Source organism: Ammospiza caudacuta, chromosome 15, assembly GCF_027887145.1.
Source record: "Ammospiza caudacuta isolate bAmmCau1 chromosome 15, bAmmCau1.pri, whole genome shotgun sequence".
NCBI classification, from domain to species: domain Eukaryota; kingdom Metazoa; phylum Chordata; class Aves; order Passeriformes; family Passerellidae; genus Ammospiza; species Ammospiza caudacuta.
In genome coordinates, this window is record NC_080607.1 from 13076967 (window position 1) to 13215499 (window position 138533).

The 138533-nt window shown below is 51.7% G+C and overlaps 5 protein-coding genes and 1 non-coding gene across 19 annotated transcripts; 3 read left to right on the forward strand and 3 right to left on the reverse strand.

The window, feature by feature from the left end:
* Positions 1 to 1704: 1704 nt before the first annotated feature.
* Positions 1705 to 17610, forward strand: TPD52L2 (TPD52 like 2). Of its 9 annotated transcripts, XM_058814477.1 has the most exons (11): positions 1752 to 1843; positions 2269 to 2408; positions 3504 to 3652; positions 4493 to 4552; positions 6001 to 6060; positions 10018 to 10119; positions 13970 to 13996; positions 14362 to 14403; positions 15626 to 15674; positions 15756 to 15804; positions 15888 to 17610. In XM_058814477.1, the coding sequence occupies exons 1-10, from the start codon at positions 1825 to 1827 to the stop codon at positions 15789 to 15791; spliced, it is 684 nt and encodes a 227-aa protein (XP_058670460.1). In that variant the 5' UTR covers positions 1752 to 1824; the 3' UTR covers positions 15792 to 15804; positions 15888 to 17610. The 9 variants fall into 9 exon arrangements, with proteins under 9 accessions (XP_058670458.1, XP_058670460.1, XP_058670457.1 ...); XM_058814475.1 differs by lacking the exon at positions 15756 to 15804 and having other exon boundaries at positions 1705 to 1843; positions 2296 to 2408; XM_058814474.1 differs by lacking the exon at positions 15756 to 15804.
* Positions 17611 to 19733: 2123 nt separating this feature from the next.
* On the forward strand, positions 19734 to 19805 carry TRNAE-CUC (transfer RNA glutamic acid (anticodon CUC)). The gene has a single exon. It is a non-coding gene; the product is annotated as a tRNA-Glu (tRNA).
* Positions 19806 to 20134: 329 nt separating this feature from the next.
* DNAJC5 (DnaJ heat shock protein family (Hsp40) member C5) lies at positions 20135 to 50729 on the forward strand. 2 transcript variants are annotated; one of them, XM_058814572.1, is made up of 6 exons: positions 20135 to 20164; positions 34605 to 34668; positions 39442 to 39578; positions 41797 to 42010; positions 43042 to 43213; positions 43903 to 50729. In XM_058814572.1, exons 3-6 carry the CDS (start codon positions 39472 to 39474, stop codon positions 44004 to 44006), a joined length of 597 nt encoding a protein of 198 aa, XP_058670555.1. In that variant the 5' UTR covers positions 20135 to 20164; positions 34605 to 34668; positions 39442 to 39471; the 3' UTR covers positions 44007 to 50729. The 2 variants fall into 2 exon arrangements, with proteins under 2 accessions (XP_058670555.1, XP_058670554.1); XM_058814571.1 differs by lacking the exon at positions 20135 to 20164 and adding an exon at positions 28891 to 29050.
* An 11732-nt stretch (positions 50730 to 62461) lies between these two features.
* UCKL1 (uridine-cytidine kinase 1 like 1) lies at positions 62462 to 80549 on the reverse strand. 4 transcript variants are annotated; one of them, XM_058814617.1, is made up of 15 exons: positions 80299 to 80549; positions 76315 to 76505; positions 75639 to 75745; positions 75106 to 75276; positions 74794 to 74865; positions 73198 to 73387; positions 72742 to 72803; positions 71461 to 71477; positions 65294 to 65392; positions 64862 to 64955; positions 64502 to 64564; positions 64065 to 64187; positions 63655 to 63762; positions 63327 to 63483; positions 62462 to 62796 (listed from the first exon to the last, which is right to left on the reverse strand). In XM_058814617.1, the coding sequence occupies exons 1-15, from the start codon at positions 80364 to 80366 to the stop codon at positions 62720 to 62722; spliced, it is 1599 nt and encodes a 532-aa protein (XP_058670600.1). In that variant the 5' UTR covers positions 80367 to 80549; the 3' UTR covers positions 62462 to 62719. The 4 variants fall into 4 exon arrangements, with proteins under 4 accessions (XP_058670600.1, XP_058670597.1, XP_058670598.1 ...); XM_058814614.1 differs by lacking the exon at positions 71461 to 71477 and adding an exon at positions 67673 to 67692 and having other exon boundaries at positions 76315 to 76508; XM_058814615.1 differs by having other exon boundaries at positions 76315 to 76508.
* Positions 80550 to 85151: 4602 nt separating this feature from the next.
* ZNF512B (zinc finger protein 512B) lies at positions 85152 to 115118 on the reverse strand. Of its 2 annotated transcripts, XM_058814508.1 has the most exons (17): positions 115053 to 115118; positions 111079 to 111201; positions 110028 to 110107; positions 109138 to 109266; positions 108616 to 108788; positions 108198 to 108451; positions 107338 to 107409; positions 105228 to 105362; positions 103791 to 103915; positions 101305 to 101397; positions 100425 to 100523; positions 99554 to 99724; positions 98675 to 98866; positions 92399 to 92500; positions 91341 to 91403; positions 89274 to 89372; positions 85152 to 88917 (listed from the first exon to the last, which is right to left on the reverse strand). In XM_058814508.1, the coding sequence occupies exons 2-17, from the start codon at positions 111197 to 111199 to the stop codon at positions 88624 to 88626; spliced, it is 2202 nt and encodes a 733-aa protein (XP_058670491.1). In that variant the 5' UTR covers positions 111200 to 111201; positions 115053 to 115118; the 3' UTR covers positions 85152 to 88623. The 2 variants fall into 2 exon arrangements, with proteins under 2 accessions (XP_058670491.1, XP_058670492.1); XM_058814509.1 differs by lacking the exons at positions 100425 to 100523; positions 115053 to 115118 and having other exon boundaries at positions 111079 to 111257.
* Positions 115119 to 124190: 9072 nt separating this feature from the next.
* SAMD10 (sterile alpha motif domain containing 10) lies at positions 124191 to 132048 on the reverse strand. Its single transcript, XM_058814933.1, has 5 exons — positions 131979 to 132048; positions 129576 to 129772; positions 125979 to 126147; positions 124531 to 124671; positions 124191 to 124255 (listed from the first exon to the last, which is right to left on the reverse strand). Exons 1-5 carry the CDS (start codon positions 132046 to 132048, stop codon positions 124191 to 124193), a joined length of 642 nt encoding a protein of 213 aa, XP_058670916.1.
* Between the last annotated feature and the right edge of the window lie 6485 nt (positions 132049 to 138533).

Below are 138533 nucleotides of genomic sequence, written 5' to 3' on the forward strand. Positions count from 1 at the left end.
CAAAAGAGATTTTATTTTTCTCCTCTCCCCAAATTTAGGATTGCTCTGCACTTCCCAACACCTTTCAAGGTCTTGGGATTGGAGGATGATTAAGTTGGCACCACGATGCATTTAATTAAAAGCCAGCGCCTGAAGGTGGAGGGAAATCAGCTGCTAGAGCAGGGGATTTTTGGAGGGCAATCCCGTGAGGCACAGCCCGATCCCTGGCTGCTCAGGGAGGCTGGACTTGGCAGGGCTTTGTGCCTGGCAGAGCTGGCAGAGGCCACAGCAGTCCCTGGAGCCGCAGCCCCCCCGGCCCCTCCTGCTGCTGCCACCTCAGGGCCAGATTTTCAGGAACTCAGGCTCCGGTGAGCTTGGAAAAATCCAGATTTTTTCTCATGGGCTCAGCATTCGGCCACTCCCTGGGTTTCCACGGAGCTCAGCTTTGAAATGAGGTGTGCACCAAGGCTCCAAAATTCACAATAACCCCTCAAAAAATCCCCCAATAAAAAGTTGAGCTGTTCAAGTGCTCCCTGTCCTTGCAAGGCCGAGCAGGCGGATGGGTGTCATGTGCTGTGCTCCAGGAAGGGCATTTCCAGGAGCTCTTGTGGGTGCTAACCCTCTGCTCGGGCGGCCAAGGTGCTGATGGAAAGGGCTCTGACAAATTCCATTTCCCCATCTATATTCACCTCCCTTTTCACGCCTCATCCTGGGGAACCCGAAGAGACAGGGAAAAAGGGCTCTGAAAACGAAACGAGGACCCAACCCAGCGGGATTTTCAAGGAAGGGATTGCAGAATAGTTGGGAGCGGAGCAGCCCAGGGCTTCCCTGTGCCCTGCCGCAGGTCTCAGACCCAGGTGGGAGGGCAGGCTGTGCTGCCATCCACGCCCAGCCCCTGCAAAGGGAACAACAGATTGTCACCAGAGCCGGGCTCTGCCCGCAGCAGGCACGGGCCCGACCTCCCCGTCCTGCCGCTGCTTCCCCTCCGATGTCACTGCAGGTGGCACCGCGGCGATCCGGTTTTGGAGGCACATTTGGAGCCTGATCCCCGCAGCTGCACACCGGGCGGGGGGTCTCTGTGACCGGGCACCCGGGGCGGGCCGGGGGTGCCGGGAAGGCTCCGGGCACCGCAGCCACGGCCGGACCCAACGGGAGCCCCGAACCCCGAAGGTGCGGGGACAGCTCGTCACCGTGCTGAGCGATCAGCGCTAATTAACGAGCCCGGTGCGAGGCTGGGGCGGGGAACGGAGCTCGGGGATCGTACAGGACAGGGCAGGGAATTCCCTGGAGTCCCGTGCCGGTGCCGCCCGGTGTGTCGGGCTGTCCCGGTGCCCCGTGCCGGTATGTCAGGCCGTGCCCGGTGTCCCGGTGCTGCCCGGTGTGTCAGGCCATGCCCGCTGTCCCGGTGTCCCGGTGCCCCGTGCCGGTGCCGCCCGGTGTGCCTGGCCGTGCCCGCTGTCCCGGTGCCCCGTGCCGGTGCCGCCCGGTGTGCTGGGCCGTGCCCGCTGTCCCAGTGCTGCCCGGTGTGCCGGGCCATGCCCGCCGTCCCCGTGCTGCCCGGTGTGCCGCCGGGCCGTGCCCGCTGTCCCGGTGCCCCGTGCCGGTGCTGCCCCCTGCCCTCCGGCCGCGCTCACGGCACCGCCCGGCCCCGCCCGGCCGCGCTGCCCCCTGCATGACGTCACGCCGGTGTCCGGTGCGGGGGGCAGTGACACGCGTGTCACCGTCACCGTGGCGACGCGGCGCTGACGCGCTGTGCCCGCGACCCTCCCCGGAACGGGCGGGCGGCGCGCGCTGAGCGCGTCACCGGGGGCGGCGGCGGCGGCTGGACGGGCCCGGGGCGCCGCCATGGAGAGCGCGAACCAGGGTACGGCCCGGGGGCTGCTCCGGCAATGGGGCGGGGAGTGCCGGGCACGGGGGGAGCCCGGGGATGGCGGGGCGGGAGCTGCCGCTGCCGTGATGGGGGAGAGGCCCCGGGGACGGGGAGCGGCTCCGGGGGTGAGGAGCGGCCCTGGGCATGGGGAGCGGCCCCGGGGGTCTCTCCTTGGCTCCGCTTCCCTCGCCGCGCCCCGTCGCCACGCACGGAGCCGGGCCCAGGGGCTGTGAGGCCGCGGAATGCCCGGCGCTGCTGCCCCCGGTTCCGATGGATGCTCGCGGAGGAAACTCCGGCCGAGGTTTCTGTTCCCGTTCCCGTCCCCTTGCCGCAGCTCCGCCGCCCCCAGCCCTGCTTTGCATAACGCGCCTCGCCCGCCGCTTGCTTATTCCGTGCCCTCTGCTCCTTGTCTGCGACAGATATCAACCTTAACTCTCCCAACAAAGGTCTGCTGGCCGATGCCATGACAGATGTTCCCGTGGATAACGCGGCCCGGGGCGCTGCGCCCGAGGGATTGACTCTGGCCGAGGAGGAGGAGCTGAGAGCCGAGCTCGCCAAGGTACGGGGGGCTCTCCTGGGCAGCCTGTGCCTCGCTTCTGTTCTGCTGGGAAGGAACAAACAGGAGCCACAGGGGCAGGACCGGGTGTTTTGTTGTTGGGGTTTGTTTTTTATATTTTTTGGTTTTTAATTTTGCAGTGTTACCTTTGGGTCTCGGAGGTAATTGTTGAAATGCACAAAGCTGGCTGATACTTCAAACGCTGCGGTGTGTTGTTTGCTCTTTCCCAGAACAGCCTAATTTAGAGCTCTAAGGAAACAAGTAGCTTTTGATGCCAGGAGCTCAGTGTAGGATTTTAGTTCTATGTGAAGCCAGAAAACACTACAGAACAAATGCTAAGTGAAATAACACCATTTTTCCTTAGGAAACTGAAACATTGGAGCACTTAATGGGCTTTTCTTCCTACCTTTTGCTCTTAAATGTTTATTACCCTTTACAGGCAATTGTTTTTGGTGCCTGTATGCTTTCAAAGAGCTGACGGTTTACAATGTAGCATCCTAAAGTTTGAGCACCTTTGGTTATCATTTCTGTCTGAAAGGTGGCTGAAGATCATTGCAGCTGTTTCTCCGTGGTCCTTTCCTTCATGTGAGAACACTGTGGTGATTCTTTGACCTGCAGGTTGTGGCATGGGAGGACTTTGCTGCTCTGGGTGCTCATGCAGGGCTTGCTGAGCTGCAGCTAACGTAGAAATGAACCCACTCTGCATGGAAACAGCTCCAGAGTGCTTTGAAATTGTTGTAAAAAAGATCTCTGAGAAAAAACTCTCTGCTTTAAAGACATTAGAGGAAAAGAAACATAAGATAAAATCTTAGTTAATAAGGTTTGGCGGCTGAATGGTGTTTACAGTTGAAATTACAATACAAGGAGTGAGTTCTCTTTATCTCAGTGTGACTAAGTCACAGTGACTTGTATGGAGGTGAAGTCTGAGTGGCCTCCCATCCAGTTCATGTTGAGTTGAATAATTCATCTGATGTTCTTCCCAATTTGTAAAATTAATGTTAATGAAATGTTGCTAGTTTTGAGGGAGGTAAAAATCTGTTTTAATTTACAGTTTTTAACTAAACTGTGATTTGAGACAAACCTCTGCCTTTCTTTAAGGTTGAAGAAGAAATTGGTACTCTCAGACAAGTTCTGGCTGCCAAAGAGAGGCACTGTGGGGAGCTGAAGAGGAAGCTGGGTCTGACTCCCTTGGATGGGCTGAAGCAGAACCTGTCCAAAAGCTGGCACGATGTGCAAGTCTCCAACGCGTGAGTGTTGCTTGTGACACACCTGGGTTTAACCAGGGCTCTGTGGGACACTTCCCAGCTGGGTATTCCAGAGCTCTGCTCAGTGCCTGGAGGTTTCTCTTCTGGTGGGTTTATGGAGTAAAAGACATCTTAAAAAATCCTTTTGGTGCCTGCATAAGCTGGATTTCCATATCCGTGATCGGGATAAATTGTTGCTGGCTGCTCTTTGCCATGGTGTTAAAAACCTGGATCACACTTGGTGTTAAAAATCTGGATCACATTTACTGGTTCAGTTTGCCCATTTCTGCCCATTCTTTGAGGCACAGGCAGCTGCTGCCTTGTTCTGAACTCAGGCTCAAAGAGAAGTGCAAGCAATTTCACAGCTTGTGCCAGTTCAGAAGCTTTCCCTGGGTTGTATAGCCTGAATTAAAAGCCTGCACTTCCTAGGAAAAAAATCTGTGATAATGGTGTGCTTCACCAGAGTCATCTTGTCCTAAATATGTGAAGTGAGACTGTTCCTGAGCAGGCATTAAGGGTATGGTCCCTGCTGTGCCTGACAGTGCCAAAAGGAGGGTCCCTGAGGTGAGTTTGTCCCTGCACTGGCTGTCAGGGACTCTGGGTGCCCATGGACATCATTCAGGCTAAAAAATCTCTTGTAACTCAACTGGGCTTTGGAGTTAATGAGACTGCAGAGCAGATTGTTGAGCTGTTCATCTTGCTGTTTATTCTTCTCCCTTTTTCCTCATCTTCCCTCCTCTGTCCCTGCCCTATTTCTGTTTTTCCTTTGTCACTGGAATCTGTGTCATTGTCTTGTAAAAAATGAATATTGAAGTTATATTCATTAACACTTTCTGTTTCTAGTTATGTGAAAACATCTGAGAAACTTGGAGAGTGGAATGACAAAGTGACACAGTCTGACTTGTGAGTGCCTCGGGCTCCTCAGCATCACCTCCTTGTTCCTTGCTGCCTTATCTCATTTGTGCTGCTCCTTGTTCTCCCAGGCATCAGGGCTTGCTTGGGAGCTGGAGGCAGGGTGAAGCAGGATTGTTACGTCCAGCATGCCTGGCTTCCAGCTAGAAACATCCCTCAGTTGCAGAGGAGATGAGTAAATGTTACTGCCATCATCTCTGTCATGGTCTTGCAATTGCAAGAGAAAAATTCCAATCAGTTACCAGACCACATTTTGAATTAAAAAAAAAAAAATAGGAGGGGACAGAAGGGGACAAAAATGTAACCACAATTTCCCTTCTGCTGGTAATTAATAGGTTAGTCTGTTGTTTCCAGTGTCTTATTAGTGAACCTCTACCTTTACTGTGAAACTGTTTTTCTGCCTTTCTGTATGGCCACCTGGGAGAGAAGAGGCTGGAGGGGCTTCTCCATAGCTGGAATTTGGGGCTGTGCAACTGCCAATGTGTTCATGAGCTTCTGAATCTGCTGCATTGGTGTGTGACCCTTTGCCAGTGTCAGCACTAGAAATCCATGAATTTTAATCTTGGCTGTGTATCCAAGCAGGTGACAAATGCAGACAAAGAGCATCTGGCTACTTTGGCTTCTGGAATAAATTCTTTAATTATATTAGAGCTCCACTGATATTAGACATGAATCATTGATTCCTGCTGCATAGCTGAACTTAAGGAGCCCTTGAGTGCTTTCTGTGCTGAAGTTTCTCTCTGCTTGTCTTGTGTTGAAGGAGATGATTTAGCTAAGAGGAAAACATGAATTGGGAGCATCACATCAATAGGCAAGGTGGTGCTGATCTAATTGGGGCAAGTGAATTCTGGGTGATAAGTCCCCTCCTTTGAGCACTCTGTGTTCTGTCTGAGGTGGGAGCAGCCACCTCCTGTAGTGTGTGTGTTCTGTACCTCCAGAGTTAGTTGTCACAGCCCTTAAGGTACTGTTTTTGTATAGAGAAACATGGTTTTTAAAGATTGGAAAAACAAAAGTTTAATTGTTTGTCTGGTTCCTGCTGTATTGGTAAAATACAACTTTGGGTGTGGCAATTTGATTTTTTTTGGCTTTAAGATCAGTTCACTGCTCTGTGCTTTTAATACAGACCAGCAAGAGAACATGTAGGAAGGGAGAAGAAGATGCAAAGCTTTTCATTTCCTGACACCTTTTAAACTGCAGGCTTTGTTTCTTTGTGCTCAGTGTTTGAACATGCTTAAACAAAAGAAACTGGGGCTTAGGTGTCTCCCTGCCTCTCAAACAGTTCATTTCCCTTTGGCTGTACCAGAGAGGCTGAAGCTGTTGTCAGAGCAATAAAGCCTCTTATACTGTAAGTGAAAAGAGTCACTAATAATGTGGAAAGTATCAGAAGAAGCATCTGTAGTGAATCTTGGAGCTGTCTCTAACCTCAGTTGTGTTTGTAGATATCTTTCAGCCAGCAGCACACTGGAGGACTGGAATGAAAAATTAACTCAATCAGAAGCGTGAGTGTCTTAACCTTCAGCCTTAACAAATGCTTTCCTCTGCCAGTCTGCTGCCACTAACTGTGCTGTGCCTCTGCTCCCAGTCCTCTGCTTTCCCCAGATCTACCTGGACATTTATCTTTCCTAGCTTTTAACTTTTTTAACCCAATAAATGCCTCTGCTGGGAGAGGGAGCTTTTCCTCAGGTCAGTATCCAAGGGATACTCTATAAATGCCTGCCTGGTCTCAGGAACTGGCCGGACCCCCTGGCTAGCTGAAACCTGTGTGCCACATGTTACACCTTCAGCTGAGAAGCTGTGGAATAGCCAGACTGCCTTTCCTGTTACCCCAACATGCTCTGCAGGGAGCAGGAGCTTTGCTTTCTGCTGTGGTACCTGATGAGAATAGAGCTGTAGTGTCCAGGGCAGCTTCCTGTCATGTTGGGGCCACAAATAGACTCAACCAGCTTAAACCTCACAGCTGTTCTACTCCAGTAGAGTATGCAAATCTCTCTTAGATGTGCTCTTACTAAATGCCTGAAATTAAATTCTTATCTGGACTAAATTATGGAGAGATATTATGGAAGTTGGCCTTTGTCCTTCTCACTGTGCATTTCCCACAGCATGTAGGGCGATGCCTTGCAGTGCTGGAGTAGGTGCAGGTAGGTTTTGTCATTATTTTCTGAGCTGATTTAACTGGGGAGGTAGGTCTTAGATGTGAGCCAGCTTTTCCTGTTCCCTGGAGTGGGTATAAAGTGCAGTCCTTGGAGCTGGCTGGTTATCAGCAGCATGTGTGAATGCACTGTTTTCTTCCTAACACGGGTGAAAGAGGAGCAGAGATAAAGTGTAGGAGTAGCAGAAAGAACTTTGAAGTATACAGGTCTACTTTCAACTGTGTTTTCTAGATTAAGAAGCTGTAAACTGTCAACATTTCACTTGCCAAGCAGAGTGACCTTGGTTTTTGTGCTCGCTGTCAGTGGCTGACTCCAGCAGAGTTCAGAGTCCCTCCCTGGGTGTGCCTGCAAGAGCAGAAAGCTTCTGGTTAGATCTGTTTCCTTGTACTTCATAAGCACAGAAATGTGGAGGAAATGTGCTTTTGTGGAGCACTTGGGGCCTGAAGAGCTGTGGCACCTTTGCTTTCCTGCTTGCTTTGGCACTGGACACAGTGACAGTGGGTGCTGGCAAGGCAGAGACTGAAACAGGGACGTGAGGGGGATTGAAACAGCAACATTTCAGAAATCAATCAGAGTTTCTACTTCTTCAGAGTTTAGTGAGTGCAAAAAGTCAAGTTCAAGAAGTCCAAGGGTGAGGTTTCTTTCATGTTTTGCAATAATTTGTCTTTCCTGTTTCAATGTTGCTCTGCTCTGTAACTAACAAGGCTCTTGAGTGAGCTGGGAATGGACCTGACTCCTGACCTTATGGTGCTTTTGCATGCTGTGGAATTTCCTGGTGTTTGCCATTCCTGGCCACAGACTTTCCCTATGCAAGCAATACATAAACAGGGAAAAACCCACCCCAGTCTGTTCCTAGAGCCAGTTTCACTGTAAGCAGAATGAGAGGTGACTTACACAGTTTGTGTCTTTAGCCAGACAGCTCAGATGGTGATTGCTGGATGAAAGCAAGTGAGAGGAAGCTGGTGTTAATGGATAAAGGAGGATTTGAGGGTGCAGATTTCACTCCTTCCTGTCAGGGTTTATAGGGGAGGGGTGCAGTGAAATGTTTGAATACCACAGGATGAACAGCACAGGGCAGAGATCATCTCTGCAGCTTCTGCTGCAGCAAGTTGTCTGTGAGTAAAGTGGGGTATTAGCCAGAGCTTATATTTATTACTCCCAGATTTGGATTATTCCTTTGTGCTTTGTGCTGGGGCTAAGAGAAGAGAGTGCTTATGAATTTACACCCATGGAAAACCAGGCTGTGGCACTTGCAGGAGAAGAGTTGCAACTTCTAGGTCAGGGCTGGGTGTAGTTAAGTTGCATTAAAGCCTTGTATAAGCTGATCCCTTGCTGTCACAGCTGCAGCTGTGCATGTGTGTGGTGGCAGTTCTGGGTTACAGAGCTGCTCATCTCCCTGTGCTTCCCTGGCTCTGCCTGGCAGCACTGAGGTGTGTACGTGTGTGTGGGAGCTGTGGGTGCAGGACTAGGCTGGCCACCTGATCCAGCTGCTGCTTTTTGTGCTTCCAAGTTTATATTTCATCCAGATTGTTGCCTTGATCTAGATTGCTGTACCAGCACAAGCACTTGTGCTGGAGGAAGGAGCACACTCAGGCAGAAGCAGCAGCACCCAGGCGCTTTTTCTTTGGTTGTATTAAAAATTCTGCTGTCAGGTGTGGAAAACATGATTAGAAAACTGTCTGGCCTGCTGAAGCTGGAATGGTACCTGGAATTTTGCAGTGTGAATGCCATGATGGTGTCTTTTGAGGCTGTAAACCATTCCTCAGTGCTGAGCTCTGGGTGCCAAGCAGAACTAGAGTCAGCACTGCATACTTTGGTGAGCACGAGGTCTTCAATACTTGTTAGGCAGCTGTAAATCAAACCCCATGACAGGGCTCAGCCAGGGAGGAGCCTGGCTGCTGTAGGCAGGGCTTGAGATCCTCCTTAAACACACTGGTTGCCATAGGAAGACAATCCTTGTATGAGATCAAGCAGCCTTGGTGCTGATCAATTCAATCCTGAATTGTGCTGAGGTACAGAAAATTGTGCTGTGCAGAGGCAGTGTTGAGGTCTTGCTGTTGGGGCATGCTCAGGTTCTTCTGGAGCTCTTGACTTCCAGAAGAACTGGTCTGAAAAGGGGAATTACAGGAATTAGAGGAGTTAAAGGAATTTTCTCTGAGAAGCAGGAAGAAGGAAAAGCTGATGCAGTTTTGCCCTGTTCTGCCTAATTCTCGTGTGTATTCGTGATTCAGAAATACTTGGCTGTGGTATTTAAAAAAAAACAAAACCCAACATGTTGTAATTGGAATTGCTCAAATCCAGTTCTGGTGCTGTGGTGCTGTCCATGCATTTCTGCTGGAGAGAAGGAGATGTGAGTAAGTCATCTGTCACCATGGTGTTTGTAGCCAGGGCAGCTCAGGCATGAGAGAACATTAGGCTGTTTGTAAAGCTGTTCTCCTAAATGTCCTCACCAGGCAAAAAAATAATCTCAAGCTGAAATATTTGGAATAAGAAAAGTTTAAAATGTTGTTTTCCAGCCTGAGTCTTTTCTTTGTAGTCTGAAGAATGACATAAATCTAGATGTTAATCATCAACTGTAGAATAGTTTAGGGAGAATGAATTAATGAAAGTGACACAAAGAATCTTTGTTCCTGAGATTAGTCTCATCTGGAGAAAACAAAGGTTCTCAAGTGTCTCCAGCTCAGGTATAAACTCAAATAATCAGCTGAAAAATAAAAGCTGTCAAACTTTTTACCTATTGTGGTTAATGGTAACTGATAGGAAACTTCTCTACTAATTTATTTCTAAACTGCTGCTGTAGAGCTAATGCTGATTCCTGCATTTCTTTTCTATATGATGATAATGGTCTTGCTTCTTGCCTCTTTCCTCCAAAACATAACTCCACATCAAGTGCTATGGCTTCCTCAAGGCTGAAAGGATAGTTTGGAATAGGTTCCTAGATTTATTTTATCCAGAACATGAAAAGATGGTTGCAGAGCAATTAGGCTGCAGTGCTGAGGTGTTAGAGCTTCCATGTGGAAATTGGATTTGCTTTGGTTTTTAGCAAATATTTGTTAAGATTTAAGAATTTATGGTCAAAATTATAAGGTAAGGAAAGGTTAATGGAAAGGTTAATACTACACTTGCTGCTTTTGTAAAGCTTCAAGTATTTGAATGTATGCAAATCTGGAAGTGGCTCTTTCAATGAAGTCAGTGCAGCTCACTAACCCAGCTTCTTTCCTTTAATATGGGGTCCTTTCACAAAATAGGGGGGACACTTTTGGATCCAACTTGTTAGTTCAATTTATGATTCTTTTTTCCATGTAGTTATAAGAAGACCCAGGAAACCCTTTCCCAGGCAGGACAGAAGACTTCAGCAGCCCTTTCCAATGTAGGTTCTGTTATCAGCAGGAAGCTTGGTGACATGAGGTAAGATTTCTGCTTTGCACTCCAGGGCTTTGATCTTGGTTTCAAACAGGAATGGGAATTCAGACAATAACTAGGCTTTCTTCCATTTTGCTGCTTAGTTGGCAGCAGGTTGCTGTTGATGGACTGCCACCTTCTGTGTGGCCCTGTGCATTGTAGCTTAGGACAGATTGAACTCTTATTGAAGACTTACTGAGGGGATAAGCCTGTTCTAAGGCATTTAAGTTTGGTTTGGTTTAGGAGATCTGACCAAACATTTTCAGCAGCTTTTCCTCTTTTACCATCATGTGGATTCACTGCAGCTTTTATATCATATGTAAGAAATTAGAATTAAAATTTCCCTTTTAGATTATGGAGATGTGTTTTCTCAGTGTAACTGCTTTGGATTAGAGAGGGGTCATCCCTCCTGTGCTCTGTTATGATTAAAAACAAAAAGGGAAAAGTCTGTTTGCTGCATTCCATGTGGTTTCAAGCCCTGGGTGTTGACATTCCATGGAGAAAGGCAGCATGTCTTCCAGGCACAGTTATTTAATGTTGGTTGGAAAATTTCAATTGATTCAGAAGATTATGACAACATTATTTTTTTTTTTCTGTGGTTGGGATTATCTCCATTCCTTAAGTAGATGACCACTGAAATAATTGCAAATTTCAATATCTCCAAACTGCCAAGAGAGACAAGTTCTCCTGGCTGAGGTTCTTGCTGTGTGAGATTCTGAGCTGTACAAAGCCCAAGGTTAGAATTGGTGATTTACCTGCTCCTCAGGTAAACTTAAAGCTAAAGATAAAGATTTAAACTAAAGATTTCTACAGAACTTTAAGCCAAAGATTTCTTCCCCACTGATGGTATCATCCGCATTTTTCATGCAGAATCCCTTGACCATGTTTTTCTTGGATTTGAGAGCTAATTCTAGGTTACTGAGAGCCTGTCTAGGTTACTAAGGAAGGATTTTTAGAGTTTGTATTTAACCTGCTGTCTCAGACCTTGGATTGAATGGGTAGCTGTCATTCTTTGTAGGGAATTTCCTATTCCACTGTGGCCGGGAGTATCTGAGTGGTAAGAACTTGTTGGCCTCTGATCACATAGTCCTGATTTATTCTGGTTCTGTCCTCAGTGAGTTAGTTACTGTGTTCCTGGAGGGTGTTTTTTGGTGTTTTCAGAAGCTCACATCTCTGAATTTGGCAGAGGACAAGCTGGCTTCCTACCCTTTCCAGCATTCAAGTTGTAACTTTTCTTTCCTGGAAACTCCCTAGTCTGATGGAAAAAGAGACTTTCATGTAATGACAGCAGATTACAGATACTGGCACAAGATGTGGTGGGAACACATTATGCCAAACTGATAAATGAACTTGGGGCCTGGTTTCTGCAGTCTGACTGGGCTATTGCAGCAAATGAATGGGAACTGTGCTTTTTTTGGGACCACAGGGGGAACTCCTGAACTGGGGTTGCCTCAGGCAGAAGCTGTTAGGACAGACTTGGTCCTGCCTGTTGTTTTTGAGCTGGGAGAATGCAGGTCATGCAGCTGCTGAAGTGATTGTGCCATCCCAGGAGCAGGTGATGGAGGGAGGGGATGCTGGGGTGCTTTCCTGAAGGCAGAGCTGGCCTGGCACAGTCACTGTCACAGCTGGCTCAGGGACATGCCAGGCCTTGGCAGCAATGATTTTTCTAATCTTCAACATCTGCATTCCTTTTTATAGCTAATACCTTGGGTGAGGTGTTATGTAATACAGGCAGCTTCTGTTTTTATCATTTGGGAATCCCTGCCAAAGTTATTTCAGCAGGATTTGTATATGTGGCCCTGAGGGGAACACAGTAATGATTTTTTTCTTTAAGACTTTTAGTTTTTCTCTGCATATATAAACAGACTTCTATCTCCTGTGCTGCATCCAAGTGTTCCTTTTTCTGATACTGAAGAAGGTTTAACTCTGAGCATAAGGTTTTGCAGGAGCTGTCCCACTTTTCACCCTTGCCAGGTGAACTCTGGTGTTCTGGGATGTGATCAGAGCTGACAAGGAGTGAAGTCTGTTGTATTGCTGTGATCACTGCTCTGAACCAGTGGGATGATCTCTGTTCTCAGAGAATCTCTCTTACAGGCCTCGTAGCCCACACTGACCTCCATTACTGTACTCTGGTTTTTTCCTTCTTACACTACAAATTCACTTGCAAAGCGAGTTTATTTTCCAGCACTGGAAGTGTTGAGATAACAGAGGGGATTTCCTTGTTTAGTCAGCCTTCACTGGCTGATAAATGCAAGGAAGGCCTGATGGATGGGACAGAGCCTCCAATACACCCAGGGTGTGGGCCTAATTCCATTAAAAATGCTTGGGCCAAATTGTTTTTAAATACAAGTAATATGTTAAATCTTTAGACATGCTGTATTCTGGTCAAAATAATTTTGGTGTGTGGATTGTAACCTTGGGAAGTTAATGTTGTAACTGTGCTTGCTGCATTAATGCTTGACTGGATTGCTCTGAGGGGAGGAAATGTATTTAGTGGGTGGGATTTTTTCAAATCTTGGCCTGTTCAGATGTCTCTGTTATCTCCACCTACAGTTAAAGAGTAAATTGGCTTTTAGATATTCTGTTCCTGCATTTTACTGATGCCAGTAAACTGCAAAATTGGAAGTGTTTCCTTTTTGTTGCTTTGTGGGTTTGTGTCCACCTGTGCACTTCGTGGTGTCTGGTGAAGTTTACTGCTGTACATAATGCTACGAGCAAATTCATTGTGAAATGTTAGCCTGAACCCAAAGGGCCTGCAGATTCTGGAATTTATGTAAACTTTGAATCCTTATGGAAGGAGAAGGGTTTCTGCTAGGTCCAGGCCAAGATCCTGAACAAGGAACCAGTGCTTGTGGTATTCTGTATGGAGCAGCATGGTGCATGGATGTGTTGTCTGTGTTGTTCTCCTTTAAGCAAGAGTAAGTAGAAAGTTAATATATTTCACATGCAAAGGCAGCATTTCAAGGCATCTGCCCTGCCAAAAACAGCTGACTTGGATATATGAGGAAATGGAACCACAGAGCCCAACATCTTCACTCTGGCTGTCAGGAAAAGCCCTTGTACTCATTGCCAAGTACTTCACATCCAGCTTGCCATGACTGCTTCCTACTGCAGAAGAATTATATTTAAGTGGAATAAAACACTGCTCTGGCAGGAGAAGCTCCTTTAGAGCATCCTGGTAATCTTCCTAATAGAAGTAGGAAACCTCAGTCTGTTGTTTCAGACTGCTGAGATGCTGCTGCACTGCAAAGTCCCATCCTGAAAATGGGCAAGCAAGTTACAGGGTAAACATGATACCTTTAATCTTCTCTTTAATAACCTGCAGTGCATTTGTTCTCTGAACTGTAACTTTGAGATTTGCAGGCTTGGCAAGATGAAGTGCAGGTATCCATTGCAGGTTGCCCTTACTCAAGTCCTCACCAGAAGTCTGAGCAATGCTGTCTTTGTATGAGGGATCACAGGGGGAAATGGGGAAGGAGGTATCTCTACCAATATAGCTGGGGCTTGGTAAAACCTTCAGTTTAGGAAAAAATGCTTAAAAGAACATGTGAAAGCAATAGATGTTGCAAAAATGTTTTGGTTTTCTGTTGCACATCTACTCCTTCCCCTCCCCAGCTGGGTTCTAAGTTGATGTAGGTGCTGTTATTGCTCTTTGAGAAACACTTTAGCTTTTCTGGAGTTAATGAAAAGCTTTTTTTTTGTTTACTCTTGTGATTTATTTTGAGAGGCTTCCTCCTGGGTAGTTGACTTTGCTGTCCCATGATTCTGTGACCGTGTCCCTCATTTGGTGTTTATCTCTGTGAAAGTTTCTGACCATTCCTTCCTTTTTCTCTCTGCTGCCCGTGGCCTCTCCCAGGGCTCACTCCATCTCACATTCCCTTAGGTAAGATACTCTTCAAGGCTCTAAAAGAGCATTTGTTTCTGTGCCAGGCCCTTGCAGACCTTAAAGGGGAAGCTGGTTATTTAAGCCTTGCCTAAACTTTTGACACAGATTGAGAAATCTACCACAAACCAATGCCCTGGCATTGACTTTTGTATCACAGTTGCAGTTAAATACTGGCTATCCTGTGTCTGGGGAACTGAACTCAGGGCTGCAGCTGTTAAATAAGGGGAGACAGGGCTGGCTCCTACCACTTGGGCTGCCCACAGCAACCTGTGTGTGGACAGTGAGTGTGGGGTTAGGCTGCTTTTGCACAGTGTCACATTGTTGTTAACTTTTTCCTCCTTGTCCCAAACGCTTCCGAGCAGCGGCTACTCCATCCGCCACTCGATAAGTATGCCAGCCATGAGGTAATGTAGCACCTGCCTGTGTCTCCTGAGTGGGGCTGGGGGGAACAGCTGCCTCCATCACTGCTGGGGGGTTTGTTCTGACTGGGACAACCAGCTCCTTCCTCGAGCCGGCCCCTCTCTGAGCATGGATTAAGCACGGCCTGCAGTTTGATTATTTAAAGGGTTTTTTAATATCTCTTAAGGTCATTAGCACCTGTCTTTTCTTGGACTAAGTGAAGTGTTGCACCTGTAGCAAAGTGTGGTTGAAGCTTGCAGCTTTCAGAGGTCCCTGAAGGGCAGGATTACAGTTCTGCCACAATGTATGGCACAGCCATTGCTGACACTGAGGTGAATCCTAACAGGAACCCTCTCCTTAGCCTTCCCTTAGCTGGTGATCTCCTTGCCAGAGAAATAATTGCCAGGGCTGGACAAGCCCACAGAACTCTCTCTGTTCATCCTCTTTCCAGATCAGTAGAAGTTGTTCTATGGCTGCAAATCTAAAGCAATGCCTTGGAACAAAAATAACCAAGATGAGGCGAGTCATCTCCCAGCGCTCCCGCAGCCTGGCCCGGGGGAGCAGCTCGATGAGTAATTGCCTGGTCTGGATGCTCAGCACAGAGCATTCCCTGGAATCCTTCGCCAGCCAAGCAGCTTGTTGGGCTGTCAAACAGCTGACCTGGTTTTCTTTGCTAGAAATATGAAATGCTCTGATTAATTTATTAAGCTGTGATTTTTGTGAGCATTTCCTAATGCAAATGATCACCCCTGTAGAAATAAAACTGCTGATAGGTGCAGGTGCATGGCCCTTCCCCTTCCTCTCCATGGGATGTGATACAGGAAAATGAAGCCTTTGTTTTAAGCTTCCTCAGCTTTCCCTTTCCATTATTTAAATCAAAATGTTTTAGTTGGAAATTTTTTAAAGCTAAGAACTGTTTTCTTCTCTACTTAAATGGGCCTTGATTCACCAGTAAACTAGGACTTGTTTCCCTCAACATTTTAGCTTGAGCAATTGAGTGGACTGCATGTGGTATAAATGTTTTCCTTCAGAGTTTGGATGTGGTGTTCATGCTTAATGTGCCTGAGAGATTTGTGCCAAGGGCTGTGAGGAGCTGGAAGTGCTCTGGGTGATGGTGTCACTGCAGGGGAATGGCCACAGAGCCCAGTCACACCAAGCCATTTGATATGGTTAAGAGCTAACTTGTCTTGATTTGTTGTTTGTTTTCTCCCCTCTTCTTTCTTCAAGGAATTCTGCAACCTTCAAGTCCTTTGAAGATAGAGTTGGGACCATAAAGGTAACAGTCTGCTTTGTCTTGTAAACACAGAGAGTGAAGCCTTGTGCAGAAACTTTAATTTCTGCAATGTTTTTCTTGTAGACTAGTATTCGGGCAAATGGCCTCTCAGATATGTGAAGTCTTGGCTACAGTAGGTGACCTCGACAAGGGGGAATTGACTTGGTATTCCCAGTGCTGCTTTCTTGGTGTCCTCACTCTCTTCTCTCCTTCCAGTCCCGCGTGGTGGGCAGCAGGGAAAACAGCACTGACGGCCTGCACTCCCCCTCTGGAGCTGGGGACAAGCCTCCACAAGACAACGCTCCCTTCTAGGCCTGGATGTGGCTTTGCACAGCTGTGCACAACTGGAAGAGCCCCCTCCCTCCCAAACCTTCACCACAGCAACAACATGGCAATCCAAGAAGGGGCTGAGAGCCAGTCTGGAGAGATCCATCCTTCATTCATAGACACTGCTGCTGGATCCAAGTCAAATAAAGAGAATGCAAAGTTTTGTACACAAATAATATTTTACACTAAAGTTTGTAGATTAAATGTATCACTGCTGTCCTTTTGGGAGAGCGTGTAAGCTGGAGTTTCCTTAAAGAGCTCAGAAATGCCACTGCTGTGGATGAAAACAGTTTTCCTTTGTCTGACATGGCTTGGAGCAGATACACGGCCCTGAGCAGCATGAGGAGGGCAGTAACTGGAGAAGCCAAGTGCTTGGGCACCTTAGCTTCAGCTTCTGGCTCTGTTCTCTGTGTGGGCTACTCTGGGAGCTCCCAGGCTTCTCCTCTTACTGTTTTCTCTGGCTCTCATTGGAGCTGTCAGGTAGATGGGGTAAACAGTTGGGGTTTTTTCTGGGCTCTTAAAAGGTAAACTTCACTTAGCAGCTGCCTCGTTGTTACACTAATGCTCTAGCTTTAACAAAACTAAGAATCTTTATTTTTAAATGCAATGAACTTTAAAGAAATAAAGCGTAAAAACAAACAAACAAAAAAAAGCTTTCGCATATTAGGGCAAAGCTCCCTTGGACTCTGAAGCTGAACTGCAAGCCTTACATCACTTATGCTTTACTTGTTTATGATTTGTTTTCTGTAGAGGAGACTGCAAGGGTTCTAAAGCTGGTTGTTGAGCACTGGAGTTTTGCATCATGCAGTCATAGCAGCATGTTTATAAAGCAAGTTCTTGTGTTAAATTCAGTGGTGCACTCTGTTTCCCGAGTGTATGAAACTTGCTTCTCCCTTCTCAGCTTATCCCTTCATTCTTGGAGGAGGAATTTCTGAAGGCTGGAATATGGATACCATTGGAGGGACTCTGCTCTGCTCTCTGAGGGCTCCTCCAGCTGGTACATCTGGCTGTGACTGGATGGGTTTCTCAGTTGAAAGCCCCAGCTCTAATTTTAGTTTACAAAACTGGTAGAGAGTCATGGAGCTCACACAGTCCCTCCAGGGGCTGGATGTTTTGCTCTTTTGATGTCCAACTTCATTGCTCAGGAGCTGACAAATTCCAAGTTTTCTCCTAGAGGCCTGATCTTATTCTAGGCAAGGTGCCTCCACATAGAAATACCTAGAGTGAGCAATTCTGTGCCTTAGAGGCGAAGTGGGACTTACTCAGGTCTTTAAACTTATGTACATATCTGGGTAGTTTTAGTGGTTAATCACCCTGGAGGGACTGAACTGCCTCTGACCCTTTAAGAAGCAAGTTTTGACACTGATTTGATAAATCTCCGTTTCCCCCACCCCTGCTCCCCTCCCTCTGCAGACCTGGGGATGTGGGATGAGATGTTAGTGGGCAGATGTACTAGGCCATAGGTGGAGTGTAGAGTGTCGTTCACGGGCACTCCTCACTTGACTGGAACTGTGAGGAACAGAGCCAGTGAAATGGGGACTGCAGGAGTTTGGGTATGGAACTGTTTCTCTTTAAGATAAAGACTGAGGAAATGTGTCAATAAAGAATTCCTTTGGGAGAAAATGGGGTGAATGTCTTTGTCTTGTTCTAACAGCACTGAAATCCTCTCTTGAGTGGTTGTTGTGAACTCATGAGGTAAATACCAACTGCTGCAGCAGCCTGAGACAAGAAGCAAGTGAAATATTCCATCATATCCCTCTGGCTTATCTGCTGGCTCTTTGGGTGCTCTCTCATGAAGGAATGTGCTAAATAATATTTACAATCTGATGTTTCCTTTCCAAGATACTGGACACTGTTCCCAAGCTGTTTCCTCTGGGCTGGGGTGCTGCAAACTCCATGGCCAGTGCTGGAGGTGAATTCCAAACTTCCTCATGCCCTTTTCCTGAGCTGGGAGCATGGAGCTGCAATCCCAGCAGTAACCTTGGCAGGGGGAGTTGAGGCTAGAGAAATTTCTAATATGGAAAAGCTGCAGCTGGGGTGCTGACATGGCCTGACACTGTGGTACCTGAGGGAATCAGTCACCTCCATGGAAGCTCTGGCACTCAAACAGCAGAGCATGGGGGACTTGTGGATGGGTGGCTGGAGCTGCTGTTTCCAAGTTTAAAAGGGAAGTTCAGAGCAGGCAAATAGGTTGTGGAGAGGCCAGCAGAGCTCCTCAGTGTGCTGTTTGCACAGGAAGGATGCCCAGCTAGGCTTGGGACATCTCCTTGGTGATGAGGGTTTGGTTTTGGATTTGTGGGGTTTGGGTGTTTGTTTTGAAGGCTGGGGATGTTATTCCTATATGACTTCATTAGATAAAACTATATCTCTCCAAGTGAGGCTAAGGACTGACAGGTTGGTGTGAGACCTGATCCTGGAGGAGAGATACTGCTGGGAGCACCCAGGCTGAGGTGAGGGCAGATGGCTCCATCCCACAAACCAGATAAACAGCAGAATCAAAAAGTAAGTAACTGCAAAAAGCAGGAAGGAGCCACTTTTCCCTGCTGGCACCATGTCTGAACCCTCAGCCAAAACCACTGCAAGTGTTTCTTAAGGAATTTGAGATTTATGGTCTGAGAGGGGTTGCACAACCACTCCAGCAGCCTGTGCTCATCCTGGCTGAGCGGGCAGTGTCCAGAGCCAAGCTGCCAGCCTGGGCCCACTTGCTGCACCCCCGTGGGTGCTGGGTGGGCTCAGCATCTCCTCTTGGGTGCAGACTCTGTGCAAGGTCAGTGCTGGGGAGCCCCACAAGTGGTTGGTGTTTTGGACAGGGAAAGCTGCAGGAGCTGGGCTGGGCATGGAGCTGAAGCAAGGAGATGGTGTGGGTGTGTGATTCATGGTGATGACTCTGTTGGCAAATAGGGTCCATCATCATTCATTTCTTTAAAACGTGAGTCAGAGGCAGCAGACGGGAAAGGCCATTAGAGCCTCACGGAGAAGCCACACAGCAGCAGGAGTGATGGGAGGGATAATGATGACGGAACCAGTGTTCCTGAGGCCACCACCCCTGCCACACCTGCTCCAGGACGCACTGGATGGGTGGAAATTGTGTTTTTACCTAACACCGGGAAACAGCCGTGTTTCCCAGGAAACAGCCAGGAAACTTGACCGACTGGGAAAAACAGGCTCATGAGCTTAAATACTTCATTTGTCCTGATTGTAAGGACTCGTTTTCGTTAAAGGGAACAGGCTCTCCAGTGAGCTCCTGAGGAGCCCAAGGGCGCTGTGGGGCTGGGTGGGTGGCAGGATGGGATGGGATGCTCGGAAGGTGCTGCCCAGGCACGCTGCGGGTCGCTGTGCGAGCACGGGCTGAGTGACAGCGCCCTGAACCCTCAGCCTGCAGACCACGAGTGATGGCCTGGCCGTGTTCTGTGCGCTGCTGCATTCCGTACCTCCGGCTCCTTCACTGTCCTGCAGCCCCGTGCCTCTGTCCCCAGCCCCGCAGATCCCCGTGTCACAGCCCCCGACCCAGCGCTCCCTGTGCCACGATCACCAGCTCCTGTGGGGAGCTGCAGCCCCGGCCTCGCTGATCCCTGTGCCGCAGGCCCCGGTCTCGCTGATCCCTGTGCCGCAGCCGCCAGCCCCACTGCAGATCCCGATCCCTGTGCCACAGTCACCGGTCCCATAGTGTCACCGTCCCTGCCTGGCCAAGGAGGCAGTGCATGAAAGACCATGAGAACCTTGCACTGTCATCGCTCCCTGGTGGTCTAGTGGTTAGGATTCGGCGCTCTCACCGCCGCGGCCCGGGTTCGATTCCCGGTCAGGGAAGTTTCGTTTTTGCCGCGCTCTCCTCCCGCTTTTCCCCCTCCCGTCCCCGCCCCCTCCGTTCCCATCGGGATCCCCGCGCGCGCTCCCGGCGCTGCGGCCGCGTGTCGCGCGCGCGCGCGCACGGCGGGGGCGCTGCGTGTCCGGGACGCGCATGCGCAGTGCGCCGGCGCCGCCCCCTCCCGTGGCCGGGTCCCGGTCGGTGTCTGGCGGCGGCGGCGGCACCGGCGCTGAGGACGGAGCGCGCGCGCCGCCGCGACCGGGCCCCGCGCGAGGCCCCCGAGGAGCCGCCCTCGCCCCGCGGGGCCGCCCCCGCCCGCCCGGGGCTGTGCGGCCCCCGCCCGCCCGCCCGCGGGCCGCAGGTGAGCGCGGCGGGGCCGGGCCGCGGGCGGAGGCCAAGATGGAGCTGGTGGCGGTGGCGGTGGCGGGGGGGGGTGCGGCGCGGCGAGGCGAGGCGGGAGGACCGGGGCAAGGTGGGGATGTGCCCGCCGGGATCTCCCTGCCCGCCGGCATCTCCCTGCCCGGGGGCATCGCCCGCCGAGCATCCCCGCCCCGGGAGCCCCCGCCCCGGTTCCGGTGCGGGGCCCGCGCCCCCCCGCTCCTCGGAGCAGGGGAAAAGAGCCCCGAACAAAAGGCCTGGGAAGGTGAATTCCAAATGAAAGTCATCTCTGTGTGTGGGAGCCGTGAATCACTCCGGCTCGCTCCAGAAGCCGGGGTGATTTTCCTTTCCCTTTCCCTTTCCCTTTCCTTACATTATCCTGCTTAATTTTTATCGAAATAATTAGCAGCCGCTCGGCTGATGAGGTGCTTAATGAATGACGTACCGGCGGCGGGAAGCAAATCCAGCCTTTATAACGTGCAACTTGCATAGGCAGCATATTTCTGTTTATTCGTGCAGTGTCTTCTGGCTCTCAAATTAAGAATTCCGGTCAGGTAATTCTGGAGATACGGAATGGACCGAACGAGACAGCGGATTCCCTGATAGTGCCTCGCTGCTGCTTTTGTGCTGTATCAATACCTGCCTGCTCCACACCGGTGACACAAAGCCTTGAGGTTATTAGTGGAGTGTGGGCACTGATGGAGCCCGTGCTCCCTGGGGAGCAAGGTGAAGGCCATTCTGTCTGACATAAGAGGGAAATCCAAAAGGTTTTATCTTTTCTAGGTTTGTTTTCATTGGGGTGTTAATTTTTGTGCGCTGTGAGACATTGCTGTTGAGCTGTCTGTGCTGCTGTAAGGCTTAAAAAAAAAAGGCCATAAATCTTCTGCATCATCTCAGACCGGTGTGAAATAATCCAATTCTCCTTGCTGATGTTTGCCTCGTGCCAGCTTATCACCAGGAAAGGGAAACGCTGTGTGTGTGCTTAAATACTGTGTTTGTCTGCTGCTTTTGAAGCAAAAACTTGCAGGCCGCAGTCACCCAGTGGCTGAACAGTGGTGGTTCACCCATTTCTCTGGGTAAATTAAGCTCTCCAAAGTATGCAGAGCTGCAAGGATTTCCTTTGGAAATGCGTCAGAATTGGACCTATTTAAATTCTTGAATTGTAGCAGCCTCCTTGAAGTGGAATTTATTCTTTTGACTGCAATTTCATTAGAGGCGTTTTCAGCTTCTCAGGCATCTGTTGGTTTCAGGTTGCTTAGGATCAGTGTTTGCATTTTTGTTTGCTTTTGGTAGAATATGATAGAATCCTAATCTGACTAAGGGATCCTGAGAAATAGATGCCAAATTAATTTGCTTTAATGAATTAGTTCTAATAAATCAAGTATGCTGTGTGCTGGGAGGGAGACAAGAAGGGAAACAGAAGCTGGAGTGGAAGAGAAATTGACATTAATATATAGAGTGTGAGATGAAAAGAAGTTTATTTTTATTGAGCAGCTTCCTGTGGTTTTCTCGCCATGCTCTAAGGGCTTTGGAGAAATTCGTCATGTTGCTGGCAGTGCAGAATCTGCTTTGTGGAGAACTCAGGCTTTGGAGATGGGATTTTCAGCCAAACAGCTTTTTGTGAGCATAAATAAGTACTTCTCTCCCTCCCTCATTTATTTTGTCTTAGGGATTGTCCACAGTGTTTAAATGAAAGGAGAGATGCTGCAACATGGTCATGTTCCTCCTAATTTTTGGATGTGTTGCATTGATAAATTGCAGGCTGGAGGCTCAAGTGGAAGATTCCCCTCCTTCCCAGAGTGGCTTTGTGCTATATTTAACCATCTTTTATTAGTGAGTGCCTCAAAAAAGTAATGTTTTGTAGCGTGTTTTGGCTCCTGGTGTAGACCATAGTTGGTGTTGATTATTAAACACTGTTTCAGTGTTTTCCAGTGCCCAGGGACCCTGTCCCAGTTTGCAGTGGGTTGTGGGCAGCTGCTTTGGTTTGTGGCTGAGGTGGCACCATCACTGCCCTGGCTGCAGCAGGGGAGTTGCCCAGGATGGTTGGAGCCTGCCAGAGGCTTGTTGAGCTGCAGGTGATGGGAGCAGGGCTTGGAATGCAGCTGGGGTGTGGACAAGCTTCTCACAGCATGTGGAGGCAGCAAGGGAGGTTGGATCCTCATACTTTGGAAACATGGAGCAGTACCAGAGTGTGGCTTAAGAACTTTCATGCTGGATGAGTCCAGAGGAGGGCATGAAGATGCTCCCAGGGCTGGAGCAGCTCTGCTGTGGAGAGAGTTGGGGTTGTACAGCCTGGGGAAGAGAAGGCTCCAGTACTGAAGTGACTCCTGCCCCTGGAGTGACAGGACAAGGGGGAATGGCTTCACTGACAGGGGACAGGGTTGGATTGGATATTGGGAGGAATTCTTCCCTGTGAGGATGGTGAGGCCCTGGCACAGGTTGCCCAGAGAAGCTGTGGCTGCTCCATCCCTGGAGTGTTCAAAGCCAGACTGGATTGGAGCAGCCTGGCCTTGTGGAAGGTGTCCTGACCCATGGCAGGGGAGTGGAGCTAAATCATCTGCAAGGTCCCTTCCAAACCAAAGCAGTCTGGGATTCTGGGATTCCAACAGCACAAGAGTTGATGTTGAGATCCCTTGGCCTCCCAGGTTCTGTGTTTGGCAGGTGGTGGTTGTCAGCACTGATGCTGTTATTCAGTGTAGTTCCTCTCATGGTGAGCTTCAAGAAGGATTTTTGTCTGTTGAACAGTGTGATGGGGAGTATGAAATGGGAACCTAAGTGGATTACCTAAGAAATCATGGTTTAGGTTAAATATAAAAGCTGCTGTTCTGACTATTTTTTGAATTTATGAACTCAATTGTCAGAATATCCTCCCTGGGAAAGCAGGTACAACTGAAGGCTGGAAGGGCCTTCAGCAAATCCTGTCTATCCACTGAACAACTTGACTTAGAACAACAGTGCTGTAACTGCCTCTGGTATTTGCCATATTTCTCTCTTTTATCAGTTTGCCAGTTTGCAATATTTTTATAAGTATTGTTAATGTTAATAACCAGATCAAAATATTTTTCAGTATGTCTGGAAATGGGTTGCCAGAACTTTTCTGCAGAGCTTATGCCCAGACTGAGCACTCCAGTACCTCCCCAGAGCATGCAAACTGGCATCTGCTGGCACCTTCACTGCTCTCCTGTCAAACCACAAACAGGGATTCATTTAAGGTAGTTTTACTACATTAAATGATTTCCCTCACAGTTTGCTTTCAAGCTGTGCAAGTCCTCTTTGTTTGGCTTTGCCTCTGCCTGGGAAGATGAGGATCCTCTGTTGCTCTCCACTGGCCTGAGGAGAAGGATGTTTTCCAGGAGCAGGAGTGTGTGGCTTGGGGTTCTGTGAGGTGCCCCTACCTTCTCAGCAGATGGCACAGAATCCTGCAGTGAGCCTGTCCCCTGTCTCAGGTGTGCCCACCTGGGCCTTGGGACAGCTGGGTCGTGGCAGAATCCAGAGGGAGGGATGAGGAACATCACAACATCACCAGTGCCCAGGACCGGTGTGAAGGATTGCACTGTTCCTTTTCACCTGAAGAAGTTGTTTTCCAGGTGCTCTGATAATTGAAGTAGTTTGAATTAAACAGTACTGGAGCTCTGTGGTGATGATGGTTGGTTAACCAGTGGCTGCTTTCAGTCTTGAAAGAAAGGAGTTTGAATGTTGTGATATCTTAGGATTTCCTTAGAGGCTCAGTTGAAATATTGTCTTAATCAATAAAAACATACAAAGCACAGTGGTTGGAAAGTGCATGTTTTACCTTCAGAGGCACTTTACTTCCTACTTCAGGCCATGCAAACTGATAGAAAGACCTGTGTTCCAGTAGGTGCATCAAGATTGCTTAAATAATAAGATTGTTTTAACATATGTTCAAATTTCTTATTTCCTGGCAACTGCTTCAAATTCCTCTTACTTTGTATCTGCATTGCACTGAAATGTGCCTTTTTAAAGCCTTTTTCTGCCTCTTTCATTAATGGTGAAATGTTTTCAGAGCCACTGTGTTGTAGGGCCAAATTCAGTAAAATCCAAGTGCATTTTTCCTCTGGGTGCAAGTTTCTCATCTTCTTGTGCAAGTATTGAAAGGAGAAAATGGAAGGTTTGTGGTGCACAGGGGTGCAAACAGAACGAGTCCTCTAGGCCTGAGTTAAATTAGCAGCTGCCAGCTCCTCTTTCATAATCTGCTCAAGGGTTTTGTAAATGAGAATAGAGTTTCTCAATGAAAGATTGGGGCTCTTTATTTGTTTTTTTCTTTTTTTTTAATATACTTCAATGCCATAATCTAAAATTTGTTGGGCAAATGGTTGAAGAAACAAAAAACCTGGTGGTATTTGCTTACCTGTTACCCAAGCATCACTAAGGAACCTTTTTTTCTGTTTTGTGACATAAGTCTGCATTCATTAACTGGTATTTCTGTGTTGGTGGCTTCTGACCAGTGGATGATGCAAGTAAACAGTTCAGTGGATCTGGTTGCAATGACAGGCAGTATCTAATACCAGTGAGAGAAAAGCATAAACCAGGGATCCACCAGCACCCCACATTTTCCCCTCCTGCTTTTGGGGCTTCCTCTTCCCTCTGAGAATATTTATTTATTTATATATCTGAGCACTTACACCATCCTGCTTCTGCTTTGGTCACAGGGAACTTCAATTCCTTGGTTTTATCTGGGTCTTACTAAAGTTGTGTTCAGTGTCAGGAGTTCTGAACCTTTGTGACTTTTAAGGAACAATCTGTAGAAAAAGTGAATGTACAGATTGCTCACATTTTGCAGGGGCACAGGAGAAGCCCAGAGTTCTCTGATGTCATTACAGTGACCTATGATGCAGTGCCAAAAAGCAGAAACTCACAGAGGTCTTCTCTTTGCATTTCCCCTTTTATGTCTTTAATTTTTTGGCTGTACTTCAAATGAAAATATTCTTTTCCATTCCATCTGCCATTACTTATTTTATATCTTAGCAGGTTTTTCTGTTGCTGTGCAGTTTTATTTATGTAGGCCTTTGCCTGGGTCAGTTGTCAAGAGAATTTTCTTTATGTATCTGCTTCTCATGTCTTGAGGATTTAGGGACATTTACTGGAATGTCCCTGAATGGACATTTACATGATTATGTTTAAAGCTGCTTGTGGATTGGAGGGGAATTTGGGATCCAAACTCCAGATGTTGTGGGCAGTTTTCATAGTAATATCTGTCATAATCTTGAATGTGCCAGGTGCAGGAAATTCCTTCCACCAAGGCTAGGCCCCACCAAATGAGATATTTGTAATTTCATTTGCTTCCAGAGTTTCCTGAGGGTAAGCAATTAATCTATTGTTAAAAATATTTTAAGTAATGTCTGAATTTTTCTTCTCTGTAGTTCAAAGGTCATTATGAAAGCTGGTGCTCTTGCTTCTGATAGTTAGAAGTACAGGAAGGGAATGAGATGACAAAATGGGATTTGTAAGATCCTGTTCAGAGCCTGGGCTGCAGTCTGCCTTTGGGAGACATGTGACATTGTGATAAAAGCAGGTGGAAGGGGAATAAAATTAATAAGTGTTCATGTGCTTTCACAAAGGCCATGTGGGATCCCTGTGAAATCATCTGGACAGGGAATTGAAGCAGTGCTTGGTTTGGTTTTTTAAAGGTCTGCTCTAGTCCACATCCGCAGGGACTGGAGTTATCCCTTTGCAGTCCCAGGTCAGACTGGTGACAGCTTTGAGGTGACACACTGGACCCATCTGACACACCTCACCTGACCTGATCTGTGTGGCATTTTGGGCAGGGGCCCTTGGTGGGTGTGGTGAGCTGGGGAAGAGGTTTGGAGTGGTTGGTGGGGCCTTGGTTGGAGGTCCTGCATCCTACACTGCCCCCAGCACTCCCTGGCATCTCCTCACCTGCTGTTGTTGAGGAGGAGGGGAGGGATCATGAAATCCACTGAAATCTGAGGTGACCTGTTTCTGGGAGGCTATAACCAGAAATGTTCCTGTTTTAAATTGAATTTAAAAGCCAGATTCAGTTACTGTTCAGAGCAGTGAATAGATTTAAGTTCCTGGTCCATTCTGAGCTGTTGTTTGAGAACTTGAGGAATATTTTCCATGTGTTTCCTAACAAGTTCTGTTGCACAGGGACCCTGCTGTCTCCATTTGTACAGTTCTGAGGTGTGTCTTGGAGTTTTTCTGGTCTGAGTAGTGAAGGAGAAATAGGGTCTGAAGCATGTCTTTTCTTTAGAAAACTTATCATTTTGTTGTTTGGTTTGACACATCACTGGTCAGTCAGTCCTTCTGAAGGCACTCATTTTAATGCTGGGAAATAACATTCTTGCTTGGAGTACACCATTTTTATCACATAGCAAAATAAATGCATGCTCCATAGAAGTATTTTTGTCTGGACAGTAACTAGTGAAAATATTTATTTTCCTCAATGAAGTCTCACTTCTTCTTTTCCTACAAAGTTCCTGATTTCCATACTAGCTCACTTCATTCTTGTTGCACTTTTAAATTGGCATTGGAAGAGCATTGGCTCTTCACAATTGATTTGGGAAAACCAGGCAGTCAGAATTAATCAGGAGGTGTTTGGAAGGTGCACAGGGTAATTTCCCAAGCCTACCTTGCTGTTTCCCTGAGTGCTTTGGGTGACAGGGCCAGCAGCCAACATGACTTTGTTCTGGGGCCTGGCATGGAATATATGTTGTGTGCAACATCCTGGATGATGAAAACCCTGCAGCTCCTGTGCTTCTCCTGTAATGCACAGCTCTTTGCCCTGGTTTCCTGCAGCATATCTAAAAACCACATTTCTTCCTGTGACTTGGTTTTTTGATGTTTTCCATATAAAGGCCAGGGAGTCCTTCTTGCTGTTAAAAAGGATCTGTGATGACTTTCACTCTTCTTGCTGTTTTGAGGCTGTTTAAATGTGCAGATGTATGAAATATTATTTTTAAATGACCCTCAGTGAGGAAAGGTGCTATTTTACAACTAATTTTGTTCCTGTTAAGGATCTCCAGGAGGACATACCCTTGGTTTAGGGAATACATGTAGGAATGACCCTGGTTTAACATTGTACTGATGGCATCACATCAGGGGTACAGGCAGAGTGAAGAGACATCTGTCACGCTCCAGTGTTCGTGAAAATCAGAGGCTGGAATAAAAACATCAGTCAAAAACTATGCATAGGGGTTTCTGAATTGATTACCAGTTATTTACATGGAAAAAAGACTAAATGTGGTCATTCCATACTTTGTGCTGAAACTGAAAGGCCTTGGGAATGGCCTTTGATAATGGGGTTAAATTAAGCCCCAGTATAACCAAAAGTGGCCTTTTGGTTCTAAGCCCTCTGAAATATGACTCCTGTCTGAAAACCTAGTGTATACAATCTACATGTATTTTAATTCTTGCCCAATTACAGTGTTAGAAAACTCAATTGCAAATGAAGTCTGAACATGGTTTTTCCTGATGTGTCAGGATTTCAACCTAAGTCTGTGGTCTGCAATTCAAGCTGTGTCTTTGCTTATTAAATCACCAGTGAGTTAGTGGGAAAATCAGTAGGACAGATACATTCTTTGCTACCCTATTATTTCTAAATTATGGACTGGCTTTTCTTTTTTTTTTTTCTTTTTAAGCCATGAAATACTGTTGCTAGACTGAGTGGTGGAACTGAGGACATCCTTCATCAGGCAGTTTGCAGATTAAGTGTATGCAGAGTGAGAGAACAGGGAAATAAATATCATTATGGTTTGTGGGGGAGTAGTATAAAATAAATCTTTTTGTTGGTGAAACCACACTGTATGGTTAGAAAATACCAAAGAGTTTGTCTTCTGTGAGAGAATGCCAGTTTAAATTAAAGCTGGTTTTAGTCCAGCCCTGTGATTTGTTTGGGTATTTGTAGCTGAAAGAGCTGACTCCCACATGCAGGGGGTGTACTGGGCATCATTCTGGGGTTATTATAAGAATATTGTGACATTAGCATTGTATTCATAAGGATGAATTTGGGATCAGTAGGGAATAAATGTGTTCTGTATCCCAAGGTGCTTCTCTGATTTACTGTGTGTTTGCCCCTTGACATATGCTCTGGTTTAATTCACCTGAGAAGAAACTGAAATATTTGCAGTGAAGGCATCACCTCTGGCATCACCCAGCCTTCAAAAGGAACTTGGTTGAATTTTCCTGCCAAAACAACAAGTAGAAGTTTTGGGAAATACAAGTTGTGCTGGTCAGTTCAGATTTTATTGTGGAATTCTGTGGTTTTAAGCCCCTTCATGCTTCTGAATATCCATGTGCTGGGGGTTTGAATGGGGCAGATATTAAACTCATTGTGGCTTTTAGACCATTTTCTGTAACACCTGACACAACCCAGAGGGGAGAAATCTGTGGCATGAAGTGAAGAACGTCTTCCATGACATTTATCTATATATATCTATATATATCTATTTCCTGGAGATGGTCTCTGGGGCTATTGGTTTGTTTGGGTTTTGCTCACCCCTCCCAGTGGTCAGAGGGGTTTTACCTACAGCCTGTGCCCCATTTCTAATCAGAGCACCCCTTGCTCCTGCTGATGCTTTATTGGTTTTGTTTTTATTTGGGTTTTTTGGTTGTTTTTTCAAGCCTAAAATATCTTTTACGACACCAATTGCTCAGTTTCTGTGAGGAAGTGAAATAATCAAATAGTCTCTTCCCCACCCTCCACAAAAACTGGGGAAATCCAGTTGAGCAATTAGGAGAAGTGAGGATCTTTAGATATGCTTAATTTTTTAACTTTGCAGAGGAAATAATCTCTGGAACTAAAGCCTTTGGACCTTAACTGAATGGATACATGTGCTGCTTGAATAATTATGCTTCACCTTAGGCTGGAGGACCTGATTGGATACAAGAGGTAAAAATAAATGGGGGAGAGGGAAAGTTTATTTTCTGCCTGTATTATTAAATAAATAAGCATAATTTTTAGAATAAAACCTAATATCCTGTGAAATAGAAAGGCTCTGACAGAGGCAGTGTCATTGGGTTCCTGGTAATCACATAAAGACATTTTGGCTTTTCTGCTTCTGAGCTTTCTGTGTGATTGTTTCTGGAAAATATAAAATCTTTATAAGTTCTGTTCGATTCTGCTTATTTTGCCTTTTTATTCATAACTTTTTAAGTGGAAGATTTGTGTGCTTGGTGGGAGAGAGCCATTAAAGAGCAGAGATTAATAATCTGAAAATAGGTGAAGTTTCTCAAAAGGGAAGCACCAGAGTGGATCATTTTAGATCAGGATGAGGATATGAGTATTGCCTTCAGATGTTGCCATAAACTGGTCTTCTGGTTTGCTTTTTTTACTTAGTAAAATAAAGTCTTCATTTCAAAGTCTTTAACAAAAACTGCTCATGATTGAAACTGCCAAGAGTGTTTATCTGATGACAAAGCAATTCTAACACCAAATTAGGTGTAAAATAATTTTGGTACATGTTTTGCAGTTGGTAAGGCCATACTTTCACATTATTTAAATTGTGTGTATGGGGAAACCCTCATTCACCTTTTCATCTGCCTCACAGTTGATAGGAAAAGAAGATAGGAATGAACTTTTTTCCCCTCCATCTCTTACTGCTGTCCATGAGCACAGAGAGGAACCACCTTCCCCTGCCCTTCCAAGTTAATTTTGGATAGATCTTTTTCTTGCCCTTCGCCAACCAAGTTGCAGTTTGAAAGATGTGTTCCTTTCTGTTCCTTTTGTGTCTCAAACTGCTTATTTGGCTTTTTTGCTGTTCTTTGTAACCTCACTTTGTTCCTTCTTTTTGACCAGGCAAAAGCCTCCTGTGCTGTAAAAAGGAGCTGCTTGGATCAACGTTATCTCCTTAAATTCTCTTTTTGTAACAGTCTGCCAAGGGACTCATGTTTTGACAACTGATGTGATTTTCTCAACCTTTTCTTACACAAGACAATAGACTTCTTTTTTTCTTTCTATTTAAAAACCTTTCGTTGTCTTACCTACAGGTGTGACATAATAATGTAAATCTCATTTTTATGTGAGTAGACCCATCTGTTCCAAGAGTTCTTTTATATTTTAAAGGTTAGGCTATATCGATATAGTCATTAACAATATGAGGGGTTTTTATTGATGTAGTTTATACAACCCACTTAGCAGAAGTGGGGCTTTATGTCTATGCAGAAGTTGAAGATATTTCTTCAGAAAAGTGGCATCAGCATCACTCATCCCAGCAGGGAATGTTGTGGGTTGGCTGATTGGTTCTGGTGAACTTGCAGTGAGTAGTCACAGTGATTCAAAAACTACTTATAGGGAGGAAAAATTAAAAGTAATAATGAACAAAGCAAACACAGCTGCTGATTTTTCAGAGATTTTTAACTAACTGAGTAAGCAGATGTGGAGATTTTATTGCCATGTGCAGTTTGTGATGTTGCACTCTGCACATAAACTGCTGTGATGTCATAAACAATAATTCATTATTACTGAAAGATTAAATAGGAGCAATGAAATCCTAAGTAGGGAATCCACTGACCCCATCCCCCCCAGGTTTTTAGAGTAATTATTTTAATTGAGGAGAGAGGACAGAAAATGCAAATCCATTACTTCATATTTTCTCCCCTAATATGGAAAGCTTTCTTTGGTAGGTTTGAATCTTACTCTTGTGTAGGGTAAAAGGTCACAAGTCTTTATAACAGGTTGGTCAATCAGACTTAAATGGTTACATTTTAATCTGCTAAGCTCATTAGAGAAACAACTCTGTGTCGCTGTAGTTAAGTTTGTCACAAGTTTCAATGGAACCTCTCCTGCAGTCAGCAGTGGTGGATGTTAGTAATTTCAAACTTGAATTTAGCAGAAAAATGGTATTGCTCCAGATTTCAATTATTTAAAAGCTGTGTTTTTCTGTTTTTTAAAAGAACTCAAGAGAATTTAATGAAGTTTTTAGTGTCACAGTCTTTCAGTATAGAAGACCTGTCCTCTGTTCCCAAGGCAGATGGATTTGGACACAGTAAAGTTCTTTTTTTCCAGGAGATATATGCATTTACATCAATTCCTTGGATACTCAGCTTTCCATCAGGGCTTATATGTTAAAACAGAATGTTTTTATGGATATGAGATCTCTCACATGATCTTTATCAAAAGGTCACAAACTGAATAGCAAAATTCAGCTGAAAGGCTTTTGTGCTGTGATATATAAAATATAAGCAATGCCAGAACACACTCTTGGATGCTTTAATGGAATATAAAATGTTAGTGCTCTGATTAATAGGTTAAAAATCTTTATTTGAAGACAGCTAAGGGCAAAGAAAAGTGCTTTAAAATAATAGTGGTCTTCTGCTTGCACTTGTTAGCCAGAGTGCTTTCCCTTCAGCTGTTTGACATTGTTTTTCCCGTAATGATTCATTTTGCAAGTCATGTAAGCAAGAAGGGATGTGAAAATAAAGCCTTTGGAGTTTCTGTTTTGTATATTGGTTATTTAATTTACCTTAATTGCAGCCTTATTTCTTATAATACTTGCTAACCATGATACAGCTCCTGTACATGGTGGAGATGGATTATGAAGCCATGTATGCTGAAGATAATTTCCCCTTTCTGGTAACAATGTATGGAGCAGGATGGGGACAATTCTGTCAGTAGAATTATTCAGTAAAAAGAGTTATCCTGCATCACTCAGAGGAGATTTGGCTTCTCAAGAAACACACATGCTTCTTGTCCAGTAGAGCTGAGAACATGTCTGATTTCTGCAAGGAGAAGGCAGTATCTGTCTCTTGGGCAGAGGAGAAAAGGGTGCTGAGCAGATTTATGGTTCCAGTGTATGGGGAAGATACAACAGTACATAAATTGAGTTCTAATCTGCAGGAGAAATAAGGCTGGAAGAGCTGGTTTGCTATGAGCAAAATGGTTGCAAGAGCATGCAACCTCCCCAAGCAAATTTCTTCCACTGTGTTACAAAATTTACCACAGTTTTGATGTGTTGCTGAATTCAGTTTGCATTTTTGAGGCTTTGCTTGTTTTTATCTTCATCATTCTTTAATCTTTTTTCTTCTAATTTTCATACTCATTTCTGTATTTTCTGATTCTTAGACAGTTATATATTCCTGTTCCCAGACTTCCTCCTTTCTCATGTGTGTTGTTGAGCTGGGTGTCATGCACTGATGTAGATTTGAATGCTTCCATTCCTTTTCCAGCATCTGTCCTTTCATCTTCTCTGCTTTTGTTTGGATTGTGAATATCATGTAATAAGGAGGGGAGATATTTACAAGTAATTACAAGCAGGGTATTATGTAGAGCTCTGGGTCAGTGGATCTGGCCTGCTGAATAATGAGATTGGATGGGGAGATCAAAACATTCCTGAGTCACTAAATTGGAATTGCCAGTTGCAACAGAAACTGAGGGAGTGAACCCCTGGGAGGTGCTGGCCTAGCTCAGTGCTGGCAGGGAGGATGAGAAGTACCTGGCATGGGTTTCTCATGTACTTTGATTTTTACAAGAAGCAGTTTCCTTGGGAATTTATTTTTGTCTTGTTTGGTTATTTTCAGCTGTAAATCAGGCTGCCTGCTCTTAATGAAACTTGGTATTGGCATAGCTGTGAGACTGAAGAAAATACTGCTGCTTGCATCCAGATTAAGACAACACTTGACTGTGTATTTTGAGTCTCTGCATGGCTGGTTATTATATATAAGTGCTGTAAAAAATACTAACTTTTCTGCTGATGGAGTTTTGATGAGGCCTAGGCCAGGATCTTATATTTGAACCTTCTATCCACACATCATGGTCTGATATTTACATCATTATGTGCCCAGTTCTGACCTTAGCAGGATAGCTCATTTTTTCAAACTACATTTGCTTCCAAATTACATTTGGACTTTGGTTTTTTCGCCTTTCCTTTTATGTTCTATTCATATTATTTCCATAAATTGAACATAGTTTGACTGTCAACATACTTGGATCTGGGCTTGCTGTCTGAAACAGAATGAGTGGCCCAATTAGAGGTGGTCTTCATCTGGGTAGGGAGCCATAATTCTGGTTGCCAACAGCATTAACAATCTGCAGCTTTCTATAAATGCATAAATAATGTTCTTGTGGATTATTTTTAATAAAGAAAGCTGGGGGCAGAGAACCTGGAAGCTTCTATAGCTTCACAAAATAGCACATTTTTCCTTGGGGAGTTACCCCCTCCCTAGTATTGCACAGGCTCTGAGTGGGAAAGTTTAACTCCCTGCCTTTCGTTATTCAGGAAAAGTCCTTTGCTGCTTCCTATCAAAGGAACTAAACAGATCCATTAACAATAAGCTGATTATTGAGTTGTTGCTTGGTTCATTCATACCCACTTAGGGATGTGTTGCTGGATCAAGCAGCTTCTTACAGATGGCACCAAGCAACTGCTGTGGGCAGCAATGCCAGCAGCTCCCTGGGTTTATTCCCAACATCTCTGTTTGCCATGCTGGAACCTTCCAGCCCATGAAAGGCATAATTATTAATTCAATGAGGAGTTTATTTCTCAAGTGCATTCAGAGCTGGTTCTCTGAAAGCTGTTGAAAGGGTTTGTATGGCAATTAAGTGATGACTTGCCAGGTAAAAGCTGCTCTGAAGTTCGCTCACGAGGTTTAAATTGTTCAGTCATCTCATGCATAAGTGACTTTGTGATTGGTGATGTGGGTTAGATGTGTCCTGCACCTGCTTAATCAGAAAGGTATTTTAATCTATTGCAGTGAGTTTCCCAGATTTTTTCTATAGCACCATGCAGCATTTCCTAGGCTGTTCTTGCCCCTTTGCTCTGTTATTTCCATGCTGGAGCTTGACTGCTGAAAGATCGAGTGTGCTGCTGGGTCACCTCAGGTTCTCTCCCTCCTTGTACACCAAAATGAGACTGGTTTTCATCTGCATCAGGGTGAGGGAATCCAAATTGGTTGACAGCATGGTTTTCTTGATGGAAATGTGTCCTGGCAGGAGGAGCTGGTGCTGCTCCCCAGAGCAGGCTGTGCCTGCTGCTCCAGTGCTGGAGCTTGGGGTCTGCTCTGTTGGCTAAGCTGCTTTACAGTCTCTCTCTAACAGCACAACAGATTAGCAAGACTTGAAAAACATGCTTCTCATGCTCTCAGTATATATATTCACAAAGGCCTACATTGAAAAAGTCCAAAGTCTTTCACAGATAATGGTTATTAGAGTTTCCATGCAACTGGGTAGGTGTGTGTCTTTCCCATGATAAGTTAGGGAGAAGAGACTGAAGCTCTGGTTCAAACCATAGAGGCCTTGACTCTGTATTTTTAAATATTTGTCATTTATTTCGACAGTTTATCATTCTAAAGACAAATATTTACATTGTGAGGACTTATTTGGTACTTGTGATACAGATATTTATAAAACACTTGTGTGTTTTTACTGCCAGTAATGTAATGATAATTTATCAGTGAATCCTCAACTTCAGAATTGGTGAACAACTAATTTGCTTTTGTTTTGTCTTTAGGAGAATCAGTTTTAGAAGTGTGTGAAGATTGCTATCACCCTAGAATATTCAAAATAGACACCAGGTGAGTTCTGGAAATTTTTTATTTCTTGTATCTCATTTAAAGGCAAAATATTGCTGAGGAAACAAAGTTTCCTACAAAAATCTCTTACTACCTCAGGAAGCCAAGGCTAAAACACCTCATATTTTTGTGGTAACACAGTCTTGTGTATGCTTCTCTCATCACCCTTTTAATTTTTTTTCCTCCCTTGAAAAATACCAGATTGTGAGGACAACTCTAAGTGACTCTGAGACAGATGGACAGGATGTGGAGGCCAGTGGTGCTTTTTCCTTTCTGTGACAAATCAATATTTACTGAAGTGCTTTCAGGCTCGGTGTTTTTATTTAGGCTTTTACTGATAAATGCTGGTTGGTATAGAATAATTCAGTTTTAAATTAACACCTAAAGTTAGGTGCTATTGTAAGTTAATTTTCTGCACAGGAAATCTTTGCAAAGCCGGAATTTTAGCTTTAACCAACATTATATTTTACTACTTAGCAGCAATGCTTTGTGGAATCCAAATCTTTCCTAAAATACTCAAGTGCTTCCTAAAGTCGTATAATAAAATATCAACTAGACATTATTTTTATAAGAGCTGGCAAAACATAATTTCCAAGCTGGACTCTTTAATCATCTTTTAATGTGCTCTTAAAACTTCATTGTAGAGGGCTTGACAGCATTCCTGATAGTTTGTGTTACTGACATGTGCAGGGTTGAGCTGACCTGGGACAGCAGCAACTCCTCCTGTCCAGCACTTCCCTGAGTCTGTCTGTCATTCCTTCTGGTGCCTGTCTTCCCTTTTGGGGATTCCTCTGTTCTCTGTGTTACTGGGGATTTTTTGGAAGACTGAGAGGATGTTATGTGCTGGTTTTAACCAAACTCTTTTGCAAACAATACCCATTAAGGTTAATAACCTCCCATTGTCCTGTGTCCAGTGGGTATCATTCACTGTGTCAGCAGGAGGTGGATTTTCTCCTTCACAGAGGGATTTCACTTTCTGGAGCAGCTGTTTCCAACCAGGCTCCCCACACTGTGTGCAGACAGTTCACTGTAATGCAGTTTTTACCTGTGTACAGGTCTGGGTGTTGGCACATCCATTCAAGGAGTGATTTCATTATTTTATTTAATTTTTAGGAACTTAAACTGAGAAGTATACAGGCATGGAGAAAATTAGAATTCTGGAGATTGTGCTCCAGCTGGAGATCTTTAAAGCTAACCTTGTTTGGTGTCCTGTGCCCCTTTTGATTTTGATCAGTGCAGCTGAACAGCCACAAGTCCTTCCTGCAGCAGCCTTTCCTCCAGCAAGGAAATTCAAGGGACAGCAGTGCCTGTATCACTTACATAGGGGGAGATGGGAAAAGGGAGAGTTGAGGTTACAGTTTCCAGAGGTTTGTTCTGGGATAAATACTCAGTGCTTCAGCCCTGGAGGGAAATGAGAAGAGCTCAGAGGCTGATGACACCCACATACTGTGGCTGTTGTCCATGGAATGAGCCTTCCATCCCTTTATCTCAGGGTAGCCCTCCCTAAATCCAGCAGAGGTGGTTCAGTGTTGTCCCAAGCACTGCTGTCTGTGTGAGCAGGGTCCGTACAGCCCAGCATGTTTTCCTGCAAAAATGTGTCCTCCTCACTGCCAGCTTCCACTGACATTCTTTGCAGCATCCTGCAGTGCATCAGATGGAGTTTAATTCCTCCTTCCCTGCTTCTGGCCACCAGATCTGCTGTCACCCTGTTCAGTGCAGACATTATTTGGGATGTTCTCTGAGTATTTAATTCCCTAAACTGGCAGAGAACTATGGATTTTTTTCCCTTGGCTGTAATAACTCTTTGCCATTTTAATGAGTTAAATACAACTTCCAAAAGGGTCAGCAGACCTTGCAGAAACTAAGGTATCACCAGTTTCATGAAACTTGATGGGTTTCTTTTGGGAAGCTGAAAAGCAAATTAGTGTTTCTAAGGTTAAATTTTCCATGGAGGTATTTAGAACATTAAGGCTGACTTCCATAAATAACCTGCCAGGTTTAATCTGAGTATTTTCAGTGAGGTGGTGCTGAATGCAGCTGCCTGTTGTGGTAGAGCTGACTGGGGCAGGATATCGTGGTGCTCAGATGGTTAAACACTCTGCTGGTTAATCCAGGAGATTACCTTTCTCCAGAGCCTTCCCAGAGAAACCTCTTCAGGGCATCCTGCTTGGATAGAAAAGGGAGCAGATGGTTTGTTGCTGCTGAACACAACAGTTTTTAAAAATACAGGGCAGCTTTCAGGATTGTGAATTAGAGCCACGTGTGAAAACAGCAGAAATGATACCTGAGTTTAGGAAAATTGGAACTTAAACAACTTGCACCTTTACTGTCTGTTTTATATTAAAAAAGCCAAAGGTTGAATTCCTAGTGATAATACTCCCCTGTTCCCTTAAGTAAAAAGCTTCCCAGATGAATTCCCATCCCTGCCTTGTCCTCCACTCTCCTGCCAAGGCCAATGTGTCCATTTCATCCCAGCTTGGAGAAATAAATGTTAACATCCCATTAGACCAAGCTGTGAATCCCCAACACTGTTCAGATGGAAGCAATTAAGGATGCAGCAGTGTGGAATTGTATCCCTGTGCCTGCAGACTGACTGCCTGGGTCAAACTGAATTCATTTTTATTAAACAAATTGGCCCTAATTGAGCAGTGCAGATTTTGTTAAGCAGAACATGGTGTATGGCTGTGATCTGCAGCATCTGTCACCAAGGCCACGCTGGATTGATGTTACAGGAAGCTTGTTATGCTTAAATAGAGCTGCAGCTTGTAGCAAAAATGTCCATAATGCCCTGGAAGCTCCTGTTTGAAGCAGTGCCTTCTTCACGAGGGCTAAATCAACATGTGGAATTCCAGTCAAGGTGCTTTTTTTTCCTCCTCTTGACTTCTCAGGTCCCTGTCCAAGAGCAGTGGTGACAGACACTCCTTGGCAGGAGCTGCTGGCAGGGACTGTGTGCTGGAGCTGCAGGGAGGTTCTGGGAGGGTGGGAGGAGGTGCTGATGGGCACAGAGCAGGAGGAGCTGAGCAGGGAGCCTGGGAAGCAGCAGGGGCAGGCTGCTGTGATTAGGTAGATTAGCAGAGACACGCCAGGATCATCAGTGTTTGACCTCAGCTCCGGGGCAGAGGGGGCTGGGAGCTGCCTGTGGGAAAGGCTGGCCCAGAGGGTTTCTTTCCTGAAATATGGTTTTCCTTTCCCTGAATCAGATTATGCCCCAATAAGTGAGTTGTTTGTGTTGTGTCTTGCAGCACTCAGTACTTTTCTTCCCATACAGAAAGCTTTTGGTACTGAACAGTGTCCTTGAAAAGAAAATACTTCCTCTCCCTACCCACACATTCACCTTCCAGATTTGGGGTGTAGTTTGAATTTTTAGCCAGAGAATTAAAGTTAAGACAAATAATTATTAATAGTAATAATTTGTAGCATTCTATAGGAAGCTTTAAATTAAACTAGGTAGAATTGCCAAAGGCTTCTTGAAGGTGATTAGATGAGAGTTTGGTTGAGCCAGTGTATTCCAGTTAAAACAACTGGGCCTGGTGAGCAGTGTTAAATGGATGTAAAGGCAGAGAATCAACAGCAGGCTCTGAGCTGAACAAGACAGTGGTGATGTGTCTGTCCACATCCTTGTCACTTGGTCCCCCTTGTGTGGGTGTGATGATTCCCATGAGTTGGGAGGAGCAGAGGTGTGGTCACAGCTCCTCCCAGGCAGTGCAGGGGGGTGAGGGCTGAGGGTGTTGCTTTCAGCCAGCCTTGTGAAAGCTGAGGTTATTAATTTGTTATATAAGACATAGGGTTAAATTAGAAAAGTCTGCTGCTTTAAATATCTTTTTCAAAGGCTGCATAATCTGGTGTGGGCTAATTGTAATGACATAATCCAAAAATAGCCAATAGTCTTTTCTTGGATGCTCATCCTGGCTGCAGTTCTGCAGCTAAAGAACAGCAAAGCTGATCTCCTCAGGGTGGGAGAGGGCAGAACCAGATCTGCTCCTGGCATGGCACAGGGGACACCTCTGGGGTCTGTCACATTTGGATCTGGAGCAGGAGGTTAATCCATGTTCAAGTAACGTGATTTTAACTAGAATGCATGTTAAATGTTGGAGCCACAACTTTAAATAGTGAGAGAGGGGATCTCCTCTCTGGGCAGACATTCCCTCTCTCCTTGTGGAATGCACAGCTTTGGTCACACTGGATTTATCTAAGGATTCTGTTTGGCCTGGTGCTGGTGATAAGATGGGAGACTGGGATTTGGGAGGTGTGGGAAAGGTTGGTTTTTGTTTTTGTTTTTTAAATGTAATTTCTGAAATAGAAAATACAAATAAAGTCAGTTACTCCTATGCTAGTGTGGTTCAAAAAGGCAACCTCAACAGCAACTTCTCTGTTGTCATGTGGTTTTTATAGGTATTATCACAAATAAATTATCTTAATATTAAGACTAAGAAAGGAGATGAAGTGATTTGAGAGATGTGTTATGCAGTACATGGCTATAGCTGCACATCAGCTCTTAATTTGGGGTTTTGGAAATTTGGGTTAATTTGGAAAGAAGAGTTGAGTCTATACAGCAGGGATTCAGGGTGGCTGCTGTTGTGCCAACGTCACAGTTGTTTTCACTGATAATTCACTGAATTTTAAAACTTTTTACCTTCCACGCGTATAAAGAACCTTTTCAAAGCACATTTTATAAAAGCTGAATCTTGATGTGTAGACTCTGTTTTTGAGAGTTTGCTTAAAGAGGCCTGGTTTTTCCTTGGCTTAAGCATTTCTTGATCTTTATTTTTTTTGCAGGGGCCAGTTCTCTCCTCAGGTTAGCTCAAGATGGCAGACCAGAGGCAACGCTCACTCTCTACCTCTGGGGAGTCCTTGTACCACGTGCTGGGGCTGGACAAAAATGCCACTTCAGATGATATCAAAAAGTCTTACAGGTAAAGCTTTGAGTGTTACACCTGTCCCAGTAGCACTTTAATTCAGTGTTCAGCAAATGGTCTATTTATGTAGGAGCCTCAGTTGGTTTATTTAGACCTTTTGCAGGAAAGATATGTGGGAAAAATAGGTGAAAACGTGGTTGCTTCTTGCAAAACAGGGTGTGAAAACATGCCTAGGCTTTAAATTTTTCCATCTTATATCTAGTAAGTTAAATTCTAAAATGCACAATGTCATTCTGAAAGGTCCTTGCCTAAGTTTGAGCAGAATTTTAGGACTGTGATCAGAATTAAACTCTTCCTACTATGTAGCCTTATATCTGTCTTAGGGGTACCACAGATGTGCAGAACTGCCCTGCTGTCCATCATTTCCACTTCTGGCACAGGGAGATGGAGATTAAATATACAAATAAGGATGAAAACAGAGCATGAATGATTACTTTTTCCTGGAATTCTGTTCAAAAGTTCTTATTTTTTGTGGAGATATTAGTTTTAAAATATTTTTTTCTGTATCCCTTTCCTTAAGAGTTGGACACATGAAATGGCTTCATACTTACCAAATAACAACTACCAAAAAAGAATCTTGTAGCATCTTCCTTTCCCATAAATCTGCTTAAAGGCAATTGCTGCTGTGCCCAGTGGCAATGCGTTTGGATTACACTAGGGGTCAGCATCATCTTTCCATGAGGATACTCATTGTCAAAATGGTTTTCCTTTAGTCTCTAACTTTTACCAAGGGTTTTTCCCTTCCAAAGTTACATGATGGCAACTACATGGTGAAGTCTAGGAATAAGCCAGTTCCACAATTCTCAAAAATTAGCTTTATCTTCCTAAAAGCTTTAAGTGGGGATTTGAATGGGTTATCTTTGAGCAACTGGAAAATAATTTTACTTTCCTGGGGAAAATACTGTGAGTTTTTCATTTGGAGGAACAACCCCACAAGATCCTGGGTTGAAATGTAGCTGCTTCACACTTCCCTGAACCTTCAGCTGATCTTATTTTCTCTGCTGCTCCTTTATCATGGTCAGTCTGAACAACCTTTGCTGGCCTGGAGCTGTGGGGTTTGTGTATGTGTAGGAAATGGGAAATAAAAATATTTAATTATTGCAGCCTGACTAAGCCCTTTCCAGGTTTATAAAACTTGCTGTGATTATTTCAGCCCTCACTGAGGCTGGGGCACAAGTGGCAGCTGTGGACATGATTTACTGGAGCAGCATCAGGCACTGTGAAGTGTCCCAAGGGCACACTCAGGCTGGTTTCTAAATGCTGTGAGATACTTGCAGACACATCCAAGTGCTTGCATACATCTTTGTTTTATGTTTGTCTGAACATTTCCCCACTGCAAAGCTGACATGTAATTGTCTGCAGACTCCTCCTGTCTTTCTCAGATACGTGACTTTGTGGTCATTTTCTGTAGGAGGACAAGTACCTTTTGTGGTGCAGGAGAGCTGCCAGCATGTGGCTCCGTGTCATTTTTCTACTTGGGAGCACGTATTTTCCCTTCATAAGGAGGTGTTTAGCCAGTTATTTCTACTGGTGTCTGTAAATAGCCTGGGCCATGTGAGAACTAGCACATTTATCAATGCTTTATCTGATTTTTTTGTTATTTGTAAGAGATCTGGCCTGATTAGGGGAGCTACATTGTGATTTCCTGATGTCTCGAAACTCAGAAGTGTTTTCTATTCTAGCAAAGCTTGAACTGAAAAGTACTTTGTTCCTGCACAGGAATTGGTGAATTAACCACAAGTGATCGTGTGTTCTATTTTTGTGTTCAGACACTGCAGAAGCAGCAGTTCAGACACTTTTCAAGCAGCTGTAGCAACTTGCTTTTATTTACTCTTTGGTGCTATACCTTAGACTTGTGGTGTGTCTTTCCTGTGGCAGGAGCAAAACTTAGTGATGGAAATTGCTGGAGCTGAGGATAAAAAAACCCCAAACCTATTTTTATTCAATGTCTCTTATTTTTTTCCATTGAATTTTGAGGGTCAAATCCAACAGTCTGAAGTCAGTCCTGTGAACTAAGCTAGACACTGCTGTAGCCTTTTATTATCATCTGAGGAAGAATCAACAGGGAAGTTGAATCACAGATGAAGGAAAACAGTTGCAGCTTAAAAGTCTCCCTTGAGTGGCAGGCTGCAGAATTAGAAAAAAAAAAAAAAAAAACAAATCAAAAAAACAGGAACCCAAACCCCAGGTTTTATTCTCTTTTTTCTTTCTGCAGGAAACTGGCATTGAAATATCATCCTGATAAAAACCCTGATAATCCAGAGGCAGCAGAAAAATTTAAAGAGATCAATAATGCCCACGCAATATTGACGGATGCCACAAAGCGGAACATTTACGATAAGTATGGGTCTCTGGGGCTCTATGTAGCAGAGCAGTTTGGTGAAGAAAATGTGAACACATACTTCGTGCTGTCCAGCTGGTGGGCAAAGGTAAATAAAAGGGCACAGGAGTTATTGGAATTGGAAACTCTTAGAGAGCTCCAGTTGATAACTGTTCTTGGTTTTACCTTTGAAATTTGCTGAATTTCTGACACTGGGTTAATTAACCTTCTCTTACTGTGTTGTGATCTTGAGTTCAGGAGTATTTTTCTAGGAGCTTCTGGTGAGACAGGTCTAATAAGCAAGACCTGGGTTACTAATTGAAGCTTGGACTCTTCTAGTGGATTTAGAAGAGAAAAGAATTTGGGGTGTATTCTCTGATAAAATCTGGTCAATATTTTTGCAGAATGAGTCTTGACTGTGAACTCTGGCTTACAGAAAATCTCTTTGCATTTCATTGCATGGGTCCATTTTTTTATCCTTTGCCAGCATTGCCTCCATCTCTTGATCCCCTAAGGAAGACAGTAATTATATCATCATGCTGGTTTGCTATCTGTAAAATTATTTTTTCAAACAGTTGCACAGTGACCTATAGAAAGACTTTAATTTAGCCCATTGTAACTGTGATAAGCACCTGGCAGGCCTGGCTTGTATGGAGCTGCCTTGCTGACATGCTGGGAGCATCAATCCTCAGCCATGCCCACAGCCTTGGGCTGCTCCAAGTCCTTGCTGTAGGTACATCATGGCCTGTGCATCAGCTGGTACAGCTCAGTCATTTCCAGGGTTATTTATGTGAATTACAGCCTGTCCTAAACCCCTGAATTTTAGTACAGATGTGCTTATTAGACCTGTACCTTCTTCCAGATGCAGCAAATAGTCCATTTAACTTAAATGGTAGAAATTACTGAAGCAAACCAGGCTGGCAGTATTCACCTCAGTGCAAGATGTGGACAACCATAGCCACTTTTGCAGATAATTTGAAGTATTTCTCAGTGATAAAGTACAAAGCTGTAGCTGCTAAGTTCTGTCTCTGGACTGCTGTGGTTTTGCTCTCCAATTCTGTATCCAAGTCTCACAAACTCTGTGGTCATGGCACAGTGGACACAGGTCATGACTATTTCTGTGTTTTCTGTCCTCTGCAGGCCTTGTTTGTGTTCTGTGGGCTCATCACAGGCTGCTACTGCTGCTGCTGTCTGTGCTGCTGCTGTAATTGTTGCTGTGGGAAGTGTAAACCGAAACCTCCCGAAGGCGAAGAGCAGGAATTCTACGTCTCTCCAGAGGACTTGGAGGCACAGTTGCAGTCAGATGAAAGGGGTAGGTGAAAATGCTGTGAGCTCTCTAGGATGAACATCAGTCCCTGCTGGAGTGCTCAGTGAGCTGGTTGAGGAAAAATCAGGTCCTGGGGTATGGATGATGAGCAGGGAATGTTTGTGCCACGAGTTACATGGGTGGTGCTGATACCAGAGATAAAGTTGCTACAAACACCTGGAGGGTCTTCACTGAAACTAGCTGGGATCAGCTTCAGAGCAGTCAGTGACCATCATTGTGTTCCTTCCACATCCACATAACATTTGGACCAGCCATGTGGGATTGCAGCAAGGGGCTCTTGTACCCAAAGGTTGGGGGTGTCAAGGCAGCTTTCATTGTATCAGGTGTAGAGGAAGTGGCACTGCTACCCTTGTAGCTCTAATACTGTTTGTGAAGCTATTTCTGCAGGATTGAACCAATAATTTAAAATACTGTAGAGCCTTGTGTATGCTCTGATGACATTTTTAATGGGCACTGCTGAATGGTGGGTGAGGATCAGCAGGAAAAAGGAAATGGTAATAAACATCCCACATGTAGAGTTGAGGTGAACGCTGTTGTGTGCACACTGAAAATCAGGGAATTAATAAAGGAGTGTAAATGGTGTTATCAAAGGGTTGTAGGGAGATGTGCTTACCAAAACATGCAGTGCTGTGTTTCTTCCTTGGTGTGCTAAGCCTTTTGTCTTCACTTTTCAGAGGCCTCAGATGCACCTATTGTGATACAGCCAGCATCAGCCACAGAGACAACCCAGCTCACAGCTGACTCTCACCCCAGCTACCACACTGATGGATTTAATTAAGTTAAGGAAACACTGTCATTAGAATGGATAAAAAACAAAATACATGGCCAACTCAACACTAGAATCATGAACATTAGAAGTAGAGAATGGGGAGGGGGAATAATTCTGCCACAGTAAGAGGGCAGCTTTCCAACCTGCCGAAAATATTTTGTAATCCCTTCAGCCTTTTGTCACCTTTCAGTGTCGTATCTCGACGATACGTGAAGTGCTGTAGCATGCAGTATTTAAAGCAGTTTAGCTACGGTCTTATTTGTTTTCTTTCTTTTGTTTTTTTTTCTCCTGTTTTGTTTTGGTTTTTGTTTTTTTTATAGCATGTATGGAGTTATGTTAAATGTCTGTGGTGTAATGTATTGAGTTGTCACAATATCAGTGCGGTGGAGACATTCTGCATTTTAAGCAGCAGTACTGGCCTAAAAATGAGATTTAAAAAGTGTCACAGAAGCCACTGTTCTTCTGTACAGCTGAGCTGTCGAAGACCTTTAGAAGTTGAGGATTTTCATTTGAGTGCAACAAACCAATTCTTTCATTCCTCCTTCTATTCCTGCATTATTATCTAAGCAAGTTTACAAAGCCAAGAACCAAAAACATGCCAGTCCTGCAGAGCTGGAGTCCTCTCTAATGCTGGTTTTCAGCTTAAATAAATCTACCTTGAAAAATAAAAAGGGAGAGTTGCCAATCTTTGAAGAGTAAATTGAACAGCTCGTTGTGTATGAGGCGATCTCCAGTGACAATGGAACCAAAACCAACTGGGAATGGGCTCCTGTGGTGGTGGCAGTGGGATTTTAACTCCAAGCACAATTCTGTTTTGATTTGAGTTCAGTTGTTTTCCTGTAATGCTAAAGACCAAATAGTGCAGCTTTGTTTCTGAATGCATGAGAATCTTAAAGTGAAACTGGTTAACTGGCTCTCACTGAGCAAATGGTAAAATGCAGACAGTAGGCAACAGCAGAAATGTTTAAAAACAATTGGTGTTTAAAAATTTGTTCTAATAATTTGAGACTTTAATAGGCAAATGGAGTATTACATATCTTTTTTAAAAGCTTTTATAATACACTAACCCTTTAATTTAATGAACATCTTTGTGGAGTACTTAAATGGGTTTTAAAGAACAAACCACCATTCTTTGTGTTTATATTGTATAATTTGCACATTGTCTTGCATTTACATTTGTTTACACCATTGTTTCTCTTTTCTTTGGAACAACTATGTGGAAACCACTGAAAGGTTTCCTGTACTATTTTGAAACCAAATCAAGTCCGAATTCTGTTCTAGAAACTGGTTTACTGAGGTTTAACTGCTAAAAAGGCATTTTAGGCAGCTGCTGAATTACTGGTGTATATTGTTGTCAGTAATCCTGCTTTAGGTGATCCAGAGTCAAATCTAGAACAGCTCCAGAGAACCCACACTTGGCACTTTCAGTGGGTAATTACAGCCTCGTTAATTTTAATCATTATGGCTTTGTATCACAATGCCTCAACTGTCCCTTGTACCCCCATCCCCCTGATGTGTTTCCCCTCTTTCTGTGGAGGGGCTGTTGGCACCTTCCCCCTGTGTCTGCTGCTCCCTCACCAACTCCAGGTGGGGCTTTGAAGCAGGGTAAAGATCCACTGGTCTGCACAAAGGCTGCCAGGAAAGGGCAGGGACCCAGAGAACTATTCTGAATATATTTTCCTGCTGTCTTTGCATGAGCAACGTGAAATCTGCCATGAAACCATGTTAAACGTGCTGGGTAGGAGAACATGTTCTCCCCAAGGTCTCAGTGCTCAGTGAGGAGTGTTTGCACACCCAGACTTTGCTGTGGCTGTTGGTACAAGCACATATTTGCCTGCATGGGAGCTTGCTGCAGATCAGCATGATTTTAGTACCATATTCAGCCTCCAAAATTCCCCAAAAAATCTGTTCCTTTTAATTAATGGCTCAATTTCAGCAGCACACTCCTTAAGTCATTTCTTCTTTGCCCATATTCCTTACAGACCTGAAATGTGGTGGTTTAGTGCAAGATACTTTTATCTTTTCCTGACTTGGATGGCCTTGAGGACATTTGTGTATGATTTGGCTTGAGGTCCTTATTTAGTTAATGTCTTTCTTTGACCCCTTGAACAAAAAGCCATTTTTAGGCTTAAACCCAATATAATTTTGTCTGTCCCTGTAGACTTTGCCTGGAGCCTATTCTTGGTGTTAAATTGCACTCTGGAATATGGTGGGGCATGTGCAGGCTTTGTCCTCTCCACATTCACTGGTTAAAATTGCCTGTATCTGCAAATTGTGTTCATAGTAAAAAAAAAAAAAAAGGTATTGAGGTTTTTTTGGCTTTGTAAATGAGTGTGGCTCATCAGAGCAAGTCAGTGAATGAGGGAGGGGCTCTTCCCTGGGAGCTGTTCCATTCCCTGTCCCTGTGTTCATCTCAGTGGATAATATGGAGATGGTTGCTGGGTGTTGCTCTGCTGCAGAGCAGCTCTGCCCCCAGTGCTGGGGGCTGGTTGTCACTGTTCATTTGGAATAATGCTCTTATTTCTTACCCTCTCTGGGCTGTTTCCAGAGAAGTAGAGAGGCTGGTGGGAAGTTGTGGCTCCAGGGAGGTGTGTGGCACACCTGGAGTCACTCTGCAGGCTCCTGACAAGGGAACTGAAGTGTGGCAGCACATGAGGACCAGAGGCAGAACAGTTATCTGTGGGGAAAGATGACATCCAGGATAAGTTTGCAGTTTTAGATCTTTGCTTAGCAAGGGATGAGTTTGGAGAGAGACTGCTTTCCTGTTGGTTCTGTCTGTGGGTGGTGTGTGAACAGGAAATTACTCTGTTACATGCCAGAGTGATGTTAGATGCTCCAAGGGAAACCGTTCTGAGATCTCACTTACAGGGAATAATGGAAAAACATAATTCTAGAGGAATACTCATGTTTTTGGAAGCTCTTTCAAGTTTGCCCATGTTAGTGCTTAATCTCTGAGTTTGGGATCGTTGTGTATTAGTGAAGTTCTTCTTGAACTATGTAAGGAAGTGATTGAAACATTCCTTCTCTGAAGCCAAAACCGTGTCATGGCACATAAGTACATTAATGCCCACTTTTCCCCTCTTGGAGGGAAGGTGCAGGAGTACCCTGGGCTCTAACATGAGTTGCACTTCATAGTGGCCAAGTAGAATCCTAGTAAATGCAAAGTTGGGAATAATGGTTTAAATCTGGCAGAGAGCTCAGACAGGAATTCTGAGCTTGGGCAAGTGGAGTTGCAGCGTCCCAGTGCTGCAGCCTGACCTGCTTAGTGCAGAATGTTTCCCTCCAAAATCAAACCTGACCACTGTCCATCTCAGTCCAGTGTTTTGCCAGAATTAAAACTTGAGCTTGGATTTTATTTATTTATTTGTTTCTTTAAAGTTGTATCATTTGTACAAGTTGCCTGAGTCCTCCATTCCAGTTGTTCGGCCGCCTCCATCCAGCTCCTCCAACCTCTCCAGCACTGATTTCCTTAGCACTTGTAGCTAAGGGTGAATCCCAGCTGGAGAGTTTGGTGTTCAGGATACTGATTTATCCCTGTGTTGCATGGAGAGCCATTCCTAGCTTAGGTGAGGAGGGAAAGCTGCTGCTGAGAGTGCCCAGGTGCCAGCTGTCCCTCCTGGCACATGGAGCTGCTGGAAAAGGAGGTGCTGGATCTGTCCTGCCCATCCTCCCTAGGGATGGGAACATCCCAAACGCACTGTACTGAAGGGGCATTGCACCCCTCAAATGCCAGTCTCATTTTGTTAGTGATATTTGTAGGAAATTCTTAAATATTTATCTGTATATAAATTTATGTAAGACCTCAGTGGCATCCCATAGGGTGTCGGTTTTTGCTGGTCCCATGTAGTGATGTTTTAGAGCCATGTTCCCTTTTTTAGTCTTCTTTTTAGATTTGTAGTCTTTTAAAACTGCTTTAGATATTAGCACTCCTAGTGTTCTTAAAGTGGCATCCTCTTGGAGGTTTGGAGGGGCAGAGCAGAGGAGGAGGGCTTGGGCATGGCACAGAAACACTCAGTCTGTGGCAGGGCTGTGGTCGGGGGAGTGCAGCTCTCCAAACCCTTCCTGTCAGCCTGTAAACACCTCACACAGGTGTAACCAGGGCAGGAGCCTGGCAGAAAAACTATTCCTGTCCCTTCTGTGAGGCAGTTTAGTGGTGTGGGAGGGACACCTGTGCACTCTGAGGGGCTGTTCCAGAGCATTTGTACCACGCACGCCCCTTGAGGGAGGCACCTGCTTCTCTCAACTACTTTGTGCCCTTCCTCTGGTGCCCCTTGATCTTTTTGCCAAGTTCTGGATAATATAGGAAATTTATGCTGCAGGTTTTTTTGTACCCAGTGCACGTGTATCTTGGCATCATGTTTAACAGGTCACTCTGGCAGGGTGGTCTGGGCAGTTTGCAGTCCCCACCTCGTGTCAGTAATTCCGAATGATGTTTGAATGCATTAATCTTGGAGCACTGAACCCCCAGTTATAGTTTATAGTGTCAGGTCGATATAAACTTCACATGCTTCAGCATCTGGTGCTGCTTCTCTGTATTCTAGTGGAGATCATCTAGTTTGTAGTGTCTCATTGCACCAACAGCTGCTTAAAATCTCTCGAAAGAATCGTAGCCAGTAGCTCACCAGGTGGCAGGAAATTTGTCAGTGTTCAGCTCCCACAAGATCCATGGTCCCCTCCACGAGCTGCCTTTGGAGGCTTTCTGGGACTGTCTGGGACTCAGCAAGACTGCAATTCCTGTGTTCTTCCAAGAAGACACTTCCTTTACGAGGAGAAGCCGCGGGAGGGAAGCTGGCTGTCTGATGTTTGCACAAGCCAAATGCCAGAAATCTGGAAGATGAACTTTCATTATGCCAATGTTACATGCACAGTTCATTTTGGTGTTAAAAGGATAGATGCTGGGAATTTCTGGTGGTTATATATATATATATGTATGTATATGTATAGAGGAAGCTCTTATATAAACTGGCTGTTCATTCCCGAGTGCCGTTGTCTTCTCTGCTCCCTCTCCCAGCCCTGTGGGTGTTCTCTTGCAGTCTGTGAGCAGTTGCTTGTCAAACCATTCCAAAAATTGAACAATCTACTTGAATTCCATGAGCTGCCCCTTGTCCCAGCTCCTCTGGATGGAACAGAGCTCTGCCTGCTCCAGCTTTCCTTAGGAGGAGAGAAGGGAGAGCTGGCAGAGGGCACAGAGGCAGCTCTGGAGTGACTGGAATTTGTGCAGCTGGCACGTGGGGTGTTTAGATGTGGTTAATGTGCTCATCACTGAAGCTGTGATAGAACACATGGATTTGGGGGTTTTCCCTAGTTGTCACCACATTGGACTCCCCAAAATGGGGCTGGGTGAGCTCACAGAGCAAGGTCCACCCCGTGCTGAGGGTGTGGGCTGCAGCATCACGTGTGTGTATGTATGTATATATGCACATATGTATATATTTATACAACAGGTGTGCACCTTGGGTTTTTCTTTGGTGGTAAAAAATGTGAGATTTGGCTCCAAGTAGTGCTCTGAACTCAGCCAGACAGGGGGAAGGTGTGAGTTTTGTGTGGCCACAAATTTGTGCTTCTCTGCTCTCAGCTGCAGGAAAACCCAAACCCGACCTGTGGGGTTGAGGGACTGGTGAGGACATGGTGAAGGAGCCTGTTGTATAAATAAATGGGTCCTAGGAGCAGGAGAAGATGCTTCTCCTGCTCCCCACACCCTGCTTGGGGAGTTCCCACATGAGCAGCATAGGGTTTGCATGGCCAGGTGCTGTCCCTCCTCTTGCAGGTGGGTTCCTAAGGACTTGGAGTTACTCAAATTCCTACACCTGAGGCTGGCAGTGATCCATGTGAAGGCACAATGGTTGTGGCTGATGCACGTGTGAGTCCCACCATGTCCCCTCTAGCTATGCTGGATAGAGTCACCACCGCCCTCCTCCTCCTCAGGCTGTTCCTGCCAGGGGCTGTTCCTGACACGCAGCACACCAGGGGTTCCTTCACGGCAGAAATGGGGAAATATTGGGGAGATTTTTACTGCTGGCACCTCTGAAGTTCTGTTTGTGACCATCACAGCTGATGAACTCCAAGTTTGCCAATTCCAAGCGTGCTGTTTCCATGCTGGATGCTGAGCTGATGGCTGTCATTCCTTCCTCCCTCTCATCCCACCGTTGCTGCCTTGCTGGGGCGGGGTGTGGATGGGTCGGTTGGTGTCACTGCTGACATCCCAGGCGGTTTATGTTCATTTTGCATGTGAGCAAGGCCCTGAACTGTGTAATTCCTTGTGGGGTTTGGTTTCCTGGCCCCTTTATGGAGCCAGAAGGAGCTGAGGATGCCAGGAGAGACTCGCCTGCATTTGCACTGCACTTCAACTCGGGCAGGGGTGGGGGATAGAGGGAGCCCATCTTTAAAAAAAGAAAAAAATAGTTAAAAAAAACCCCAAACCAAACCCACCACAATCGAAATATAAATGCATCTGAGAAGCAATTATAATATAGACATATATCTATTTTGTTATGTTACTAAAGGACCATACTTTGAGTTGTCTGTAAGTAGACGTGGCTGTCTGAACTTCGTGGATTGTAACACTCGATACTACTGAGCTCCTGTACATACCCGCGGCGACGGCAGAAGGAATTATTTTCTGTTTTAGCATGGTAATTTGTGTCTTGTATGTCCGAATATAAACTAAAATAAAGATTGCTAAGTTATCGGAAACCACTGTTGTAAAATAAATGTTTTCAATGCAGAAATGCCCATCCGGTTTTTCTTTCTTTATTTGCGCAAGAGGGAGGGGCTGTGGGACAGGGTGGGGCTGGCTTGGGAGGTGGGAGAGGTCACCCATCCCTGGGATGGGCACTGGGTGCAGGGTATCTGGGGCAGGAGCTGTAGCCACTCCCCTGTACCCCTCCTGCACCCACCGTGGGGTCTGGGCTGCTTTTGAGCCTGAAAGTCCAAAGATCTTCATGTGATGCTGGACCCTGGCAGATTATTTGGGGTGCAAATGCAGGTTGGAGTTGTTGGTGGGGTGGGAATTGTATGCAGGGCTGAGGGAGGCAACAGGGGCTCTCTCTCTGTTTCTCCTTTTCTGGAGAAACTCAGGTTATTGACACTGGGTTTGCTTTTGCTGTTGCCGATGGAGAGAACAAAGATGAGCGGAAGATGTACTGAAGGTGCTCTGAGCCTGATCCAAGCTGAGGTGGGGACCAAGGCAGCACAAATCTGTCCTGTCCCCAGGCCCGTGGTGGCTGTGGGGGTGTCCCTGCTGCAGGTGCCACCAGCAGCTGTTCTGACCCTGGGGTTGTTCATTTTGGAAAGGGGAGTTCTGCATTTGATGGAGGCGAGCATAAAATTGGGTTTTAACTTGAGGTTGTCAGGTTGGACAGGGCTTTGGGCAGCCTGATCTAGAGGGAGTTGTCTCTGCTCATGGCCCACGTTGCTCTGACAACACCAAAAGATGCTGGGACCGAGGAGCCCCTCCAGAGAGGCAGGAGTGGGGTGCAGGGTCAGGCCAGGTTGGGTTCAAAGCTGAGACCAAGCTGTTTAACTCGGGCTCATGCTCCTCCCCACTTCCCTGCACTCCTGTCTTATCACAGTCTGACCTTTACTGTGATTTCTGTCCCAACCCCACAAGTCTCTGCTCCCTCACTGTCCCCTCTGTGATGTCCCCAGGGTGCCAGAGGTCCTGTCCAGCCCTGTGCCCACCCCAGTCAATCACCCAAGGCTGGGATGGCCAAGCTGGCCTGGGGGAAGGATACTGACCCCTTCCCTGCTCTGCAGAGTGCAGGGCCCTGGGACAATTTTCCTTCTTCCTCCACGACTGTCAGTGCCTGGGAGCCTTCCCAAACCCAGCTCAGCCCCGTCAAGCCTGGCAGAGGACTGTGCCCAGTTTGGGATGGGAATGGCTGCTCCAAGCTCTGGGCTGTGCTTGCAGGAGGGGGATTGAGCTGAGGGGGGGCTCCATGCCCCAGAGAGGGCACAGCTTGGGGAGGGAGGGAGGGAGGGAGCTGCAATGCCCTTGCTGCCAGTGTTGTACAGAAATGCTCACCTTCCTCTAAGAACCGCCAAGCTCAGGTGCCACTAAACCTTGTTCCAAATCCCCGGCTGTGACACAAAAAGGTGCAGACTTGCTATGAATTTGGGGAGCATCAGCTTTTGGAGCCATTCTCCAGGGATAGTGGAGAAGCCCTGGCTGGGTCTCAGGGTGCAGCTTCCAGCCGGGGTTGCACTACCTGCATCATTCAGAGCTCTTTATGGAAATGGTTTTTTCACCCAAGGAAGGATGTGGGATTGCTCTGGTGTTTTTGGGTAGACCTGGTTCGCGTCCACAGGTTTATGACAGCAGGAAAGCATAAGAGCACAGCAGCAGGGCAGGTACGACTGTGACTTTAATGCACAACAGTGACACGCGGGACGCAGTGACAGCAACACTGCCAGGCAAGGTGGGGACTCCCGGGGCACGGCTGCAGCCCACAGCATCCCCCCGTTCTCCGCTCCGCCGTGGTGTCTCGTTACGGGGTCGGTCTCCTTCATTCCCCCACCTCCAGCGACCCTCCTCATTTCCCTATACTCTGCAGCAAGAGCTTATTGCTGAGCGCCTTCTGGGCCAGTCTCTCCTCCCGGGACATTTCCAGGAACTCGCGCAGGAGGTGGAAGGTGAGATCCAGCGAGTTGGGTTTTCCGTCTCGCCTCTTGCCGGTTTGCAGCGCCCGCCGGGCTCGGGGGGCCGGGGCGAGCTCTGCCCCGTGGAACAGGCACAGTCTTTGGGGCAGGGCATCGGTGCCGGGGACCGGGGCTCTCGGGGCTCCCATCCAGGGCTCCCAGGTGAGTTGGGGGGCCAGGGTCAGCCTGCGGGACGGAGCCCGGGGCCACTGCAGCGGGGAGCAGGTCTCCGAGGGCAGGAAGAGCAGGACGAGGACGGAGGCAGCCGAGATCATCCTGACCCGCATCGCAGCCACTCCGGGGCCAGAAACCTGCAAGAGCAGCCCCCCCCCACCCCGGACCCCCACATCCCCCCGCTGCGGTCAGGGGTCACTCGAGGGGCTTCACCCTTGAGTTTGGGACCCCCTCCCCAGGGATGAAATCCCCTGGGGATGAAATCCCCCGGGATGGCGTCCCCAGCCCCGCCGATGGGAATCCCACCCCCTGTCCCTGGGACAGGACCCTTCTGGGGACGGGACCCCCTACCCGAGGACGCGACGCCCTTTCCCCTGGGATGGGGCTCCCCCAAGCATGAGACCCCCTCGGCAGCCGGGACGGGACCCTCCAGGACCTGGGACCCCTCGAGAGGGGACACCCCCCCCCCCGATCTCGGGACAGGACCCTCCTCTCCCCGGCACCAGACGCCCCCAGGCTCGGGATCCCCCTCTTTGTGCCGGTGGCCGTCCCGGTCCCCGTGCGCGTCTCACCGCTCTCGGGCGCTCCGCCGGCTCCGCGCCTCCCGCAGGACGCGCTGCTCCGGCCCCGCGCTTTATAGGGGCGGGGGAGCCACGTGATGGGAGCGGGGCCGGGATCTGTCCGCGGTGCTGAACGGGGGGAGAGCGGGGGGACACGGCCGGGAGGGGACGGGCCGGGGGGGACAGGCTGGGGGGACATGGGAGGGGGAGAGTCTGGCAGGGGGGGGTTCACGGGCATGTGGGTCCGGGGGGTACGTGGGGTGAGGGGGGGAGTGCTTTGGGGGCTGTGGGGTGTGTGTGCAAGCGGACACAAATGTGTTCAGGGGCGTTTCTCGGTGTGTTGGAGAGGTGAGGGGGTGGGAGGGGTGTGAGGTGAGTGTGACTTCATGAGTGTGCACGACAGCCCCTCTGTGTGTGACAGGGTGCCTGGGGGTGCGGCAGGACCCGCCAGCCAAGCCCACACACCCCCATTGCTCCGGGTGCTGTTCCTGGGCACCCCATGGAGCCCCCCGATTCTCTCGGGGCCAGGTGAGCCCATGGCAGAGGGGTACACCGGGCACACACCCGTGTGCGGGCTCGGCCCTGAGCTCTGCAGCGTTTCACGTCGCAGGGAAAGTTTTCCCGACGGCTCCTCCGGCAGTTGTTTGGTGAAGGCAGCCCCGGCTGCCTCCCGGCTCCTCCCGGTGATCCCTCTGCTGCGATCACACTGATGAAAACTTCACTGCGGAAGCGAAATGAGCTTCTGGAGCACAATTTGACATAAAGGCATGTTCTTCTCCAGGCCTGATCCTGGCACAGACACACGCCTGGAGGTGCATCCTGGGATCCACAAGAGCCAGGCTAGGGATTCATTTGCCTTTCCCTGCTTCCTTGCTCGAGCCTCCATTGCCTGCCCCTCAGAGCTCAGCAATTGCTTCCTTCACCTTGCAGAAGCACTGCTGTCTCTAAAATTAAAATTCCCTCTTGAGGAATAAACTTAAGAGAAGGGGGGAAACAAACCAGCCCACATTAGGTACAACTTGGATGAATGGCAAGAACCCCTCCCATCCTCCTCCATGGCAAGAGCCACATGGAAAACAAGGGCTCTGCAGAACTCTGAGGGTCACAGGAAAGGGCTCAAGAGGTTTGTGGGGGTGGCAAGCCAGGGGGGCCCTCACCACCCCAGCTGCAGAATAACTCCCAGCAGCAGCACAGCAAATGCTGGGTGGGCAGGAAGGGGGAGCAGCTGCCTCCTGCTGGCTTTGTGAGCTTTTCACGTCCTTTTCTTTGCTGAATCATCGAGATCCTCTCTCATTTCCAGTGCTTCACCTGAGGCTGCTTTTCTCCCTGTGCACCATGCCTGACCCCGTGCTGTCCCCTGCCCCAATACCAGCGCTGGGCCTGGCCCTGCTGCACTGCCAGGAGCACTGCCTGCAGCTCCCAGGGCATCCCCACACCTGCTGGGGGCTCAGGGCAAATGAGACCCCCAAATCCCATGGGGAGATGAAAGCAGCTCCAGCAGAGACTGGATCCCAGCATGGGGAATGGAGCTGCCTCCCCTGTGCTGCCTGGCTGCTCATGGGGGCTCCCAGCATGGTTTTAAATCTTCTTGAAGCCGTGCTAGGACTTGGTGAGTCCAGCTCAGCAATGTTGGCTCCTCCCCTGCACATGGGGCTGGGCTGTCTCTGGAAATCTCTTCCTAGCCCATCTCCTGGGGCTGCCCTGCAGGAGCAGCGCTTGGAGGGGCCAGGGGCTGCGGTAGGGAGAGATGCAGCAGGAGGGGCTGTGCCCAGAGCATCCCTCAGTGGGCTTTGGGGCCACCTTGTCTCAGAGGAGTGAGCCCGTGGCTCTGGGCAGGGATTTCCACTCCTGCACCGCCACGGGCAGGGCCAGAAGCAGGCTCAGAGAGGGGCAGCTCCACTCACTCCCTGCCCCCATGGCCTGCTCTGTGGCTGGTCACGTTTTACACCATTTACCTTTAGGATTGATCATTTAATTGTAGGAAAGACAGTGATTCTGACAAGTGTATCCTCGACTTGTGTTTTATTTAGGAAGCTCAACTTGAACAATTAAAAATACCCTTATTTTCCCTGCTCCCTTCATAAATTTCTGACAAATCCAGCACTGATGGGCCCTGTGCACTGCCTGGGGATTCATTACCGTCACTTTTAGGGCTGTCACTCTCTCCCCCTCCAGTCAGGAATGTGAGGAGCGAAGTGTTAATGATGCTTTCAGGGATGCCAAAGTCACCCCTGGGCTGCGCTCGCTGCACACGGAGGCACCGATCCGGGAGGGAGTCGGAGAGGTTCCTAATTAGGTGCTTTTGGTGCTCGGAGCCTCCTGTCACATGAGCAGCAGCTCACACGTGGCCGGGGCAGCTCCAGCACTGAGGTGCGGCCGAGCTTCCAGCAGCTTCTCCTGAGGGACAGGCGGGATTTGCCGGCCACTTTCCTCCCTTGGCTGCCTGGGGGCTCACACCCGCTTTGGTCCTTGCCCAGCCTCACAAAGAGCCGTGCCAGGGCGCAGATGAAGCTCTGGTGTCTCCCTGCTGTGTTTCTCACTGTGCTGGGTGCAGGTGGCAGCCGTGGGGCTGGTGGGGGTCGGTGCTGCCCGTCCTGCTCTGGAGGAGGCATCTCATGGGCTGACGAACCTGAGATTGACCCTGATGTTTCACCATTCTCAGGTTAGACAGTCCTCGAGGTGCCCCTCGCTGGGGCAGCTGCCGGACCCCCTGCCTTGTGCCTTGTGCCTCACACCGTGTCCTTGCCCAACCTCTGAAGAATTTGGAGGCAACAAAGAAGCAGCCCCTTGGCTCTGTTTTATGGTGGGGTTGTCTGTGGGACCCACCCAAACATTCTCACATTGCCCTGTGTGCTCCCAGGGAATCGAGGAATCACAGAACTATTTGGATTGGAAAAGCCCTCTGAGATCACCAAGCCCAACCATTCCCTCAGCATGGCCAGAACCATCACTAAATCATGTCCCCAAGTGCCACATCCACACTTTTAAATCCCTTCAGGGATAGTGACCCCACTAGTGCCCTGTGCAGCCTGCTCCAGTGCTGGGCAATTCTTGTGGTGAAGAAGTTTTCTCTAATATCCAGCATAAACCCTTCCCAGGTGCAGTTTGAGGCTGTTTCCTCTCATCTTGTCACTTGTTACCTGGGAGAAGAGACCACCCCAACTGGCTACACCCTCCTTTCAGGGAGTTGAAGGAAAAAATGAATGTTAAAAGCTTATCAATCAAAATGAATTAACTTAGTACAAAACTGAAAGGAAAGCTTTTCCCACTGACAAGCTCTGTGCAAGAAGTGAGCGAGCCTGGGAAGCTGTCACAAAAATCACAGTAAAAGGAATCTGTAACCTGTTTTCAGCTCCTTTCTGAATTTCTTACTTTGGGTCCAAACACCCTCCCACTTCTGTGGTGGGGACTGAGCCAGATGTAGCTCTGAGTACCCCACACAGAGCCAAGACTATTCAAGAGAGGCACTCTGGATTTCCTTCAGAGAAAAGGAAGAAAAAACTTTCTGACAGGAGCAAGGGAATTGTGGAACCGGTGCCCAGCTTTACCTTCTCTGATACCTCCACTGGAAATCAGAGCAGCTTTGGGGGATTTTAAGGTTGGTACTGTGGGCTTGCAAAGATGAAAAAGAAGAGGTAAAAGCCAATTAGAATTAATTTTTTCCGAGCAAGGTGAAGTTTTAGTAAGTTTCACGCAGAGAATAAATTATGGCAGAATCCTCTCAAGTGGCCCCAAGAAGAGTGGAAAATACTTCCAAAAATAGTCAGGAATCATTTGCAGAAGGAATAAAAAGAGGGTGCAGGGCAGTGCCTGCCTTACCTGTGAACCCAGGACCAGGTCCCCGGCACCGCTGGCAGCTCTGGCGCCTCTGGCCTGCTCTCCTCCCCCTGCCACCCCCATGCTGTCTTTTATAGCCTTTCTTGTCCCCCGGCTGAGCTGAGCTGGGCCACAGCGAGCTGCCGCGCTCTCTGCTGGCTTCCTGTTTGCTCATCGAGCGCCTGCGGTAAAATTTCCATTACACGCTGGACAGGCAGGGTGGCAGAGAGAAGTGAGGCAAGAAATGGAACCCCAGCACGTATGGGTGTTTCAGTGGTTCTCTCAAATCTTTTGAAAATGAGAAAGTGCTGTTAGATGGAGGCAGAAGTGAAAAGGGGTGTTCTGGCTGTGTGGGAACAGAAGGCCATCCTGCAGTCTCGGTCCAGCTGCTCTGGGTTCCCCCCCCCGCCCCCAAGGGGATAGAGAAGTCCTGCTCCCCCGTTCAGCAAGAAGATCCTCCTTCCCACCCACCACCCCAAAAAAGTGTTTCCCAAATGCTGCCTCACTGAATGGAGCCGCAAGACAAAGCTCTGTCCTGCTCTGACCAGAGGTTGTGGGCCTGTCGCCATCCCCCTTCACTCTGTCTCAGCCAGCAGATGCTCCAGGGATGCATAACCCAGAGAGGAAAGATCTGGATGAGAGCAATTAATTTCAATCTTTCATTTATCCTTAGCGTGTGCAGAAGAACCATTTTGGCTGTAAAACAGAGGAGGGCAAAGGGAAAGGAGGAAAACTGCCTGCCATGAAAATATGGAACCTGTCAAAGTATCCACGCCCATCTGGAACAGTGTCTCTTGGTCTGGAGCGGAAAGACCCCATGGCTGGAACGAGATGAACTTTAAAGTCCCTTCCAGCTCCTTGTGGGAATCTATAATTCAACAAACATAAACTGAAAATTCACTGCAATGGGCAGGGACACCTTCCACTATCCCAGGTTGCTCCAAGCCCCACCCAACCTGGCCATGAACACTTCCAGTTATGGGGCAGCCACAGCTTCTCTGGGCAGCGTGTGCCAGGGCCTTGCCACTGTGACAAGGAAGAATTTCTTCCCAATGTCCAACCTAACCCTCCCCTCTGTCAGTTTGAAGCCGTTCTCACTTGGTCCTGTCATCTCATGCCCTTGTTCAAAGGCACTGAGGTCAAATAAAGCCTTTTAAATATCTTTGATGTTTCTGGATGCCTCTGTGAGTGAGTTTGGCCAAGGATCACTCTAAGCAGCAGATGGCTTAGATGAGTTTGATTTGAGGTGCTGCTGAAAAAGTTTCCAGTGGCACCAGGCAGACACTTTCATGTGTGACCTGTCGGATATATCGGCTGATCACTGTGCCCAACACTGCTCGTTCAACAGCTTCAAAATGCCCCATTTTTTACCACTGTTTCGATATCGACTTCTGAAAACCGCCTCTGCTAACGGAGCAGGGTGTTTGAAGTCAGCCCTGACAAATCTCCTCATTTATAATACACGGAAATTCAGCATTTTTTAACAATTGGCCAAGACTGTGCCCTGCAGAGCCATGGGCTGGACATGCCAGCTCTTGAAGGTCTGGAGAGCTGTGACACACTGCTCACCCAGACCAGGTCTGGGAGGTGACCTTCACAGCACAGCCCACTCCTGCAATGAATTGCCAAGTTCTCAGATGAGTGCTGGGGCCAGCACACAGGTTTCAGCCCACAAGATCTGTTTCTGTACAAATAAGAATCAAGCCGATAACGAGCTCAAAAGGAAATTGAATTTGTCTTCTGACCCATTGTTCCCCTGGCTCCTTTCCAGCCCCGAGAAGCCCACAAGGGGGGCAGCCCCCAGCACTGGAGCCCCGCATGCCATTACCTCAGGCAAGGAGAGATTTCATCTATTTCATAGAAAAGCGAGCCCATCTGCTGCAGAAAGAGAAAACACAACCCGAAAGTCCTCGTCTCAGGTGTTCCTGCTCGAAATGACGGTGGTTGCTCTTTGATGGTCAAGCAGACATTGTTCTCCTTTTTTCTGTTGGCTTTTTTTTTTTTCCTGTTGGCTTTTTCTTTCTGTTGGCTTTTTTTTTTTTTTTTTAACTGCTCGGATCTATTTTTAGCGATGAGGGGATGGCGCTCAAGAGACTCTGCCATGGGTCACCTCAGTGTGGGTTTGGGTCACTCTGGATGCCAGGCAAGAGGTGAAGCACAGCTGCTCCTGGTGGTCTTGACATGGGCACTGGGACCCTGAAGATGGTGGGGGGCTGCAGGTGCTGCTGAGAGCAGGGGTTCCACACTGGGGGTTTGGGATTGTGATGATGGCAGGTGGATGAAATGGGGCTCCTGCCATGGGAGGTGGAACCCAGCGATAGCAGGATGCTGCAGCTGAGCCCACGGGCACCTCGTGATAGCAATAAATCTAATACTTTTTTTTTTTTTTTGTCTGATTTAATGAGACACCTGGAACTGTGGTTTGCAATGAGAAAAAGGTTTTTTATTTTCTTTTTCAGTCCTTTTTTCCAGTGTCTCCATGTTATGGAGGAGGCATTAGGGAGTGTCGCCATGTGCCATACACTCCTGGCTGGGCTGTCTGACAGCAGGTAGGGGCTGGAGCAGCACCCATTCTAGTCAGAGTCTGTGCAGGGCTGGGCTCAGCCATGCTCAAAACTCCCCACTTTTGCCCTTTTTACAGCTTGAAACATGGCGTGACCCTGGTGGAGCGGTTTGCGCTGGTGCACAAACCTGCTGCATCCGCCACGCTGCCATGATAAAGCCTCATGGCTGGGGCTGCTCAGAAAGCCTTAGACCAATAGTTTGGCAAGAACAGAGTGGTTTTTGCTGTGTTCCACCACCCCAGCCTGTGGCCAGCGTGGCCTCAGAGCCTGTGGCTGGGGGGGCAGTGAGGCACAGGCAGAGGGGAGGGAGGGAGCCGCCTGCCGCCCACGCAGTGTTTCCGACGTGGTAGCTACCAACAGTTTGTCACAAACAAACCAAATTCTGTCTTGTAGCCCTGAATCTAAATTAGGTCTGATAGCGCTGGTGATGGCGGCGGGAGGGAGAGGAAGGTGGCGGGCTGACAGGGAGTGTGAGGGATCCAAGATGGCGGCATGGCGTGAGGGCAATGGCGGCACCGGGGGCAGAACTCACCGGAAACCGCGTTTGAGGATGAATCGGCCATGGCTGCCTCAAGCAGGTGCAGTGTGGGATGAGAGAGGATGGCTCCATGTATTCCAGTGTCAGGAGAAGTCCATGGGATGGGAAGGAAGGTGATGGCTCCATGTTTGCCACTGGCAGGAGCAGTTGACCAGTGGGAACTGCTGGCATAGGCATAGGGCTGGTTTGCTGAAGCAAAATAATCACAGAAGCATAGAATATGCTGAATTGACCCATAGAATATGTTGAAGGGACCCATCAGGATCATTGAGTCCAGCTCCTGGCCATGCACAGGACACAAATCCCACCATGTGCCCAAGAGCCTTATCCGAACCCTTCTCGAATTCAGACAGACTGGGTTGTGCAGATCTGAGTAAAAACGTGGCTCTATTGGGGCAAGCATAGATCTGAGGCAAAAGAGGGATCTGCTAAGGAAAAATGGCAACTCCACCACTGCTCTGGGCTGCCTGTTCCAATGTCTGGGCATCCTTTCAGTGAAGAAATTTTCCTTAATATGCATTCTAAACCTCCCCAGCACAATTGTTTCCTCCTGTCCTGTCGCATGTTACCTGAAGGCAGACACCAACAATGCTGGGGGAGAGGAGATGCTTTGCCCCCCAGAGTAAGTGACACGTGGATATCCCATCCCTGGAAGCATTCAAGGCCAGCTTGGATGGGGCTGGGAGCAACCTGGTCTAGTGAAGGTGTCCCTGTCCATACCATGGACCCAGTGACCCACTGCTGCTGACCTGCTGCTCCAGCTGAAGCCCCCCCATGCCTGCCTGTCCTCTCGTGTTTGTGCTCATGAGCTCTCCTTCCACCCACACAGGGAACTATTTTTAGCAGACACTAATCAAGTGTCAGTGTTGGCTCTGAGTGCGGCTTTCAGTGGAGGGCTCCTTCTTTCACCAAGTGCTGGCAGGAACTCGGGTGTGTTTTCTTTTAAATCTGGTTGAGAATTTGCACAATGTGCTGCAGAGCCGTGATGGTTATTTCGGGCTCGTCACACCCAAGCCCACACTGAGTGATCACCAGGTGACTCCATTTTGGTGAGGGCTTGGCAGAGCATCTCCCTCCCAATCCCGCGCTGCCAGCAGCACCTGCTTGCCTTGCCTGACCCCTCAGGAGCCAGCTCCAGGCCAGGGATGCCCAGACAAGAGGTAGCTTTGCTCCTCTTGGGATGTTTGTCTCCTGCACAAAGGTGTTGGGTTGGAACTTTGAATCCTGCAGGAAAGGAAATCTCTCCATGTTCAGCCCTGGAGGTCACAGCCTCCTCTGGCTGAGACCCCGTCATGTGGGGCCAGCTCCCCTTCCACTGAGGTCACCCTGCTTTGTGACAGGTCACATCCTGTTTGCTGTGCCCTGGGTCAGACACAGGACCTGCCCCTCACCATGGCTCGAGCAGATCTGACTGAGTAAGAGCTGCAGTTGGGGTGAGCTCTGTTTCACTTTGGCTGCTGAACTCACAACGGGCACTTGATGCTTCTTCATGATCTGAGTGAACCTCATAGAATCACCTGAGTTAGAAGAGACCCACAAGAATCACTGAGTCCAACTCCTGCCCCTGCACAGGACACCCCAACAATCCCATCATGTGCCTTAGATTGTTGTCTAAATGCTCCTTGAGCTCTGGCAGCCTTGGGACTGTGACCACTGCCGTGGGGAGCTTGTTTAGTGCCCAACCACCCTCTGGGGGGAAGAACCTTTTCCTAATGTCCAATGTAAAACATCACATGACACAGCTCCAGATGTTCCCTCACCCCCTGTCCCTGGTCATACACAGAGATCAGTGACTGCCCCGCCACCTCCCTCAGAAGGAAGCTGCAGATCCTGACAGTTTCTCCCCTCAGTCTCCTCCATTCTGAACAAACCAAGTGACCTCAGCTGCTCCTCATATGGCTTTCCCTCCAGATCCTTCATCATCTTTGTGCAGCTCCTTTGGACACTCTATAATAGTTTTGGTTTCCCTTCAGGCAGGAGGAACTGCCTCTACTCTGGCACCAAGTCTTCATTTGGATTGAAGGTGTGGTATTCTTGACCTCCCACCACTGCTCATGGCATCTCCCCTCCCAGGACTGTAGTCTTGAAGGGTCACAAATCCTCTAGGCACCCATGGGAAATAACAAATAATGGCGCAGTTCAAGAAAACCAGAGAAAAAATTTATTATTGTTCTTTATAAAATATCTCCAATAAGTTATATAGGCAAATATTTAAATTAAAATAAATTAACTCCGCTCTATGCTGGGACACGCAACTGCCCATAAAGTCAAACTAGGATTTACGTTTCTCTGAAAAAATATGCCCTAGATCTCTGATGTAAGATTTGAAAAAAATATCTATGCTTGGTGAGAGGAAGGAGAAATCTGCACTGGACAGAGGGGTTAAGGTGCGGTGCTGAAGCTGCCTGGTGCCAGAGGCACCTCCACATCCGGCTAAGTGCTGAGAGCATCCTCATCGTCACTCCAGTCAGGAGGAGCGTCCGTCCCGAAGTACCGATCTCCAAAATTCCCTGCGGGGAGACAGAGAGTCAGAGTGCAGCACTGTGGGAGCCTAGAGACCCATCCTGCTGCCTGTCCTTATCACAGCAGGCAAGGGGAACCAGAGCAGGTTTATGTGACAGCAAAACTGGAGCAGCCTGTAGGCTGGCTTACCACCCGGTGGAAGGTGTTTCCTGGCACAGTAGAGGTGAGGACAGAACACAGTGAGCTTATTTTGGGTGAACTTGTGGAAAGTGTCAGTTTAGGGAAGGAGGTGGGCACAAGGCTGCTCCAGCTGTCCCAGTCTGACTTCTCTGCCTGGGGCTGGAGGAGGCTCTTGGCATGGGGAATGGCTCCTGCTGCTGACACAGCAATGGCTGCCCTGCAGCCCCCAGACCCAGCATGGTGATCCTGACACCCAGCTGGCAGCAGGACCCACGAGGGCAGTAGGGCTCAGGGTAATGTCAGGCCAGACCTAAACTGCTGGTGACAACCATGTCCCCTCCCCACCAGAAGCACTAAAAATCCCCTTAGCACAAGTCCTTCCTAGCAGGACACTCACCAATGCCGGGGATTATCCGAAAGAGGTCATTCACCTTCTTGTCCACGGCCGTGGTGATGATCTTCACCCGGGGGAACGCATAGGCCACCGAATGGACACCCATCTCTGCCATGAGCAGGGACAGCAGGAAGATCTTATCCTCTGGGACATCATGATCCTACAGGAAATGTACAGGGACAGCTCAGGGTGAGTTACCCCAGCCTGTGCTGTGTGCCCTGACACCTTCCTTCCCACAGAGGAGCCGGTTGCAGGCACATCCCCTCAGCTTGGCTGTGGCTGGTGCTTTGCAGGTTGCTCCAGAGCACACCCCTGCCTGACCCGTCCGTACCAGCAGCACCCTCACTGCCATCATGGCTGCAGCGCCCGTGGAGACCGTGCAGTCCATCAGGATGACGTGGTCTTCGCTGATGTCTTTCGGCAGCCGCAGGTAGTGGAGCTGGGTGGAGGAGAGAGAGCAGCTTAGAGGCTGCAGGCAAATGGAACAACCTGAGCCCTTCTCTTTGAGGAGTGAAGGATCCCTCCTGCCTATCTGTCCCTGGCTGTCAGCTCAGAGCCAGCACAAACCAGCCCCTGTGTGCACAAGCCTGCTGGCAAAACCCACCTGAGCAGCTTTCACAGCACTCAACCTTGCCAAGACAAACTGCTGGGTCACTGAAGGGCTGTCGGGAAACACCTGAGCCACAGCCCCACCCCACACACAGGTTAACACCAGATGTCCTGAGCAGCCCAGGGCTTCACCTCTGGCTCGCCGGTGTTGCAGTTGGTCTGGATGAGGATGGTGCCGATGCGGACGTCCTTGCACACCGCGCGCAGAGCCGGCTCCATGGTCTCCCCTGCCCGCAGGATGGACACCCCGGTGATCTGCAGCACATGCACGGGGTGGTTACACAGGGTAGGAGCTGCCACCACCCCACACTGGGTCTCAGCAGCAGGGGACTCTAATAGGAAATCTAAAAGCACATCCCTTCCAAGAGGGCTGCACCTCTCCCAGGCCACCCTCAGTGAGAGGGCATGGGCAGCACAGCGACACTGCTGAGGGCGCCCTTGGTCACCAGCCGGCCTTTCCTGGTGGTACAGGGTGTCATACTCATGATAGCAGGCACCAAACCCAGCCTGATGGCAGCCACGGCTTCCAGTGCAGCCCCACAAGGCAGGTCCAAATGGCTTCCACTTACTTGCTTCCCACTGTATGTCCTCCCTTCATAGTCGTGTCCCTGAGGGGTCTGGACTGTGCAACTCTACAAAAAACATGTGAGAAGAGTTACCAGGGGCTCTAATGTGGATCTCATGGAAGCCCTGGAGTCAGCAAGCCATAGGGGCTGGAGCCTTGGACACCAAGGCTGGACAAAGAATTGTCACCCAGGGCAACAACACTGCTCCAGGACTTGGGGAGTCCTGGTGTATTTTAATCTGAGGGTTGAAAGGACTGGTCCATGGGGAAAGTTGGAGGAGCAGCACCAGGACTGTCCTGGCTCCCCAGCAGTCGAGGGTTAAGAATCAGAGAGGAAACCCAGCTCCTACAGCTTTGAACCCACCTGAAACGGGAGCAGGGAGAGCGCGTGCTCGATCAGCAACCGCATCAACCTTTTGGAGTAGAAAATGAACTCGTCTCTGCTGGTCTCCTTGTTTCTAGAGGGGAGGGAAAGGCAACGTCAGCTCTGGACCAAAACGTGTCCCAGGAGATGCAGCCAGAGGTCTGGCAGTCCCTGCTCCTTCCTGGTCCTTGTTTGCACCATCTGAGCCTGAAACTGCGCTGTTTCAAGGTAAAAAGCAGAAAAACTGTTGGCAAGATCACTGAGCAGTAACTGCACAGCTCCTCGATGCAGGGCCACCATCATCTGCCCTATTTTGTGTCTTCAAACCATACTGACAGGCAAAAGTGGGATTGGGAAGCCCAAAGACAGGCCAGCCTATCCTATCAGCAGCTGAGCCCCATCCCACCCCAAGAGCCACAGCAGGGGCTTTACCTGATGATGGTGTGCATGCCCCTCACCTGAGGGGTGCTCTTCAGCACACTGAGGGTCTGAGGAAGGGGGTGGCACTGGTGGGCAGAGGCCAGGGCAGCCCTGAAAAACAAACACATGGTCAGAAGGTCTGGGGAAGGCTGCCCAAAGGGTGGAGCACAGCATATGGCCAGAGCCATCCTCCCAGATGTCATCTCACACTGCCAACACACACAGAGGCCATCCAGCTGAGCCGAGTGAGCAGCCAGCCCTGCAAAGGGACCTGCACCCACAAACCAGGACCACTGGAGTTAGGGTGACCTTGCAGCCCAAGGACCTGCCCTTCCTGCTGGACAGCTCACCCAGGATCATAGAGTGGTTTGGGTTGGAAAGGACTTTAAAGACCATTTTGTTCCAGCCCTGTGCCATAGGCAGGGACGCCTTCCACTAGACCAGGTTAATCCATGCCTCATCCAACCTGGCCTTGAACACTTCCAGGGATGGGGTAGCCACAGCTTCTCTTGAAGGTGGCTGGCCCATCTTGCTTTCCATTGTTTGGGAAGAAAGTAGAAAATAAAATCAAAACCTTCTCCTATTCCAGAGTCTTATCTATTGATGGATCTTGGACTCATGGGGTGAGGAGGGGCTGCTGTGGCTGTCTCTGACCTACAAGTGCCAGATGCCACGAGGAACTGGACAGGCAGCCAGGCTGGCACATATCTGGAATGTGACTATTTTAGAGACCACTTGGGCCATTCCAAATTGGGAACAGCTTCAAGACTTTATGGCTGGCCAGGACTGGCTCTGTGTGACTCATTCCACATAACGAATAGGGCTGGGAGCTATTCTGGGATCAAGGGAACACCATTCACAGGGAAGTGCACAATGGAGCCCCATTAGTCACTTCTCCCTGTGAGAGTGGCAGTAATGAGAAGAAGGTCACATTTGGCTTCCACAAGGCTGGGCAGAATGGACAAGCAACTTTGTCTGGGAGGAGGGCTGGGGTTGGAAAGCCACACGTCAGATCACACACGTGCCAGGGGCTGCATCCAGCAAAAAACACAGAGATGTCAGGGAGGCAGAGAAGAGAGCAAATGAAAGCACTGCATGATTAAGATTTCAAATCAAGCAGAAACCTGGATTAATGGCACACAAAGGCACGCAAGCAGAGAGGAAGACAGAGAAGATGGACAGGCATGGAGGAGGGCAGAGCTTGAGGCCTCCATCCACACAGCCATCTCCTGGTCTTGGCCAACCAACACCAAATGAGACATTCCCAAGGCCTGTGGGTACTTAAGGGCTCCTTCTTGCTTTACCAGCTCCACTCCTCTGTAGCAGCCAAGAGCCCCATGCAGGGAACACTCCAGGACAGCTGGCAGCCATGCAGAGAGCATGGATGGGTTGTGGTACCCTCATGGGCTTGCCTGCTATGTGCAGACCCCATCGCTGGTTGGGACAAGCAGCCCTCAAGGCCCAGCCCTGCTGTCAGTGAAGCAAGCTCACTCTGTTAATTGCTGTCCTACAGGTTAGAAGCCCTTGGAGATGCTCCCTGCTGGCAGCACCCACAGCTCTGCCCCCACAGCCCTCCCTTCCCTCTCCTGCCAGAGCCTGGGGACAGATCCTGGGGGCACAGCCCTGCCTAAACCCCTCTCAGCCCCCAGGATTCCAATACATGTGGTGGTGAGGGCCTTGGGCAGATGCTGGTGCTTGCATGGGGGCTACCAGCTCATCTGCTTTAAGGGGCAGAGACAGGCCCCCAACACAGAGCCACACACCCACACATGGCCCTGGCTGGGTTTGCCCAGGTGACAAACTGCTGCTGCCTAAACCAGAGGAGCTGGTAATTACAGGATTGAGCTTGCCACTGGCACTTTTCCCCTCCATCACTGCCAGGTCCATGTCACAGCGTCCCACCATGTCAGTGGAATGGGCAGCCCCTCTCCTGTCACAGTGTGACTTGACTCCCGCTCCCTGCCACAGATACCAGGGGTTTTCCAACCTCCATGAGCAGTGGGAACTCCTCCCAGCATCCTCAGCTGTCAACAGACCCCCAAGGAATGCTGTCAGCATCTGTCACCAAGTTTTCCCCACCTTCCTTCCACACCCCTGCAGCGTGGGGACAGGGAGATCTGGATACCACCCTGCTCGGAAGCCACTCAGTGTTGTGAGGGTCTCCCCATGGTGCTTTCTGGGGAAAAAGCTCCCATTTTTGGGATAAAGCTTCTCTTTCAAGTGCCCCCACCTCTGTCTGGCCCACACACAGCCCCAGCAAAGCAGGACCCCATGAGCTGTGTGCCCCAGGATGCCCTGGCAGGGTTAGTGAGGCAGCTCACCCTGCACAGCCCTCGCCCATCCCTGCTGTTAGTCACAACCAAACACTGCCAAAAGCATTTGTCTCCTCACATATCCCAGCGCAGCTTCCTCTGGTCAGCCGGTGGGAGGGATGTTCAGGGGAGACAAGACAGGAGACACCAGAGTTTAAGAGGAGAGGGACAAACATGACATGAAACAGAGGAGAAAGCACTGTCATTAGTCAGAGGGGGAAAAAATCCCCTAATTGATCAATGGCTCTTGGACCTGCACTGTGCAGACACAGCACTACCCCCCTGGTGACCAAGGCATGTCACCACTGCTCTCCACGGCACTGGCTCCACTCCTGGCTCCATGAGGGAAAAGAACTGTCTGCTCTCACTGTCCAGGAGCCACAGCAGAGACACTGTCCCACCTGTGTCCCAGGTAGTACCACGCTGCAATGGTGGCTCTTGGAGTTTGGAAGGATGTAAACCACAGAATGCTAGAATGATTTGGATGAGAAGGAGCCTCAAAGATAGCTCATTCCACCCTCCCTGCCATGAGCAGGGACACCTTCCACTAGAGCAGGTTGCTCCAAGCCCCATCCAGCTTGGCTCTCAACACTTCCAGGGCTCATGCCAAGCCCTCACTGAGGGCTCCAATCCAGTCTCAGAGCAAGCAGAGGCACTCAAGGCCCAAAACCTTTGCCCAACCTAAAAATCCTTCATCCAACCTGCCCTGCTCCCAGGCAAAATGCTTGTGGGCTGCCAGGGGTGGTCCCCCTCCTGCATGATCATCATCTCCAAGCCTTGGAGAACACTGAAAGCCAAGAACACAAGAAATGTGGAGGGAAATCTGTCTCTGAACAGAACATCACCTGCTAAAGGTGATGTTGTAAAGGGACAACTTTACTTCCCCTGGGCTCACCATGACTGGAGAGGGCCTGCAGGCTGAGGAAGAGCTCAGCCCTTCCAGCAGGCATCCCCTGTGTCACCTCCTGCCCATCCTGGAGGGAAGGAGGGACTGTGATGCCTCCTGTCCCTCTCTGCCAACACCGGCCTGTGACGGAACATCCAGACGGGCAGCCATGAGCACGTCAAGAAAACGTCTTATTTTGGAAACTTATTTTTTCCCCCTGAGAACAAAGGCTTTAAAGAGAAAATAAAATAGAAAGAAGAAGAAAGAGAGAGAGGGAGAGGGAGAAAGGGGTGACCATCTCCCAGGAAGGCTTCAGGGAGCATCCTTGGCTCTTTGTGGAACATGCTATCGAGCAGGAAGCAGACGAGAGACATCCAGCTACAAAGGAGATGATGCAGTCAAGGCATTTCAAACACGTACACGGCTGCCTTTCAGGGCTGACATTTCAAACAAGGGCTATTAAACTGCGCCACGGGTTGATATTTAAAGACACAATTGGCAAAGGGCACGCCAAGCTGATCGGGACCTTGGGGGTGGGGAATATTGATTGGCCAGGGGAACGGGCTGCAAAGAGCGGCGGCTCCAGGAGCGGGGCTGGATGCTGAGAGCGTGGCAGGAGGGATGGAGAGCAGGCTGGGCTGGGAGCACTGAGCCTCAGCATGGGCTGGCTGCTCCAGCTCCTGCTGCCAGGCTCCTGGAGGAACACCCACCTGGGAGTGCTGGTATGGAACCAAAACTCCAGAGTGAGCACAGTCAAACAGGGGGGAAGCTGGACAAGAAATAGCCTAAGAATGCTAAGGTCCAAGCTGTGCTCTGAGGGATTAACTGGGAAGGCAAGCATGCTCCTCAGGAGCCAGTGGTTTCAGAATGAAAAGAAGCCTTGCATGTCCAAGGAAGGCGCCACTTGCTTTAAACCCCCCAGAATTCACCCACCTGAGTGGGGAAAGGCACTCCCTGCCTGTCCCAGCCAGTCACTCGGCCAGGAGAGGCAGCCCTGGAGCACAAGGACCACAGAGACACCTGGCACTGGGGCCAGATCTGAGCATTCAGGTTTTATCCTACCAGCACAAAGCCCTCCCTGTGTCCCCACCACTGCCAAACAGCAGTGACTTCAGAACAACCGTGACATTTAGATGGAGCAATTCCAGACAAGAGGATGGGGAATTGTCTGTGATGAAAAGCCCATGTTTGCCAGGCACATCTCACTCAATGTGACTCTCCATCCACCCCACTCCTCTTGCAGAGACAGCAGGGCTGGGGGAAACCACAGCAGCAGTAAAGCACTGGGGCTCTAGCAGCAGCAACAGATTTGTGTTTTTGCAGGAATTTTTTCCCAGATTTTCTGTCAAAGGCATAAATGGAAGCTTTAAAGAGAACATAAAACCACCTGTGGGTGTGGTGATTATGGAGGTGTTTCTGGAGGTCAGAGTTACCTTTTCAAACTTGCCATCATAAAACTTCTAATACTTTATGGATATATTAAATACCCCATTTTTAAGTGCAGAAGAATATCACTTGTACTGAGCAATCCTTTGATTAAGGAAGAGAAAGGAAATTTTTTGTGTGTTTAAGTATCTATCTGTCTCTATATACACATACCTATTTGCACACATATTAGTCTCCTCTCTGATGTTATTCCTGCCATTATTAAAGCCACAAATTTCTCTTCATACTAAAGAGCACTTTCCCACCTGGACCTCCAGACACAGAGGGAAGCTTACGTGTCTGTATGGAAATATCAGGCCCCAGGGTGTTAAACAAGCAAAGGGAAATAAAATAAAACATCCACTTGTCTAGTCTAGGAAGTCACTGGCTGAGGCAGAAATAAGTAAAGCAGAGCCTCTTCCATGTTCATCTCAGTTATTTTAAAAGCTCATTGTATACCAAATGTAAATCTTAAGGTTACTTGAGTTGAGTGTCTCCATGCAATGATGGAGATCTAAATGGAAACCCATCTTCAGTAATGCATTCCCTCTGCTCCCTGAAAGAATACCTGAAAGCCTAGGTGGCTTCTTAATGGAAGCAGGAGAGCTGAAGTCCCATCTGGGGCCCCATGCTGAAGAGGTTAAGTAATTCAACATACATGTTATAGCATCCAACTGCAGATATTGAGAATTTAGAAATCCTGCTGGACTTAGGCAGCAGGATTTTCTCAGTCCTCCAGAAAAGGTTCTGCATCCTGCAGAAGCTGTGGGAAAGTTGGTACCTCTGGCCATGTGAAGGTGCTAAGCTCCTTTGGGTGCCTCCAGGCAGATCCCTGTGCGCAGTGAGGGGCCCAGGGCTCCCACCACCCTCAGTATCAGACTGGTTTGGGCTGGGAGAAACCTCAAAGACCATCTTGTTCCAACCCCATGCCAAAGGCAGGGACACCTCCCACTATCCCAAGGTACTCCCAGCCCCATCCAACCTGGCCTTGGGCACTTCCAGGGATGGGACAGCCACAGCTTCTGTGGGCACCCTGTGCCAGGGCCTCAGCACCCTCACAGGGGAGAATTCCTTCCTATTACCCAATCTAAATTTCTCCTCCTTTAGTTTAAAACTGCTCCCCCTCATCCTATCATTATCTGCCCATTTAAAAAGTCACTCTCTATCCTTTTCTCAAGATGCTTTGACTAATCTAATAATTGATGTTTAATGATCTTTAATCATCAGGGGTGGAGAGCGGCTCTGAAAATCATTCATTTTAGAGGATGAAGAGAAACAAAAGAGAATCTCAGGATGCAAAGCAGAGACTGGGGACCCCCAGGTACAAACCTGGCCCTAGCCCAGCCTCAGGGGTCTACACTCAGGCTGGCAGTACCTCCCGGGGGAGGAGCCCTGTCCCTGCCATCCCACAGCCAAGGGAAGGTGGCCTTTTGTCACCATGGGGGTGACAAGGCCCTGCAAGCTGCCAGTCCTGCCGTGGGTGGGGGTGAGGCCAAGCAGTGCCTGGCATTGGAAATGCCTGGGCTGCACACACAGGACACAGTGAGGGCTCTTACCTGACACTGAGTTCACGCTGTGGCAGCAACACAAAGACACAACGCAACCGGTATTAAGCATTGTCAACACCAGGGTCGTTTCAAGATAAAAAAAAAAGGAAAAATAGGAGTATTTTCCTGAATTCACATGCAGCCTTTTTGCCCTTCTTCCCCTCCCCAGGCCAGGACAGCCCTCCCCAAGCCAACCCTTTGCCTGGCTCGCAGTGGCACCCTGGGGGTGCTGGGTTTGCTCTGGAATTCCCTGGCTGGACCCAGGAGCTGGGCGAAACAGCCATTCCCCTCTCCTGCCTCTGCCTCAGGGCTGGGTGCCCTTCTCAGCCTGGCATCAGCACAGATGCTGGGGCTTCCAGCCTTCTTCTGTGACCGAGGGTTTAGAAACCACCTTCCCAACCAGAGTTTGGTGCTGGGAATGCAGGCAGCCACATACTCCAGGAGGAGGAAACTGCCAAGACACCTTTGCAAGAGCAGTCCCTCCTGAGCAGGCACGGAAAGCTGGATGCCAAGGCATGCCAGCTCCCATCCCAGGGCTGAGCAGCTCCTGCCACCTGGGAGCTCCAAAAAAGACTTGAAAGAATCAAGCCCTGTACTTTCCACTGCATCTATATCCAGGTCACACTCTCTGCACTTCCCACTCTGAGCATTTCCATGACTGAAACATCACCAAAGCTATGGGGTGGGAGGAGACTGTGCTGCTCGGGGACAGCAACACAAAATGCCATCAGTTCATTGCAGAGTCCCAAACCACTGGTCAGGACTGGCCCAGGATCAACAGAAGACTTAAAGCCAGCAGTGGGGAAGTGATGGAGCATGTGCCTGGACTGTGGCTCCAATGTGATGAGACTTTGAGTTTTGAAACCCAGGAGCTGCACACAGCACAGAAGAGGAGAAGTGGGCTCCTGACTGGAAAGATTGTGCAGCAGTGTCTGCATGGGAGGGAAGAGGAGAAGCCCAAGAGCAGTGGAGGGTTTGGGACAATGCTAGCCCTGGGAGGGGTGCAGGCAGGGGGACACATCCTTTGGGTCACAGGAGGGTGTCTGGTTTGTCCCCTCATGACTTGCTGTCCCAGGGAGGGAAGGAAGCTGCAGCTGGACCACAGCTGGCAGAGGAGCCAGGACTGACCAGAGCACAGGGAGAGGGCATTTTCCTTCACTGGGTTGGGAGGAGTTCACAGGAACTCCCACACCTGGAGCACAGGAGCAGCCAGGCCATTCCCACCTGGGCACCCAGAGCACAGCAAGGCTGTGAACCCCCCTCACCACCCATGGACCAGGCAGCTCTCACCTCTTCCAGCTGGCTGTGGACGTGCTGAACAATCAGGTCAATGGCCACAGTGTTTCCACTCCCTGGAGTGACCCAAAAGCAAAAAAAAAATCACAGAATCAGGATTGTAAAGGTTGGAAAAGCCCTCTAAGATCATTGAGTCCAACCATTAAACCAGCACTGCCAAGCCCACCACTAAACCATGTCTGTTAGGGTTACACCTGGGGTTAGGGTTCAGAAAACCACAAAGCCCAGAGCTCCAGGGACTATGCAGCTACAAAAGGCATACCAAGGGGAACACAGGACTGCCACACCATGGCTCCCCCCCATACATCTGCTTGGCACCAGCCTTACCCCCATGAGGGTTCCACTGCTCTGCCCATGGTTAGGGTTAGGGATCAGCAAACCCCAAAGCCCAGAGCTGAGGGCAGGGGGCTGTGGGGTCTCAGTGCTGTCACAGGTGCCCTGGGCAGGTACCTCGGGGCACCACGATGTCTGCCAGCCTCATGGTGGGCTGGATGTACTGGTCAAAGGCAGGCTTGACAAACTTGTTGTACTGCTTGATGACGCCCTCGATGTCGCGGCCCCGCTCGCTGATGTCCCTGCGCAGGCGGCGCACCAGGCGGATGTCCGAGTCCGTGTCCACAAAAATCTTCAGATCCAAGAGCTGAAAGGAGAGGGGAGGGGAAAAATCCCACCTGGTTAGGTGTGGGACTCAACCCACCTTTCCCTGTTACCCCAACCAGGGCTGAGCCCAGCCCAGCAGCTGTTTAACAGGGCCTGGTCCTGCTCTGCTTTTCCCTGGTGCTGGTGCTGCTGTGAGCCCCCTGCTGCCACTTTATTCTCGTGTCCCCTGAGCCCTGTCCTGCTCCAAACTCTGTCCCTCCTGCTAACCAGCTCCAACACTTTGGCTGAATGTTATTTAAGAGTGAAGAGGAGATGAGGAGTTACTGTCCGTGACACACACCAAGCACTGGCTTCCTAATCAAAGAATCCTTGGATGGTTTGAATTGGAAAGGACTTTAAAGATCATCTCATTGCAAGCCTCCCTCACAAGCAGGGAATTAATGCTGGAAAGGAGCCCAGCACAGCAGGGCAGCTCATGACTCTGCCCTTAGCTGCAAGAGGCAGGAGTGGGGATGCTGAGTGGAGTCTCCTGGGGGATTCACCCGGCTGTCCACTGGAGGTCATCCTTGCTCCAGGAAAGTGCAACCCAATGGCAGGCGAGGAAACTTTTCAGACAGAGCTTGGCTAAGCCTGTGTATGGCTCACTGCCTGCTGCAGCATTTGTCAGGGCTGCAAAGATGCTCTGAGGGATGGAGACAGGCTGAGAGAGCTGTACAGCCTGGAGAAGAGAAGGTTCTGGAGAGACCTCAGAGCCCCTTCCAGTATTCAAAGAAGTTCCAAGAGAGCTGGAGAGGGACTTTGGACAAGGGCTTGAAGTGACAGAACAAGGGGAAGTGGCTTCAGAATGCCAGAAGGAATTGTTAGATGGGTATTGAGAGGAAATTTGTCCCTGTGAGGGTGGTGAGGCCCTGGCACAGAGTGCCCAGAGAAGCTGTGGCTGCCCCATCCCTGGAAATGTTCATGGCCAGGCTGGACAGGGCTGGGAGCAACCTGGTCTCATGGAAGGTGTCCCTGCCCATGGCAGGTGGTGGAACAAGATGAGCATTAAGGTCCCTTCCAACCCAAACCATTCTGTGATCCTGTGATATATCCAAATAATCCCCAAGAAAGCCTGAAGTGCTGGATGATTCCATGCTAGGAACACCAGGCTCTGTGCAGCAGAAGTTCAGCAGACTTTGCCTCTGGCTGTGCAAGCTGCAGCATGCAGTGGAGGTGGGCTGTTTCTAGTTGTGTTTGTGCACTAGCTGAGACTGAGGTATTTGCTGAAACACTTGACCTCTGCCAGGGGCTCTTCCTCTGAGAGTCAAACCCTATTTCTCCTACCTGGGGAAGTGCTGCAGCATCTGGTGTAACCTGGAAGAGAAGGTAACCTCCCTGCTGCAGGACCTCAGGAGAGAGCATCCTCCCACCCTCTCTCCCTGGAAGTGCCACAAAACCTTTCCTCACCTTCAGGAGCTCCTTGTCTGCAAATGCCATGATGCCTTCAAAGATGATTACATTGGCGCCATACAGGGTTTTCTGTGGAGTCAAAATGGATGTGGTTAGGCACAGAACATCTGGTCAGAGGTGCCCTGTCCCAGGAGATCTCTCTGGGTTGTGACTGTGACAGCTCACCCAAAAAACACACCCAGGCACAGAGCAGGGGGTGACAGCACCAATCAGACTGCACAGGCCAGGGGCTGGAGGGGGGCACTTGGCTCCCCCTCTGTCCTGCCCTGGCCATCCCCACCCTGTCCCACCCCCCTCAGTGTCCCATACCCATTCCTTCTTCCTGCTGTGGGTGGTGAAGTCGTAGATGGGGATCTTGACACTCTTGCCTTGCTTCAGCTTCTTCAGGGTGGCGATGATGAGGTCGAAGTCGAAGGCGTCGGGGTGGTCAAAGTTGAAGTCGTTGCTGGCTGCCTGCTCCTGCTGCTGCTTGGTCAGCACCTGCCACAGAGCACAGCTTGGGGCACATGGCAGGGCAGCTCCCTCCCCTCTGCTGTGCCCAGCCACTCTTCCCTGCCCCACAAGAGACACTGGAAGGGAAAACCACATGGCTGTGCCTAAATCCACAACGTGTTTCCTTACCAGGGGTTACCACAAAATCCCAGATTGGTATGGGTTGGAAGGAGCCTTAAAACTGATCTCATTCTGACCCCCTGCCATAGGCAGGGACTTTCCACTAGAACAGGTTGCTCCAAGCCCTGTCCAACATGGTCTTGAACATCTCCAGGAATGGGGCAACCACAGATTCCCTGGGCAACAGCAAATTGAGGAGCCTGGCCAGGCCAACAGGGGTGCAGCCTCACCTTGTAGAAGGAGTCCATGGACAGCAGAACCACCCATGGCACATCAAGAGCTTCAATGATCATGGTGGCCACTGTGGTCTTCCCAGAGGCGCTGCCTCCTCCCAGGCCTGCCAGGGAAAAGGTGATGAAGCCACCAAGCCCAGGCACAGCCCTTCCCTTCCCACCACAGTCTGGAGCCCAGGTCCTGCCAGGGAAAAGTTGATGAAGCCACCAAGCCCAGGCACAGCCCTTCCCTTCCCACCACAGGCTGGAGCCCAGGTCCTGCATGGTTGCACTAAGCTGGAGGGACCTCCAAAGAGGGAAGTCACAGCACTCCAAGAGATTATCCTGGAAAATGTCAAATGGAATGTACTGGAACTGCCAGCAACATGGCCAGCAAAAGCTGGGAAACCCATTGTTAGGTGGTTATGTAACATGGGGAGTGCTGGCATGGGATCCAGTCCAAACTGACTCCCTAGGAACCTGTGACAGCCCAGGCAACAGGAGCTGAGGGAACAAGAAGCAGAGCATGATCTCCTACAACCCACGCACACTCTGAGGTTCAGCCCAGCCAGTCAATGCAGGCCTAACCACAGGCACTCCCCCTGCTCCTCTCCAATTCCCGAGGATGTGGTGGGGCAGGACTCCCACCGAGACCTCCAGGAGAACCATGGGGCAGGGTGCAGAGGGGACCCACCTATGACAAAGGCCTCCTTGGACTGCGTGCCGTGCTCGTTGTACCAGGGGGGCCGGCCTGCAGTGTAGATGGTTCTCTTGCTGGTGCGCAGCAGCGGCGGCTCCGACTTGCACTGGCTGGTGGTGCGCTTGCGGGGCGGCTTGGAGGAGCCCACGGCGGGGTACAGCCTGTCCAGGGACTCTGCACTGCTGCTGCTGCGTGGGGAGAGAGGGGAAAATTACCCTGAGGGGGAAGGACACACCTGCCTGGGTGTGGGAGCAGGGTCTTTGGGATCCTGAGTTGTGCAGGTGAAGGGCACAGCCCCACTACCAGCGCCCACAGCCTCAGACAACATCCAGGAATTCTCACACAGAAGCAATTTGAACCTGGAAGAGGTGCCATGCAAACATCCATGCCTAAAGTCCTGCTGTCTGAGGAATGTCTGTATGAAATAAATCCCCCAGTGAGCTCTCAAAGCATTGAGGGGTGTGTTCCAGGGGGCAACAACCCACCCTGGTGTGCCCAGGGACCTTTCTTGGGGATCATTGTCAAACACATGGGTTACAGCACAACCATCCTCATCCTCCCATCCCCAATCCCTTTCCTCTCCCCACTTTGAGGGCTCCACTCACACCCTAGAACTGGTTCCCCCAAGCTTCTGGAGCCCCCAGGGACAAGCCTGCAAGCTGGGCAGAGCCATCAGCTTTGCCTTGGGAGCTGAGAGAGCTCTGAGCTCACCCAAAGCCCTGAACTGCTAAACACTCTCCCTTATCTTCCCTGCGGGAGAGGGAGAGGAACAAGGCACCCTCCAGAGCCCTTTCCAGCTTGGCAGGAGGAGAGCTGTGGCCTGAAGGTGATAAGTGGCCTCTGGCCAGGAGATAAGCTGCCAGCCAAGGGACAGGGAGGATTATTTATACCAGTGCCTGCTCCTCCCTGCTCCTGCTCTGCTGCCCCAGAGGGATGTCTGCTCCCTGGGAGAAAGTGCAAAGGGCTCTCCTGGCTCCTGCTGCTCCTCTCCCCAGCCATGACTGGGCTGGAAGGGAAATCAATAGATCTGGGCACCACTGGCTCCAAGCCATCACTGTTTGGTACAGCCCAGCCCAGCCAGCAGGGCTTTGCTGCTGTGTTATGGCTTGCTCTTGAAAGGGCTTAAAGTGCAGGGCTTTACAGATTTTGGGTTGATTTTAAGCTGTTTTGGTATGAAGCTTAATTCCCTTCCCTTCCCTCCCCCAGCCCTTTTTAGAACAATTTTAGATAAAGCTCAAAATTTCAGAAGGGCCAGCTGTGTGTGAAGTGACATGGCATCCCTCATCCCCGCATGGCAAACAAACCCCCTGGGCACGGTGGGATCCCCCTGGCAAACCCCTTGGGCACTGCAGGATCCCCCTGGCACAGCAGGATGCCCAGGGCACACCATCCCTACCCCTGGCACATCCCTGTGGGGCAGGCAAGGAGACAGGGATTTGCCTGGCTTTGCTGAACTCCTGCTGGCAAAAGGGAGGCTGCAGCTCCTGCCCCTGTGACAGGAGCTCTCCCACCGATGCCCACCCTAAGCTGGGCACTCATGGAGCTCCCCACAAGGACACCAACACCCCATCCCTGGCACACAGAGCCAGCTCCAAGCACTGCCAGGCTCAGACTCAAGCAGGAGCCCTAAACACCCCAACTACAACTCTTTAAAAGCAGCCTCAAGAGATGACACCCATCAGGAAACCTTCTGGGGTGTCTCCTTGTGAAAAAATGGCCCCTTCTATGAGGAGAAGCAAACCCAGGGGGGATGTTTGGGTCTCCTGTCCCACGGGTGATGCTGCAGCAGCTGCTGCCCACCGGGGCTGCCAGCAGGGCTGGTGCTGGGGCACAAACAACGTCACTTCAGCTGGATGAAAGCAGAGGTGACACAAACACAGTTGTTTACCACAGCAGGAAGCGGCTCCTTTCATCCACATCCCAGCCCCTCCCCTGGGACCGTGCTCACTCCAGAGCCTGAGCTCGGTTGCTGCTCCTGTGGGACTGCACGTCAGCCTCCATGAGACAGGAGAGCCCCTGGGGCTGCTCTGCCCCTTGGCTGGTGTCACACAGCACCCAGCTCTGCTGTGCCAGCCTGCACATCCTGACCCTGGCCACCATCCCCAAAGTGACTCTGAGTTGGATGAAGTTCTGTTTTTTGGAGCTGGAGCTCTGCTCCCACCAGCATCAACATCACCCAGCTCCCAGCAGGCAGGAAGAGGCTTGGACTCCAACAGCTCCACCAGGGCCCAGAATTACAGCCACAGCCCCACCTTGCCTTCCCATCATGTCTCCATTCTGCTCCCAGTGCCTGCAGCACACCCAGAGAGGGATATTGCTGCAGGATGCAGGGACAAGCCCCTGGGAGAGGAGTGCAGCCATCCTCCCCCTGCACAGCTGGGGCTGCAGCACCTGAATCCCATCCCAAGAGTTGGTGCTCTGCCTTATCTCATCCATAAAATTCTGGACTTTCACCAAAATTCTACACATTTCCATCAGTATCACCTAAACCTCTACCTCTACACCACCTCCTCTACATCTGTATCCCCAACAGGCAGATGATATTCTACACCTCTCAAATCCACAATTCCCATGATTTATTTGGGAGAAGTATGGCTGTGGGGCTGTAGGGCTGTCCTGGAGTTCTCCAAAGGTCATGCCTTTTCTCCTAATGTTACACTTCAAGATTTGTAGATGTTTTCCATGGCTGCCTTTGCCAGGAAGGGGCTCTTCTTGCTCCAAAGGTTTGGCTGATCTCAGCCATCCCCGCTGGCCATTCCTCCCTATTCCTTTACAGAAATTCCCTGCAGCAGTGCTGGAGCCCCTGCAATGCCCTGTACCCACAAGGTGAAGCCCCCAGAGAGTGGGACTCTGTTTAGAGCTGGGGCCAATGCATTGCTCTGCCAGAGGAGGGTCCTGGTCCCACACAGACCCTCCCCACCAGACCAAACCCCTGGGCTGCCAAAGCCACACAAACAGGAAAGGAAACATCACCTGGGCTTGGCAACCCCTCTCCTGCCAAGCCTTCCTGCAGGGCTTGGCTGCCACCAGCTCTCTCCAGGCTGTCCCCAGCTTCTGGGGATGCTTTTGCCTTCCCTGCAGGTGCTGCATCCTTGCTAGAGCACTGTAGGAGAAGGAATTACAGGCAACCTTCACCTGGATAAGCCACAGCTGTGCTAATTACCAAACCAGCCTTGCCCTTAATGGGTCACAGGTGTGACCAATAAGGATGAGCTGGCTGGGGGAGGTCTGACCAAACTGGAGAGAGAATTGCTGCTGTGAGCTCAGCCTGAGCCTGCAAGGGAAGCCCACAGTGGGAGCCTGCTGTACCTGAAGTCTGTTGGCTGAGCTGTGAGGAAGAATAAACCAGGACCTTGGCAGATGAACCAGAGTGTGCATCTCAGCTCATTTCTATCTCTAATGTGGGGTCTGCTGTGCCAGAGTGTCCCAGAGGAAGCCTGGGGGGGTCCTGCTCGTGAGAAGGGCTCTCCAGCTCTGCTGTTGTGCCAGCACAAATGAAGGAAGCATTTTGCTCCTGCTTAGTCCAAGCACAGATTTACTGACACCCCTCTCCTTCCCACTGTGCTCCCATCACCATCCCTGTACCCTGTGCTCAGCCTCTCTGCATCCCACTCCCTCCAGAGACCCCTGAGCACCCTGGGCTGGCACAGCAAAGGCAGCAGGTCCCAAAAGCACCCACTGCAGCAAGGAAAGATGGCACAGCCCCAAACCTGAGCTTGGCAGCAGCCAGGAGAGCATGTCCTGGGCTCTGCACCCTGTAAACAACCCCACAGACTGAGCTCCCAGCCCATGGACCCCCCAGCAGCCCCCACAGCCTGCTGAGGTGCCCAGCTGGCTGCAGCCACGTCCCATGGGAAGCCAATCTTCTCAGACAGGAATTGGGGCTGAGGGACTGGGACAGGAGCCACCAAGAGTTCACTCCAGCAAACAAACAGATGAAACCCTGCAAATTCCACCCAAAACCAAAGCAAAACTCACCCTCCATCTGGTCCAAGGGCCCAGCAGCCGGAGATGCGGACGCTGGAGAAGGCTGGGGGGCTGCTCATGTCCCCCTGCTGCCAGCCCAGGGCTGAGCCTGGACTGAGGGTGTCACCCCCTGTCCCTGCCCACACTTCAGCCCCTGTCCCACAGCCTCTGGCACTACCAGGGTGAGGCAGGGGCTGTGCCAGCGGGGCTCCCGGGGTGATTCTCAGGGCACAGAGCCATGGAGGGAGTGTCCCCCTGGAAGGGGCACTGAAGGGTCCCACGGGGCCGGGCTGAGGGCTGGAAGATGGCGGCAGGAGAAGGGAGCAGAGCAGGGGGAGTGTCTGTGCCCGGTCAGCAGCATAAGAGGATAGCTTAACCTCCAGATTACGTTCATTACCTGATATTAATAGCACTGGCTTGATTAAAGAAAAAGAGGGGGGCTGGGGATGAGGTGACACCTCCCCTCACCGCCCCCAGCACAGGCAATAAACACCAGCCCAGCGCCTCTGCTCCTGGCACTGGGGGTGCCCGGCTCTCCTGGACCGTGGGCTCGGCAGGGAGGGCACCTGGACAGTGGCATCCACGTCCTCCAGCACTGGTGAGTTCCCAGGGACTCCTGCACACCTCTGGGGAGGGGGCTGCAGGGGGAGATGAGCCCAGGGCAGGGGGTACCCAGCCAGCCAGCCCCCCTCATGCAGCTGGTTGGGCAGCTGGGGCTGGGGGCCAGGGGCTGCTGGCCATGTAGGGCTTTTTGGTTTGGGATTCTCACCCCTCACCCCTCTCCCTTGGCTCACATCGATGGGGGGTCTGGCTGAGGGTCCCCCCATGTCACTCAGCTTCCCCAAGAGCTGCCCCTCAGCCCTGGAGTAAACAAGTGGGTGAAACTCAACACCCCGGGGCTGCTGGTGGCTAAGAATAACATCCCATGGGCTGTGCCCGCCATCCAGCACCCCCTCCCTGCCAGCTGCCCTTGCCCCCCCAGCCAGCCAGCTCCTCTTCCAGCACCGGCCTCCCCAGGGAAGGCAGGCAGCCTGGGCAAGCTGCAGGAAGCCCAGGGAGCCAGGAGGCTGCTCAAGGGTGGGACATGTGCCAAGGATGGGAGATGTTGGCACCACGGCAGGGGGGTCCAGGCCAGCCCTGGAGCAGAGACTGGGGCAGAGCAGCTCTCAGTATACAGCCTCTGGCTGCCAAGGAAGGGAGGAGGTGGCACAGGGCACACTGGAGGGCAGCCAGGCTCTGCCAGGGGCACAGAGCACCCGGACAAAGTCCCATGGCCACCGAGTGAGACGCCAGCATGGTGAGACAGGAGCTTGGCCCCTGCACACCCACTGCCGAGGGGTTCCAGGGAGGGAGCTCCCTCCTGCTTAGTACCAACACCGGGAGATGGGGCCAGACATGGAAAAAGACCCTTTCCTCCTCCTCCTCCTCGAGGCATCAAGGTTATTCCAGAGGCAGGGCAGACACACTCTCTCCCAGATTATCAGGACACCCCTCCTGCTCCTGCTCACCAATGGGACCTGCAGAGCATCATCTCAAAAGATGGAAACCTGATGGGAACCAGAAATGAGGGGCTGGTCCTGAGGCAGGGGACAGGGACAGGAGGGTTTTGGGGTAACCCGTCCCAAATGAGCCGTAGCTGTTGCCCCAAAGTCAGGGAAGGGAGCGATGATCAAAGGAACTTTTCCATCTCTGGTCTCTGCCTGGACTCCCCTCTTGCTGTAAAAGCTCTCTCAGAAGTTTAAAAATAAAATTCTCTTCCGGAGCCACTTCTGCTCCTTCTCATTAAAGAAGCAGAAAAGCAAAGGGACACGGGACACGGGCAAGGAGCCCTCGCCCAGGGACATTGTTCCTTATCTCCTGCTCCTGCTGCCACTTTTCCTGCCTTTGTTAAATGTCCAGGCCACAGGAGCAACTCTCCCAGCATCCCACCCACCATTCCCACTGGGCTCCCAGGTGGGACACCCTGGCTCCAAAGGCCAGCTGGGACTGAGCCTTCCTGCTGGCACAAATCTCTGCTTCCCAAGCCCCTTCCCAGCTTCTGAGCTCTTGCACAAGTTGAAATTCCTGGGTTTTCCTGGTGATTTTTAAGCAAATCCCTCCTCTAATGGCAGACTTAAAATATGGCAAAAGAGGAAAGCCAAAGGCCAGGATCCCCTTTTCCTTCTGGTGCTGGCAGCTGCTGGGTGGGTTTCCCCCGGGATTTAAGGATGGAAGCTGGACTGCATGTGGATTTTCCTCATTTGGTCACAAGTACTGTCACTGGATTGGTGTCAGTGCTGCAGGCACACCAAGCCCCCAGTGGAAGGATGCCTGCTCCCAGGAGAGGGTCCTGCTCCCTGATCCCATCCTGGGGGCAGCACCACAGGAGTGTGGAGGTCAAACTTGTTTCCTCCATTGCTGAGTTGGGCTGGATCCATGTGTGCCAGCTCTTGGCTGGGCCTTCCCTGTCCAAGAAACCATCCCGAGGGATGAGGGAACATAGCCAAGGAATGGAGGAACATGTCCAAGGGATCAAGGAACCTCCCCATGGGATGGATGAACCTGCTTGAGGAATGAAGGAACCTGCCTGAGGGATGCAGGAACCCACACAAGGGATGGAGGGACCTGGCTGCCATCCCTCTGTCACATGTCAGACCCATGCCAATCCTGGAACCCACAGAACGTCATTCCCAGTTTACCCAGCCTTGTACCAAGCTCTGTCCTGGCCGAAGCCCCTGGAGCTGATGGTTCATCTCAGCAGCTCCACGCTCAGAGCTTCCAGCTCTGTTATGGTCTCTGCTCCCTCACCACAAAAGGACAAACATTTCCCTCTGCAAACCCAATTATCCGTTGCTATTTATACCAAGTGGGAGCCACGGTGGAGGGGCTCTGTTACACAACCCAGTTACTCATCCCTCACTCGACCAGCACAACTCAGGGAGACTCCTTCCTCTCATCCTCATCCTCATCCTCCCCACTATCCACCACTGACTCACAGGAAGGGCACAGGCAGCTGCCAGCAATGGGCTTAGCTGCTGGAACATGCAGGATGGGAACAGGAGGGATGGGAACAGGAGGGATGCTCTGGCACTGACTCCAGGGTTGGTGGGGTGTTGGTACCCTACAAGCAGGGATACAGGGATGCTTCATCCCTGTAAGCTTTGCCACATCCCCAAAGCAGCACTGATGCTCCAAATGCAATTCCCAGATAATTGATGTTTGGGAGCAGTCAGTCCCCTGAGGTTTGTGCTGGAAAAGGGGGTGGAAAATCGAGGGGAAACATGAGTGTTGGGGGTGGAGGGGCTGAAGGCAATCACCCTGTATGGGGGTTTGGGGTGAAAAAGTTTAGGTTGGCCCACTCTTCATCTTGATGGAGAGGATGCATGTGCGAGCAAGCTTGGAATATGGGAGGCTGTGGTTTATCAGCTGGGAAATTAAGGGCAAAACCCATAAAATAGGGTAAATAAGGGAAAAGGCAACAACACGAAAGGGGGGGGGGGGAAAGGATGAAAATAAACAAGGGATAAAGCGGGGGTGGGAAGAAATGCCTGGTGGGAAAAGCTCAGGGGTTCCATGGAGCGATGGGCTCGGGGAGGCCCCACTCGCGGAAGTGGCACCGGGGGGGACGGCACCGGCACCGCAAGCCCCGAACCGGCGGCGAACCCGAACCGGGGGCTCCGGGGCGCCGCGGGGCCGGTCCCGTCCCGGAGCGATCATCCCGGGGAAAAGCGAGCGGGGTCCTACCTGTCGTGCGGCTCCACCGGAGCCCCCTCGGGCACCGGGGCCGCGGCCATGGTGCTGCGGGGAGAGGCGGAGCGGGCGGGGAGCGGCGGGGGCGGCGCTGCCGCGGGGATCCCCGGGACTTGTAGTGCGGGATGGGAGGGAGGGGTTTGGGGGGATTGGGCACCCATGGGGGCGCTGGGGGGCACGGAGGGGCGCTGTGCTCGTGGGTAAGAGCCGTGCGGGGACATGGGTCTATATGGGCACGGCTGGGTGCTGTGGGGCACAGGGGGGCGTTGTGGGGTGCGGGTGGGTGTTTGGGGTATAGCTGGGTGTTTTGGGCATGGCTGGGTGCTGTGGGGCTCGGAGTGATGTTGTGGGTACCTATGGGTGGCTCCGCAGCAGCATCCCTGCCCAAGGCGCTGAGGGACGCAGCACAGAGCACCCCCCACCATCCTGCAGCTGGGGGGAAGCGCGGTTTGGGTGAGCCGGGCTCTGACAATGTCGCTGGGCACTGGGGACAGCTGGGAGGACCCCGGCCCCGTGGGGGTCCCGGGGCGCTGGCTGGGATCTGGTTTTACTCAGCATCATCCCGGGGCTGGGGTTTGTTGTGGTACCGCATGTTCGGGGCTGGGGGCGAGCAGCGCTCCCGGGGTCCCCTCCCGTCCCTGGGGAGCCGAGAGCGCCGTGGGGAAGGGTTGTGCTCTCAGCCAGCAGAGAAATCCGTCTAAATCTGTCCCTGCCTTGGGTTCCGTGCCAAAAAAGCCATTAGGGAGCAGAAGAGGATTTATTCCCACGCTGGGAGAGCCGGGGGGTGGCCCCGGGTCCCGCAGAGCTCCCCAGGGTGGAGAAGCCCTGGGCTGGATGTGGCCAGGGCACGCTGGATGCTGCTGATGGGTGGATTGGAAACAGCTTTAGGGGGATTTCTACCATGGAGTGGGGGGCTGTGGGCATTGGGATCCCCCTGGCACCACCAGCCCTCACCTTCCCATCCCAGTTTTGGGGCACCCCTAGGCTGGTGACCACATGCTCCATCCTCCCAGCCACTGCCAGGAAGGACAGACCCAAACCCCCCAGATCCCTTGTCCAACCTCCCACCCAAGTGCCCAATAACGGCGCTGACAGTGCTAATAAAAAATCAATAACCATTTATTCGATACAGCTGTTTCATACATACAGTACAGGGAGCGCCTCGGCGCCGCTCGGAGCTGCTCGGACAGTACTCTCCAACTGAGGATTTGTCAATGATTAACAAAAGAACAGATCATCACAAATCGGGAGTTTATTATAAGATAGTTTACCGTTAAAACAATTTTATTTTTTGCAAATAAACACTTTTTAATATATATATTTATATATTTATATATATGGTTACAAGTGATAAATTGAAATTTTTTTTTTCCTTTTTCTGTGTTTTTTTTTTTCTGTTTTAATTTTTTCCCCAAAATACACTTATGCACTAATAACTGGCATCGACGAGAAACATTCGGATATGCCGTGGGATGGGTGTCACGAGGAGAGAAAGAAAAGAACAAAATGCTCTCAAGGTTCCTGGGGGTGGGAGATGCTCCAGGCTCAGGCAGCTCCATCCACTGCTGTGACACAGCCAACCTCACCAGGGCAGGTGTTGGAGCTGAGGTTCCCCACTTCCCCATAATCCAAGCTTTCCATGACTTCCCACAGGCTTGCAGCCCATGCCTGCTCCCATGGAGGGTTAACCCTTTCCTTGGGGACATGGGTGATGGGATGGTGGGTTTACCCAAAAGTGGAGGTGCAGGAGCACAGTGTCACAGTGCCCAGGGTGACAAAATCCCCAGATCCCATGGGTGACGGGATGGAAGGGGACAGGACAACTCATTCCCCACGTGGTCCCACAGCCTCTGCCTGTCCCTCTGGATCAAGGTGGATTCCCCTCTGGCACTGCCTCGCTGGGAGCATGTGAAGGGGCTCAACCTACTGGCCCCAGCAGTGACACTGTGGTGTCACCTGGCCCTGCCAGCTCACCTGTTGTGGCACTGGCAGGTGCTGGGGATCCCAGCATTGCTCTGGAACCTTCCCTGGACAAGCAGGAGAGTAAAGGATGCCTCATGGAGAAAGTGTGGGGGATGAAACATGTTCCTCTCTGAGTGATGACTAGTGGGGAAAAAACCCTGAAGATTTCACTTTCTCATAGGAATTCCCTCCTGACCATGGTGCTGCCCTCACTGGGGCTGTGAGTGCTCTGAGGGTGACAGAGACAGCCCCAGCACCAGCACTGCTGCTCCCACTGCCTGCCCTGAGACCCCAGATGGTCCCTGGGTCCCCTTCAGGCTGGTGTCACTCTGTGAGGCCACTGCAGCTGTCCCTGCTCCTGCCAGACACTCATTATGGAAGCAGAGGTGGATTTTGATCTGGACCTCACAATGACCCCCTGAGCTGGCCCTTTCCCATGTCTACCCTGCCCTGAGCAGCTCCCAGGGCTTCCTGCCTGTGGAGCACAGTGCTGCCAGTTAATTTAATCAATGAGAAGCCAATTAATTGCATGTTAATGAGAGCAGAGTCCCAGGCCATGCCCAAGGGGAGACACTGAGGATTGTGTGGTGACCATCCGAGCCAGCAGCCCAGGCTACCCAGATCTCCCTTCCCTAGGCCAGGACATGGAGCTCTCCTGGGGGCTTCCCTCCATGGCAGGACATGATTTTGGGATCCAGAGGCTCCCTCTGCACCCTCACAGAGATTTCAGTGCCAGACCCAGAGCTCTGCCTGTGCTCCCCTTCCTGCTGCTGCCTGTGAGCCGTTCCAAGCTGTCCTACAGCTCCCAAAGCTCTCCCTGTTCCCCAGGGAGGCAGGATCTACCCCAGTGACACCATCCAAACATGATCTGATGAAGTGCAGGAGCGACCAGGCTGAGCTGCAGTGACTAATTAAGCTTTCTCACTAATTGCCTCGAGGCCCAGCACAGCCAGCAACGCTCAGGCAGTTCCCTCAGCCACAGGCACGTGCCCAGCTCACTGGGCAATGCAGAGGGTGGATCCAGGTGCCAGAGCTGTGGACAGAGCAGGGGCCCTGGACCCTGAGAAGCCACCCTGGCTTCAGCCACCCCTGTCCTCCCTCCCTGGCTGGAATAACCTGCCAGTGGAGGATGTTAATTGTGACTGAGCTGCTGCTCACAGCAGGCAATGATACCGAGCCTCTGGTGGGCAACAAGGAGCAGTGAAGGAAAGCGAGGACTGAGGTTTGAATTGATTAAAGCAAAAGCAGAAGCTCCCCCTCTGATGCCTATTTCCTGGCTCTGCATAGGGGAAAAATCAATTTAAGGTTTTCTGTTGTGCTACTGAGAGGAAACGTGCCCATTTCCCAAGGACCGAGGTAGCCTGGTTTTGTCTGGAGATGGGCACACCCCGGTCCAGGGATGGCTCCCCTGGGCTGGAGCAAGGTGTGATGACAGGGTCAGCAAAGGAGAGCTCCAGGGAAGAGCACAAGCAGGGTTGGCACCCCAGGGACCTGCCACCCTGAGGAGGGTGGTCAGGGGCTCAGATGCATCTTTGGAAGCAGACTCCTCCTATGGTCGGTCCCAGCCCGAAAGGACAAGGGGACTGTGAGGTGGCTGGGCAGCAACTGGGCTCATCCTACAGCAGGACCCATGATTGTCTCTCGATGCTGCCCCATCCCTGTGGCCACAGCTGGGGAACTGAGACTCCATTCCTCCCTCCTGGATGATGGCACCGTCAGGATGGAGCACAGTGGGACCCTGAATCACCCTTGGATGCCTCCAGGCTGGGGGGCAGCTCCTTGGCTGCCATCTCCCCCTGACCCTGGCACTGCCATCGTGTCTCTGCCATCACAGCACTCCAGGCCCGGCACACACAACCCCAGCACCGAGGCACAGCTCCCTCACTGCACCCCCTCCACAGCTGCACTGCCACTCTCACAGTGCCCACAGCACTCCCACAACTTCCCATTAAACCCTCTATAACCTGACCAGCTGCAGAGCACCTCCTCTCCTGCTCACACTGCCAGTGTGCATCCCTCCCCCTGCTCCCTGCTCTGCCCGTGCCTTGCAGACAATCAAACCAACCCTGCCGAGCCCTCAGAGCCGCTCCCTGCCCAGCACCTTCCCCCGGAGCCGCGGCTGCAGGGGAAGCGCTGCCAACCCTCCCACACCGCAGCATCCCCTCCCGGCCGGCTCAAACATCTTTGGAAACATCAGCCGGAGCTGGGAGGCCGCTGGGCAGCCTGGCAGCTCCCCCTGGAGCCGCTGGGGAGGGTCCCTGCCCACGGCACCCCGCTGCTATTGCACTTCTCTTTCGCTCAAGCGTCACCAGGTTGGCGCAGGGGAGGGGAACCACGGGCCGGGGGAGGCAGCGGGGCCCCACCGAGGGCTATGTACATGGGCAGGGGGTGGAGAACGTTCCAGCTTCCTTGATCCTCTTTGTTTTCCAGTGTGAAACAAGGTCCGTGATTTGTTTAAAGTGGTTAACTGGTATTTTCTGTCTTTTTTTTTTTCTGTCTTTTTTTTTTCTTTTTGTAAAAAGAGGGTGAGAGGAGGGTGGGGCAAGAGGAGGTGGGATGGGGAGGAGGGGACATAAAACTGGGAGAGACCCCCACCCTGTTACCCTGGGCTGTAAACGAATCCTCGGAGACGAGTCTCTGAGCTGCTCATTTCTCGGGCATCTTGCTGGCTCCTCCCTTCCGCTGGCTCGGGGGCTTCAGGCCGAGCTCGTCCCCCTCGGGGCTGCTCCGGGAGCCTTCCCAGTGCTCGAGGCTTTTCTTGTGATTAGTCTTTGCTGCCACGCTCTCTCTGCCCTTCGGGGACATTTCTGGAGGCCTCTCCTTGGGTTTTCTCCCCCTTTTCTTCCCGTTTGTGCTTTTCTTTTTCTCCTCCTTGCTGGAAGAAAGCTGTTCCCTGTTTTTCTTTTTCCGGCTGGCCTCTGAGGAGGTTCGGAACCAGTTCTGTGTCCGTGGGGTGACACGGGGGTTAGTGACAGTCCTGGGGGCAGGCACTGGAGCACCAGCACACCCACCCCGAGCCTGGCCCACCCCTCACCCCACTGGCATCACCTCTCTGAGGTCAAACTGCTCAGGCTGAGCTGCTGCAATGAGCCTGGGGGTGTCAGGGACACCAAGGGGGACAGGGAAGAAGCCCCCAGGCTGTTAGTCAGCTCTGCTCTTAACAGACATGGATGGATGGATGGATGGATGGATGGATGGATGGATGGATGGATGGATGGATGGATGGATAGGGACAGCCCAAGGATGTGTGTGTCAGAGCAGGGACCAGCCCAGCCCAGCTCCAGCTGTTTCCTTACCTCCGAGTGAGCCTTGATGATGTGGTACTTGACGCCGCTCTCGGAGCTGAACTCCTTCTGGCACAGGAGGCAGCGGTACTTGCCCACTGAGTGCTCCCCCTGCAAGACACAGCAGCTCCTGCAGAGCCCAAAGCGCCCCAAGGGGTGGCCCTCCCCTGGCCCTCCCATGACCTCAAAGTGACACAAAATAAACAGACACAGGTGGTTCAGACACTCATGACTGAACCACCAGATCTCTGACAGCCTCAGTGCTGGGTCAGGAGCTCACAGCCACATCCTCTTTCTGAGTTTCAGTGCATGCCACTCGTGCTGCTGTGTGTCCCCAACATCAGGTGATCGGGCCACTGCCCCCTGTCCTCGCTATCAGCAGATCTGTGATCCCCTGGGACTGAGCCACCATCAGATTTATGTCCAACACTCACCTCGTTTTCCTGTTACATTGTCAAAGAGCCAGGGTGAGCACTGGATTCCTGTCACCAGTGCCCTGGTGGGATGACAGATCTCCTGGCTTTGCTGTAGGTCATGGCACGTGGGAGGTAATGGGCTCTCTGTTGATGAGGGGGTTACGGATGGGCCCCTCTGGGCCATATATTTCCTCCCTGGGAATTTCTCCACAGCTGTAAATCTTGAGTCAGACAGGTCTCTCATTTCAGGAGAGGACAGGCCTGGCTTCAGGAATCCTCGTGCAAAATCATGCTGGTGCATCCATCCCCACTGAGGATGGGGTGCTGCCTGGGAGCAGCCTCTGCTCTTGCTAGGGCTCTGTGTATTGCAACCAGTTCTGCAGGATTTTAGAGTGGGAATCACAGACCAGTTCTGGAGGGGCTGTGATTGATTTATTTATGCCAAATTTGTTGGCACATGCTTTCAAAGTAAATCCTCTCCCCTAAGGGGAAGAATCCTGCTGATGGCAGTGTGGGGGTCACAGAGCAATTCCCCATTGCTGACTCCCAATACCTGGCCCCAGCTGGGCCAGATCCAGAGGGTGCAGCTCTGTGCTTCATGGAAATGTTCATGCAAATCCTGGCTGCTTCCTGTGCATGGAACCAACCAGAAACCAGCTCCATTTTCTCTCTGAGAAGGAGCTGTCCTAGTCTTGTGTGTTTGCTCTTTTATTCTGCATAAATCCAGCTTCTCCTGCCGGATCTCTGCAGCCCATTTTCTAAATGATCTCATTAAGGGCTGCTGTTCCAGCTAGCACTGGAGGAGTGCAGGAGTTGGTGTTTTTAATAACCACAGGGTATGTACTGGAGCTGCCTCCTGGAAGCTCCATTCAATGGAAGCTGCAGCTGGAAATGTTTCAGGGTATAAAGCTTTAGCAGCTCTTACTTGGTTCCAATTTGAGGGACCTACACAGAGCTCCTGATCCCTCCCCTGGGGCAGCTGCAGGGCACTGGAGCTCAGGGCTGCTCCATCCATCCAGTGGGAGGGCACTGCCCTCTGCACGGACCAGGTTCCAGACCCAGCTTATCCCAGGAGGCACCACACCAGCATTCCTCCAGCTGGGCTTCCAGAGGGGCTGTAGGGCTGCCCAAATTGATGGAAGAAGACTCCTGATTCCCACCTGCCTCAGGAAACATTCAGTTAGCAGCACTGAGCTCCTTGGCTCTGAGCTGCTGTGATTGTGTGACATGCTGGCCATGCTTAGCCAAGGGCATGTGAGTGATCTAGGGGCTGCAGGGACCAGCTGGGCAGGGGCTGCTGTGGGACAGGAGGACATAAGGCAGGACTGCTGTGGGTCCAAGTGTGTCTGGAGTTCCCCATGACACTTTGTGTGTCAGAGGTCTGGGCTTGGGCGAGAAGCCTGTATTGTGGGACCATTTCTCTACAACTGAATAGCAGCTACATCCCCTCTATCCCACCTACTCAGCTCAAGCCTCTCTGCCTCCATCTGCCTGGTGACAACTCACTTGGAGCAGCACTGCCAGCCAGACCTCCAGCACCACCGTCCTTTAACCTGTGCCATTGTCCCTTGCCTTGCTCCTTCCAAACCAGCTGGGGGGAGGGGAAGAGAAAACCCAACACCAAAGCCACCTCTGAGAAAAGGGTGTAAAAGGCAGGACCTACCTTGTTGCAGTTGGCCAGGTGAGCTTTCAGCCCCGAGACACTGGAGTAAATGGCTTCACAGCACTGCAGGAAAAAACAAAGCAGGGTTAGACACGATCCCCCTCATCCCCTGCCTTCCTCTGAGCTGTGGCCAGGAGCCTGCTGAGGCAGCACGGCCACGGGCCCCGGCTGAGCAGTGTGAGGTTAATGCTCTGCGAGGCGCCCGGGGCTCTGGTCACACGTTTCCCATTAACGCTAATGGGAGTCATGTGGCCACATCCCTCTGCAAAGGGCTGAGAAACGTCTCCCCTCAATGTCTCCGTGGAAAAACCTACATTTGTGAGCTGTCGGGAGGTCCTGCTGGGCTACAGGAGCTCTTGGAGCCGCAGCAGAGGCTTAACAGAGAGGAGAAATCACCCAGGCAGCAGCATGACCAGTTTCTGAGCAACGTCTTTTCCAAGTGCCTGTGTATGACATTAATTAGGCAGCCCGGCTCCCCTGGCCTTGTGGGAACTGCCTCCTTCAGAACTCCCATTAGCAAGGCTTTGTTTGGGACGATAAATCCAGGCTCAGCACCAGGGTGGGGTTCACCTCTCTGTCAGCTCGGGCCAAGGCTGTGTTTCACAGGGAGATGAGGCACACGCACCATGCCTGAGGCCAGTGCTTGTCTCAGGGCTTTAAAAAGCTTGGCTTAAATCTATTTTCGCTTAACTCTGGGAAAAGCAGGTTTTCTGCATCAAAAGGCTGTGCAGGATGTGCAGCCTTCACCCTGTCAGGATCTTAGGAGCTTCCCAAAGGCAGCTCCAGAGCTCAAACTGGGCAACGCTGCATCGTCAGCCCAAGGGTGGCCCTGTCCCCAAGCCCGGTGGCATCAGCACACAAGGAGGATCACAAAGGTGGGACATGCTTTAACCAGACACAGCAGCAAGCTCAGGGAAAGGAGGTGAAATGAGTGTCTGAGCATCACTGTGATCAGGGGCCCAATGAGAACCATTCTTAGTGGGTTTCTGCCCCAAAATTTCCCCCTTCCTCCTGCAGATGGAGACCAGCCACCCCACAGAAGAACAGACAATCCTTACGTTGTTGGGACAGTTGATGCGGCCCTTCTCCTTCACTTCATTCTTCCAGTTTTCCAGCAGCCTGGGATTGAGCTTTGGGAGCCCTGGCCGGGTGTAATTGAGCTGTGAACAATAGCAGTTGATTAGCAGAGCTGCACACCCCAGCCCAGTCCATGGTCCTGCCTCTTCACATGGGTCTTGCACTGCTCTGAAGGGAATAGGAGCTGAAAACTACTTGGGAGGCTTCCTGAGATGCCATTCTCCCCCTGGGCACTGCAGAGCAGGGAGGTGGCTCTGCCCAGTGCCCTGCCACCAGCGAGGAGTCCCTGGCAAACAGGAGAGGAGGCTCCTGCTCCCGGGTGCATGCCCACAGGGCCAGGACTGGACCCAGCCTTTTGGTGCACAGCCCTTCTGCCATGTTTTATAAGCAGGGGAATAAACAACCCTGCACATTGGGCTGAGGGGCCTCCATGGCTGCCTTCCATGGATGAATGGGCACAGCCCGTTAAACAATGAAAGGCTCTTGTGTCTCTGCCTCTCCTTCTGGCAGGGCTGCTCCTTCCAAGTGCTTTTAATTAGCGCTTTATTAGCGACTTTGAGGGTTAGCATAGCAGGCTGGCCTTCCCAACTCCAGTTCTGCCTGTTCAGCCCAAGCCAAGGCAGCTGTGGCAGCTCCAGGCACCTCCAGGCCTCCCAGCCACTGTGCCTGGCCCTGCCTGCAGGGCTGCTCCCAGCCTGACCCTGAGCCCTGTGCCAAGGTCTGCAGGGGACACTGGGCTGCACAGCCACCCCAGCACAACTGCCAGCCCAGCCTGGTGAGCTCTGCTAGAGCCAGTGGGTGCTGTTTCAGTTCTGAGCCACAAACCTTCTGAGTGGGAGCAATGCATGGTGCAGGTGTGGGTACCTGAGCACCTGCCACCCTCCATGGGCACCTCTGAGCACTGGACCCAACTGCATCCCTGCATCCATGCTGGATGAAAGGATGCACAGCCACAAAGTGCTTGCAGAGGTGCAAACCAGGCCAAACATTCCCCGAGGTCCTGGAGCTGGTGGTTTGGAGGCAAAAGGAGGCTGGCTGGATTTCTTTTCCAGCCGTGACTTTTCCTGAACGTGCTGATAAAGCTGAATTTGGCCAGCTCACCCCAGCTGCTCCCAAACCTCCCTGCAAAGGGAAGCTGGGGATGTTGAAGGCTCAGATGCCAGCCCCTCCTTTCCGCTCAAACTGAAGTGATCCATGTGCCCCTGCAGCCCTCCCCATGGCACGTGGCAGGGCACAGCTGGGTCAGGGAGCACTGGGCTCCATGTGAGGGGCAGGGGCACAGGGCCTTGTGAACAGTGCTAAGGATGGATGTGGATGTGGAAAACTCCCCCGAGCCCCAGTGCTGCAATTCTGTCGTGCTTCGCAGCTGGGGGAGATGCCAGCAGAGCTCTTTGAAGCTCTGGGATGGTGCATCTACCAAAAGCTTGGTCCCCAGCCCAGGGAAGGCAATGCCACCTCCAGGGTAGAACACAGGAGTCCCTTTTTGCCATTGATACTGAGAGCCAGGATGCCAAACAGCCTCCATAATTAAAACCCAATCAATCCCATGAATGAGCAAACATTAACGGTAACCGCATACAGCCCCAGCAACAACCTCTCCCTCTGCCAGTCCCCAGGGAGGAGGCGAGGGGGGATGTTCAGAGATGTGGACTCTGCTGCTCTGCTTTCCCACTCCAGAGAAAAATCCCTCCCTGCTCTCCTCCAACAGTCCTGCACAATAACATGCAAATCCCATGTCTTCCCAGGGCGCTGCGGTTCTGGGAATGTCAAAGTCATCTTTATGTCTCTATTAAGAGGAAGCCCCAGGCATGGAATATTTTATATTTTTTTTTCTTTTCCATTTATTTTCCTCAAACAGCCTGTAAGTGAAAATTTTCATGGCCAAATCATTAAACGACTACAACTGGTTTTGGCTACAGCCCATCTCTTGTGAACAGTCGAAGGATGCTGGGCTGGGAAGGTTTGTTTCCTCTGACTGATGGTTTTATTTAATTAACTTTCATATTTCAATCCTTTCTACTCCCTAGACAGCTCTCCCCTTCCCCAAAATATATCACACTAAATGAGAACCATGCAGGACGTCTCAGCTGACGAGCACCCCTGAAGCCTCACCAGGTCCCCAGCACAAGGTACAGCTCTCCATCCTGAGGAAGTTGTGGGTGATGCTGTGAAGGCAAAATGCACCCGGGGTGCTGGGCAGCAGCCAGGTCCCACTGGAGGGTCTGCAGAGCAAGGGAGGAAGGATGGACTCGGCCCCACAGCTGGAGCTGGGATCCGGTTTGGCCCCCAGTGCCACGAGTCTGCAGGGCTCAGCCTGGCTCCTGCCTGCATTGCAGGGCCATTGTTTTGGGGGACAAACCCAAGCCAGCCTCTTCTGCTCTGGAATTTATCCTGGTTCCAGTATAAAACCTCAAGCCTGGAGATGACTTTTCCCCTTTAGCTTTATGACTGGCCTACAGCTGCCCCTTGCTCCAGATCCCTGGCACCCCACGACATCAAACTCCACAGGGACGTGCAAACTCAATGGCTGCCCCTACTGACACTGAGACCCCAAGCTGTGGGGAGGCAAATGGAATGTCCATGTATCCCAGAGAGGAGCTGTGCATCTATCCCTGTGTGGCACAGCTCCTGCCTGGGCTGCAGGAGCCCATCACAACCTCCAGCACCTTGAAGCAAGGAACCCCACCTCAAGCTCCACCAAGAAAGTGTCACACTGAAACAGTGGAATATCCACAGCATTTTCTCCCCTTCTGCCTTTTAGATGCCTCTTCTCTCTGCTCTAGGAGGTTGTTTCTCATGCCCCACTACATCCCAGAGCCCACTGCCATGAGCTGGGAACCTGCAGCCTCAAGGCTGCTCATGGCAGGCCACAGCCCCAGCAAAGGCCAGAGGAGGGTCGGCATCATCTTCACAGAGCTTCTGCAGAGGGGATTTTTCCCAGAAAAGCAGCAGGGGTGTGCCCTTCCCCATCTGACATCCCCAGCAAGCGGCTGTTGTGAAATACCCCATCTGTTTCAGCTTATCTGGAGGCAAATAAAGATCGGAGCGAGAAAATAAGACTCCAGTGTATATTTAGAAATGCTGGATTTGGTTAGCAGAGACCGAAGGCAGCGCAGGGCCTGGGATGGAGCAGCAATCGTTTATTCTGCTGCCATTGCTTTGGTGTGAAGGAATCCATCCTCCCGGGGAAAGGCGAACGCATCCCACCACAGGCCACCAACGGCATCCAGAGCCAGCATCCCTCTGTCCCTGTCCCCGGCTGGGACCGGCTGCCACGTGGCCCCAGAGCAGGGGCTGCAGTGGGGCTGAGAACCCCTGTGTCCCATGGGCTTGTGCCTTTCCCTGGGAAAAGGTTTTGCTGCCTGGAAAAGGGATGGATAGCAGTGGCTTTCTTCATCAGCTTCCTTGAAATCAGCACTGACTGCTGGGACCATGGTGGGGAATCAGAGAGTTCAGGGATGGAGCTTGTCCTGTGTTGCAGGGAGTTTGGGTGTATCCGTCCACCTCTGGCTACAGACCTGAGCTGGGAAGCATTTGTACCTCTGGAATCCTGGAAATCCCTAGGGCTTGCTGAAAAGCGAAGGAGCAGCTGCAATCTGCTGACATCCCTAACATCCCACTTCTCTCCGTGTCCAGTACAGGCTATGCAGGCCCAGCAGTGTGTTCCCAATGGCTGGGCACGACTCAGGGGGAAGAAGAGGTGGTGGTGGTGGTGTGGTGGCTTTTCTGGGAATTCCATCAGTTCCCACCAGTCCCATGGTCAAGGTGGACTGGTGTTTATCATCCTCCTGCTGCTCCAGTGGCTCTGGGCTGTCAGCTCCCTCAGGGAGGGCCACCACACACATGTGATGGGGTGGTGGCACGGGGACATGGGGACACTGCTGGCTGCTCTGAGCCTTCCATGTGACACAAAGCTGTCCCACAGGCAGTTCTGTTTTGGGGCCATAATGAGGTCAAACTGGGCACTTGCTGGGAGGTTTCTTTCTACCCCCTGAACTGAACCAACTTGTAAATGCAAAGCAATCCTGAGCAATGCAAACCGTGGCTGAGCAGAGCAGCTCAGAGCATGCTGAAGTCAGCAAGCTCCCACCAGCCTGCCTGGGCAGAACCTGCCTCCAACCTCCTCCCAGCATCGCTCATCGAGAAAAAATGTCATAGACTGAACAGATTATAAAGTGTTGTCAAGGGAACGTGACAGTCACTGCAAGACGTACCCAGAGGCACACGCACGGCTCTGTACGGATTCACCCGCTACACTGACTTCCTCCAAAATCCATGGGGGATTTCATGCAGGGCCTGAGGTCTCTTGATCCTTCAACTCAAGAGCCTTGTTTTGCCATCTGGGAGCTGATCCAATTCCCCCCTTTCCCATCTTTAATGCAAAACTGCTTCTGCCAACCTCACAGCAATTCTTTGCTTTTTAGCACTGAGATGGGGCTCGGTTAAACTTAAACAATCAGGCTCTGAACACAAGAAATGTCTCATTAAAAAAGCCCACCAGCACTTCATGGAGCAATTACACCAGTGCTGGGACCTTTACGACGCCTTTGTCAGCCTGAGCATGTGCCCCTGCTCCAGGCCTGGGGTCCTGGCTGCTCCCTCAATTCAAAAAGAAAATACCCAAAGTCATGAGTAAAGGGAACAATTCTAAGTGGAAAGAGAAGAATGCAAGAGCTGAGACAGGAGAGGGGAAAAGAGAGCAGCACACCTCTTCTCCCACAGTATCTGAAATGAAACAGCTACTTTGGGCTCAGTTTTTAAAGTTATTAATGCATAGCAGCTGAAGTAATCTGGAAACCAAAAATGGCAACACCAAGCACTGGGGAAATAAAATGTTTGCAAGCAGTTCTGGCCCTGAAATGCCCAGCTCTGCCCCAAGGTGGATAGCAGAGCTGCAGCTGGATCCCCTTCTGTGCCAGTGCCTCACTGGGGTGCCAATGGAGGTAAAGAAACTACTGGTTTGTTTCTGTGCTGGTTTCCCAGCTGTCCACCGCATGCAGACCAGAGGTGAGCCAGGCTTAGCTTCTCTGGGTCTCCGCAGGACCATGGTGGCACTTCTGCTGAGCAGACACAGGTGCCAGGACAGCATGGGACAGGCTATGGGAGCAGGAAGGCGTTTTGGTGCAAGCTCTGCTCTCCTGCCACCCCTTTTCCTGGTGACCACCATCACTTCTCCAAGCTGGCTCTGAGACTTGGGCTGTTCTCGTGGGTTGGGGTAGGTTCTCTGGGCTGTGCCTGTTCACACTGTCCTGCTGCCCTCTGATCCTCACTTTCATCTTTGCAATGTGCCCAATATCTTGCCAGAGTGAATTTCAGCACACTGGACAAGAGATGCCCAACTCTTCAGAGCAGGGAACAGGCCTGGCCCCTACCTGCAGAGTCACCTGCTCAGGAAACAGGCTGCACCTCATGTACAGACTCTGCATTGAGTCCTGGCAAACAAAAAGAACTATTCCCTCTCTTTTTTCCCTTTACACTGAAATGGTTTATGATTTACTGCTGTTTCATTCCTTTTACAATCCAGAAGGAGCACACCTGAGGGAATTTCAGCTTTAGTACACCCCCAGGAATAATCAAGCCCTCCCACAGGCAGAAGGGAGGTTTGGTTTAATGTGTACTCACTCCAATGCCTACAAAAAGCTCAAGCCTTTGGGGTCCTGTGCAAACCCCACAGCACTGCTGCTGAGCTCGGGGGGCTCAGTTCTGTCTCCACTCACTGTCTCTGCTCCCAGCAGCACTGCTCTGGGATGCTGCAGGCCTTTTACCTCCAGGAAAGCATCTCCCAGAAGTTAAAGAAAAGACGTGGAAGGGAGGGAATTCTGCCTGGGGCATCTTTGCTCTGTGACAGTACAAGGGAGATGGTTTCAGAGCTGATCTGCTCTCTTCACGTGCTCCTCTTGGCTGCCAGCCTCTACTTCCCTCCTCAGCATGGACCAGAAATGACCTCCCACCCCAACACTCTCGGGGCCAGACCTTGATCTCTTCCCAGTGCACCTCTTCCTCAAAGGGCACAGCTGCCTGTGCTGGGAGCCTCCAGACCACAGCGGCTCAGCCTGCGCTGGGTGGGCTCTTCAGCAATAAATCTGCCATCACAGCTAATTAATTTAAGGCACAGCAAGTGAGACATGTGAACCCTCAACCAGCTGGGGCCGGGCTGGAATCCTGGAATCTCCGTGTGCAGCTGGAGCCAGGCTAGAATCCTGGGATCTCTGTGTACAGCTAGTGCAAAACCAAAAGCAGAACTAAAAGCTGCTCACCCGCTTTGTTTCAGGCACGAGGTCATCCTTCATCCTCCTTTTGGTCCAATCCCTGGCCAGCTCATCCTCTGCTATCTCCTGGAGGTGGAAGACGGCGACTTGGGCTGACGTCCGGCGGATGCGGCCGCTCGGGGTCCTCTCAAAATCCTCTACAGGAGCAGGCTCTGGCTTCACCTCTGGCTCCTCTGGAGGCTGCAAGAGAGACAGAGTCAGGGAGGGCATGACAAGAGAACAAGTGAGCTCTCCGGCCCAGGATGGGGATGCTGGGATTGGGGCTGTGTGTTTCCAGGCTTGCTTTGTGCCTCTGCCCTGGAGCATGGGAGCAAGGGGAGCACCCGCCTCCCTGAGCCCAGCAGCAGCCATAGGCTGTGTCCCTCCGTGCTCCCACGTGTATAAATGTCTCCAGTTATTAGATTTAGGGAGTGATTAGTGTTGGATGCACTGTCAGTAGGGATGAACACAACAGAAAGGGATGCTCCCCAGGGATAGAGCCTGCCACCCCAGCACTGGCAAGCAGCCGGCGCTTGTGAGGGAGCGGCCTGAGGTCTGGTTTTTTATTCCTGCACAGCATAGATGCAGGGTGGGCTGCAGCAAAGCCCTGTGGGCACTGGGGAAAGGCAATGCTGCTGGCCACTCCCATAAAACAGCATTTTTGGAGGGGTGGAGGAGGGTGCACCCTGTTCCCCCCAACACTGCATGGTACAACACACGTGCATGGTGATTTGAGGGCGAAAACAACACCGGCCCGACGGCTGCACCTGCCTTGCCCGGCCCGGCCCTGCCCGGCTCGGTCCTGCCCACGGGCTCCGCAGCTCTGCAGTCCCCCCCGGGGGGGGATGGCCCCGCTCCTCGGGCCGCGGGGGCCTCCGGGGGGCTCACCGAGGCCGTGTGCTCTGACCGCACGTGATAGTCGTGGCCAGCCTTGGATTTGTACTTCTTGCCGCAGTGTGGGCAGCTGAACACGGGCTTGTCGGCCTCGGCAAGCTGCTTGCCACACCGCTTCTGGTGGTACTGGTAGCCCATCAGGCTGGAGAAGTTGGCCACGCAGCCCTATGGAGATGGGGAGAAGGCGAAGGTTAAGCAGGGTTGGGGTTTCACGTGGCCAAAAGGTTGGGGTGCCATTTCTCCAGGGAGGAACATTCCCGAGGAGCCCACTCTGGAGAGCAGCTCTGCCAACCCATCCTGTCCAAGTGCTGGGGAATTTGACAGTTCCCAAAGAGCCAGGCACAAGCACAACAGACAATGCCCTGGAGGGATGGGAGGAGCTGTCCCCGCCCCGGCACTCCCTGCCCCAACACACGGACAGAGCTCTCTGCACAGACACACAGCAGGCAGCGGGACGGGAAGGCACTGGGGAGGCGCTGCCTGAACGGAGAGCAAAGCACACCCGCGGGACAAACCTCTGCCACACGCCTCCCTTACCTGTTCGTGACTTGTCTGCAACCCGCTGGCTCTGCTTTTGGTGTGGTTTGGTTTTATGCTGTGCCCAGGACAGGCTGTGCTCCTTCCTGAGCTCAGGAGGCAGAACCTGCCCTCCAGCGCTCCTCAGTCTGCCCTGTGCCCACCCTCCTGCAGGGCTGTCCCATTGCTGGAGTGCACAGAGCCACTGGGACAGGGATTGGGACGGCTAAGCTAAGGTGGAAACGTTGAGCACATGCCAAGGGATGCCTGCAGAGTACATGTCCCCTTCTGCATGGGACTCTCTCCTTCCACTTTTTCACAGAACGAGAAACAAGAATTGTTCTCGTACCTCATTGGGGCATTTCAGTTTTCCCATCTGCTTTAGCACTTTCCTCAGCCTTTCCCGCTCTTCCTGTTCACCAAGTCCAGCGGTTTCCACAGGAACAGGCTGGAAACAAGGAAGTAACAGAAGCGACAGAGTCAACCATTTACTCATGTCCTCTGTGCCAGGAGTGGATGGTAAAGCCCTGCCTTGCAGGGAGCTGCCCTGGGCTGGAGGGAACCTCTCACTAGGAGAGCTGGATCTCCCACTGCTTCGTTGGTATGTGCTGGATCTGCTCAGGCCTTTCTTGTGATCACACCCAAAGGGCCAGCTGAGAAACCCAGGAGCAGTTCCTGCACAGAGGATTCACCAGCAAGACTGAAGAGCAGGAGGTTAAGGCAGAGGTAAAAGACAAGTCACAACTGGTAAGCATGGGACATGTAGAAATGTAGTTATGCCTTGCCCTGATATCTCAGAAATGTACAAAATTTATTCATGATAAATTTTGTGGCTGCTTCTCCCATGCACATTGAAGAGCTAAAGATCAGATTTTGAGATTTGTGCAAGGCAGAACCCATCAGTCCCAGATTTGCAGGCACAGTTTTGGAGGCAGAGCTTTGCCACTCAAAATCCACCTCACCATACTCACCAGATCTTCCCCATGCTGGGATCTGAAACCCTGTTTTATTTTTTCAGTCCTCTGCTCTACTTATCAGGATCAACAGGAGCCTAACTCACTACCAGAGGAGGAAGGGGGAAGGCCACCATCCAGGCTGAGCAGTGTGTGAAATGCTCCAAAGGTGGATCCCTCCTTTACAAAGATCATGGAGAGAGGACTTTTGATGGATGGCTTCCTCACCTGCATGGATAAAGGAGGCACAAGACGAGCACAGCCCAGCTCCCTTACCTTGCTGACGTGTTCAGCCATGGTGTGGTAATTCAGCCCAGCTTTGGACTTGAACTGCTTTTTGCAGTGCTGACACTTCAAGGCATCCTGCAGCTGAAGGAATTAAAGGCAAGTCACCAGACAGGCCACATCCTCCCAAGGGCTGCTGCTGGTCAATAACCCCATGGGTGGCTGTTGCTGGAGCTGTACCCCAGTGGTGGGACCCAGCAGGCAACATAGCACCCCTGTTTCCCATCCCAGGCCCTGCCTGCAGCTCACAGTTTTCTCTCTGCTGTCCAGGATACTGTTATCAAACCCACATGCCCCAATTTTTGGAAAACATTCCATTTTGGATTTAGATTTAAAGCCTCACTGGCTGAAAACATCTGGATCTGGCGTCTTACTCTTCCTGTTAAAGGGTTAGAGAGAGAAGAAGCTTTGATCTACCAATGCCAGTGGACTGTGCTCTGCAGTCCTGTTAAGTAAGACAGATCCTGGCATACAGTGCAATTTCTGGGTGCCTGGGCTGTGTGAAATTAAGGACACAATCACAGGAGGATATTTTCTACCTCTCATTGCCCTGCTGTTTGACCCAACTCGACCTCCTGAGTGTGTGGGGAAATGCATTAACTGCACACCCCAAGGTACAAGGGGCACTTGCACAGTGGGTGAACAGATCTTGGCTTTTACTGAGGCAGGGACCAGAATTTACTGGTTCAGGAGGTTCATGCTCTGGGCACCAGGAGACAGAGTATCTCGACAGGGAGCCAGTGCCCGGCCAGCCGTGGTCATTCCTGCTTCTCCTGCCAGATGATTGAAGGGAGAGTGGTGAAGGAGAAGCAAGACTGAACTAAAAGCTGAAGAGGCAATGAAGATGGATCTGCAAATCTCTCCTCATTATGGAACTCCAGGAAAATGAAGAATAGACTCACTGCAGTCAATTGGGAGTGACTCATGGCACCTGCACTCCCATCAGTTAATCTTGTCCCAGACCCAAGCACTTCATCCTAACAAGGTGGATGCTAACAGCTCCTTGACCCATTATATGCCACTAGCAGCTAACCTGGGATTTACTCCTCTGGTCAACACTTAAAAACATACCATGTCCACATTCCAACAAGCCCTCCCACCTGGGATACCAGGAGTATATAACTGCCCTTGCCTCCTTCAGGCCCAAGCACGTTGCAACCCTCTTCATCCCTTATTTCCTTTCCAAAACCAAAGGAAACAAGTCCCTAAGCAGACTGCTTAGTGCAGACTGCTCCTTTTTCTTAATAAGAGTTTTGGGAGCCTGCACATCCTTTTTCCATTGTCCAGCTAAGGAATATATCAGTCATTAAAAAGAGGGGGTGCCTCAACCCCAGGCTGGCTCTGATAGGGATCCCACGTGGCTGTAGCAGCAGGGTCTCACTCAGGTTGTGCCACAGGTTCATCTCAGAGATGGAATGCTGAGAGCTGGACCTCTGGTCACACACCTGGAGCTTAGGGACTGTCCTCTCTGGTTTCTGTGAAGCATCCCAGCTCCCAGAGCAGCACAGCCAGCTCTGGCAAGGACTCTCCCTCTCAGGAAGTGTGACACAACACCCACTCCAAGGGCTGGAGCCCGAGATCTTCAGCTGAATATAGGGCTGGCATATTTCCAGCAGAGAAGACACTGCTGACTGCTCCAGCAGAGCCCTGCTCAGCAGGTCATCTGGCTGTGCAGCCTGCACACAGCCAGCCTGGCCTGGGAGATGCTCCAAAGTGGAGGAAATATGACCAGTGATGGCCAGGATCCCTGCTCCACTGAGGCCAGGAGGATACTGGAGGCGGCAGGATTCTGTAGGACTGCTGTAGGGTTTGGGAGGGAGAGCAGCCTCCCACTGCTGTATCAACAGCAAGGCAATGGCTGGGGAAGCATTTACAGCAAATGAATGTGGAATCAAAGCCCAGCCACATATTTTCAAAGCAGGAGGCATCGATCCCACGTTGGCTTTCTGTGGCGACGGCTCCGCCAGGTGACGGATGAAGATGTAATCCTGTGCTCTGATGGATGGTGGAGTGGCACAGAGACAATTTTTCACGGCACCATTACTGAACTCCTGCATCCTGACAGCCTGCCTGAGCACATCCAGGCTCAGACTCTCCCTGAGACACGCTCTCATGCAACCAGTTTATCTGGTCTGATACAGCACACAGTGAAACCCCACAGCCAGGGCTCCAGGGGAGGCCAGATTAGAGACAGCCCCAACAATCTCTCCAGCCTTAAAACTATTCCTTTAGCTACTAGAAATACCTGACTCTGTTGAGACACTGGGGCAAAGGGATTCAGAATTGCTGAGAATTAGTGTCCAAATCCCTCTGGGTCAATGCAAGCCAGCCAGCAAGCTGAAGATGACCAACAAGTGTTCTATCAAACACAGCTGAGAAAGGTTTTAGAAGCATCACTGCACATTTATGAGAGGCACACATACACATCCATTCCTCCCCAAAATCCATGTGTTTGACTGAATAAAGCAAGGCCTTACTTTCTGGCAGACATCCATGTGTTTCTTGAGTCCCACAATTGTTTTCCTGGTTATAACACTGCAGGTTGGACAGCAAACTTCCCCTTTCTCGCTGATCTCCCGCTGCCACTGGTCCTCGGGGTTTGCTGATGAGGGAGAGAAAGAGGTGTTACATCCAACCTGCCTCAGCTGCTTGATTTGATAAGTTGAAAAGCAGTGAAGTGGGAAAGTTCCTGATATTAAAAAAAGAGAGGCTCTCCCAGGCAAAGCCAAAACTGGACATGAACCATGCAGCACTGCCTCTCCCACTCTCCTGCAGCTGCCCAAGTAAACTGGGTCACTGGGTCAATTTTACATGGAATTACCAGACCTGGTGATCTGGGGAAAGACCCAGGTCCTTCCAACCACTCTGGTATCCTGCACACTGGGAGTTATAAAAAGATGATGATGCCCCCAGCCACCTGATCCTGCCCTGCTTGGAATAACTTCCCCCTGCCAAGTGAAACAATTAGCGGGAGTGAAACAAAGGTGAGCGTCTCAGCTCCATCCGGATGTGTGCCTGGAAAGCTTCCCTGGCAATCCTCTTCTGACAGACACGGAGGAAGCTGGGGACTGCTGGCTTCCAGGCATCTGTTTATTTGAATGGCTGTGACTGGTCCTAAAAAAACCCAAAATAAGAGATATGTGGGGCCAAAAGCAGCTCCCAGGCCCAGAGTTCACACTGTGTTCTCAGCAGAGCAGCGCTGGCCTTCCAGCAAGGGAAGCCTGGGCTGAACAAAATCCGCCAAGTCTGTTTATTTGGATGCTCTTGCATGGCTGTGAGATCAGAGAGTCGTTTATTTGAATTTGAAAGCAGTGCAAGGCACTGCAGCTGTGTTTATCTTGCACATCCTGCGTTCCTCCTGCTGTCAGAGCTCTCAGGGAAAGCAAGCAACCTGTGCTGGGTGTAGGCTGCACCTCGAGGCTCAGGCAAGGAATAATTATGCTCACAGTTATGCACTGGTGTCATTCATGGGAATGATGTTAGAAAAATGCCATCATCACATGGGTCACATGCTGACTCACAGTGAAGCCAGGTGGAACTTGGCTCTTAACTCCCAGCACTTTCATCACATTGACCTGGCAGTGAACTGAAGGTAAGGTGCTCCTCAGGACGTCAGTTGTGGCACACCAATATTTTAGCAGCAGTGGCTGTTTCCTCATCTGTGTTATAGCTCAAAAGGGCAGGAGTTGTGTGCTCCTACCTCTGACTTTGTGCTGGTTCTCCTGACAAACCTGACAGAAAACTCACTCAACAAACAACCCGCTGGGCCAAGAGGGTGTGGGGACCACAAGCTGCAGGTGAAGGTGGGGATGGAGGCATCAAGGTAGGGACCATTCAGGCTTGGGGCAGTGCACAGAAAAGGAGCTAAACTGCACACAGAGCTGTTGCCTGTGCTTTGCCCCCACCAGCCTCACCTGCTGGTGGATGCACAGGTGTTTCCTTCTTCACACCAACTCCTGGAGGTTTCTTTTTCAGCTCCTCCATGCTGGCATTTCCCTCCAGCTTCTTGGCTCGATGAGCTTTTGCTTTGTCCTCTGCTTTGACAAGACCTGTAAAGAAAGAGGATTTTTGTTCACTACTTACTTTAATGCCTTCAGAGCAATTCACATTTAACAGGTAAAAAAATCTCTCCCTCTAAGCCAGGGACACTGAGCTGGCTGCATGTCTGCAAGGCTGTACATGTAGGCTCAGGTCCATAATTATGACAAGCAATATTCTAACAGCTTGTGGTGTTTTACAAACAGCATCATTTTCCCCAACACAAGTTTACGAACTATGGAAACTCTGTGGCAAAGTGAGGTAGGATGCCTCCAGCCAGGCAGACAGGCTGGGGTGAAGGGAATAGGGTGTTTTGCAAGGAACTGAAGGAGGGAATTGGAACAGCAAGTTCAGTGTGTAAAAGGGATGTTCCTGCTGATGTTCCTGCACTGGAAAGGCTGTTTAACTCCCCTGGATCCCCAAATCCTTCTGCAGCTCAGCCCCGTGCCTGAGTTTCCACAGAAGGTGCTGGAGGCAATGAGGTGACTACCAGGGTCAGATCCACATCCCCCTAAACCTGGGGTCTGTGACTCTTGCAAACCCAGGGTCTGAATGGAGACAGCACCCCATGACATGCTGGGGAACCCTTGTCTTTGGGCAGTGACTGCCACATGGAGCTTGGGGAGCACAGGCAGACCCCTGCCCCATCTTCACCTCCCATCTGAGGCACTGGGTCATGGGGACACCTTGTTCTCCAGGAACCAACAGCAGATGGTTCAGCCTCCAGCAGCACCTCTGCGGGGAGGATAAGGGAAACAAGCCCAGACTTCCCAGGAGCCAGAGGAAAGGAAATCACAGAGACCACATCCAGCCTGCTTGTCAGTGTTCAATTCCTTCAAAGCCATTAGTGCCTCTCCCCCGAGTGCCTCATACTGGAAGGTGCTGCCTCCTGCAGTGCCTGGAAATCTGCCTCCTATTTCTCTGGCTGAACATATCTCATAGTCAGCCTGAATCTAGTTGCTCTCATTCCAGGGATGCTCCAGGATTTCCCCCTCCTTCCTGAGCCCATTTGGGTGTATTTATGGAGCATGACCAAAGTCTCACTTGCTCTTGCTTTGTCAGGCTGCAGCAGCCAATTCCTGGGCCTCCTCTCAGCAAACATCCCGGCAACATGTCTCCTCTGCCTTGGATTCATTCTCCTGAACGTGGGCGACCAGCCCAGGAGATGGAGGCTGAGGGATGGGTGCGTCACGAGCCGCTCTACGCAGCAGAGTTCCTTCCGACGCCGCTGGAAGCGCTGTGGCACGCAGCATGGTGGGATGCTGGTGAGGTGATGTTTCTCATATCTCACTGGTGTCAGCAGCTCGTTACTCTTGTGTTACACATGAACATACCCAGATCCTTTCCTCTGTCCCCTCATTTCCCAGTGCCAAGATCCAGAGCAGAGCAGACAGGGTTAATCAGTCCCAGCTCTGCTGCTGCTTTTCACTCCCTTTGTCGCAGACATCTTTTCATTAAAATCCTTTCAGGATTTTAATGAAAAGGATTTTTCCTGCTAAAGCTGAGAAGTTTCAGCAACAAAGTGTAAACAAGGGTTATCTGTTGCTGTTGAATGCAACAGGTAGATCTGTGATTAGTCTCTTGTAGATGTTTAGATTTTACTAACCACTACTGGCGGAGCTGCTCTCGCTCTCTGCCGAGAGACAGATCTTTGTTATTCATTCTTTCTTTTCTATTCTTAGCTTAGCTAGCCTTCAAAGAACTTTTCCTTCTATTTCTTTTTAGTATAGTCATAATGTAATATATATATCACAAAGTAATAAATCAAGCCTTCTGATCATAGAATCAACATTCTTGTCTCTCTCTCCTTGTGACCACCATCACACCCTTCATGGCTCTCTCATGGTAAAAAGTGCCAGCTCCTCCAGTGTGAGATCCTCAGGCTTTGGCTCCATCACAAGTAGCCCCTCCTTGGGGAAGGGACTTCCCTGCAATGCCCCGGGGAGAAGGTACAACCTACAGCTGCCCAGAGCTGTCCTGTATTACCTTTCAGTCCAAATGTCCCCGAGATGGATGGCTGCTCCCCCGTAAACTTCTTAGGAGTTTTCTGTTTCCTTCCTGACTCAAAAAAGAGAAACACAGAGAGAGATTTGGTCAAATAACTGTACTGCCAGGGGGATTCATCAGTCCTGGGGCATAGGGTGGGCACATACTCCGTGTTAGGAGTGGGTCAAAGGCTGCCAAATGAAGCACCCACCCACTAAACACCAACAGACTGCTGCTTCCCACTCCACAAAACCAGGATAAATCTGTTATTCAGGATTAATTCAATGAGTGAAAGTGGTGGCTCTGTCTAGTGCAAAAGCTAAGCAGCTCCCACATGTGGCTATGTGGCTATGGTGGTTTGCTTTGATGCTGCAAACAGTGGAAACCATAGTGGGGACAACCACTGCCCTACAGCAGGTCAGCAGGTCAGCAGTGGCCATGGACAGATAGAGACTCCTCACCCTGTCCCAATCCTTCAGGAAGATGGGTTTGCCAGAACCATCCTGGTTTAACCTCAAACACTCAGGACAGACAGGCTGACACAGCAGCTTGCTGCGCTGCCAGGAATTCAACCCATTTCCAATCCCATCATAGGATTGTTAAGGTTGGAAAGATCTCTAAGATCATTGAATCCAACCATCACACAGGTCCTTTAGAAATATTTCCACCACAGCTACAATGGGGTTTTAACTCCCACTGAAGCTGCAAGAAACTGGAGAGCAGGGCAAGTTATCAAGGTCTGGAAACAAGGCTTGGCCACCCCTTGGAATCAGAGACAACTCTCAGCAGTGTTGGCTGCAGCAGATCCCCTTCCCTTGGGACACCTTCTGAACCAGCGTAGCCCTGGGCTCTAATCTTACTGTGCTTCATCCTCTCGGGGTCTTCCTCCTGCAGGGAGGCCTGGCTGCCCCTCTGCTGCCCGACATCCTTGCCACTGGAGGATTTGGCCGTGGGGGTGGCAGCTGCCATGGCCTCAGCTGCTGCAATCTGGAACTCCTTGCTCTCCCGGCTCTCCGCCAGGCACTCGCCATTCTCCGCGTGCTCCTGGGCCATGGCTTTTTCCGTCTTTGCCTGTTTGGGATGGATGGTGGGGCAAGCTGAACTCTCAGCAGGTCTAGGGCAAAGCACAGAGGGCTTGTTTAAAGAGGGCTTGTTAGACAAGTGTCCTGACACCTCTCCCCCCTCGCCAGCCCAGGTTGTAGGAATGGAGGCAGGTATGTTCCCCTTCTCCCAACCATCCCCGTGCCACTGCCATGCAGCCCAGCCACAGCCTGGTACCTTTTCTTTCCACTGCTCTTCCCAATGGCCTTGGGCACTTTGTTTTCTGCTTTGCTGGTTGGCACTGGCCGGTCCAAGTGATTCCAGAGCCGATGCTTTTCCAGCTGGGTTTTGGAGGTGAAGGCAGCTTCGCAGTATGAGCATGAGTATGTCAGCTTCTCTGAGATTGCACCCTGAGAGGAGCAGGGAGAGACAGGTGAGCACAGATGTTAGATCACAAAAGAGAGGCTTTTTCTGACACAGGCATGAACATAAATCATGTGTAATACCCTTCTGCCCTTCCAAATGATTACCCAGAGTCCATGATCCCTCTGGGCCAGACCTCACATTGAGCTGCAGAGATCTCAGTTCCTCTCACACACTCACCTCATAAACTGCTCCTGGCCCACCTCTGCCCTCCCATTTCCTCGTTTTAATCTCATGTTTTTCCTGGTGTTTAAGGCCTGAGAGCAGCTTTACCCTGCAGATGGTAATGGAAGAGCCAGCCACTGGAAAGGACAGACAGTTCTGCAGTCTCCTTACCCCCTGGCAGCGCTGATAGTGGTACTTCAAGCCATAAATGCTGGGGAACTCCAGCCAGCAGCCTGAATTGGGACATTTCACCCTGGAGTGGGCTTTGAATTCGTCCTTCCACTGGTTCATCAGAGGGAGCTGGGAACAGGAAAAACAAGAGCTAGCTGAGTGAAGAGCACCCTGTGCCTGTGTGTGTGCTGATGCATCCCAAAGGAGCTGGGAGGACACATGGGACCTCTGATCATTCCCATCCATCCTTTCCACCTTCCACCACCAGTCATGAAGAGGACCCCAGGGATGTGTTTCAGTGTATCAGTGCTCACTCCAGTGAGAGCTGCTGGGACAGATGCTGCAGGCTCCACAGGCTAATGGTTCCTGCTGAGGCTTTACCTTGCCGTGCTTCCCAGAGCACACACACACTCCCTACCAGGCTGGGGAATAAATCAGGCCTGAAGTCACCTGGCTGATTTAATCACCCCACATTTCATCTAGTCCATAAATCACCCCATGCCCCTGCTCTCATGACAAACTGCTCCATGTGTTGTCCATGCTACCAGGCAGGAATTAAACTGCACAACTCTGCAGGGAATAAATCACTCCCTTGCCATTGCTGCTGGCTCATTAGCCAAGCCTGACATGGCTGTGATAGGATCCAGTCATCTGGACATGGCCCTGGGAAAGCAATGCTGGAAAGGGGTACAGCTCCTTAACCAGGGCTTTGGAAAGTAATGGGTGCCTGCATGTAGGGGTTGAGGGACCAAGATCTTGCTCAGCCCAAGACAAGGCTGCTCTGAAGATTGAACCACAGTGGAATAGGGCTGGCTGGAGTGTACAGTGCAGGGCATGTCAGATGGAGTGAAGCAGGGAGGGCTCAGGGACTGGAGTGTGTGAGGTCTTACAGGGATGTCTTTCAGCGCCTGGTTCTCAGCCTTGGGTCTTCCTTTCTTCCTGCCTTCAGTTTTGTCACTGGTTGCATTTCCTGCAAACAGACACAGCACAATCACCAGCTGTGCCAGAGGAGCCACTGTCCCAATAATTCTGCTAGCCAGCCCCAGCTCCCTGCTCCCTACCTTGCACCCTCAGCTCTAGGCTAGCCATTGTCTGTCCTAGCAAGGCTGGAGATGCCCCTCTGGAAGGCAATGCCAGCTCCCCTGCAAATGAGGTGCTGATAAGACGTGACATAGGAAAAAGCAGTCTCCTGAACACAGGCGTGTTCATATTGCGGACAGCTGGAGTTCATTCCCTTTAGCAATAACTTATCCTCCTCTGTTTGCAATTATGACTTTAATCCCCTCAAGGTAACAGTGGCATCTGGGAAACATTTAGGGCACACGCATTTCCCCACAAAGCCACTGATTTTGGAAGCCCCATCTGAGCTGCATCGCTGGGGTCCAACCCTCCCCAGGGATGCAGGTAGCAAGGTAAAGGCAGTGGGACCCTCTCTCATAGAGGGGATCTGTCCAGCATAAAGAGACAGGAGGAAAAATCTCCTTGGGCCTGGAGATTCCTGGATAGAGAAATCAGCCATCCATCAGCGTGACAGCCCTTAGTGTGAGGGTCCCCTGGGGCTTGTACGCCAGCAAGCCTCCATCCCGGGGGCCGCGACACGGGAGGCAGCAGATGGCCTGAACTCATTTAAGCCTTTCCATCCTTTGATGTAGCACTTAGCTACCAACACGATAAATGGGCGGCGAGACACCCATCTCGTTAAGCCAGACACACGCCTCTCGGAAGGGAGAGACCATCTCCATCCCTCCCCTCCTGCTCTCAGCAACCAGCTCTCAGAGCTGGGGCTTTTTGGCCAGCACAGCCCTCACTGGTGAGTCAAAGTGAGGAGCAGACACATCGAGACCCAGGCACTTGTTTTGGCAGCCACCCCTCAGCTCCTGCCTCTGGGCTCATCCTCTCTGCCCCATCCACCTCCACTGAAAGGATAAATCAGCTCCTTACCCAGCTTGGGCAGCTCTGCCGGTGGGTTTATCCTCGTCTCTGTCCTGCTTTCTTTGCTGGCAGTGGGTTTGTTAGAGCCTGCAGTTTTCCTTCCACCTTTACAGGTATAGGAATCCGCCATCTCTGAAAGAAGCAGGGGAGGCGTTAAAATTCACTCCTCGGAGCTGGGAACAACACATGGTGAGAGCAAGGAGAGCTGCTGGGGAGGGAGGGAAATGAGAAAACCATCACGCAGCTTCAAGATTCCCACAAAGAGAAGAAACGGGACGTGCTTCCGAGTATTTGTTCTACAGTTGAGGAACGCCACAGACATGGCTGGAAAGCTGCTTTCATTACAGCCTGGCTTCCCCTTCACATACAATGGCAAAGACTTTATTAAAAATTATGGGCTGGCTTTGCCCAGAGAAGGAGTGAATAAATGGCTTTTCCTCTTCGTTTATTTCTCCGCTTTCATTTAAGACACCAAAAGCAAAAAAAAAAAAAAAAAAAAAAAGTGAGTTTTAATGAACAGATGTAATGATAAATTTCCAATTTTCCTTATTAATGGGAAACTGTTATAAACTGAGAATTGTTAATGTTATCTGAATTTTTCGTATTAATAATTCAATTTGGCTTCTCTATAAATAATGAATGTCAGGAATTATCGCACAAGGCCCACTCTCACTCCTGATGGAAGTGGGCAGTAGGACACCCCTCCATTCAGCAGTGCCAAGAGGAAGCCCACGGCATGACTGGCTCTGCCTCCGGCTTCAAGTTCCTTCTTCCCCTCCCGACAGCACAAGCAAAGGCACATCTGAGGATGGGGACTGTTCTGGGAGATGGATATGGAGATCCATATATGGATTTGGGGAAAAGAAGTCCTCCATGCCTCCACAATGAGAATATCAGGCCCCTGGGAAAAGATTCCTTGGACCACCATGGCCTTGAGATCTTGGCTGGGACGGGATGCTGATGTTCACCCATGTGTTTTTTAAAACACGGATTTGACTCATCACCTGCAATTCCTCCCACATGTTTAGCATCATTTAACTTAAAGGAGCTGATTCCAAAAAGCATCCACACTCATCCTGTCTATCCTCATGCCCAGAGGATGGAGGAGCATCTCCTGTGTGGCCAGATTGCCAGCCATGCCACCAACATATGGGACAGGAGGGTCCAGCCGTCCTTTCTGAGGTGTCCCCAGGGACTTTCCGTGTAGGATCAGGGACTTTCCATGTGGGATGCAGCCCACATGCTCCAAGAGCTGGCAAAAGCTTCCAGCATGTGATTGGCTGGTGACACATATGTGGTGGTTGTTTGCATGGGCACAAAGGTTAATCGGATCAAGTGAGAAATTCCAGCTTGCCAACTGGTTCTGTGGCATTTGGTGCTGAACATGGGGATCGCTGATTCAACTAATTTGGGCTCTTTTGGTGGGAGAGCTGGGTAGGAGTTTGTAGCCTGCCTGACAGCAGCTCCTTTCTGGAGCAGGCACAGAGAGGGGTCCCTGTGGTTCCTTCCCAAATCGCTGCTCCACTCCCATTAGTGTGGACACTGCTACTGTCCCCAGTCCTCCAGGGATAAAAGTGCCAGTCCCCTTCCTTTCCATGCTGGGTCCTGGCACCTCTGAGCAACCCTCACTCAAACTGCTCAAAGGAAAAAGGGGAAAAAAAAACTCACGAAAAACCAGTGAAGTGAAAGCTGAAGACAAGATTTCTGTGCTTACAATGGGGTGAAAACCGAGGGGAAATCCACACAACTGACACCTCTATCCAGCCAGGGCTAGTGCCAAAATGCCATGGGGGATGGAGCACAGAACCTCCCTGCCTGCCTCGCTGGCCAGCTCGAGGTGACACGCAAAGAGTGACAGCCAGGACAGACCCTGTTGACAACTCTGGTGCTCTCCTCCTGCACCTCATGACACAGCACACCAGTGAGCACCCTCCCACCTCTCCCTTCCCAAAACATCCAAAGTGCCCAGCTCAGCCCTGCTCCAGCAGCTGGACACCTCTCATCCCCCTGAACACATCTGTCCCCTCAAAGGAATCCTCTCTGCCCAGCTTAAGAGGTTCTGAATCTTCTGTTTTTCCACACCAAATACTCCTTTGCATTTTTCCCATTATTTTTTAACCAAATGAAAAATAAAAATCTCATAAACCTGTCAGCAAGAGCCAAAATCCACTCCTTGGCCACTGAAACAACCCCAGGGATCACAGAGGAATTGTCCAGGAGCCACAGGGCAAAAATCAGCCCATTGTGGGGGTTTCTGGTAATGTTCAAACTTCTCACTCATTTTTGAGTAACACACACTGAAAATAGGCAACAGCCTGTGCTCTTCCACACTTTCCTTAAGGTTTTGTTGAAAACTCTTTTGCAACTCGTAATGGGAAGAGAAGGCATCCACAGGTTCTGGTCATGAGCCAGGGGTGGGATGTGGTGTGGGAAGGCTGGGCCGGGGAACATCTTATGAGGTCTCCAGCTCTTTCCAGGTAACTTTTTAGAACTTTGTGGCAACATTTTTGAAACATCTCACTCCAGCTCCAGGGAAAAAAGCTCCTGTGAATGCAGGCACCGAAACGTGATGAGTGAAGGCCAAGCTGGTATTGCTGGGAACAAGGGTAAGGAGGAAACTCATGGCTGTGGGAAGGGGAAAGTGACATTTGGGAATCAAAGACACTGTTCCCAAGCCACTGGCAGCACTGTGCAGCAGGAAATTTGGCAGAGAATGGGAAAGGGGAAATAATACCATGCAGAAATGCCTGCTCATTAATTTGGATAAGGCCTGAAGGAGCATGTATGCAGCCAGGATGGCTGCGACCCTCTCACAACGTCCTTACCAGCAGAAAGTCACCTGCAGACCATGACCACAAGTTTTCCTGACGGGATTCCCACCTCAGTCCCATCCCTACGGATGGACTTTGCTGCATGACAACTGCCTGGTCACCTGTCAATCTTCTCCACCTATCATCAATAATTTACCAACAGAGGCACCGAACACCAAAAGCCAAGGGAGCTGCCTGTCCCAGGACAAGCCGTGTGCCAGCACAGATGATGGATGCCAAAGGGCACTGCCATCCCTGTCGCTGTCAGAGGAGCTGTGCTCCCTCCCATGAACTCCTGGCAGAACCGGAGATGCTGGGAAAAACTTGCAGGGAATAAAGACAAGGTAGCGGAGGGAGAGGCTTCCTCTCGAAGAATCGCCCTCGCTGGAGGTTTCCCCGGGAGGGAAGCACGTGGCGGATGAAGCCCTGCGAGCCGCTGCATCCCTGGGCACGGCAGGCAGCCGGGCAGCCCCGGAGGGACACGGCGCATCCCGCCGCTGTCACCCAAACCGAGTGACACCCACCGAGGGAGAGCCTCAGCAGAGGCCGCACACCCCACTCCTGCCGCACATGGCTCTGGCCAGGCGCAGACGAGGCTTTTGAGGGTGTAAAGTTTCTGTTCGAGGCGCGTTATCCCGTCCCTCCCCTCTCCGTCCCCGGGCACTGACATGAAGAAGGGAGAAGCGCCCGCACATGCCTGGCAGACAATGAGCCCGCACGGAGCCGCGGGCACTGGGGTGCCCCCTGTCCCGGGGGTCAGCGGGTGCGGGGAGCTCTGCCCGCTGCCGCTGTCACCTCCTGGGCGCGGGGAGCTCTGCCCTGCCCGCTGCCGCTGTCACCTCCCGGGCAGGGGAACCTCTGTCCTGTCACCTCCCGGCCCGGCCGAGCCGCCCGCGTCCCCTCGCTTCCCCTCCCCGCTGTCACCCCGCGGGCAGCGCCGCCCGGGCCTGTCACCCCGCGGGCCCGCGCCCCATCCCCGGGAGGCGGCCGGGGCTTCCCCGCGGGCCGGGCCCGGCAGCGAGGGGACGGAGGGCCCGGCCCGGCCCGGCCGCGCTCCGGGAGGGGAAGAGCGAGCGGCAAAATGGCGACGCGGCGGCGGGCGGAGCGGAGCGGAGCGGGGCGCGGGGGTCCCCGCCGCGGGGCCGGGCGGGCCGGGGGCCGCTCGGTGCTTACCTCGGCGGGCCGGGCCGCGGTGCGGGGCGCGCAGGGCCGGCACCCCCCGGCCGGCCAGGCGGTGCCGCCCGCCGCCCCCGGGCCGCCGTGCGGGGCTCCCGGCGCGCCCACACCCGCGGCGGCGCCGCGCTCCGCTGCCGCGCTCCCGCCCGCCCCTCGCCGCCGCCGCCGCCGCCGCCGCCGCCGCCGCCGCGGCTCATGCGCGCTCCCCGCCCCGCCCGGCCCGGCCCGGCCCGCCCCGCGCCCCTCACCGCCGCCACCGGGCCGCTCCGGCCTCGCCTGGTTTCGGGACCGGCACCGGGATCGGCACCGGGAGGACGGGCGGGGGCGCCGCCCCGGGAGGGCGGGACGGGGCAGCGCCCCCCGCACCGGGCTGACCTGGGCAGGTGCGGCCGGAGCCCGGTGCGGGCAGGGCTGCGCTGCGCTGCCTCCGCGGGATGCGGGATGCGGGATGCGGGCAGGGTGCCGAGCTGCCCTCCGCACCTCCGGGCTGTCTGGCCTCTGTCACACCCCGGGGTGCGGGCACCGTGTCCTGCCCGCCGTCCTGTCCTGCCCTCCAGGGTGCAGGCGCTGAGTGTCCTGCCTGTCATCTTGCCCTCCAGGTCGGAGGCAGGACACCTTTCCCTTTACTCTATTTTCCAAGATGCAGACAGGATGACCTGCTTGTCGTTCTGCCCGGCAAGGTGCCCTGCTCGTTATCCTTTCCTCCAGGGTGTCCTGCCCATCTTCCTACCTCCCAAGGTGTTGGCAGTGTCCTGTATGTCATTGCTCTCTCCGGGGTGTCCTGTTCATCATCCTGCCTGCAAAGGTGCGGGTAGGATGCCCTCCCCATCCATCAACACATCAAAACCCAGGGTGCTCCAGGTCCCCTTGTAAAGCCACCCCAGCCCCTGGGAATGATGCTGCGTGCGAGCCTGTTGCAATGTCCATGGGGCAATTTCCCAGCTTCCAGGCTTGGGATGTCACCCCTGCAGAGCCTGTGGCACCTGGGGAGGGGCTGCAGGGCACAGCCAGCCTTGATTACCGGCTGCAGGAATGCATAGCCACACCAGCATCCAGCAGTAGCCCAGAAATTAGGGAAAATCATATTAATTTTGCCAGGTGAGAGCAGAACCCAGAGCAATCACTGTTAGGGCCACCCTCCCTGCCATTGCCAGTGCGTGATCCTGCCGGGCGCTGGGAGGCCCTGTGGCACAGTTGTGCAAAAAAAAAAAGCCCAACCCAAGCCGGGAGTTTCCCCGCGGTTTTCCCCTCTTTGTCTCCATTGCGGGGAAAAGAGCTTAATTAACGTCTGCAGAGAGCAGGGAAATCTCGGTGTAATTGCTAGGTATGATTATCGGTGGAGCGGAGGGTGCTCAGCAGGGTGGGAGGGACAGGCACAGCCCACCTTCTTTGTATAAAATGAGGCATATCCGAGGCGGGCTCGCTTCCCAGGCAGGGAGCTGCCTCCGGGAGAGCTGGGGTGGCTCTCGGGCAGCTCCACGTGCTCGCTGAGACCAGGCAGCGCCTTCAGCACCTTCGAGGTCCCCTCCTCGCAGTAAACATTGCCCATCGCTCATCCTGGCAGCTGTTCCATGTGTGCAAAGGTGCCACCATGTCCATTTTCTGCACCCACAAAGGGCAGATTTGCATCTCCAGGAGGGGATGAAGATGAGGGGAGATAGGGAGTTTGGCCATGCTGGGTTAGACAGGGGCAAGGAGAGCAGGCAGCTACTGGCTGGGTGAGGAACAAACCCCTGAAATTATGCAATAGAAAGGCACCCACTGTTGTTATTTTCAGGCTCTGCTGAGCAGAGCGGGCCAAGGGATGGACTTGAAAAGAGCAGCAAATGTTAAGCAGATGCTGAGGAGGGCTTTGTTTCACAGGCAGAGCTGTGCTGGGAAAGGCAAGAGGAGGAGGAGGAGGAGGAAGAGCAACAGGGGCAGCAGTGCTGCCTTCCTCCATGTGCTCACAGGAAACCATCACATCCCCTCTTGCGCGGTAACTTTCCTGCAGAGGTGGATTGTGGATCAGAGCTCATCCTTGCAGACCAGCACGATGCTGTGGAGGGGTGCACGTCGTTATTCCCCAGTGCTCTAGCCCCCTGGTCACTGCTCCCACTGTCCCCACTGTTCCCACCACCCGAGGCAGGAGGAGGCCAAGGAGCAGCAGCCAGGCACACACTGCAGCTGTGGATGCTGGAGAAGGTGCTTGGCAGCAGGGATGAAACAGCCCAAGCCATTGAACATGGAAATTAAATTGATACGGACCCCAGGAAGAGGTGATGAGGGAAAAAACAATTACATAGCCTGTATCAGCGAGGTGCTGCCACCCTCCATGCAGTCCTGACATTGCTTCTCCAGCCTCTCGTGCTGGTGCTGAGCAGATCTCCCTGGAGCTGTCCTGTGCCTGCCAGATGCAGCCAGCACAGTGACCTCCACCCAAACCCAGCAGCAATTTGGGTATCCCCTACAAGGGTCAGTTCTGGCTTGTAAAGATACCTGGCCAAGAGTTTAAAACTCTACAAATGTGAAAACCGCCCTTTGAGGAAAGGCAGGAAATAATCTGGTTTTCTGAATGGGATCTAGAGGCAGGAAAATGCCCCTTGCCCAGAATGAGCCTGACTGATGAGGCATTTGCACTTTAAAAAGTAACTTAAAAGCACATTTTAGAATCACAGTTAGACACCTTCCACTACACCAGACTGCTCCAAGCCCTGTCCAGCCTGGCCTGGAACACTTCCAGAGATGGGGCAGCTACAGCTTCTCTGGGCAGCCTGTGCCAATGTCTGATCCAGGGGCTGCAGCAGCATCCTTCAGACCCTAAAGTCTGTTAGAATGAAACATATGCTGAGTCTGCAGAGCCTCTTTCCCATGTCACTGCTCTGGAGACATCCCAAAAACTCCCACTAATGGCTGTGCAGGGCCAGCATCTCCACTGGTGGGATGGTGAGATGCTTAATGGAACTGGGAGCACTGGGAGCACTGGGAGCCCACATCTGCTGAGCCTTGTGCACCAGGCACAGAGACGGGTGAGGGAAAGGCCATGACTGATGCCCAGACCCAGGATGGGAGACTCTGCATTCTCTGTCTCCCAAGGCTTTATCCTGGGATAAAGGATCCCAGCCGGCTGCTGCACCCCCTTTATCCTTGGAGTGGCAGGGGGACAAAGCCCCTTGGAGGAGCCACATGCTCACACATCCTCGGGACAGGCTGTGCAGAGGCTGAAAGAGAGTGATTCCCGAACAAAGAGGGATTTGCAGCTGGTTTGTGCTGCAGCATCCGGGGCAGCCCCAGCCTCCTCCCAGCCCGGGCCGCTGATTGGAAACCCGAGCCTGCCATCACTCCCACAGCCAGGAATTATGCTGATGGATTTTTTATTATTTTTCTCCCCCTCCCTGTGCTTGAATGCACTCAGCAAATATAAGCAAAAGGGAAAAAAAATAAAAAAAAGAAGAGCGAGAGAAAATCCAAACAGATTCAATTTTAGATATGGCGACAAAGCCAAATGGTTGCAGTGCAAAGAGGGAAGGCTAAGGGGGAAAAGCTCCTGCCTCAAGGAGGAGCTGGAGCTGTAAAGCTGCCAGCAGCCCTAAGACTGCTTTTTATAATTTACAGGGTTGTGGTGACATAGGGGGCATGTCCCATGGGGATCCATCAGCCCCATAGACGCAGTGGGAGCTGTGGGGATGCAGCTGGTGATGAAGTTATGTGGCTTCATCAAATCCTTCCCAGTTTTAGAAAGTGCCTCCTCTGATGGGAAGTGAAGAGGCTAATTTTCTGTGGGGGTGTGAAGGATTTTCCTGGAGGCCTCAGTAACAGCCTGTGCAAATGTGCTGCTTGGGAATGTTGTGCCAAAACCAAACCCCAAACCTGCATTTCCAAAAAAGGCCCAAGTGAAATGCTGTGGATGTTCAGCTTGGCTTTGCAGCAAACCTACTGCATCCAGGGAAGAGCCCTGGTGGGGGAACAGCCCTTGTCAACCCAAATGACAATTGTTTTGGATCAATTCTTTATCTCAGTCCTGCTGCCTTCCCTGGGCTGCCCAACTCCCAACACTTGCTGCCTTCTCTCTGGTGGCTTCCAGCCTGGGGATGCTGCCTCTCCCTTACTCCAGCTTTGCCAGATGGTCCCATGTGCCACCAACCCTGCACCTGGCACTGCTGCAAACCTGGGACCCCCCCGGTGGAAGCAGCAGCACTGTAGCTGCGTCTGCACCCACCCCTCTCCATCCTTGTCTCAATGAAATCTCCACAGCCATACCCACACCCACTTCTCTCTATCCTTCCTGCCTCTGTGCCATGCCCACAGTCCCTGGGAGTGTTCCTGGCTCTGGGGAAGCAGAGCGTTCAGAGGGCATCCAGCAGCCGAGAATGAGGACCAAAAATGAAGGAAGTAATACAGGGGAACAAAATGAAATGAAGCAATTATCCCTGCTCTGATACTTTCTAATTAAGGAAAGTGTCACCCTTATTAAGAGGCCATTAATTCATTGTCATAAGTCACCACCAGTGCAAGTACCAAAAACGTGCCTGGGCCATGGGGAGTGAGCAGCTTCCCCTCCTCCCTGCACCACAGGCTGCAGCCCTGAGGGAGAGCTGCTGCTCGGGGCTGCTCATGGATTCCTGCAGGAAATGCCCTGTCCCACACCCGGGGCTGTGCTTTGGTGTGCTCTGCGATGATGCTCAGCCTATCCCAAGCAGGATTAACCCATCCATCTCCACCTGTGACTGCACACTCTGCCCTGTGGGCTCCAAACGGATTTGTGCAAAGCATGTGCTGAGTTCTCAGCAGAGATCAGCTCCTGGCTGCTCTGGGGGACCAAGCCACCAAAGAGCTGCCCAAATGTCTCCAGCCCTGCCAAGCCAGCATTTCCTCCTGCATCACCTCCCATTAACAGCCAGCTCTGTCTTGGCAGCCTCTCATTACGTATTCTGCATGGAGGGCACCACATCAGCTTAATTAACAAGGTAAGAAAAACGGGACCTTTGAGGAAATCTTAATTATATTATCCATCTCACCCTGAGTGGCACCTGATCCATCCCAACACTGTTTTCAAGTTCATTAGCAATAAATCAAGATTGATTAGTCCTGGATGTGCAGCAAGAACATACCAGAGCAGAAGACTTCTGCTGCCATTGCTGCAGGACTCTGTGTGTGTGTTCCCAAGCCCTGTCGTGTCCTCCAGCACCAGGCAGTGGGATGGGGAGCAGGGCTGTGGATGAGGCAGAGGGAGCTGTGCCAGAGCTGGGATGTGGCTGTTGGAGCATCCCAGGAGTGGCTGTTTCACTGTGCCCCTGCCACATGCTGGCACTTCACTCTTCCCTGGGATGCTCTGACTTGGGGCAGCACCCAGGCAGCCCTTCCAGGGATGAGGCAGCCGCAGCTACTCTGGGCAGCCTGTGCCAGTGCCTCACCACTTTCACAGGGAAGAATTTCTTCCTAATATCCAACCTAACCCTGGCTTCTGCTGGTTTAAAGCCATTCCCCCTTGTCCTGTCACTTCAGGCTCTTGTTCAAAGTAATTCAGCTCATTTAGGCATTGAAAGTGGCTCTAAGATCTCACCAGAACCTTCTCTTTTCCAGGTTTATCAACCCCATATTTCTCAGCCTGTCTTCATTGCAGCAGTGCTCCAGCCCTTGGAGCACCTTTGGGTTCATATTCTGGACTCACTCCAGCAGCTCCACAACCTTCTGAGGTTGGCATCCCCAGAACTCGAAGCAGTGCTGCATGTGGGGTCCCTCCTGAGCAGAGAAGGGAAGGACAAACCCCTCTCCCTGCTGCCATGGTGCTGGGGATGCAGCCCAGGGCAGGGTTGGCTCACTGGGCTGCCAGCACTTGTTGCTCATGTCAAGCTGCCCCAATGCCTTGGGGTGGTTTGTAATCCTCCCTGTGCCCTGGTGGGATGATGGGTCCTAATTAGATGGAGAATGCAAACCTCTGGGGACAGACATTCCAATTTAAACCAGCTGCACCTCAGCAGAGCCAGGGGCAGGCACTGTCACCTCTGTGCCCAGCATTCCGTGTCCTCCCACCCCGCTCAGCCAGGGACAGCACAGGTTGTGAATTCCAGCACGCACTGTTAATGTCAGCACCCACTGTGAATTTCAGGGTTGGAGGGAAGGGGAGCATTCCCTGCATCAGAGCCACAATCAGCAGCGCTTCAGAGCGGGAGGTGTTTACATCATCAAGCTCAGTAATTACTCAGACAAATTTGCATGCATTTTCTATGGGCATTTCTGCTGGCTTTTTTATTTTCTGCTTGAAAACCTTGCTGGAATCTGCAAACTGCCTCTGCCACTGGGAGGGAGTTGCTGGATTATTCCTTTCTAAGAAGGTGCTGAACATAACTCCTGATGCTGGTGACACATTGGCTCTCTTATTCAAAAGATTTTCCACCAAATAAAATGGCAAAAAAATCTATCAGAGCCAGGAGTTGTGTGGCCATTGCCTGCCCCTGTGCCCCAGTGGTGCTGCCTGTATCCTCCTGCCTGCTGCAGGGGACTGACTGATGCTTGCTGGTGTTTTCTGTTTACTTTAATTGTTGTCTGGTTTTAATATTGCATGAATTGATTCATCTGTGTTTCATTGTCGGCCCTGTTTGTTTTGGGGCAGTGCCTGGAATATCACTGGCAGATAAGTGCTGGACAAATAGAAGGTATTTTTCTTGCTCGGCCAAAGATGAGGAGTGACCAAACTATGCCTCAGTCTGAGAGGATCCTGAGCAGCATCTGCCCCCAGTTCCCAGGGTCCTGGTGCAATACTCACCACCCCAAATTCTCACTCATGAGGAGGACTGTCCTTCCTTTGATCCACCATGCAGATTCATTTTGCTGTATGCCCAGTGCTACAGAAGTCAAAACCCTGTCAGGGCTGTCCTGGATGCATTCCTGCTGCCTTGGGCAGAGTCCTGGGTGTCCCTTGGACAAGCCATGGGCATTAGGTGGCACCAGACACTGCCAGAGCAGTAGTTCAGAGCCAGTCTGCCAAGATGCTCTGCTCTCACTATCACCACCCTCATCAGAGCAAAGACAGAGCAGGGGACTGGGGGCAGGACAGCATCGTCCTGCCAGCCCTGGGAACATTTTTTCACACTGCTCCTCCACCTCATCCTGTGCTGGTGGGTCTCAGAAAGATACCCAAACAGGGATCATGTCTGGGGCTTTGGCTGAGTGCAATAGGTCAGGTTTCTGCTTTCTTCTGTGCCTCCTTTCTTCCATGCTGAGGGGCTGGAGAGAGCCAGACCATCCTCAGGAGCACAACAAAGGGCAGCCAGGCTTTGGGGCAGGATCTGGGGAAAACCCTTCCTTTTCCAGAGGGTCCAGGGCAGCCCCAGCACTGTTCTGTGCACCCCAGCTGCGTTCCAGGCCAGATCTCCACCAGCTCACTGCATGAGCCCAGCTGGAGCCTGGAGAAGGCATTTCCCCCGTGCAGCTCCCAGGCTCTGGAGAGAAGCTCAGCGTCTCCCTCTAACGATGTGCACACACCTGCAGTGTTCTGCTCTTTGGGCTTCTGGCCCTTCATCACCCCACAGCTCCCCCTGCCTCCCCACAGCTCCCACTGTCCCACCAGGACACAAACAAACCCCATCAGGGCAAGATGGGCTTTTTCCTGGCTTCTTTTTCTTTGTCTTTAAACTCAGTAAATTCTCCGAGCTCTGTTGCTCGTGAGTCTCTGGTGAGGTGAGAAGAGCAAATTTTGCTGCATGTTAGAAAAGGTCAGTGTGGAATGAGGAGGAAATTCTAATTCCTGTGTTCTGGGGTACACACAGCAAAGACCTGGAGCTGCTTCCCTGCAGACAGAGCTGAGGGTCACAGACCCCTGACCCACAGGCAGAGAGGGAAGATGTTCAGCCTTGCATGGAGGGATTTAGGGCTGTAGACATCTCCTGGGAATCCCCAGGAAGGACTGGAAGGACCAAACTCACAGGGCAGGTTCAGGTATGGGAAGAGTCAGAAGAGCAGTGAGTTAAAATAACAGTCTCTAATTTATTACCAGCAGAGAAGCAGGCAGGAGGGTGCCCAGCCAAGGAGCACCGTGACCTGCCTCCACATCCCAGTGCCCCAGGGGGTTTGGGGCTGCTATTTTTGGACCCCCATGACCCACAGCCCTACCCTCATCACTTGAGGTGGAATGTGGGGAGGTGACAGCATCCACCCTGGCCCAAAATCCTGATTTACACATGGATTTTCCTTATCTACCCACAAGGGCAATCTGTAGCTCTGTATGGGAGAGTTTGGGAGATGGGGACCTGACAGCAAACACTTTGACTGTAATGATGGTGAAGGTCATCAGGAAGGTGCCTGGCTTTGGTGGCACCATCACCAGCCCTTGGCAGGAGGTCAGCACAGGAACCTGCCAATGCCTGGATGAGCACAGCTCTGAGAGCTGGCGGGACCATGGAGCAGAGCAGGACCAGGATGGGAGCTGGGGCACCCAGTGTTCCCCCAGCCCCACAACCACCCAGCAGCACCCCAGCCTGCTGCCCCCAGCCCTGCATGGGCTCTCCCTCTGCCTGCTGATGAAGGATGAGCTCTTGGCACAGCTTCCTCCCAGCCGTGGCACCCTCCTGGTGCATCCAGCCTGCTTTCACTTGCAGATTTTCCAGCTCTGATGACTCAGCTCCCTTTTTAACTCACCAAGTGGAGCTGGGTGCTGGGGTCTTGGCCCCGCTGTGAATTTTTTGGCTGGTTGTATCATCTTATTTGCTACCGATAACGTCACCTCCCCGGCCACTGGAAGGCAGCCCAGTCTGATGAGGAAACCAAAGCTCCCTAAATAAGCTCCAAGGCATGGACACGATTTGCTGGGTGCTGGGATGTTGCCCAAGTGCATAATGCTTCAGTGTCCTGCACATGGCTCCAAGCTGTCCCTGGAATCACAGCATTCCCTTTCTCCACAGTGCTGAGCCCTGCCTTTTGCCATCTCCTTTTTTCCATCTCTTTCCCTGTGAACCGTCAGGCTCAGGTGGATGGAAGTTCATCATCTGTCCCAGCAGCTGGTTTGCTGATTTTCCTCCAGCCAAGAGCCGTGTCTGCTGGAAGAAACCTTCCACCCCTGCACAGGAATGTGTTCCTTTAAAAGAAAGAGAAGGAAGAAGCAGGAGAGGAGCCCTGGAGTGTCTGGGAAGCTGTCTCTTCTTATTCCAAGCGTGTGGCTCAGGTCTCGTATCGGCGATGCACAGCCCATCCCAGCGGAGCTCGGTTCACAGTGTTGGTGCAATCTGCCAAACAGACGGATCAGCTAGGAGACATTTCCAAAAGAAGCTGGAACAAGGTGGGAGAGGAAGGAATAAACAGCCTGCAGGGTGGCACGTCGCAGCTCACCCACCACCATCCCCAGAGAATCTCTTCCCTTCCATGCACAGGGCCACTGACGGATTTTGGGCTGCGTGTGGCAGCCTGGCCCTGCGCATCCCAACTCCCCCTGTGCTCCCTGAATGGCCCCACAACCCATCCCTGTGCCACAGCCAGCTCTGGGCTACCCTATAGGCCCTACCTTGGCTGAGCAGCTGCAGGTTCCGCACCTCCTCGCGCACCTGGAGCTGCAGGACCTGCTGCAGGAGCTCCTGGCGCTGCGCCTCCAGCGCGATCCCCATGCGCTGCAGCTTCTCCCCGTTCAGCCGCAGCAGCGCCCGGCCTGCAAACACCGAGTGGCTCAGTGCCCCACCAGCCCAAAGAGGGGGGGATGATCCCAGGAAAGGTCAGCACAAAGGAGAACCCATCAGCATGAAGGATTGAGGAGGGAGTGCTCTCTCACTGCCTGCATAGTGCGTGGAGGGACAGGAGGGAGGGGGAAGGACTGGCAGGGGATAGGGTTAAACTGGGTGTTGGGAAATAATTCATCCCTGTGAGGGCAGTGAGGCCCTGGCACAGGTTGCCCCATCCTTGGAGGTGTCCAAGACCAGGCTGGAGAAGGCTTAGAGAAACCTGTTCTAGCAGAAGGTGTCCCTGCCCATGGCAAGGGTGTGGAACGAGATGAGCTTTCAGGTCCCTTCCGTTCTGGTTTGTGACCTCCCTTTCAGAGAGCGCCGGGTGGCAGCTCATGTCCCCAGCCTCTGCCAGGTATCAGCAGCACAATCCTGTAACCCATCCCCGCAGGCAGCAGCTTTTTATTCTCTGCTCCACCTCCCAGATGAGGAGATGTTTTCTGAGCACAGGGTTCCCACACAGGGCTGCTGGTCCTGGGGCAATGAATAGGGGTGCCCATCACAATGCATTAGTGCTCCAGTCCCCACCGAGCCACTTCCCTCCAGTCTGGGGCTATTACAGGAGGGATTTTAAACCAGCTTTTGTCCTTGCTTTACAGCATACACTCACTAATTCTGCCTTTGTTGCCTGAGCAAGGGCTGGCTGAGCTTTTGCATTAGGATTTCTCATCTCCCCCAGGCAGCTCCTGCCCTCACTTCCCTGCCACCGTCCCCTGGCCCTGGCAGAGCTCAGTCTGGCCTTGAACATATTGAAGTTGGGCTGGAATGATGCTCTTACACAGAGGTCAAAGCCACTGTCCCCAGGGAGCAAAGGGGAGGGAGCAGATCCTAGAGGTGAGTCTGCTTGATTGGGAGTTGGATTTGGACCTCGACAAAGACCTTTGAAACTTGGACTCCAACTGGGCAGAGATTTTTCTCTTCTGCAAAAATTTTTTAGTATTTAAAAAAAATTAATAATACTATTATTGTATTAACTAGGTGATGAGAAGACTCTTCCCTGTCTTATAAACCAATTTAATAAAGAATCTCCAGCCTGTCCTGGAGCTCACCCTGTTGGCAGATGCCTCCTGCCCAGCCTGGGTCAGTGTCACTGTGTCCCCTGCTCTCACCCTGGCTGCATCTCATGGGGAGAGGGGACAGAAATGGGGGGCACGTCCATCTTCTGAACCCTCAATGTCCAAACAGCCATTCCCAGGAGCACATGCTAATGGCAAATGGTCTAGAGGGCACTCTGTACCTGTGATGGCGTGGTGGGAGAACGCCTCGACGTAGATGAGATAATTGTGTGGGCAGTGCTTCTTCAGCCATTTGCACACATCCTGCTGGGTCCACAGCACCACTGGCTTGACCAGGCTGCCCAGCGTGGGGCTGGTGTGGTAGATGCCATAGTGGTCACAACCACGGACCTGAGGGAGTGGGAGGGGAGAGTGTTAGTGGGACTCAATCCTGGGAGGAGGAAAACAGAAATCAGTGCATGGGGATGGGGGAGATGCTGGCTGGCTGCATAGGATTGTGGTGACGCTGGCAGACTTTGGCTCCACACCCTCTGGAGTCTCTAGGCTCACCCTGAAACCAGAGGAACCAGTAAGGGAGGCACAGAGAGTGGGGATGGGAGGTCAAGTTGATTGTCCTGCCGTATATAGACCCAACACCTTAAACTTCCCAGGCCTCCTGCTGCAGGACCCAACTCCCCTCCCCTACATATTATCCAGCCCAGCAGAACATTGCACAGGCTCAGGAGATGTCCTGGGGTCCTCAGGGTCCCCATCTCACCAGGCAGAGATGGGCATTTGCTGGAAGCTCTCAGTGGGGATGCAGCCAGTGAGATCCTGGAGGAGAGTAGGAACTGGTGCAAAGACATCCCCACCAGATGTTGGTGCTGGTGTGAACTCATCCCCACCAGAATTCCCCAGGAAAGCAGCCAGCAGCCAGCCTGTGCCCTGGAGTAGGAAGGACTCTCCCTTTCTCTCCCTCTCAACCCCCTCAACCCTGAGCTGACTGGTCACAACAAGGTCCTGCAGCCTTGCAGGTGTCCAAGGCCACCTCTGAATCCTACAGTTGTTCCTGGGGTGCTGCTGTGCTCAGAGACACCCAGGATAAAGCAGGGCCACAGTCCCCAGCACCCCAGTGTGCCCTGGCCACCTCCAGCACCTGCTGAGCTGTGCCAAGCACAGTACCAAGCTATGCCCACAGGGAGAGGGGGCTTCTCTGGCAGCATCCCTCCACCCCACCTTCCCTCCCTCCAGCTGTCTGCTGCACTGGCCAGTCTCATTCTGAGCCACCCAGTGTCACCCTGAGCCACTTGGCAGCTCCATTTTCTCTCCCCCATCACAGCCACTCTGGCCTCACAAGGTTGTTGCAGCCTGGACTTATACAGAGCAAATCACATATCTTGAGCTGTGGCTGCCCAGGGAGCAAGGCTGCTTCTCCTAGGGCATCTTCCAGGCTGGCGGGGAAATGGGCTGGAGGATGCAGGAACTCCCCTTTCTCTGCTTTTAGCACCCAGGAAAGATTGGTGAGCTCTCCACTGCTGCTGATGCTGAGACTCCATTCTTGAGCAGCACCAGCAAACATTGCTGCTCCAAAGCATTCACTTGTGCCCAAGATGCTGGGACTGTCCTGGGCTGGATCACAGCAAATTGGGGTGGAAAAGGCATCCCTGCTTCCCACAACAGAAGGAAATTGGACTGCCAGGGCTCACCCATGGCCCAGGCACGGCGGGGACAGGGCAGGAATAGCAGCTGATGCACTGGAAAGGTCGGCAACGTGTGGCCCACGGTGTGCCAACACCGACCTCTGCCTGTGAACGCTGGCTAATTAAGCATGTCTAATAGAGGAGCGGGATAATTAGTGTAAGAGGGACTCCAGACATCCCGCAGTCACTGAAACTACTGGCACATTCCTGAGGGATGCTGCAGAGGAGGCAGTGGAGGGCAGCTGGGCTGGATGTGCTCCCTGCCCCGTGCCAGGCATTGCCACGGAGCATGGCCAGCCTGCTGGGGCTGCTGCCTGTGCCCAGGGGAGCCTTTGAGCTTGGAAAGGAACTGTTCCTCAAGCAGAGCTCGTTGGGAACATCCAAGCAAGAGGGAAGAAGGCAAAGTTGGGAGGCTGTGCGTTAATAAGCAAGGAGTCCGTCTCCAAATGATGGAAAATCCAATAGACAATACCCAGGATTCAGTTTCTGAACCAGACGCTCACCTTTGGGGGACAACCCGGCTCCAGCAGACACATCCCTGCCTGCGGGAGCAGCCCCAGCCCACGTCGGCTGCGGCTCCTTCACACTCGGCTGAGCGCGCCCGAGTGTGCCGTGGGGACGAGGAGGAGGAGGAGGAGGAGGAGGCGGCGATTGCTCTGCATTCACTAACGAGCGATGATGAGAAGCGGAGGGGCTGGGGGGAATAACAACCATCTTCCCGGGAGCTTCCCGCGGGCTTCCCACAGCTATTATCCAACTAACCCTCCGAGGCACGGGGGAAGAGGTGACAAACAAGCGGCAATTTCCCTGGGCACGCACACGGCTGCACGCACATCGCTCATCACACACCGCCTGCACCGGGGACCGTCCCAGCATCCCCAAAGCCCGCGCTGCCTGCTCGGCGTGCATCCCCCCTCCCCATGGAGGGTCCCCAAGTGAGCCCAGAGGGGCAGGGGAGGTGTAAAGGGACCGTGGGTTTGTTTTCCAGCCGGCTGAGCCGCGCTGTCTCTCTGATGAACTCTCAGCCGTGAATATCGAGCGCCGATGTGGAGGAGAGCAGGCAGGAAGGCTGGGAGGCTGCTCTGGCAGGAAGGCAGGAGTGGCTGGGGGAACCGGGGGCACTGCAAGGAGCAACTTGTATCTCCTCCCTTCGCTCTGGCATTTTTCTTTGCTTATGGCAAATTAAGAGCCTTTCATTAAATCCTCCTGGGCAGCACATAGAGGTGGAGGAGGAGAACCATGATAAGCCGCAGCTGGCAGCTGGAGGGTTGCTGGTGTGTCCCCATTCAGGAGCCACCTGGAGGTGATGGGACAGTGCCACCAGCACATGGGACATTGTCTGTCCTGGAGCTGCTGCTCCTGAGAGCATCACGACCATACCCATCCCTGTGGGGTCCCTGCTCCCTTCTGAAGCCAAACCAGACAGGAGGCCCTGTGATACAAAAGCATCTCCATGCTGGCAGCTGGATTTGGATTTGGATTTCCCCTCTTTTCTTTCCAGCATTCACAGTCTGGATGTGCCACTCTGAACCTGATTCCCAGGGTGTTAAGGAGGGGCTGGGAAGCAGCAGGAGCTACCTGCAGGGATGATATTCCTTCCTATGTCTGTGCAGCAGTGAAGGGAGGGAAATCTTTGGCTCACAGCCTCCATAGTACGATAAAATCAAATTGTCATAGTACAACAAAATCCATAGTACAATAAAATAAAATTGTCAAATTTCAGGAAGACGATGGTCCAAACCTGGCTAAGAGACACACGCAAGTGATTTTAAGGCATTATAAGGATTTTGGTCCTGGCATACTTAATGCAAAATGGTTTTAAGTCCCATCTGCAGGTGGGAGGGCAGGTGATGCACAGAGGGGAGGTGACACAGAGAGCTCACCCCAGCACAGCACGAGGCCTGGTGAAAACACATGATGATGTTTACATGTCACTATAACTAAACACCCAGCAATCACGAGGACTTCAAGCAAAGCACGATCTGAAGGCCTGATCCTGCAGGGACAGGGGATACTCCTGCACGGGGTCTGGCACACACTGTGTTCCCTGGGCACACCCAGGGGATGTGGGTACCTGCAGGGGTCTGGCAGACACAAGGAGCTGTGTTCCCTGGGCACACCCGGGGTGTGTGTGGGTACCTGCGAGCCCTCGGTGCCCGGCTGCCGCAGGAGTTTGACGGTGCGCCCGGGGCCGTCGGGGCGCTGGCTGCGGCCGTCGTGCCAGGTGAGGCTGCTGCCCGCGGCGCGCTGCAGGCGGTAGCTCAGGTTCTCGGCCGACACCGTGTGCTCCAGGAGGCTGCGGCAGAAGCTGAAGTGAGCAGAGGCGGCAGCGGCGGCTGCAGAGGGAAGGGGGGTGAGAGACGGCCGTGGTGCCCATCCATCCCACTCCGGGGCACCCAAAAGTGCCTTTTCTACCCTTTTTCTACTCGGGCTGTGGGCCCTTCTCTCCAAAAACTCCCCGTTCCTGCCTTCCTTCCCCATTGCCAAGAAGAAAATCCACCAGCCCAGGAACGCCAGCTGGCGCTGGGATCCAGCAGGCGCCCGACGAGATGTTTGCCCACACAAACCCCTCACGAGCGACGCTTGTTTTGACACCCGCCAGCCGAGCAGACACAGGACCTGCAGCTGATCCCCAACACGTGGTGAGAACCTCCTGCTTTTCACTGCCACCCTGCCGGGACAGGGACCGGGAGGAGGCCCAGGGCAGCTGCATCCCATGGCCCAGGCTGGCAGCAAACAGCCACCACCGAGGGAAGGGGAGCAGAGAATGCAGGCAGTTCCCCCAGCACAGGCCATGGGTACCTGGGGACAGCTACATGGCCAAACACACACCAGCCCTTCAATAACGACCACAAACAGACATTTACCCACAACAAGTGCTTTTTGTCCCTTATTCATAGAATCATAGGATATCCTGATTTGGATGGGACTCAGAAAGGTCATTAAAATCCAATTCCTTGTGTTTTAACAAGCTGGGGGTGTTGGGGTTACAATGAGGTTGCAAAGCTTTCCTTTGAGGGGGGCTGAAGGGCCCCAGCTGGCACAGGAGGAGGGTGAGTGGGTATTAGGGGCTCACGCTCTGGCTGCTCCGGATAAAAGCCAGACAGCTTGACATAAGCAGCTCTGATCTGCAGAGGCAAAGACTGGAGCATCCCCCAGCTCACCTGCTCCCACCACAGGGAGCCAGGCAAGTCATGAACCACCCCTAAGAGCAGAGCAGCACCCAAAGGAGACCCATTTCCAGGACAAACCACTCTGGGAGAGCAGAAGGGCTGGAGAAATCCTGATGCAGCTCATTTTCTTAATTAGCAGGTTTTACGAGGGAAGAGGTTTCAAAGAGCCCATTCAAGTACACCTTTGTGCAATAGGAGAACAACTGACCAAAAAAAAGTCAAAATAGAGAAAAAAAGGGTTGTCCCAGGATACCCAGACCACATCACACAGTGCTGTTTCTTAAACACACCCAGCAGGAAGCATTGCCATGGGGAAGCTGAGGCAGGGGACCTGTCTGATGGCTGGGGAAGTGATGTTAGAGAAAACAAGGTGGAGGGAGATCCATGGAGAGGCTCAGTGGGGAACAGAGGCAGGACTGGTAGGGGTGGTCTCTGTGCCTGTCCTGGGTGACTTCCAGCAGTCTCAGACACCCTGGGCCTGTCGGGTGAGGACCAGAGCGGGCTGTGCTCCCTCCAGCCTGGGATGTCTGAGGTGCCACTGTGCTGTCCCTGTCACCCTGAGCACTGCAGCTGTGCTGGGACACCTCTGAGCTGGAACCTGCCCATCCCACTGGGTGCTGTGGCAGATATAAACCTGGCAGGTCTGGAGGGGTTGCTGCCCGAATTGTGTCCTTCAGCTGTGCCAGGGCTTGCTACAGGAAGCGGAGGGAAGGAGGATCTGGCCATCAGCAGGACCCAAATCCATAGGGAGCCATGGAGCAGCTGCCTCCAGCAGCAGGACATGGGCATCTCTGCTCCTGCAGCAAACTCTGATGGAGGCAACCCCAGGAGTGGGAGCAGATGGGAAAGAGGGGTGAAAGTGGGAAGGAAAAATGAACCAGGAAGAAAGGCAGCTCTGGGAGCTCTGGGGGCATGGCTGTGCATGGGAGCAGGCAGTGGCTGCTCTGCAGCCCAGAGGCCCTGGCTCCAGCAGCTCCTCCACAGTCTCAGTTTCCCCAGCCCAGCCCTTGCATCCCAACTTTCCAATCACCTGGCAGCACCTGACATGGGACGGTAGGGAGTGAGAGCAGGGCATGCGGGAGCGTTTTGGAGCAAGGAAAGGATGGGGACAGAGGAGCCCCGTGTCAGGACAGCCCTGGGCTGGCTCCATGCAGGGACAAGGGGGTGACATCCAGCACTGGCTCTTCTTTCCATGCCCTGCACAGGGAGCAGCCACAGCATCCCCAGGAGCAACCAGCCGCCCTCCATCCCCTCCGCCCCTCTCCGCCAAGCCTGCGGCTGTGCCCTCCCGCCAGGAACGCTCACGCAGCATCTCCCCCCACGCCCGCCGGCCCCACAGCCCCCCGGCCATGCCCTGAAGAGCCCTCACCTGGCTCGGGTGGTCCCTGCGAGCTGCGGATGGTGGAGACGCAGCAGAGGGATGGCCGGCCCTGCTGCATCTCGGCGGGAGGAGGGATGCGCGTGAGCGCTCGGCACCGCTGTCACGAGTGCGGCTCCATCCCTGCCTCCCCTCATACCTCGTCCACACCTGACTGATTCCCCCGAGCGCCTCCCTCCCGCTGCTCTGAGCCCCGGCTGCACGCTCAGCCCCGCTCCGGGCGGCCAGAGCCGCTCGCACACGGACAGGGGGTGAATGACACCGACACCCCCTCCCCGCTGCCCCGGGGGCGTCTGAGCCGGGGGATGCTCGGTGCTTTCCTCTCCTGCTCCCGTCTAATCCCGCGGCAGGGCCAGCTGGCACTGGGGTGGGCAGGGAGCCTGGGGGGCCGCTGCAGGGGACACTGACCCCCCGGGCATCAAAGCGCACAAGCGAGCCATGGCACGAGTGTGGCAGCGTCGGAGCACCGCTGGCTGAGGGCGGCCGGGTGAAGGAGGAAAGAGAAGGAGCCTGGTGAGGAACAGCCTTAAGGGGAAGGGGCCGTAGGGCTCGGTGTGTGCTGCACCTGCTCCTGACAGAGCTCTCATGGCCATGGTCGTGTTGGGGTCCCGGCAGAAGTGGGGGTCCCACAGAGCAGAGGCTGTGCTGGACCCTGACACGGGAACGCAGAACCTCCAGGCTGGCTGAGCCTGAGCTGGAGTGGGCAGGGGAGAGCTCAGCTCAGCTCCCCAAACAGCCACTGTGACCCCACTATTCCGAGTCCCTGCCAGCTGGTCTCGGCTCCCTGTGCCCCTCTGCCTGTCCCCGTGAGTGACACCCACTGCCTGCTGGCCGGGGGAATCGCTGCCGGCTTGTTTCCATGGATCTTTGATCCATTTTGGGCACCTCTCCAGCCTGGCAGGAGGGGGAGGCCAGGTCCAGGTCACCGCAGGGGGACTGGCAGCGGTGGGACAGGGACAGCCTCTGCTCCCTCCCGTCCCCTCCCGTCCCCGGCGCTGCTCCCGCTGCCATTCCCTCTCAGACACTTTTATGGCTGGTGAAACGTGAGCGCCGGAGAGGCTGAGAGCAGCAGCAGCTGCTGGTGGGGACAGGGACGGGAATCCTCCCGGGGCTGGGCACCTCGGGGCAGGATGTGGCAGCATTCCCCGGCTAAAGCATTTCCGTGTGGGCGCCAGTTTCCCCGAAATGATCACCACCAGCAAACCGGCTGCCAGGGCACTTCCCGCCGGTGCTCCCTGCTCGCAGGTGACCAGGAGCTGCCCAGGGGACACGGTGGCACACAGCCGAGCTGCAGGAGGAGCGGGCAGGGGCACAGGGAGCCTGGGCAGGCAAAAACTCCTGCTCTGTCCTCTGCCACCACTTCTCACCACGGCCTCAGGAGCATCCCCGTGTCTCGGATGCCATCGTGGCTGTCCCGCAGACCTGCCCTCCAGATGGGGCCGTGCCTGCAGGCAGCTGCGGTGGGGGCAGCCAGGCCTCCCGGGTCAGACAGGATTCCCGGGATTAAGGGGAGATGCTTGAGAGAAGCCCCACAAGGAATGAAATCACTCTCTTGGCTTGCCTGGCTGCCTGTGTGTGATGACCCTTAAGGGTGGGTCCTCACACGGCATTTGGGAGGGAAAGAGATGTTTAGCACCGAATAAACTTAGGGATTTGTTTATAATTGGAGGTGGATTTGGGGAGCTGGTCATCTCTCTTGTGTTCCTGCAGGCATGTGAAGGGTGGATGGGAGCAGAAGTCTCTGAGGACTCCCAGGACTCTCTGAGGACCTAGGGAATTTGCTCAATTCAGGGAGCAGCTTTGTGAAGAACTCATCCTGCTTTTAGTGGTATGAGCCATGAGCTCAGCTGGCATTGCCGTTGCCCTGGTCCCCTCTGCCCCTTCCATGTGGCTTCACCCTGGTGCAGGAGCTGGTGGAGCCTCCAGGGATGATCATTCCAGTGAGGCTCTCTGGGATCCCCACACATCCCATCTTTGAAGCTTTGCCTATAGGATGGACCAGATCCTGTCCTGAGCTATTCCCAAAGATCTGAGGAAGATGAAACCAGACCCAAAGAGGACTGACACCCCCTCCAGCCTCTCCAGCTTCCCCTGGAGTGTACTTGGCTCAGGCCCTGGGTGTGGTGAGTGTCACCCCAGCGCTTCCCTCTGAATTCTCGGCTTGCAGAGATGAGATAAGAGCCCCGGCCAGAGCTCAGGCTGGTGGCTGCCCACTGCTGGTGCCTCCCGAGGACGGAGGAAGGGAACAAAAGGCAAATGTCCTTTCTGTCCTCCCTGTGAAGCACGATGGGTGCCCTGGGCACACGCTGAGGGAATGGGCACAGTGTCTGGGGGGATGTCCATGCCTTTGGGATATCTGTGCTCCTGAGACTGCCAGGGGTACTGCCAAAAGGTCTCTGAGCACCCCATGAGGACTTGGGTTGGACAGTGTGAGAGTGTGGGGTGAGGGCAGTGAGCAGGACTCCAGGTTGCTGTGGGCAGGTTCTCCTGGCAGGTGTGGGAGCCCACAGGCACAGACACTGCCTGCAGTGAGCCCCCTTCCACCCTGACATGCTCTTCCCGGGGGTCCTGCCCTGCTCCAGCACCCCCAGGCCTGCCTGCCCTGTCCTCACACCTGCATCCCTTTGCTCTAGCCAAATTTTCCAGCCCATTTCATTGGTACACCACAATCCCAAGGGTAGGGCAGGGGGACAGCCTCTCCCTGGAACGGGGCAGTAAAGGGGAATGTGGAGGGACTGACTCCCGGGATGGAGAGGGCAGCACTGGGGACGGAGGGCAGGCAGACCCCGGCGATGGAGGGGGCAGCACCGGGGTGGGATAAAGAACAGACCCCCGGCATGGAGGGGGCAGCACCGGGGGATGGAGGACGGACAGACCCCCACGATGGAGGGGACAGCACCGGGGGGGAGATGGAGGGCGGCCCCCGGGATGGGGCGGCTCGCCAGGTCCGTGCCCGCCGCGTTGGCGGCTGAGGGAAGCGCGTCCCGCCGCGCACCTGAGCCCCCCGCCCGCGCCCGGTACCTTCCATGTCCTTGGGCCGGCCGCAGCTCATCCTCCGGCAGCGGCGCCGCGCTCGGGCGGGGACGGAGCCCCGCGCCCCCCGCGCCGCCGGCGGCACCGGGCGCTCCCGCCCGCCCCGCCCCGCCCCGGTGTCCGCGCCGGGGGCGGCGCCGCCATCCGCCACCCCCGGGGGCTCCGCCCGCCGCCGGCCCCGCGCTGCCGCCTGCCGCCAGCATCCCCGAGCATCCCCGAGCATCCCCGAGCATCCCCGAGCATCCCCCGCTCCTGCATCCCCCCCAGCCCTGCCCCGGGCATCATCCCCCCTGCCGCTCTCCAGCTGCGGGAACGGGTCCCTGGGGATAGCAGGGTGCAGAGGCACCATGGACAGGTTTTTGTCATGTTTGCAGGGGGTATAGAATGGAAAACACCTGCTTGTTCCTCCACCCCAAATATCTCTGGTGTCCCCGATCTCCAGCTCCCTGGATGGGGGAGGCAGAGGAAGGGGCTCACCCCCGGGGTGCTGCATGAGTGGGTATCCCCAAACCTCACTGGGGCTTGGCACACCAGCATGGAGCTAAATGGTGTCACCAGAACCTGTCACTATCCCCAGTGACAATCCCACAGGTATTTTTTAGGTGCCTGCATTCAGCTGTCACACCTGACCCAGCCAGGGAGCGTCACTGCCAGCCCCTGCAGCCACCAAGGGACAGGGGTCTGGCTGTGCACCCTGTGCTCATCCTGCCCTGGGCTGGGAGAGGGCTGGGGGCACCTCTGGCTGCCCAGAACAAGGACAAGCAGATGCCTGGGCTGTGATACTCCACCTTCCCAAGGGCTCCCTGTCACAGACCCACTGCAGCACAGAGCAGCATCCCCACCCTTGTTTGAAGAGGAAGAACACTCAACTTAAACACATTGTGTGACACATTCCCACCTTCCCTGTGGGCTGGGAAGGTGCAGCAGGTGGCAGTGGCCTTGCACAGCCTGGGGTAGGGTTTGTGTGCCTGCTCATCAGCCTTGCACAGCTACACCATAAAACCCTCTTGGATCTGGGCTGTGCAGCTGTGTGTGTGAGAGTGGAGCACTTTGCCAAAACTAAATTCAGCTCCCCAAATCAATAGGAGCTTTCCAAAATTTTGGATGCTCAATCAGGAGCTGCTCTGGATGAGGCTCAAGCCCCTGTCAAGGCTGGATGCTGGCTCAGCTCTGCGCTGGGAGCTGGCCAGGGCTGACACAGTCAGCCAGCCAACCATGCTGCCAGGCAGGGAGCAGGGACATCGAGTCACAAACCATGCGTGTAGTGGGGACATCAGGCCCCAAACCCTGCCTGTAGCCTGCAAAAATCCTCTGAGAATTCCTGGGGGGAGCTGGCATTCCTCCTCTGGCTTCAAGAGAGCGGGCAGGGCAGTGCTGCTTGTTGCAGGCAGATAAAGAAAGAACGTGTTCTCCATCACTTTGAATTTCCCATTTCTCCCTCAGCCTTTGTCTGCACACAGAGCTTTTGAGCCATGGCAGAAAATTTCCAAGAGAAATATGGCTAAAGAGGGGCCTTGGCAGGGAAAGGCTGATGCCGCTTGAGAAATGTGTGCAGATTACACCAAGCTGTTATTAAAAATAAGTGCTGTGCTGCTTCCAGCCTTTGCTTTCTGTGATTTTTCTGGTAGCAATTGCACTTCTCCAGTAAAGGGTTCACGTGTCCAGGGCATGGAATTTGTTTCCTCCTCATTTGCAAATGAGCCTGGTGCCAAACCAGTATCCCAATGCCTGGGGATAGTGTGGTGGGGTGTAGGTGCCTGGGCAAGTTCAGATTGCTCATCCATCTGAAATTCCAAAGGATTTTCAGAGAAGCCTTGAGGCTGGGGAGGGTTGGTGGTGTGGTCCCCACACCTGCTCCATGCTCCAGCCATCCTTGGTTTTACAGCATCCAGCATCACTCTTGGGCTCACTCAATCCCTCCCACCCTGAAGCATATTTTAAACAGCCCCAGCAACTTTGTCTTGGGTTTTGGTCTGATTTTGGGTCTTTTAATGCCTGGTTAAGGACTTTCCACATTTAAACAGGAGTTAAACAGCAGGAGTTAAACAGTTTTTTAGGGAAAGTCCTAAATCAAGACACAGCTTGGGACACTCACAGCGTGAACCAGGGCTCCTTTTCCCAAGGCAGTGACGGTGTGGGAAGGGGACAAGGTGGGGACAGTGCCTGCAGAAAGCTCTAGACCAACAGGCTTCCCCTGCACATGGATTTGGGTATGGAGAGCTCCAGTGTTCCCGTGGGTGCCACCCCTCCCCAGGCCCCTGGCTCTGCAGAGGGGGTGAGGCTGGGATGATTCAGCACGTTCGTTTTTCAGAGAATAAAGGAAGTAATTAAACATCAGCTTTCCTCCCGCCGCGCCCCGCGAGGATGAGAGGGAGGAGATGAAAAGCCTTCAGACGGAAGTTATTTGTCCAAGGAGAAAAGTGGCTAATTTCTCTGGTGCTTTGCTTGTCTGCTCGTTAATGAAAACCGCTCATCAGCAGGAAAAGGGAGCACCCAGCGAGGGGGAGGAACCAGAATCACACATCCATCAGTGTGGATGTCTTGGTGGCCTTGGGACATGCTGCTCTGTTGGGATGTCACCTCCACAAAGCCCCCCATGGCACCCAACCACAGGCCTGGGGGCTGTGAACGCACCTGGGTATTGGGGACCCCTCCTCACTGCAGCCCCATGGGTTGAGAGCAGACACTCCCAAGCTAAACACCATGGATTGGTTTTCCTAAATCCCAACACCCTTCCCCTACCTGCCCCCCGCCCTCAATTTTTTGTGCAAAGACTTCAAAATGAATTTGTTGAGGCACTTGCAGGGAGATAGAATTGAAAACAGCTTCGTGCTGAAGCCTCCTGCCTGGTGCGGGCTGATGGATGGCGCTTATCTCAACCAGGCATGGAAATGTTTAGTGTTATGAAAACCTCTCCCTGAAAAGAATTTATTTTCATGCTGATAATAAAAGAACCAAAGCTCAGCGTTGGAGGGTGGGGATGCTGCAGGTCACGTCAGGCTCTGGCTTACACAGACCAGGAGGAGCTTGTGCTGTCCTCTGGCCCCTGGCTGGGCAGGTGACCCTCTTGTCACTCACAGTGTGACATCTGCACCTTCCCAAGGTTCATGATTTACTGGCAGAGGGCATCCAAGGCATTGCTCCCTCTTTGCTGCTGTCTGGCACACAGAGAGGGGTTGAAACAAAAAAAACTGTCCCGTGTGGAGGTTTATATAGATATATTTCTAATTGGATTTTGGCATGTCACGGTTATTTTCAAGGCACTCTGTAATTATTTGAGAGCCTGATCGCCTCCTTTCCCTCAGAACAGAGGACTGTCTTTTTTCTTTTTAATATTGTTTCCCCAAGTGAAATTGTGAATTTGCAACTTAATCCAATCAGAGGACACACACGATGTAACTCTGCAAGGACATGGCAGGACAGCAGGATCCACCTCTGCCAGGCTCCTAATCGATTCCCAGCAAGGGCAAAACACATAAGAATAATGTTTTAATTTTTTTTTTGTATTTAAAA

Bases quoted from the DNA above. Each gene is read 5' to 3' on its own strand.
- TPD52L2 (XM_058814474.1), top strand. The intron at 4,553-6,000 runs GTGAGTGCCTCG...TTGTGTTTGTAG, and splicing joins AAAGTGACACAGTCTGACTT to ATATCTTTCAGCCAGCAGCA. The intron at 13,997-14,361 runs GTAAGATACTCT...GCTTCCGAGCAG, and splicing joins TCCATCTCACATTCCCTTAG to CGGCTACTCCATCCGCCACT.
- SAMD10 (XM_058814933.1), bottom strand. From the start codon at position 132,048: ATGCAGCAGGGCCGGCCATCCCTCTGCTGCGTCTCCACCATCCGCAGC. The intron at 129,773-131,978 runs GTGAGGGCTCTT...TTCCCTCTGCAG, and splicing joins GCAGGGACCACCCGAGCCAG to CCGCCGCTGCCGCCTCTGCT. The intron at 124,672-125,978 runs GTACAGAGTGCC...CGGTGTTTGCAG, and splicing joins CTCCCACCACGCCATCACAG to GCCGGGCGCTGCTGCGGCTG.
- DNAJC5 (XM_058814572.1), top strand. From the start codon at position 39,472: ATGGCAGACCAGAGGCAACGCTCACTCTCTACCTCTGGGGAGTCCTTG. The intron at 39,579-41,796 runs GTAAAGCTTTGA...TTCTTTCTGCAG, and splicing joins GATATCAAAAAGTCTTACAG to GAAACTGGCATTGAAATATC. The intron at 43,214-43,902 runs GTAGGTGAAAAT...TTCACTTTTCAG, and splicing joins GTTGCAGTCAGATGAAAGGG to AGGCCTCAGATGCACCTATT.
- ZNF512B (XM_058814508.1), bottom strand. From the start codon at position 111,199: ATGGCGGATTCCTATACCTGTAAAGGTGGAAGGAAAACTGCAGGCTCT. The intron at 109,267-110,027 runs GTAAGACCTCAC...TCCTGTTCCCAG, and splicing joins AGGCGCTGAAAGACATCCCT to CTCCCTCTGATGAACCAGTG. The intron at 92,501-98,674 runs GTGAGCAGCTTT...TATTGTTCACAG, and splicing joins TCGTGCCTGAAACAAAGCGG to CTCAATTACACCCGGCCAGG.
- UCKL1 (XM_058814614.1), bottom strand. From the start codon at position 80,366: ATGAGCAGCCCCCCAGCCTTCTCCAGCGTCCGCATCTCCGGCTGCTGG. The intron at 67,693-72,741 runs GTGAGAGCTGCC...CCGGCTGACCAG, and splicing joins TCCACAGCCAGCTGGAAGAG to AGGAAGCTGCGCTGGGATAT. The intron at 63,763-64,064 runs GTGAAGCCCTGG...TCCTCCACCCAG, and splicing joins GCAACACCGGCGAGCCAGAG to CTCCACTACCTGCGGCTGCC.